At 38.4% G+C, this 144,179-nt stretch overlaps 1 protein-coding gene across 1 annotated transcript; it reads right to left on the bottom strand.

Moving 5' to 3' along the window:
• Positions 1–21,814: 21,814 nt before the first annotated feature.
• EED (embryonic ectoderm development) lies at positions 21,815–74,053 on the bottom strand. Its single transcript, XM_053708647.1, has 12 exons — positions 73,927–74,053; positions 67,181–67,333; positions 58,320–58,412; positions 56,977–57,042; positions 56,579–56,704; positions 55,289–55,370; positions 51,852–51,943; positions 50,075–50,208; positions 49,136–49,241; positions 45,154–45,312; positions 32,080–32,153; positions 21,815–22,362 (listed from the first exon to the last, which is right to left on the bottom strand). The coding sequence occupies exons 1-12, from the start codon at positions 74,029–74,031 to the stop codon at positions 22,236–22,238; spliced, it is 1,317 nt and encodes a 438-aa protein (XP_053564622.1). The 5' UTR covers positions 74,032–74,053; the 3' UTR covers positions 21,815–22,235.
• Between the last annotated feature and the right edge of the window lie 70,126 nt (positions 74,054–144,179).

Genomic DNA, 144,179 nt, shown 5'->3' on the forward strand with positions numbered 1-144,179 from the left:
AACCAGGGCGGGCCGTGGACCGGACACACCGTTGGAGAAAGTAATTTATCAGGTAAGCATAAATTCTGTTTTCTCCAACATTGGTGTGTCCGGTCCACGGCGTCATCCATTACTTGTGGGAACCAATACCAAAGCTTTAGGACACGGATGAAGGGAGGGAGCAAATCAGGTTACCTAAATGGAAGGCACCACGGCTTGCAAAACCTTTCTCCCAAAAATAGCCTCCGAAGAAGCATAAGTATCAAATTTGTAGAATTTGGCAAAAGTGTGCAGAGAATACCAAGTCGCTGCCTTACATATCTGATCAACAGAAGCCTCGTTCTTGTAGGCCCATGTGGAAGCCACAGCCCTAGTAGAGTGAGCTGTGATTCGGTCAGGAGGCTGTCGTCCGGCAGTCTCATAGGCCAATCGGATAATGCTTTTTAGCCAGAAAGAGAGAGAGGTAGCAGTAGCTTTTTGATCTCTCCTCTTACCAGAGTAAACGACAAACAAACAAAGATGAGGTTTGTCTAAAATCTTTTGTTGCTTCTAAATAGAACTTTAAAGCACGAACAACATCTAAATTGTGTAATAAACGTTCCTTCTTTGAAACTGGTTTCGGACACAGAGAAGGAACAACTATTTCCTGGTTAATATTCTTGTTGGAAACAACTTTTGGAAGAAAACCAGGCTTAGTACGCAAAACAACCTTATCTGAATGGAAAACCAGATAGGGTGGATTACACTGCAAAGCAGATAATTCAGAAACTCTTCTAGCAGAAGAAATAGCACCCAAAAACAGTACTTTCCAAGATAATAACTTAATATTTATGGAATGTAAAGGTTCAAACGGAACCCCTTGAAGAACTGAAAGAACTAAATTTAGACTCCAAGGAGGAGTCATGGTTCTGTAAACAGGCTTGATTCTAACCAAAGCCTGAACAAAAGCTTGTACATCTGGCACAGCTGCCAGTCGTTTGTGTAACAAGACAGATAAAGCAGAAATCTGTCCCTTTAGAGAACTAGCGGACAACCCTTTATCCAAACCTTCTTGGAGAAAGGAGAGAATCCTTGGAATTTTTATTTTACTCCAGGAGAATCCCTTGGATTCACACCAACAGATATATTTACGCCATATTTTATGGTAAATCTTTCTAGTCACAGGTTTTCTGGCTTGGACCAGAGTATCTGTCACAGAATTCGAAAACCCACGTTTGGATAAAATCAAGCGTTCAATTTCCAAGCAGTCAGCTGCAGAGAAACTAGATTTGGATGTTCGAATGGACCTTGTACTAGAAGATCCTGTCTCAAAGGTAGCTTCCATGGTGGAGCCGATGACATATTCACCAGGTCTGCATACCAAGTCCTGCGTGGCCACGCAGGAGCTATCAGAATCACTGAGGCCTTTTCCTGTTTGATCCTGGCTATGAGCCTGGGAAGGAGAGGAAACGGTGGAAACACATACGCTAGGTTGAACGACCAAGGCGCCACTAATGCATCCACTAGAATCGCCTTGGGATCCCTGGATCTGGACCCGTAACAAGGAATCCTGAAGTTCTGACGGGACGCCATTAGATCCATGTCTGGAATGCCCCATAATTGGGTTAACTGAGCAAAGACCTCCGGGTGGAGTTCCCACTCCCCCGGATGGAAAGTCTGACGACTCAAATAGTCCGCCTCCCAGTTGTCTACTCCTGGGATGTGAATAGCAGATAGATGGCAGGAGTGATTCTCTGCCCATTGGATGATCTTGGTTACTTCCTTCATCGCTAGGGAACTCTTTGTTCCCCCCTGATGATTGATGTACGCAACAGTCGTTATGTTGTCCGACTGAAATCTTATGAACCTGGCTTTCGCTAGCTGAGGTCAAGCCAGGAGCGCATTGAATATTGCTCTTAGTTCCAAAATGTTTATCGGGAGAAGCGACTCTTCCCGAGACCATAGGCCCTGAGCTTTCAGGGAGTCCCAGACCGCGCCCCACCCCAAGAGGCTGGCGTCGGTCGTGACAATGACCCACTCCGGTCTGCGGAAACTCATTCCCTGAGACAGGTGATCCTGGGTCAACCACCAGAGAAGTGAGTCCCTGGTTACCTGGTCTACTTGAATTTGGGGAGACAAGTCTGTATAGTCCCCATTCCACTGATTGAGCATGCACAGCTGTAATGGTCTTAGATGAATTCGAGCAAAAGGAACCACGTCCATTGCTGCGACCATTAGTCCTATTACTTCCATGCACCGAGCTATGGAGGGTTAAGGAATAGAATGAAGAACTTGACAAGCGTTTAGAAGCTTTAACTTTCTGACTTCTGTCAGGAAGATCTTCATTTCCATAGAATCTATTATTGTTCCCAGAAACGGAACCCTTGTGGACGGTGACAGTGAACTCTTTTCTATGTTCACCTTCCACCCGTGAGATCTGAGAAAAGCCAACACAATGTCTGTGTGGCCCTCGCTTTGGAAAGAAATGACGCTTGGATTAGGATGTCGTCTAGATAAGGTGCTACAGCGATGCCCCTCGGCCTTAGGACCGCTAGAAGGGACCCTAGCACCTTTGAGAAAATTCTGGGAGCGGTGGCTAAACCGAATGGAAGAGCCACGTGAAGGATGGAACTCTGAGGAAATTGTTTAATATCTTTAAATCCAGGATTGGCCTGAAAGTTCCCTCTTTTTTGGGAACCACAAACAGGTTTGAGTAAAAACCTAGACCTTGTTCCCCGGAGGGGACTGGGTTTATCACTCCCATCTTTGATAGGTCTCTTACACAATGTAAGAATGCCTGTTTCTTTATCTGGTCTGAAGATAAGTGAGACAGGTGGAATCTTCCCTTTGGAGGAAGTCCCTTGAACTCTAGCAGGTATCCCTTGGAGACTATTTCTAGTACCCAGGGATCCGGAACATCTCTTGCCCAAGCCTGAGCGAAGAGAGATAGTCTGCCCCCTACCAGATCCGGTCCCGGATCGGGGGCTACCCCTTCATGCTGTCTTGGTAGCAGCAGCAGGTTTCTTGGTCCGTTTACCCTTGTTCCAGCCTTGCATGGGCTTCCAAGCGGGTTTGGGCTGGGCCGCGTTACCTTCTTGTCTAGCGGCAGAGGAGTTATTAGCCGGTCCGTTCCTGAAATTGTGAAAGGAACAAAAATTAGACTTGTTCTTAGCCTTAAAAGGCCTATCCTGTGGGAGGGCATGGCCCTTACCCCCAGTGATGTCTGAAATAATTTCCTTCAATTCCGGCCCAAAAAGGGTCTTACCCTTGAAAGGAATATTAAGTAACTTAGTCTTGGACGACACATCTGCCGACCAGGATTTTAGCCAAAGCGCCCTCCGCGCTACTATAGCAAAACCTGAGTTTTTCGCCGCCAATTTCGTTATTTGAAAAGCGGCATCCAATATAAAGGAATTAGCTAACTTTAATGCGTGAATTCGGTCCATGACTTCTTCATAGGAAGTCTCTTTCTGGAGCGACCTTTCTAGTTCCTCGAACCAAAAGGACGCCGCTGAAGTGACAGTAATAACACACGTAGCTGGTTGAAGGATGAACCCTTGTTGAACAAAAATCTTTTTTAAGCAATCCTTCCAATTTTTATCCATAGGATCTTTGAAAGCGCAGCTGTCCTCTATAGGAATAGTTGTGCGCTTCGCTAGTGTTGAAACAGCTCCCTCAACCTTCGGGACCGTCTGCCATGCGTCCCTTCTAGGGTCTACTATGGGAAACATTTTCTTAAATATAGGAGGTGGGGCAAAGGGTACACCTGGCTTCTCCCACTCCTTATCCACTATGCTCGCTACCCTCTTGGGTATTGGAAAGCGTCTTCGTGCACTGGGACCTCTAAAAATTTGTCCAATTTGCACAACTTCTCTGGTACTACTACAGAATCACAGTCATCCAGAGTAGCTAATACCTCCTTAAGCAAAGCGCGGAGATGTTCTAGCTTAAATTTAAATGCTACTATATCAGGTTCTGCCTGTTGAGAAATTTTTCCTGAGTCTGAAATTTCACCCTCAGACAGCCCTTCCCTCACAGCCAATTCCGATTGATGTGAGGGTAAAATAGATAAGGCATCGTCAGCGTCTGATTGTTCATCCTTTTTTTATCTGTATTTAAAACTGAACAATCACGCTTTCTCTGAAATGCTGGCAGTTTGGATAAAGATTTGCTATAGAATTATCCACTACTGCTGTTAATTGTTGCATAGAAATAAGCACTGGCGCGCTAGGTGTCGCCTGCGCGGGCAAAGCTGGTGTAGACACAGAAGGAGAGGATGTAGAATTATCCTCACTACCTTCATTAGATAAATTATCTTGGGCAACATTATGAAATGTAACAGAGCTGTCCTTATTTTGTTTGGACGCTATGGCACAATTATCACAAACACTCAAAGGGGGAACACATTTGTCTCTACACACACAGAACATAGGTTATCTGATGGCATAGACATGTTAAACAGATTTAGGCAGGCAAACAATGCAATAAAAACGATTTTAAACAAAAACGTTACTGTCTCTTTAAATAATAACATTACACACTTTATTTCTGAATGTTCAAAAAACTATGAAGGCAATATCCGATTTTTATGAAATTTGGACCCCAGTGTCTTAATGCTTAGAAAGTATTGCACAGCAAATATGGAGACTCTAGCTCTTAAAACAAGCAAACCAGAGCTAATTGTTGTATTTAACCGTTTTTATACACTACAATCCCTGCTACAGTATTGCTGCAGCATTTTACCTTCCTTAGGGGTCAATCATCCACAGAAATAAGCCTTCTGGAGTCACTTTCTGAGTCACAGGACCCTCTCACATGAAAACTGCATGCACTGCCTTGAAATCAACTGCACAGCTGAAGCACCAAAATGAGGCTTCCTCCCTCAGCACACTAGAGTGAAGGGGCCTTCCTGACTAGATTTAGGTGTCTAAAACATGCCAGATCAATAAAAAACGTTCCCAAGTGTATATGAGCTTATAAAACAGTTCAAATGCCATGATATTGTAATAAAAACCAATCGATTTTGCCCCTAACAGTGTCTACCAGCATAAAAATCAAAAAGGGGAAGCCTGTTATCTTTTTTGCTGAGGTGAAAGAAAAATGGCTTACCATTTTCCCTGAGGGGAAAAATGACTGTCATCTAGCATTAGCCTGTGTTGTTAGGAGACTAGTCATACCTGAAGCAGATGAGTCTGCAAACTGTTACCCCCAACTGAAGTTCTCTTGTTTCAACAGTCCTGCGTGGTAACAGCAATGGATTCTAGTTACTTGTGCTAAAATCATATTCCTCTTAACAGAAATCTTCATCACTTTTCTGTTGTAGAGTAAATAGTACAAGCCAGCACTATTTTAAAATAACAAACTCTTGATAGAAGATATAAAAAACTACAACTAACACCACAAACTCCTCACCATCCCCGAGGAGATGCTACTTGTTCAGAGCGGCAAGGAGAATGACTGGGGGGCGGAGCTAGAGGGGGAGCTATATGGACAGCTCTGCTGTGTGCTCTCCTTGCCTTTCCCTGTAGGGGAGGAGAATATCCCACAAGTAATGGATGACGCCGTGGACCGGACACACCAATGTTGGAGAAATATTTATAAAACACATTCAGAATACACTTGCTTTATACCAAATCTATACCTACTCTATAGCCAATCAGATTGCTCAAACCTTAATGGCCATCAAGTGTTAGCACCTGTCTGCAGGGGAGTTGGTATGGCAACCATCAACCCAAACATAGTTCAGCACAATGACCAAACCTCAGCAGACCACAATCTTGGGAAAATGATCATCTGTGTACATGTCAATACAAAAGGTGTAATGTAAAGAGCCAAACAATCATTGTATATCGTTAACAATAAACGTAATAACTCTGTTGTGGGAAAATGTTCACCTATAAAGTTATACAAACAGAACACACATAAACATATAAGAACAAATACAGATAATGAGATTTACACCCCATACATATTCAGTCTGCGTTCATCATACTCTGTATGCATATCTTAATACATCTTATAAGGAGGCTGCAGCCTTACCGTGCTCTTTAGAAATGATAAACCAAATATGAAACTTAATAACATTGTCAGATCGAAGTGAACAATAGTAGCAAACTAATATCGAACTAATGTTGCGAACCCCAATATTCGTTGATTACAGCTCTGGGATCCCATAATGAGAGCCCCATATCTGACAGTATAATGAATCGATGAGCTCAATATATGAAATAATAATCTGAACCTATAAATCAAACATATAATCGTCTAAGAACTCGATTCCTACTTCCTGTTGTCATATTACACGAAGGCTGGTTATCCAAAGATCAATGAAGGCGTAGAGTGGTTGGCGAAATTCTTATGAGACCATGGTCCGGGTGCATTTCAAACCTAATCCGTATAAGACCCTTATATGTGCGATCCTTACAAGTCAGTGTATTTAGCACTGATCTGGTAACTTAACAGTGTTTGACTGGGTTTAATAATCATACGCGGTAATGTCCCGACACTGGGTGTAGACAATTTGTGTGACGGAAAATCTTAGACCAATGAATGGATTGGCAAATGTTAGTGGGAAGGACTAACCTGAACAGCGTATAATACGTGAACAGCACTAACCTATCATAGAACCACAATCTTGTGAATATAGGTGTTAGCCTAAATAAACTAAAAGTGTTATTACCAGATATAGTGACATTCGGTGACCTTATCTAGTTGGCAGGGACCGGACTGTCTAGTGTTTGGCCAAAGTGCCTGCACTCGTGATCTAAGTGTTTGATCACCACTCTGAGCAAAATAAAAGTGAATATATTAAGCAACCTAAAAACGGTCAAAATAGACCAATGCGTGTAATAGAGTTAAATTGTAATATTGGTATTTAGACATAATGTTCTATTGGTGATTGGATATCATATTATGTTTGCCTGTGATGCAATATTAAAGTGAGTGAAGTGAACTAAAAACAGAATTTATGTTTACCTGATAAATTACTTTCTCCAACGGTGTGTCCGGTCCACGGCGTCATCCTTACTTGTGGGATATTCTCTTCCCCAACAGGAAATGGCAAAGAGCCCAGCAAAGCTGGTCACATGATCCCTCCTAGGCTCCGCCTACCCCAGTCATTCGACCGACGTTAAGGAGGAATATTTGCATAGGAGAAACCATATGGTACCGTGGTGACTGTAGTTAAAGAAAATAAATTATCAGACCTGATTAAAAAACCAGGGCGGGCCGTGGACCGGACACACCGTTGGAGAAAGTAATTTATCAGGTAAACATAAATTCTGTTTTCTCCAACATAGGTGTGTCCGGTCCACGGCGTCATCCTTACTTGTGGGAACCAATACCAAAGCTTTAGGACACGGATGAAGGGAGGGAGCAAATCAGGTCACCTAAATGGAAGGCACCACGGCTTGCAAAACCTTTCTCCCAAAAATAGCCTCAGAAGAAGCAAAAGTATCAAACTTGTAAAATTTGGTAAAAGTGTGCAGTGAAGACCAAGTCGCTGCCCTACATATCTGATCAACAGAAGCCTCGTTCTTGAAGGCCCATGTGGAAGCCACAGCCCTAGTGGAATGAGCTGTGATTCTTTCGGGAGGTTGCCGTCCGGCAGTCTCGTAAGCCAATCTGATGATGCTTTTAATCCAAAAAGAGAGAGAGGTAGAAGTTGCTTTTTGACCTCTCCTTTTACCGGAATAAACAACAAACAAGGAAGATGTTTGTCTAAAATCCTTTGTAGCATCTAAATAGAATTTTAGAGCGCGAACAACATCCAAATTGTGCAACAAACGTTCCTTCTTTGAAACTGGTTTCGGACACAGAGAAGGTACGATAATCTCCTGGTTAATGTTTTTGTTAGAAACAACTTTTGGAAGAAAACCAGGTTTAGTACGTAAAACCACCTTATCTGCATGGAACACCAGATAAGGAGGAGAACACTGCAGAGCAGATAATTCTGAAACTCTTCTAGCAGAAGAAATTGCAACTAAAAACAAAACTTTCCAAGATAATAACTTAATATCAACGGAATGCAAGGGTTCAAACGGAACCCCCTGAAGAACTGAAAGAACTAAATTGAGACTCCAAGGAGGAGTCAAAGGTTTGTAAACAGGCTTAATTCTAACCAGAGCCTGAACAAAGGCTTGAACATCTGGCACAGCGGCCAGCTTTTTGTGAAGTAACACAGACAAGGCAGAAATCTGTCCCTTCAGGGAACTTGCAGATAATCCTTTTTCCAATCCTTCTTGAAGGAAGGATAGAATCCTAGGAATCTTAACCTTGTCCCAAGGGAATCCTTTAGATTCACACCAACAGATATATTTTTTCCAAATTTTGTGGTAAATCTTTCTAGTTACAGGCTTTCTGGCCTGAACAAGAGTATCGATAACAGAATCTGAGAACCCTCGCTTCGATAAGATCAAGCGTTCAATCTCCAAGCAGTCAGCTGGAGTGAAACCAGATTCGGATGTTCGAACGGACCCTGAACAAGAAGGTCTCGTCTCAAAGGTAGCTTCCAAGGTGGAGCCGATGACATATTCACCAGATCTGCATACCAAGTCCTGCGTGGCCACGCAGGAGCTATCAAGATCACCGACGCCCTCTCCTGATTGATCCTGGCTACCAGCCTGGGGATGAGAGGAAACGGCGGGAACACATAAGCTAGTTTGAAGGTCCAAGGTGCTACTAGTGCATCCACTAGAGCCGCCTTGGGATCCCTGGATCTGGACCCGTAGCAAGGAACTTTGAAGTTCTGACGAGAGGCCATCAGATCCATGTCTGGAATGCCCCACAGCTGAGTGACTTGGGCAAAGATTTCCGGATGGAGTTCCCACTCCCCCGGATGCAATGTCTGACGACTCAGAAAATCCGCTTCCCAATTTTCCACTCCTGGGATGTGGATAGCAGACAGGTGGCAGGAGTGAGACTCCGCCCATAGAATGATTTTGGTCACTTCTTCCATCGCCAGGGAACTCCTTGTTCCCCCCTGATGGTTGATGTACGCAACAGTTGTCATGTTGTCTGATTGAAACCGTATGAACTTGGCCCTCATTTCTAAGGAGTCTATTATTGTTCCCAAGAAGGGAACCCTTGTTGACGGAGATAGAGAACTCTTTTCCACGTTCACTTTCCATCCGTGAGATCTGAGAAAGGCCAGGACAATGTCCGTGTGAGCCTTTGCTTGAGGAAGGGACGACGCTTGAATCAGAATGTCGTCCAAGTAAGGTACTACAGCAATGCCCCTTGGTCTTAGCACAGCTAGAAGGGACCCTAGTACCTTTGTGAAAATCCTTGGAGCAGTGGCTAATCCGAAAGGAAGCGCCACGAACTGGTAATGTTTGTCCAGGAATGCGAACCTCAGGAACCGATGATGTTCCTTGTGGATAGGAATATGTAGATACACATCCTTTAAATCCACCGTGGTCATGAATTGACCTTCCTGGATGGAAGGAAGAATAGTTCGAATGGTTTCCATCTTGAACGATGGAACCTTGAGAAACTTGTTTAAGATCTTGAGATCTAAGATTGGTCTGAACGTTCCCTCTTTTTTTGGGAACTATAAACAGATTGGAGTAGAACCCCATCCCTTGTTCTCTTAATGGAACAGGATGAATCACTCCCATTTTTAACAGGTCTTCTACACAGTGTAAGAATGCCTGTCTTTTTATGTGGTCTGAAGACAACTGAGACCTGTGGAACCTCCCCCTTGGGGGAAGTCCCTTGAATTCCAGAAGATAACCTTGGGAGACTATTTCTAGCGCCCAAGGATCCAGAACATCTCTTGCCCAAGCCTGAGCGAAGAGAGAGAGTCTGCCCCCCACCAGATCCGGTCCCGGATCGGGGGCCAACATTTCATGCTGTCTTGGTAGCAGTGGCAGGTTTCTTGGCCTGCTTTCCCTTGTTCCAGCCTTGCATTGGTCTCCAAGCTGGCTTGGCTTGAGAAGTATTACCCTCTTGCTTAGAGGACGTAGCACTTTGGGGTGGTCCGTTTCTACGAAAGGGACGAAAATTAGGTTTATTTTTTGCCTTGAAAAGGCCGATCCTGAGGAAGGGCGTGGCCCTTACCCCCAGTGATATCGGAGATAATCTCTTTCAAGTCAGGGCCAAACAGCGTTTTCCCCTTGAAAGGAATGTTAAGTAGCTTGTTCTTGGAAGACGCATCAGCCGACCAAGATTTCAACCAAAGCGCTCTGCGCGCCACAATAGCAAACCCAGAATTCTTAGCCGCTAACCTAGCCAATTGCAAAGTGGCGTCTAGGGTGAAAGAATTAGCCAATTTGAGAGCATTGATTCTGTCCATAATCTCCTCATAAGGAGGAGAATCACTATCGACCGCCTTTATCAGCTCATCGAACCAGAAACATGCGGCTGTAGCGACAGGGACAATGCATGAAATTGGTTGTAGAAGGTAACCCTGCTGAACAAACATCTGTTTAAGCAAACCTTCTAATTTTTTATCCATAGGATCTTTGAAAGCACAACTATCCTCTATGGGTATAGTGGTGCGTTTGTTTAAAGTGGAAACCGCTCCCTCGACCTTGGGGACTGTCTGCCATAAGTCCTTTCTGGGGTCGACCATAGGAAACAATTTTTTAAATACGGGGGGAGGGACGAAAGGAATACCGGGCCTTTCCCATTCTTTATTAACAATGTCCGCCACCCGCTTGGGTATAGGAAAAGCTTCTGGGAGCCCCGGCACCTCTAGGAACTTGTCCATTTTACATAGTTTCTCTGGGATGACCAACTTATCACAATCATCCAGAGTGGATAATACCTCCTTAAGCAGAATGCGGAGATGTTCCAACTTAAATTTAAATGCAATCACATCAGGTTCAGCTTGTTGAGAAATGTTCCCTGAATCAGTAATTTCTCCCTCAGACAAAACCTCCCTGGCCCCATCAGACTGAGTTAGGGGCCCTTCAGAAATATTAATATCAGCGTCGTCATGCTCTTCAGTATCTAAAACAGAGCAGTCGCGCTTACGCTGATAAGTGTTCATTTTGGCTAAAATGTTTTTGACAGAATTATCCATTACAGCCGTTAATTGTTGCATAGTAAGGAGTATTGGCGCGCTAGATGTACTAGGGGCCTCCTGAGTGGGCAAGACTCGTGTAGACGAAGGAGGGAATGATGCAGTACCATGCTTACTCCCCTCACTTGAGGAATCATCTTGGGCATCATTGTCATTGTCACATAAATCACATTTATTTAAATGAATAGGAATTCTGGCTTCCCCACATTCAGAACACAGTCTATCTGGTAGTTCAGACATGTTAAACAGGCATAAACTGATAACAAAGTACAAAAAACGTTTTAAAATAAAACCGTTACTGTCACTTTAAATTTTAAACTGAACACACTTTATTACTGCAAATGCGAAAAAACATGAAGGAATTGTTCAAAATTCACCAAATTTTCACCACAGTGTCTTAAAGCCTTAAAAGTATTGCACACCAAATTTGGAAGCTTTAACCCTTAAAATAACGGAACCGGAGCCGTTTTGAACTTTAACCCCTTTACAGTCCCTGGTATCTGCTTTGCTGAGACCCAACCAAGCCCCAAGGGGAATACGATACCAAATGACGCCTTCAGAAAGTCTTTTCTAAGTATCAGAGCTCCTCTCACATGCGACTGCATGCCATGCCTCTCAAAAACAAGTGCGCCACACCGGCGCGAAAATGAGACTCTGCCTATGCTTTGGGAAAGCCCCTAAAGAATAAGGTGTCTAAAACAGTGCCTGCCGATATTATTATATCAAAATACCCAGATAAAATGATTCCTCAAGGCTAAATATGTGTTAATAATCAATCGATTTAGCCCAAAAAAAGTCTACAGTCTTAATAAGCCCTTTTTGAAGCCCTTATTTACGATCGTAATAAACATGGCTTACCGGATCCCATAGGGAAAATGACAGCTTCCAGCATTACATCGTCTTGTTAGAATGTGTCATACCTCAAGCAGCAAGAGACTGCTCACTGTTCCCCCAACTGAAGTTAATTGCTCTCAACAGTCCTGTGTGGAACAGCCATGGATTTTAGTGACGGTTGCTAAAATCATTTTCCTCATACAAACAGAAATCTTCATCTCTTTTCTGTTTCTGAGTAAATAGTACATACCAGCACTATTTCAAAATAACAAACTCTTGATTGAATAATAAAAACTACAGTTAAACACTAAAAAACTCTAAGCCATCTCCGTGGAGATGTTGCCTGTACAACGGCAAAGAGAATGACTGGGGTAGGCGGAGCCTAGGAGGGATCATGTGACCAGCTTTGCTGGGCTCTTTGCCATTTCCTGTTGGGGAAGAGAATATCCCACAAGTAAGGATGACGCCGTGGACCGGACACACCTATGTTGGAGAAATAAGGTGATGTGCGGTATGTGCTGTGATAGTCTGCATGCCCTCATACTAACTAAATGTGAGATGTGTATGATGTTGATGTGTGATCATCATGTGTATGAAGTGTGAAACTAAACATTGAAGTGAATGTTATGCATAACGTGCGTGTGTAACTAGAAGCCACATATAATGGGCACTGGTAATAAATTGAAACCAGTGTGAGATAGCTCACTTCTGATAGTGATATAGTCTAACTAGTGTGCACAAACCAATCTATAAACGATGTAGGAGAGTAAAAATAAGTGGACTATATGTCCGGACAAGAGCGCTATCTTAAGGGCTAGGACAAGGGGGTTCGGAAAACTTGGATTATGAAGCCTATATCAGCTAACCTAAATTGATGTTCAAACTTATCATTAGTGTCCAATAAATATGGACTGTCACTATGTAACATATGGTATTAATATCTACTCTCAAGATTTAGGTTAGCTGATATAGGGTTCATAATCCAAGTTTTCCGAACCCCCTTGTCCTAGCCCTCAAGATAGCGCTCTTGTCCGGACATAGATAGTCCACTTATTTTTACTCTCCTACATCGTTTATAGATTGGTTTGTGCACACTAGTTAGACTATATCACTATAAGAAGTGAGCTATCTCACACTGGTTTTAATTTATTACCAGTGCCCATTATATTTGGCTTCTAGTTACACACGCACGTTATGCATAACATTCACTTTCACTTCAATGTTTAGTTTCACACTTCATACACATGATGATCACACATCAACATCATACACATCTCACATTTAGTTAGTATGAGGGCATGCAGACTATCACAGCACATACCGCACATCACCCTATTTTAGTTCACTTCACTCACTTTAATATTGCATCACAGGCAAACATAATATGATATCCAATCACCAATAGAACATTATGTCTAAATACCAATATTACAATTTAACGCATTGGTCTATTTTGACCGTTTTTAGGTTGCTTAATATATTCACATTTATTTTGCTCAGAGTGGTGATCAAACACTTAGATCACGAGTGCAGGCACTTTGGACAAACACTAGACAGTCCGGTCCCTGCCAACTGTCACTATATTGGGTAATAACACTTTTAGTTTATTTAGGCTAACAACTATATTCACAAGATTGTGGTTCTATGATAGGTTAGTGCTGTTCACGTATTATACACTGTTCAGTTGACGTGTTCAGGTTAGCCCTTCCCACTAACATTTGCCAATCCATTCATTGGTCTAAGATTTTACGTCACACAAATTGTCTACACCCAGTGTCGGGACATTACCGCGTATGATTATTAAACCCAGTCAAACACTGTTAAGTTACCAGATCAGTGCTAAATACACTGACTTGTAAGGATCGCACATATAAGGGTCTTATACGGAGTAGGTTCGAAACACGCACCCGGACCATGGTCTCATAAGAATTTCGCCAACCACTCTCCGCCTTCATTGATCTTTGGATAACCAGCCTTCGTGTAATATGACACCTGGAAGTAGGAATCTAGTTCTTAGACGATTATATGTTTGATTTATAGGTTCAGATTATTTTTTTATTATTTCATATATTGAGCTCATCGATTCATTATACTGTCAAATATGGGGCTCTCATTATGGGATCCCAGAGCTGTAATCAACGAATATTAGGGTTCACAACATTAGTTCGATATTAGTTTGCTACTATTGTTCACTCCGCTCTGACAATGTTATTAAGTTTCATATTTGGTTTATCATTTCTAAAGAGCACGGTAAGGCTGCAGCCTCCTTATAAGATGTATTAAGATATGCATACAGAGTATGATGAACGCAGACTGAATATGTATGGGGTGTAAATCTCATTATCTGTATTTGCTCTTATATGTTTATGTGTGTTCTGTTTGTATAACTTTATAGGTGAACATTTTCCCACAGAGTTATTACGTTTATTGTTAACGATATACAATGATTGTTTGGCTCTTTACTTTGCACCTTTTGTATTGACATGTACACAGATGATCATTTTGTCAAGATTGTGGTCTGCTGAGGTTTGGTCATTGTGCTGAACTATGTTTGGGTTGATGGTTTCCATACCAACTCCCCTGCAGACAGGTGCTAACAATTGATGGCCATTAAGGTTAGAGCAATCTGATTGGCTATAGAGTAGGTATAGATTTGGTATAAAGCAAGTGTATTCTGAATGTGTTTTATAAATATTTTTAGCCTGATGAAACAGCTTGTTATAGCTGAGAAAGGTGTCTCATTTTAAATAAAGATTTTTTAGACATACACTTGCTTTTTTAAATGGAGTTTTTATTCACCACTTGAATGCTGCTAACATACTTACTGGCACCTGAGAGTTATCCTGTTTTCACCTGGAGTTATCAGTCAACTGGGCGGTTGTTTGGTTCCAGTTTGCTGTTTATGCACCTGCAGGTGCTCTGGATCTTGTAAGATTGCTCAGTTCACCATTCACTTGTTTAAACGTTACTGGGCTATGGTATGCACATTTTGTGTCCACTTAGGAATCTGCTAATAACTATTACCAAGGACTACGATTGACTCCTGATGTGCACCAGTGAGCTGGACCACTGAGAGGCTCCAGTCTGCCCCAATAGCACCAATGGGTGCGTCTCCTTTGTGAGTATTCAATTGTCACTTGTGTGGATTGCATATTTTGGTTTCTGGCTGTACAAGGCCATGTTTGGCGCCTCTGTGTTCTCTCTTTTTTCAGTTACCCATCTACCAGGAAGACCATCCTAAGACAGAGAGCTGCCTACTATGTGTGGACATACTACTGATTGGGACTATATTACCATCATTTATTGGACTGCTTTTTGGTACACATATGTATTTCTTCTAGGCACTATTTTAGTTCTATATTTGTGTTTGATTATTTGATATTTTATGTTATAGGCTATAGGAGCCGCCCCCTAAGGGTGTGAATACACACTGGCGTGTATTACACCCTCACTTTTTCTAAATTTTAACAGCCAAATTCAGTATTTTCACAAATGTTCGAAAAAATGTGTTCCTGATGTTTACAGAAATATCAATACTATACATCAAATACCAACATTCTTCACCATACTTTTATACAACACCCATACAAACATTTGAAAGCATAATATTTTTGTTTAACACACAAAAAAACATAATTTATGTAAGAACTTACCTGATAAATTCATTTCTTTCATATTAGCAAGAGTCCATGAGCTAGTGACGTATGGGATATACATTCTTACCAGGAGGGGCAAAGTTTCCCAAACCTCAAAATGCCTATAAATACACCCCTCACCACACCCACAAATCAGTTTAACGAATAGCCAAGAAGTGGGGTGATAAGAAAAAAGTGCGAAAGCATAAAAAATAAGGAATTGGAATAATTGTGCTTTATACAAAAAAATCATAATCACCACAAAAAAGGGTGGGCCTCATGGACTATTGCTAATATGAAAGAAATGAATTTATCAGGTAAGTTCTCACATAAATTTTCTTTCATGTAATTAGCAAGTCCATGAGCTAGTGACGTATGGGATAATGACTACCCAAGATGTGGATCTTTCCACGCAAGAGTCACTAGAGAGGGAGGGATAAAATAAAGACAGCCAATTCCGCTGAAAAATAATCCACACCCAAAATAAAGTTTAAATTATAAGCAGAAGATTCTAACTGAAACAGCTTCCTGAAGTACTTTTCTACCAAAAACAGCTTCAGAAGAAGAAAACACATCAAAATGGTAGAATTTAGTAAAAGTATGCAAAGAAGACCAAGTTGCTGCTTTGCAAATCTGATCAACCGAAGCTTCATTCCTAAACGCCCAGGAAGTAGAAACTGACCTAGTAGAATGAGCTGTAATCCTTTGAGGCGGAGTTTTACCCGACTCGGCATAAGCATGATGAATTAAAGATTTCAACCAAGATGCCAAAGAAATGGCAGAGGCCTTCTGACCTTTCCTAGAACCGGAAAAGATAACAAATAGACTAGAAGTCTTTCGGAAATTCTTAGTAGCTTCAACATAATATTTCAAAGCTCTATCAACATCCAAAGAATGCAATGATCTCTCCTTAGAATTCTTAGGATTAGGACACAATGAAGGAACCACAATTTCTCTACTAATGTTTTTAGAATTCATAACCTTAGGTAAAAATTTAAAAAAAGTTAGCAAAACACCGCCTTATCCTGATGAAAAATCAGAAAAGGAGACTCACAAGAAAGAGCAGATAATTCAGAAACTCGTCTGGCAGAAGAGATAGCCAAAAGGAACAAAACTTTCCAAGAAAGTAATTTGATGTCCAACGAATGCATAGGTTCAAACGGAGGAGCTTGAAGAGCCCCCAGAACCAAATTCAAACTCCAAGGAGGAGAAATTGACTTAATGACAGGTTTTATACGAACCAAAGCTTGTACAAAACAATGAATATCAGGAAGATTAGCAATCTTTCTGTGAAAAAGAACAGAAAGAGCAGAGATTTGTCCTTTCAAGGAACTTGCAGACAAACCTTTATCCAAACCATCCTGAAGAAATTGTAAAATTCTCGGAATTCTAAAAGAATGCCAGGAAAAATTATGAGAAAGACACCAAGAAATATAAGTCTTCCAGACTCTATAATATATCTCCCTAGATACAGATTTACGAGCCTGTAACATAGTATTAATCACAGAGTCAGAGAAACCTCTTTGACTAAGAATCAAGCGTTCAATCTCCATACCTTTAAATTTAAGGATTTGAGATCCTGATGGAAAAAAGGACCTTGCGACAAAAGGTCTGGTCTTAACGGAAGAGTCCACGGTTGGCAAGAGACCATCCAGACAAGATCCGCATACCAAAACCTGTGAGGCCATGCTGGAGCTACCAGCAGAACAAACAAGCATTCCTTCAGAATCTTGGAGATTACTCTTGGAAGAAGAACTAGAGGCGGAAAGATATAGGCAGGATGATACTTCCAAGGAAGTGACAATGCATCCACTGCTTCCGCTTGAGGATCCCTGGATCTGGACAGATACCTGGGAAGTTTCTTGTTTAGATGAGAGGCCATCAGATCTATTTCTGGAAGTCCCCACATTTGAACAATCTGAAGAAATACCTCTGGGTGAAGAGACCATTCGCCCGGATGTAACGTTTGGCGGCTGAGATAATCCGCTTCCCAATTGTCTATACCTGGGATATGAACCGCAGAAACTAGACAGGAGCTGGATTCCGCCCATACCAGAATTTGAGATACTTCCTTCATAGCCAGAGGACTGTGAGTCCCTCCTTGATGATTGATGTATGCCACAGTTGTGACATTGTCTGAAAACAAATGAACGATTCTCTCTTTAGAAGAGGCCATGACTGAAGAGCTCTGAAAATTGCACGGAGTTCCAAAATATTGATCGGTAATCTCACCTCCTGAGATTCCCAAACCCCTTGTGCTGTCAGAGACCCCCAAACAGCTCCCCAACCTGTCAGACTTGCATCTGTTGAAATTACAGTCCAGGTCGGAAGAAGAAAAGAAGCCCCCTGAACTAAACGATGGTGATCTGTCCACCACATCAGAGAGTGTCGTACAATCGGTGTTAAAGATATGAATTGAGATATCTTTGTGTAATCCCTGCACCACTGGTTCAGCATACAGAGCTGAAGAGGTCGCATGTGAAAACGAGCAAAGGGGATCGCGTCCGATGCTGCAGTCATAAGACCTAGAATTTCCATGCATAAAGCTACCGAAGGGAATGATTGTGACTGAAGGTTTTGACAAGCTGATATCAACTTTAGACGTCTCTTGTCTGTCAAAGACAGAGTCATGGACACTGAATCTATCTGAAAACCTAAAAAGGTTACCCTTGTCTGAGGAATCAATGAACTTTTTGGTAAATTGATCCTCCAACCATGATCTTGAAGAAACAACACAAGTCGATTCGTATGAGATTCTGCTAAATGTGAAGACTGAGCAAGTACCAAGATATCGTCCAAATAAGGAAATACCACAATACCCTGTTCTCTGATTACAGACAGAAGGGCACCGAGAACCTTTGTAAAAATTCTTGGGGCTGTAGCTAGGCCAAACGGTAGAGCCACAAACTGGTAATGCTTGTCTAGGAAAGAGAATCTCAGAAACTGATAGTGATCTGGATGAATCGGAATATGCAGATATGCATCCTGTAAATCTATTGTGGACATATAATGCTCTTGCTGAACAAAAGGCAGGATAGTCCTTACAGTTACCATTTTGAATGTTGGTATCCTTACATAACGATTCAATATTTTTAGATCCAGAACTGGTCTGAAGGAATTCTCCTTCTTTGGTACAATGAAGAGATTTGAATAAAACCCCAGCCCCTGTTCCAGAACTGGAACTGGTATAATTACTCCAGCCAACTCGAGATCTGAAACATTTCAGAAATGCTTGAGCCTTCGCTGGGTTTACTGGGACACGGGAAAGAAAAAATCTCTCTGCAGGAAGCCAATTCTGTACCCTTTTGAAACAATGTTCTGAATCCAGAGATTGTGAACGGAATTGAACCAAATTTCTTTGAAAAAACGTAATCTGCCCCCTACCAGCTGAGCTGGAATGAGGGCCGCACCTTCATGTGGACTTGGGAGCTGGCTTTGGTTTTCTGAAAGGCTTGGATTTATTCCAGACTGGAGATGGTTTCCAAACTGATACCGCTCCTGAGGATGAAGGATCAGGCTTTTGTTCCTTGTTGTGACGAAAGGAATGAAAACTTTTATTAGACCTAAATTTACCTTTAGATTTTTTATCCTGTGGTAAAAAAAAAAGTTCCTTTCCCTCCAGTAACAGTTGAGATAATAGAATCCAACTGAGAACCAAACAATTTATTACCCTGGAAAGAAAGGGAAAGCAGAGTAGACTTAGAAGACATATCAGCATTCCAAGTTTTAAGCCATAAAGTTCTTCTAGCTAAAATAGCTAGACACATATACCTGACGTCAACTCTAATGATATCAAAGATGGCATCACAAATAAAATTATTAGCATGTTGTAGAAGAATAATAATGCTATGAGAATTATGATCTGTTACTTGTTGCGCTAAAGCTTCTAACCAAAAGGTTGAAGCTGCAGCAACATCCGCTAAAGATATAGCAGGTCTAAGAAGATTACCTGAAAACAAGTAAGCTTTTCTTAGAAAGGATTCAATTTTCCTATCTAAAGGATCCTTAAAGGAAGTACCATCTGCCGTAGGAATAGTAGTACGCTTAGCAAGAGTAGAGACAGCCCCATCAACCTTAGGGATTTTGTCCCAAAATTCTAATCTGTCAGATGGCACAGGATATAATTGCTTAAAACGTTTAGAAGGAGTAAAAGAATTACCCAAATTATTCCATTCCCTGGAAATTACTTCAGAAATAGCACCAGGGACAGGAAAAACTTCTGGAATAACTACAGGAGATTTAAAAACCTTATCTAAACGTTTAGATTTAGTATCAAGAGGACTAGAATTCTCAATTTCTAATGCAATTAGGACTTCTTTACGTAAAGAACGAATAAATTTCATTTTAAATAAATATGAAGATTTATCAGCATCAACCTCTGAGACAGAATCCTCTGAATCAGAAGAACCAATATCAGTATCAGAATGATGATGTTCATTTAAAAATTCATCTGAAAAATGAGAAGTTTTAAAAGACCTTTTACGTTTACTAGAAGGAGGAATAACAGACATAGCCTTCTTAATGGATTTAGAAACAAAATCTCTTATGTTATCAGGAACACTCTGAGTATTAGATGTTGACGGAACAGCAACAGGTAATGTAACAGTACTAAAGGAAATATTATCTGCATTAGCAAGTTTGTCATGACAAACAGTACAAACAGCTGGAGGAACAGATACCAAAAGTTTACAGCAGATACACTTAGCTTTGGTAGCTCCAGCACCAGGCAGGGATTTTCCAGACGTATCTTCTGACTCAGCTTCAACGTGGGACATCTTGCAATATGTAATAGAAAAAAACATATAAAGCAAAATTGATCAAATTCCTTAAATGACAGTTTCAGGAATGGGAAAAAAATGCCATAGAACAAGCTTCTAGCAACCAGAAGCACAAAATAATGAGACTTAAATAATGTGGAGACAATAGTGACGCCACATCCGGAACGCCGACACCTTTGGCGCAAAAAACGTCAAATGACGCAACTTCCGGCGACACGTATGACGCCGGAAACAGAAATATTTGCGCCAAAAAAGTCTGCGCCAAGAATGACGCAATAAAATGAAGCATTTTCAGCCCCCGCGAGCCTAACAGCCCACAGGAAAAAAGTCAAATTTTTAAGGTAAGAAAAAATGATTTATTCATATGCATTATCCCAAATATGAAACTGACTGTCTGAAATAAGGAACGTTGAACATCCTGAGTCAAGGCAAATAAATGTTTGAATACATATATTTAGAACTTTATATAAAAGTGCCCAACCATAGCTTAGAGTGTCACAGAAAATAAGACTTACTTACCCCAGGACACTCATCTACATGTAGTAGAAAGCCAAACCAGTACTGAAACGAGAATCAGTAGAGGAAATGGTACATATAAGAGTATATCGTCGATCTGAAAAGGGAGGTAAGAGATGAATCTCTACGACCGATAACAGAGAACCTATGAAATAGACCCCGTAGAAGGAGATCACTGCATTCAAATAGGCAATACTCTCCTCACATCCCTCTGACATTCACTGCACGCTGAGAGGAAAACCGGGCTCCAACCTGCTGCGGAGCGCATATCAACGTAGAATCTAGCACAAACTTACTTCACCACCTCCATAGGAGGCAAAGTTTGTAAAACTGATTTGTGGGTGTGGTGAGGGGTGTATTTATAGGCATTTTGAGGTTTGGGAAACTTTGCCCCTCCTGGTAGGAATGTATATCCCATACGTCACTAGCTCATGGACTCTTGCTAATTACATGAAATAAATAACTATACCCCCTTTCAGATAAGGCAACCTATTTGTATTTTTAATAAATCTGTATTTAAAGTGTCAGTAAACCTTAAAAATAATGTTATATAATTCTGCACATAGTGCAGAATTATATAACATTATATTAGCCAAACTTTGTAAAACCTAATATACCCTTTTATTTTATTTTTTTAAAATGGCTGTTTTACAGACCCGCTCTCTGTGCTCTTCTGAACAGGTCTGTTTCACACAGCGTATCGGGCCAGCTGTATACTAAGTGCAGCTCGCTCCTGCTCTGTCTGACAGCAGGAGCGAGCTGCACTGTGTATAATGGCGCGGTCTGGCCGGGCTGTAACTATACAGCTGGCCCGATGCGCAGTGTGAAACAAACAGACCCGCTCAGAAGAGCACAGAGAGCGGGTCTGTAAAACAGCCGTTTTTTAAAAAAAAATAAAAGGGTATATTAGGTTTTACAAAGTTTGGCTAATATAATGTTATATAATTCTGCACTATGTGCAGAATTATAAAACATTTTTGAGGTTTACTGTCCCTTTAAATTATTGTCTGAGGAATCATCCAGAATGAGTTAGAATAGTTTATTTAGACAATAAAAAATAAGGACCGTTTCATGATTTCATTTTAAATTTATTGCTTTAAAAAAATGGTGCAAGGCGATTTCAGGTCAGCATACTAAGAGTAATTGTATACTCTTATTTACTCAGTCAGCTTGTTATTGACATGACAATAGTTTGACTTAAATTAACAGCTACTTTAAAACGCTACAAACCAGATATTTACAAAATGTATATCATTTATCATGGCGCCCATGTGCACTACACAAAAAGCATATACATTTTACAGTAAATACATTAAAATCCATAAAAACAGACATTACAGAAAGCTGTACAAAAATAAACTTTTTTTTTTTAATTAAAAGCAGCTTATTTGAAGCAAGAAAAACAAGCTCACTAAACAGGTCAACTACAAACACCAGTTGCCATATGAGAGTTATGTCAGAACCAGAATTTTACTTCACAAGGATAGTTCACCGGAGTCTGTCCCAACGCCAAATTGTTGCATCATCACAGACCGCTATAAGAATACTGCTGTCTCTGCTGAAACTTGTTTGCCGAATTGCAGCAACACACTTAGGATGTGTTAGTGTTGTACATCTGTGAAAAAATATGTACATTTGTAACTAAGCAATAAATAAATAAAAAGCTCTAAAACCGCTGATAAATTATTTTCTTTCAGGGTGGTGAGAGTCCACGAGAATTGACATGTGGGATTGATTTGCCATCACTAGGAGGCGGCAAAGAACCCCAAACAAAGCTTTTAAGCCCTCCCACCTCCCTTTAGTACTCAGTTTAACGTATAGCCGAGCAGAGGAGAGGAACAGACAGGTAGGAAAGAGAAAAAGAGTGGTAATAAATTGGCGCACATAAAACTGCTGCCAAAAATAAATTGAAATTGGGCAGGGTCTCGTGGACTCAACACCCTGAAAGAAAATAATCAGGTAAAAATACATTTTTTTTTTCTTTCATAAAGGTGATGAAAGTCCAGGAGCCTTGATGTTTGATATCTAATACTCAAGCTGTGGAGTCAACAAAAAGGAAAGGGTGGGACAAAGGATAAGGCAGTTGCTATTTGCAAGACACTGCGGCTTAAAGGACTTTACTTCCAAAAAAAGCTTCTGAAAAAGCAAAAAAACAAAAACATTTGATAAAATTTGGCAAATATGCACAAGGAATACCAGGTTGCAGCTTTGCAAATCTGTGCCATTGAAGCTTCTTTTCTAAAGGGCCACAAAGTAGAAACTGATCTAGAGGAATGAGTTAAAAAGGGGGACATTGCAAAACAGAAAGAACTAGAAAATCGTATGAATGGTTTCCATTTTGAAGGTTGGAACTCTCAAAAACTTTTGAGCTTTCAAATCCGAAATGGGTCTGAAAGTTCCCTCCTATTTTTGAACAAGTTTGGAATAGAACCCCCCGACCCGGCCCTGAAACAGGGACAGGATGAATAAATGGCAATATGCTCAAGGTAGCTGCCTTTCAAGAATTCTTGGGAAATTGCGACAGAAGGAAACATCCTTGAGGAAGCCTGGATCGAAAATAGTTTTCTGTGAACCTGGGTTATGTTCAGAACCGAAGTATCCCGAACTGAACAAAACCAGGCCTTCTGAAAAACCTCAATCTGCTCCCTACCAGAACCTGGATTAGAAGTAGACTTCTTGTTCTGCTTAGACTTGGACCAGGAGGGACGTGGTTTCCAAGTGGACTTGTAAGTAGGGTTGCACCGATACCGATACTAGTATTGGTGCCGATACCAAGTATTTGCATGAGTACTTGTACTCATGCAAATGCACCGATAATTAAACCGATACCTCCAATTCCTACCCATATGCCATCTTGTTGCGTTTTTCAAACTGTATGTTCCCATTTCATTTTAAGCTGGAGTGCAGACTTAACTAAAAATTGTTCACTTCTGATCTGCCAATACAAATTGCTGTTATTTGTATTATTTTATGTCAGAGCAGTGCTTTAAAAGCTGCTACTTTACACCTGGAAGCCTTTCATCTTGCACAATTATGCTCAAAACATACTGTACTCTGAGGAGCACCCTTAGCTAGGGCTGGACTGGGAATAAAAAGCAGCCCTGGAAAAATATGAAGACCAGCCATATTTTCTGTTGAGTCAGTAGAAAACAAATGCCCCATTTTTCTCAAAGGGGATAACTGGGATATTCCTTCCCCAATATTATTTTCAGAATTAAATTATATTACTTTGTATTAAATACAGATGTCAGATTTATCAGTTATATAGGCACCCTACAACCCAATTGCATCCAGTAATTGCCCCTTTAAATTGGAGCTTTCCAGCCCCAACTGCTGCAGCTGTTATTTATTGTTGCTGTTATTAATATATTTTATTGCAATAATTTTATTTATAAACATGTTCTGTGAATTTTGTGACAACAAGCACATAAAACTGTTTTATTATTTCAAAATGTCTTTTAAGATACAGTTCATAATTCTAAAGAAGTGATATTAAATCATTAGTGTGCTTGGTACTGTTATGACATCGGTCATTGGTATCGGTGAGTATTTGAAAAAAAAGTATCGGTACTTGTCCTTGGTCTTAAAAAAAAAAATGGTATCGGTGCAACCCTACTTGTAAGATTCCAACTTCTGAGTAATGAAAGGAGCAGAAACTATTTCCAATTCTAATCTTTCCTCTTGTCTTATCTTTAGGGAGAAAAGCTCACTTGCCTCCAGTAACAGTGGATATGATTGAATCTAAACCAGATCCATAAAAGTATCTTCTGTTGAAAGGAAAGATTAAACAATCTGTTTTGGCTAGGACAGAAAACCATTTTTTTTACATTAATCCTGACAATGTCCATAACTGCATCACAGAGAGTTGGCTGTACAAAGCATCTTAATACAAACTTGAAGTTCCTCTATAGAGAACTGGTCTGAAATAAGATCAAACAACAGAAAGCTGCGGCACCTGCTACACATACTATGACATTAGCTGGTTTGAAGGAAAAGTTTCCTGAAAAAAGATTCTAACTTGCAGTCCATAGGATCTCTAAATGATGCACTGGTCCTCTAAAGGGATAGGTATTACGCTTGGTGAAGGTTAGCATGATGCTTAGGTCCAAAGTATTAAGGGGTACATTTTCTTAAGACAAGGTGGAGCAAATGTAATATACCCAGCCTTTTCCATTCCTGTGATTAGGTCAGGAACCTAAAAACCTCTGGGGCAAAGGAGAGGGTATTATAAATGAAAATTCAGTTGAATTACAGGTTTTTCCTCAGAATATTTCTGATCTGTAAGGCTCCTCATGCGGTAAGAAAAACGTAAATGCTCAACTCCGAATCTGAATCCTGATCCTCTGAAGATATTTCACCCTCCGAGGAACAATCAGAATGATCAGACACAGAGTCCTGCAAAGTGTCCAGTTTAGACACCCGAGGACACGTAAGATTGTCTGGAATAATGTCACAAGATTTACATTAAGTTGATCGCGGAATGGTTGCCAAATCCATAGAGAGTAGATTATTTTTAAACTCAGAAGGAAAATCCAATGCAGCTCCCTGTGAAATATACACAGGAGCAGAACATTTTTTTGTAGGACGGATTGTAGCAGGCTGACCTGAATTTATGAAATGAAACACATACATTGCATAATTGTGCTGGTGGGCAAACAGGGACAGATTTGCAAGATAAGCACACAAGCTGAGAAAATGTATGGTCAGTAGATCTACCGTCTAGTGTATCAGAGAAATATACTGCGGGGACAGTTCTATTAGGTTCTAAAGCTAAGAGCAGTAGACAAAGTACACAGAATACAATTACAGTCCAACTGCGGTATAAAACAACACAGTATGGAAGTTAAACGTGTAGTGCTTAGCAATTGTACAACCCCAGCAACTACCAAAACACCCACAGGGAAATAACCTCTCAAAAAGCTCTTGACAATAGGAACTTGCCGTCTCCAGAATAGTTTGCAAGACACCCCAGGAGAGAGATGCATGCTCCAGTACCCAGGTAATGGCTGACAGGAGAGCGAGTGAGAAAATTGGCCAAGAATAAAGGTTTCCTGAATGAAATTAGCGCTCCCCAGCCGCACGCTAACAGAAAACATAATTTATGCTTACCTGATAAATTTATTTCTCTTGTAGTGTATCCAGTCCACGGATCATCCATTACTTATGGGATACCAATACCAAAGCTAAGGTACACGGATGATGGGAGGGACAAGGCAGGATTAAGCGGAAGGAAACACTGCCTGAAGAACCTTTCTCCCAAAAACAGCCTCTGAAGAAGCAAAAGTATCAAATTTGTAAAATTTGGAAAAAGTGTGAAGCGAAGACCAAGTCGCGGCCTTGCAAATCTGTTCAACAGAGGCCTCATTTTTAAAGGCCCAGGTGGAAGCCACAGCTCTAGTAGAATGAGCTGTAATCCTTTCAGGGGGCTGCTGTCCAGCAGTCTCATAGGCTAGGCGTATTATGCTCCGAAGCCAAAAGGAAAGAGGTTGCCGAAGCTTTTTTGACCTCTCCTCTGTCCAGAGTAAACGACAAACAGGGTAGATGTTTGACGAAAATCTTTAGTAGCTTGTAAGTAAAACTTCAAGGCACGGACTACGTGATTATGTAAAAGATGTTCCTTCTTTGAAGAAGGATTAGGACACAATGATGGAATAACAATCTCTTGATTGATATTCTTTTTAGAAACCACCTTAGGTAAAAACCCAGGTTTGGTACGCAGGACTACCTTATCTGCATGAAAAATCAGATAAGGAGAATCACATTGTAAGGCTGATAGCTCAGAGACTCTCCGAGCCGAGGAAATAGCCATCAAAAACAGAACTTTCCAAGATAAAAGTTTAATATCAATGGAATGAAGGGGTTTCAACGGAACTCCTTGAAGAACCAAGTTTAAGCTCCACGGGGGAGCAACAGGTTTAAACAAAGGCTTAATTCTAACCAAAGCCTGGCAAAATGCCTGGACGTCTGGAACCTCTGCCAGACGCTTGTGCAAAAGAATAGACAGAGCAGAAATCTGTCCCTTTAAGGAACTAGCTGATAATGCTTTGTCCAAGCCCTCTTGGAGAAAAGACAATATTCTAGGAATCCTAACCTTACTCCATGAGTAATTCTTGGATTCACACAAATAAAGATATTTACTCCATATCTTGTGGTAGATTTTCCTGGTAACAGGCTTTCGTGCCTGTATTAAAGTATCAATGACCGACTTGGAGAAGCCACGCTTTGATAGAATCAAGCGTTCAATCTCCATGCAGTCAGTCTCAGAGAAATTAGATTTGGATGATTGAAAGGACCTTGTATCAGAAGGTCCTGTCTTAGAGGCAGAGTCCATGGTGGAAAGGATGACATGTCCACTAGGTCTGCATACCAAGTCCTGCGTGGTCACGCAGGTGCTATCAGAATCACTGATGCTCTCTCCTGTTTGATTTTGGCAATCAGTCGAGGGAGCAGAGAAAACGGTGGAAACACATAAGCCAGGTTGAAGAACCAAGGCGCTGCTAGAGCATCTATCAGCGTCGCTTCTGGGTCCCTGGACCTGGATCCGTAACAAGGAAGCTTGGCGTTCTGGTGAGACGTCATGAGATCCAACTCTGGTTTGCCCCAACGATGAATCAACTGAGCAAACACCTCCGGATGGAGTTCCCACTCCCCCGGATGGAAAGTCTGACGACTTAGAAAATCCGCCTCTCAGTTCTCCACGCCTGGGATATGGATTGCTGACAGGTGGCAAGAGTGGTACTCTGCCCAGCGAATTATATTTGAGACTTCTAACATCGCTAGGGAACTCCTGGTTCCCCCTTGATGATTGATGTAAGCCACAGTCGTGATGTTGTCCGACTGAAATCTGATGAACCTCAGTGTTGCTAACCGAGGCCAAGCCAGAAGAGCATTGAATATCGCTCTTAACTCCAGAATATTTATTGGAAGGAGTTTCTCCTCCTGAGTCCACGATCCCTGTGCCTTCAGGGAATTCCAGACTGCACCCCAACCTAGAAGGCTGGCATCTGTTGTTACAATTGTCCAATCTGGCCTGCGAAAGGTCATACCCTTGGACAGGTGTACCCGAGACAACCACCAGAGAAGAGAATCTCTGGTCTCTTGATCCAGATTTAGCAGAGGGGACAAATCTGTGTAATCCCCATTCCACTCAGCATGCATAAATGTAGCGGTCTGAGATGAAGGCGGGCAAATGGCACTATGTCTATTGCCGCTACCATTAAGCCGATTACCTCCATACACTGAGCTACCGAAGGGCGCGGAATGGAGTGAAGAATACGGCAAGCATTTAGAAGTTTTGATAACCTGGACTCCGTCAGGTAAATTTTAATTTCTACAGAATCTATAAGAGTCCCTAAGGAGGAGACTCTTGTGAGTGGGGATAGAGAACTCTTTTCCTCGTTCACTTTCCTCCTGTGTGACCTCAGAAATGCCAGAACTATCTCTGTATGAGACTTGGCAACTTGAAAGCTTGACGCCTGTATCAGGATGTCGTCTAGATACGGAGCCACCGCTATGCCTCGCGGTCTTAGAACCGCCAGAAGTGAGCCCAGAACCTTTGTAAAGATTCTCGGGGCTGTAGCCAACCCGAAGGGAAGAGCTACAAATTGGTAATGCCTGTCTAGAAAGGCAAACCTTAGAAACCGATGATGATCTTTGTGAATCGGTATGTGAAGGTAGGCATCCTTTAAGTCCACTGTGGTCATGTACTGACCTTCTTGGATCATGGGTAGGATGGTCCGAATAGTTTCCATTTTGAATGATAGAACTCTGAGGAATTTGTTTAAGATCTTTAGATCCAAAATTGGTCTGAAGGTTCCCTCTTTTTTGGGAACCACAAACAGATTCGAATAAAAACCCTGTCCTTGTTCCATCCGCGGAACTGGATGGATCACTCCCATAACTAGGAGGTCTTGCACACAGCGTAGGAATGCCTCTTTCTTTATCTGATTTGCAGATAGCCTTGAAAGATGAAATCTCCCTTGTGGAGGAGAAGCTTTGAAGTCCAGAAGATGTCCCTGAGATATGATCTCCAACGCCCAGGGATCCTGAACATCTCTTGCCCACGCCTGGGCGAAGAGAGAAAGTCTGCCCCCTACTAGATCCGTCGCCGGATAGGGGGCCGTTCCTTCATGCTGTCTTAGAGGCAGCAGCAGGCTTTTTGGCCTGCTTGCCTTTGTTCCAGGACTGGTTAGGTTTCCAGGCCTGCTTAGATTGAGCAAAAGTTCCCTCTTGTTTTGAAGCGGAGGAAGTTGATGCTGCACCTGCCTTGAAATTTCAAAAGGCACGAAATTTAAATTGTTTGGCCTTTGCTTTGGCCCTGTCCTGAGGGTGTGACCCTTACCTCCAGTAATGTCAGCAATAATTTCATTCAAACCAGGCCCGAATAAGGTCTGCCCCTTGAAAGGAATGTTGAGTAATTTAGACTTCGAAGTCACATCAGCTGACCAGGATTTAAGCCATAGCACCCTACGCGCTTGGATGTCGAATCCGGAATTCTTAGCCGTTAGTTTAGTCAAATGAACAATGGCATCAGAAACAAATGAGTTAGCTAGCTTAAGTGTTCTAAGCTTGTCAATAATTTCAGTCAATGGAGCTGTATGGATGGCCTCTTCCAGGGCCTCAAACCAGAATGCCGCCGCGGCCGTGACAGGCACAATGCATGCAAGGGGCTGTAAAATAAAACCTTGTTGAATAAACATTTTCTTAAGGTAACCCTCCAATTTTTTATCCATTGGATCTGAAAAAGCACAACTGTCCTCAACCGGGATAGTAGTACGCTTTGCTAAAGTAGAAACTGCTCCCTCCACCTTAGGGACCGTCTGCCATAAGTCCCGTGTAGTGGCGTCTATTGGAAACATTTTTCTAAATATAGGAGGTGGGGAAAAAGGCACACCCGGTCTATCCCACTCCTTGCTAATAATTTCTGTAAGCCCTTTAGGTATAGGAAAAACATCAGTACACACCGGTACCGCATAGTATTTATCCAGCCTACACAATTTCTCTGGTACTGCAACTGTGTTACAGTCATTCAGAGAAGCTAATACCTCCCCAAGCAACACACAGAGGTTCTCAAGCTTAAATTTAAAATTAGAAATCTCTGAATCAGGATTCCCCGAATCAGAGATGTCACCCACAGACTGAAGCTCTCCGTCCTCATGATCTGCATATTGTGACGCAGTATCAGACATGGCCCTTACAGCATCTGCGCGCTCTGTATTTCTCCTAACCCCAGAGCAATCGCGCTTGCCTCTTAATTCAGGCAACCTGAATAATACCTCTGACAGGGTATTACTCATGATTGCAGCAATGTCCTGCAAGGTAATCGCTATGGGCGTCCCTGATGTAATTGGCGCCATATTAGCGTGCATCCCCTGAGCGGGAGGCGAAGGGTCTGACACGTGGGGAGAGTTAGTCGGCATAACTTCCCCCTCGTCAGAATCTTCTGGTGATATTTCTTTTATAGTTAAAGACTGATCTTTACTGTTTAAGGTGACATCAATACATTTAGTACACATTCTCCTATGGGGCTCCACCATGGCTTTCAAACATAATGAACAAGTAGTTTCCTCTGTGTCAGACATGTTTAAACAGACTAGCAATGAGACTAGTAAGCTTGGAAAACACTTTAAACAAGTTTCAAAGCAATATAAAAAACGTTACTGCACCTTTAAGAAAACACAAATTTTGTCAAAATTTGAAACAGTGAAAAAAGGCAGTTACACTAACGAAATTTTTACAGTGTATGTAACAAGTTAGCAGAGCATTGCACCCACTTGCAAATGGATGATTAACCCCTTAATACCCAAAACGGAATAATAAAAGACAAAAACGTTTTCAAACAGTCACAACTGCCACAGCTCTACTGTGGCTTTTTACCTCCCTCAAAAACGACTTTGAAGCCTTTTGAGACCTCCAGAGATGTCCTGGATCATGCAGGAAGAAGCTGGATGTCTGTGTCTAATTTTTGCTGTACAAAAAACCAGCAAAATAGGCCCCTCCCACTCATATTACAACAGTGGAAAGCCTAAGGAAACTGTTTCTAGGCCAAACTCAAGCCAGCCATGTGGAAAAAAAAAACTAGGCCCCAATAAGTTTTATCACCAAATACATATAAAAACGATTAAACATGCCAGCAAATGTTTTATATTACATTTTTATAAGAGTATTCATCTCTATTAATAAGCCTGATACCAGTAGCTCTCACTGCATTTAAGGCTTTACTTACATTAGTTCGGTATCAGCAGCATTTTCTAGCAAATTCCATCCCTAGAAAAATATTAACTGCACATACCTTATTGCAGGAAAACCTGCACGCCATTCCCTTTCTGAAGTTACCTCACTCCTCAGAATATGTGAGAACAGCCATGGATCTTAGTTACTTCTGCTAAGATCATAGAAAACGAAGGCAGATTCTTCTTCTAAATACTGCCTGAGATAAACAGTACACTCCGGCACCATTTAAAAATAAACTTTTGATTGAAGAATAAACTAAGTATAAAACACCACACTCCTCTTATGACCTCCATCTTGGTTGAGGCTTGCAAGAGAATGACAGTTAGGGGAGGAGCTATATAGCAGCTCTGCTGTGGGTGATCCTCTTGCAACTTCCTGTTGGGAAGGAGAATATCCCATAAGTAATGGATGATCCGTGGACTGGATACACTTAACAAGAGAAATTAGCATGTTTCCTTGTAGCCCGAATCGCACTGTCCAGCCGGGTACATAAATATGGAGTTAAGTTTGCACGCTCCTCCAAATAGTGCTCAATTAAAAATTCTCCGATAGCACTCCTGCAGAGTTACGCTGCTAAAAATGACAAGCAGCCTTGAAGTATGTCTAAAATCTAGTAGAGAGCCCATCCAGTGCTATGAGGTTAATAGCAGAAAATATATGAGAGGAGTCTGAGCACACCTGTCAACGTAGAAACTGGAACACTGCATATATTTACCTTCCTTCTGGGAGGCAAAGAACAATGGCTTAAAAGTTTGTTTGTTTGGGGTTCTTTGCCCCCTCCTAGTGATGGGAATTTGATACCACACGTCAAAGTTTGTGGACTCTCACCACCTTATGAAAGAAAATATATTTGTCTTTTATTTCATCTATAATTTACATACAAATTATGCTATAGAAGTAGTTGTCCTTTATTGGTCTTTGCTAAACTCCAGTTTATTACCATAATAAATAGTATCCTGTCCTATTAAAAAATAAAATGTCACAACTATCACAGTAATGCAGACTCATCCAGAAATATAGCCCACTGAGGTGTGTGAGAGAGATTTGGTGCATGCCACCCACAACCACCCACAACCAAAAAAAAACCCCAACAACTTACTTGGCTTTGTGAGGATCTTCTACTTCTAGATCCCAGACGTAGAGCTTCCCAACTTGATTTCCCAGGGCAAGCATCTAGAATTGAAATAGATATATTTGTTCAGTAAGGAAATATTTCATAGCAATAAGTCTAGAACTTTGGGAATCCCACAAAATGTTAATGCAGGAGGACTATTTAGTGTCTCTGTAATATGCTTTAAAAAGGGAGAGTAATAGCAAAAATAAAATGTCTGAATTTGGATAGAATTTAAACACTTTCCTAAGAACTTCTGTTATCAAATGTGCTTTGTTAAAGAAGTAGTGTTAACTGCACAAATGCACTACTGGGAGATAGCTGAACACATATGGTGAGCCAATGATGATATATATTTGCAGACACCAATCACCAGCTAATTCCCGGCAGTGCATTTCTGCTCATGAGCCTATCTAGGTGTTCTTTTCAACAAAGGATACAATAACAATGCAAAATTCGATAACAGAAGTAATGGAAGTAAAATGCAAAGTTGTTTATTACCTTTATTTTGGTATTTGAAATAGCAGATTTAGCCTGTGGTATCCAAACCTATACTGAAAGTGTCTATACTTAAGAATAGGCTAATGACAAGTAATATAAACACAGCAAGCAAATAAATTACACTCCCAGTGGGGTGTAGCAGAGGTAAGCTAAAATAAAATGAAAAAAAAAAAAAAAAAAAAAAAAAATTTCCATTGTTCTCTCTATGTATTGGGCTTTGTTATACAAACCAATATAAGATAAGGAAGCATGTGTGTACAGAAAGTTATAAAAATACTGAGATCTGATTATACCGGCAAGCTCAACCCACTTTTAATTAGTTGTAGTTTCAAAGAACAAAACCAGCTACTTCATATACACAAATAAACCTAAAGAAGCCCATCTCTTAAAAAATAAATAAAATATATTTATTTATTTTGCAGCCGGTATAACAAGTCACTGGAAATACATTAAGGGGAAAAAAAAAAAAAAAAGACAGTATACTGTCCCTTCAAGAAGACAGCTATTCTACACAGAAAAAAATAATTTATGCTTGCCTGATAAATCTCTTTCTTCAAGGCATGAAGAGTCCACAACTATATTCCAATTACTAATGGGATATTCAACTCCTGGCCAGCAGAGCTGTTGTGTCACTTCCCTTACCCATAATCCCCAGTCATTCAGCCAAATTAAACTGGAAAAAGTTTAAACACAAGGGTATAGAGGTGCCTGAGGTTTACTTAAAAAAAACTGCAGAATTAAACTGAAAAAAGGGTGGGGTCGTGGACTCTCCATGCCTGGAAAGAAAGAAATTTATCAGGTAAGAATACATTTTATTTTCTTTCCTATGACATGGAGAGTCTAGGTTATTCAAATTACTAGTGTGAACCAATACCTAAGCTAGAGGACACAGAATGAAAAGGGAGGGAGAATAAGGCAGAGGCTAAACAGAAGGCACCACTGCTTGAAGAACCTTTCTCCCAAAAGAAGCCTCAGTCGAGGCAAAAGTAACAAATTTGTAGAATTTGGAAAAAGTATGCAGAGGACCATGTTGCCGCCTTGCAAATTTGCTCCACAGAAGCTTCATTTTTGAAAGCCCAGGAAGAGGAGACAGCCTAGTGAAATGAGCCGTAATTCTCTCAGGAGTCTGTTGTCCAGCTGTCTCATAAGCTAAACGAATAACACTTATTAACCAGAGGGAAAGGGTAATAAAAGTGGCCTTTTGACCTTTATGCTTGCCAAAGAAACAAAAAAATGTTTTGATAAGACACAACCTTAGGGAGAAAACCTATGAAGGATCGCCTTATCTGCATGAAAACTAAGGTATGGGGAATCACACTGCAGAGCCGAAAGCTCAGAGACTGCGAGTGGAAGAAAAAGCAAGAATAAACAAAACCTTCCAAGATAATTTAATATCAACAGAACGCATCGGCTCAAACGGAGCCTGCTGCAAAACTTTGAGAACAAGGTTAAGACTCCAAGGAGGAGCAACAGATTTAAACACAGGCCTAATTCTGACCAGGGCCTGAGCAAAAGCTTGAACATCTGGCAAATCAGCCAGACGTTGGTGCAAAAGAATAGGCAGTGCAGATATCTGACCCTTCAGAGTACTGACAGACAAATCTTTCTCCAGACCATCCTGAAGAAAAGGATAAAATGCGGGGAATCCTCACCCGGCTCCAGGAGAAACCCTTAGATTCTCACCAATAAAAAGGTATTTACGCCATACCTTATGGTAAATTATGTGAGCAACAGGCTTACAAGCCTGAAGCAACCACATCTAGTCAAAACTAGGCGTTCAATCTCCAAGCACTAAGCTTCAGAGAATCTATATTTGGATGGAGGAAGGGACCCTGAAGTAGAAGGTCCTTCCTCAGAGGTAACCTCCAAGGTGGAAGAGATGACAACTTCACTAGATCCGTGAACCAGATCCTGCAAGGCCATGCAAGAGCTATTAGAATGCTCTCTCCTGTTTGCTCTCCTTCCACGAGTCATTGCTCGTATCAAATGGAGGAAACAGGTATGCTAGAGAGAAGATCCAAGGAACCTCTAGAGCGTCTATCAGAGCAGCCCGAGGATCTCTTGACCTTGAACCGTACCTTGGAAGTTTGGTGTTTTGACGAGACGCCATCAGATCCAACTCGGGAACCCCCCACTCTAAGGGTTATCTTTGAGAACAACTCCGGATGAAGAGTCTACTCTCCGGGATGAAAGGTCTGTCTGCTCAGAAAATACGCCTCCCAGTTGTCCACTCCTGGAATGTGGATGGCAGATAGGAGATAGCTTTTAATGAGTCCCAAACTGCTACCCAGCCTAACAGGCTGGCATCCATGATCACAATCACCCAAGAAGGTCTCAGAAAGCAAGTGCCCCGAGACAGATTTTCCTGTGAAATCCACCACGAGAGAGAGTCTCTTGTTAGGGGACCTAGATCTATCACCTATGATAGATCTGAATGGTATCCATTCCATTGACTGAGCATGCATAGCTGCAGAGGTCTCACATGGAACTGAGCAAAAGGAACAATGTCCATGGAAGTCACCATCAGCCAATCACCTCCATGCATTGAGCCACTGATGGACTAAGAACAGACTGGAGAGAAAGTCACGAAGCAAGAAGTTTGGATTTTCTGACATCCGTCAGGAAAATCTTCATGGACAGGGAATCTACGATTGTCACTAAGAAACATACCCTTGTAGCTGGAACAAGGGAACTCTTTTCCAGATTCACTTTCCATCCGTGGGAACGAAGAAAAGACATCTCTGTATAAGGTTTTGCTAGTTGAAAAGATGACACATTAACTAAGATGTCATCCAGATTTTGTGTCAACGCTAATCCTTAAAATCTGACCAGAGCCAGAAGAGCTCCCAAAACCTTTGTGAATATTCTGGGAGCCGTAGCAAGACCAAAAGGAAGGGCAACAAACTGAAAGTGCTTTTCCAGGAAGGCAAACCTCAGAAACTGGTGATGATCTCTGTGAATGGGAACATAAAGATACAAGTCCTTCAGGTCTATGGTTGTCATAAACTGACCTTCCTGAATCAATTGAAGATTATAATGAATAGTTTCCATCTTAAAGGACGGAACCCTGATAAATTTGATGAACTTTAGGTCTAGAATGGGACGAAAAGTTCCCTCCTTTTTGGGAACCAAAAACAGATTTGAATAGAATCGTTGACCCTGTTCCTCTACAGGAACTGGGACAATTACTCCCAGGGAGGATAGGTCCTCTCTGCAGTTTAGGAAGGCCTCCCTCTTTATCTGCTTTGAGGAGACTCTTGACAGGAGAAATATGCCCCATGGAGGGCAAGACTTGAATCCTATTCTGTAATCCTGGGCTACAATGTCCACAGCCCAAGGATCTTGGACATTGCGTATCCAAGCTTGTTTAAAAAGAGAAAGCCTGTCCCCACTTGATCCAAAATAGGATCGGGGGCAGGCCCTTCATTCCAATTTAGAATCAGAGGAAGGCTTCTTGTTTTGCTTCCCCTTATTTTAAGGCGGATTGGACCTCCACAAGGTCTTGGATTGCTCTGGGTTTGGAAGAGGAGGAGGAAGACTTCTGTCCTTTAAATTTACAAAAGGAACAAAAAATTTAGAATTCTGGCGAACCCTTAGGTCTATTCTTATCCTGAGGAAGGAAAGATCCCTCCGCACACTTAATCTCGGAAATGATTTCTGCCAGACCAGGACCAAATAAAGAATTACCCTTATAAAGGTAAAGACAAAAGCTTGGCCTTAGAAGCTTCATCAGACAACCAAGATTTTAACCAGAGCCCTGGGAGCTAAAACAGCAAAGCAAGAATCTTAGATCCAAGTCTGATTACCTGCATGTTAGCATTGCAGATAAAAGTATTGGCCAGTTTAAGAGCCTTGATCCTATCTTGGATCTCCTCTATCGTAGTCTCTTCTGATATCAAATCAGGCAAACCGTAGCACCAAAATGATGCAACACACGCGACCGTAGCAATACTTGTCGCCGGTTGCCACTGTAATCCTTGATGGATGTACATCTTTTTCAAGTAAGCCTCTAGCTTTTTATCCAAAGGATCCTTGAAGGAACAACTATCCTCTATAGGAATAGTATTTATTTTAGCCAGAATAGAGATAGCTCCTTGTACCTTAGGCACAGTGCATCACGAGTCACGAATGGAGTCAGCGACAGGAAACATCTTATTAAAAACAGGGGAAGGGGAAAAAGGAATCCCCTGCTTATCCCATTCCTGAGCTAGAATTTCTGACATCTTATCTGGAACAGGAAAAACTTCCACAGATGATGGAGAATCAAACTATTAAGTTTATTTGACTTTTTAGAGTTGACGACAGAGTCGTCCAAAGTAGCTAGTACCTCCTTCAGAAGCAATCAGAGGTGTTCAAGCTTAAATCTGAAATTAACTTCTTCAGATTTGGCAGGATAGGAAACCTTACAAGTAGAACTATGTCTAGATTTCCTCTTACGCTTACCCGAAGTAGGGAAAGCAGATAAAGCTGCTGACACCGCAGAAGTTATCTGAGCAGAAAAATTTCCTGGCAAATAAACACCCCCAGGAGGTTGAGAGGAACAGCAAGGCACTGCATGGGAAACTATTAGGGCTTGCGACGTTTGAGAAGAAAGCTGAGGCATATCATGAACAGCATGGTCCTGAGAGACATGTGGTTCAGAGGGGAGTAATTTATCTTTAAATTTCAAAGTTTTAGATAAGCAAGTAGAGCAAAATTGCACAGGGGGTACAACCTGAGCCAACAGGCAAAAACATGTCAAAAGCAATGAACTTTGGTCTGAGTCCTACATACATACATACATACATACATACATACATACATATTATAAATAAAAACAATTTATGTAAGAACTTACCTGATAAATTCATTTCTTTCATATTGGCAAGAGTCCATGAGCTAGTGACGTATGTGATATACAATGCTACCAGGAGGGGCAAGGTTTCCCAAACATCAACATGCCTACAAAATACACCCCTCACCACACCCACAATTTAGTTTGACGAGTAGCCAAGAAGTGGGGTGATAACGAAAGGAGTAAAAAGCATCAACAAAGGAATTTGTAAATAATTGCGCTTTATACAAAAAAAATCATAACCACCACAAAAAGGGTGGGCCTCATGGACTCTTGCCAATATGAAAGAAATGAATCAGGTAAGTTCTTACATAAATTATGTTTTCTTTCATGTAAGTGGCAAGAGTCCATGAGCTAGTGACGTATGGGAGAGCAATACCCAAGATGTGGAACTCCACACAAGAGTCACTAGGGAGGGATAAAAACAGCCATTTTCCGCTGAAAAAAATAATCCACAACCCAAAATTAAGTTTTTTCCTCACATTTTTGAGAATTAACTTATAAGGGACACTGAACCCCAATTTTTGTGTGTGATTCAGATAGAGCATGCAATTTTAAGCAACTTTCTAATTTACTCCTGTTATAAAATGTTCTTCATTCTCTTGGTATGTTTATTTGAAAAGCAAGAATGTAAGTTTAGATGCCAGCCCATTTTTGGTGAACAACCTGGGTTGTCCTTGCTGATTGGACAGAACCAATAAACAAGTGCTGTCCATTTGCTGAACCAAAAATTTGCTGGCTCCTTAGCTTAGATGCCTTCTTTTTTTAAATAAAGATAGCAAGAGTACGAAGAAAAATTAATAGGAGTAAATTAGAAAGTTGCTTAAAATTGCATGCTCTATCTGAATCATGAAAGAAAAAAATTGGGTTCAGTATCCCTTTAACAGCAGCAGAAAAATCAAACTGAAACCGCTGCCTGAAGAACTTTTCTACCAAAAAAACTGCTTCCGAAGAAGCAAATACATCAAAATGGTAGAATTTAGTAAATGTATGCAAAGAAGACCAAGTAGCAGCTTTGCAAATCTGATCAACTGAAGCTTCATTCTTAAAAGCCCAGGAAGTGGAAACTGATCTAGTAGAATGAGCTGTAATTCTCTGAGGCGGGGCTTTACCCGACTCCAAATAGGTTTAATGAATCAAAAGTTTTAACCACAAAGCCAAGGAAACAGCAGAAGCTTTCTGACCTTTCCTGGAACCAGAAAAGATAACAAATAGACTAGAGGTCTTCCTGAAATCTTTAGTAGATTCAACATAATATTTAAAAGCTCTCACCACATCAAAAGAATGTAAAGCTCTTTCCAAAGAATTCTTAGGATTAGGACACAAAGAAGGGACAACCATTTCTCTACTAATGTTGTTAGAATTTACAACATTAGGTAAAAATTTAAATGAAGTCCGCAAAACTGCCTTATCCTGATGAAAAAAATCACAAGAGAGAGCGGATAATTCAGAGATGGCCAAAAGAAACAACATTTTCCAAGAAAGCAGTTTAATGTCTAAAGAATGCATAGGCTCAAACGGAGGAGCCTGTAAAGCCTTCAAAACCAAATTAAGACTCCAAAGAGGAGAGATTGATTTAATGACAGGCTTGATATGAACCAAAGCCTGCACAAAACAATGAATATCAGGAAGTTTAGCAATCTTTCTATGAAATAAAACAGAAAGAGCAGATATTTGTCCTTTCAATGAACTTGCAGACAAACCTTTATCCAAACCATCCTGAAGAAACTGTAAAATTCTAGGAATTCTAAAAGAATGCCAAGAGAATTTATGAGAAGAGCACCATGAAATGTAAGTCTTCCAAACTCTATAATAAATCTTTCTAGAAACAGATTTACGAGCCTGTAACATAGTATTAATCACTGAGTCAAAGAAACCTCTATGACTAAGCGTTCAATTTCCATACCTTCAAATTTAATTATTTGAGATCCTGATGGAAAAACTGACCTTGAGATAGAAGGTCTGGCCTTAAAAGGGACAGTCTAGTCAAAATTAAACTTTCATTATTCAGATAGGACATGTAATTGTAATCAACTTTCCAATTTACTTTTATCATCAAATTTGCTTTTTTCTCTTGGTATTCTTAGTTTAAACTAAACCTAGGTAGGTTCATATGATAATTTCTAAACCTTTGAGGGCTGCCTCTTATCACATACTTTTAAAATTTATTTTCAACACAAAGACACAGAAAGTACACGTGGGCCATATAGATAACCCCCTGTGCCTGAACACAGTGTTATTTAAGAATTAGCACGTTACAATGCTAAATACAAGACAATAGATAAACAGTCAGTCATGTGATCAGGGGGCTGGAAGAAGGTTCTTAGATACAAGGTAATCAGAGGTAAAAAGTATATTAATATAACGGTGTTGGTTATGCAAAACTGGGGAATGGGTAATTAAGGGATTATCTATCTTTTAAAACAATAACAATTCTATGGTAGACTGTCCCTTTAATGGAAGTGGCCAAGGTTGGCAACTGGACATCCGAACAAGATCCGCATACCAAAACCTGTGAGGACATGCTGGGGCCACCAGCAGCACAAACGATTGCTCCATGATGATTTTGGAGATCACTCTTGGAAGAAGAACTAGAGACGGGAAAATATAAGCAGGTTGATAACACCAAGGAAGTGTCAATGCATCCACTGCTTCCGCCTGAGGATCCCTGGACCTGGACAGGTACCTGGGAAGTTTTTTGTATAGATGAGATGCCATCAGATCTATTTCTGTAAGCCCCCACATCTGAACAATTTGAGAAAACATATCTGGGTGGAGAGACCATTCTCCCGGATGTAAAGTCTGATGACTGCGGTAATCTGCTTCCCAATTGTCTATACCTGGGATATGAACCGCAGAAATTAGACAGGAGCTGGATTCCGCCCAAACAAGTATCCGAGAGGCCCCTAAAATTATACGATGGTGATCTAACCACCAAGTCAGAGAAAGTCGAACATTGGGATTTAAGGATATTAATTGTGATATCCTTGTATAATCCCTGTACCATTGGTTCAGCATACAAAGCTGGAGAGGTCTCATATGAAAACGAGCAAAGGGGATTGCGTCCGATGCTGCAGTCATGAGACCTAAAACTTCCATGCACATAGCTACTGAAGAGAATGACTGAGACTGAAGGTTCCGACAGGCTGCAACCAATTTCAAATGTCTCTTGTCTGTTAGAGACAAAGTCATGGACAATGAATCTATCTGGAAACCTAGAAAGGTTACCTTTGTCTGAGGAATCAAATAACTTTTTGGTAAATTGATCCTCCAACCATGTCTTCGAAGAAACAACACTAGTTGATTTGTGTGAGATTCTGCAGAACATAAAGACTGAGCAAGTACCAAGATATTGTCTAAATAAGGAAATACTGCGATACCCAGCTGTCTGATTACAGAGAGTAGGGCACCTAGAACCTTTGAAAAGATTCTTGGAGCTGTCGCTAGGCCAAAAGGAAGAGCAACAAATTGGTAATGCTTGTCTAGAAAAGAGAATCTCAGGAACCGATAGTGATCTGGATGAATCAGAATATGAAGATATGCATCCTGTAAGTCTATTGTGGACATATAATGCCCTTGCTGAACAAAACGCAGAATAGTCCTTATAGTCACCATTTTTAAAGTTGGTACACTTACATATCGATTGAAAATCTTTAGATCCAAAACTGGTCTGAATGAATTTTCTTTCTTTGGGACAATGAAAAGATTTGAATAAAATCCCAAACTCCGTTCCTGAAATGGAACTGGCATGATTACCCCTGATAACTACAGGTCTGAAACACACTTCAGGAAAGCCTAAGACTTTACTGTGTTTGCTGGAATGCGTGAGAGAAAAAATAATCTCCTCACAAGCGGTCTTACTCTGAATCCTATTCTGTACCCCTGGGAGACAATACTCTGGATCAATTCAGTCCAAAATCATTGGATTCAAACATCTTTGAAAAATTTTAATCTGCCCCCTACTAGCTGAGCTGGAATGAGGGCCGCACCTTCATGCGGACTTGGGGGCTGGTTTTGATCTCTTAAATGGCTTGGATTTATTCCAATTTGAAGAAGGCTTCCAATTGGAAGCAGATTCCTTAGGGGAAGGATTAAGTTTCTGTTCCTTATTTTGTCGAAAAGGAACGAAAACGGTTAGAAGCTTTAGATTTACCCGTAGATCTTTAATCCCGAGGCAAAAAAACTCCCATCCCCCCCAGTGACAGTTGAAATGATTGAATTCAACTGAGAACCAAATTTATTACCTTGGAAAGAAAGATAGCAATCTGGACTTAGAAGTCATATCAGCATTCCAAGATTTGAGCCACAAAGCTCTTCTAGCTAAAATAGCTAAAGACATAGATTTAACATCAATTTTGATATAAAAAATGGCATCACAAATGAAATTATTAGCATGTTTAAACAACTTAACAATGCTAGACAAATCATGATCCGATACTTTTTGCGCTAAAGTTTCCAACCAAAAAGTTGAAGCAGCTGCAACATCAGCCAAAGAAATTGCAGGCCTAAGAAGATGACCTGAATATAAATAAGCCTTCCTTAGATAAGATTCAAGTTTCCTTTAAAAGAAGTATCTTCCGTAGGAATAGTAGTACGCTTAGCAAGAGTAGAGATAGCCCCATCAACTTTAGAGATCTTTTCCCAAAACTACAATCTAACTGCTGGCAAAGGATACAATATTTTAAACCTTGAAGAAGGAATAAAAGTACCACCAGGCCTATTCCATTCTTTAGCAATATCAGAAATAGCATCAGGAACTGGAAAAACCTCTGGAATAACCACAGGAGGTTTATAAACAGAATTTAAACGTTTACTAATTTTAATACCAAAAGGACTAGTTTCCTCCATATCTAATGTAATCAACACTTCTTTTAACAAAGAACAAATATACTCCATTTTAAATAAGAGGATTTGTCAGTGTCAATATCGGAGGCAGGATCTTCTGAATCAGATAGATCCTCGTCAGAAAAGGATAATTCAGTATGTTGCTGGTCATTTGAAATTTCATCAACCTTATGAGAAGTTTTAGAAGACATTTTACGTTTATTAGAAGGTGGGATGGCAGACAAAGTCTTCTGAATAGAATCAGCAATAAATTCTATTAAATTCACAGGTATATCTTGTGCATTAGATGTTGAGGGAACAGCAACAGGTAATGAACTACTACTGATAGATACATTCTCTGCATGTAAACGTTTAGCATGACAACTATTACAAACCACAGCTGGAGGTATAACCCCCACAAGTTTACAACAAATGCACTTAGCTTTGGTGGAACTTATCATGCAGCAGGGATCCATCAGTGATTTCTGAGACAGGATCAGATTGAGACATCTTGCAAATGTAAGAGAAAAACAACAACAACATATAAAGCAAAATTATCAATTTCCTTATATGGTAGTTTCAGGAATGGGAAAAAATGCAAACAGCATAGCACTCTGACATAGAAAAAAGGGAGGAGGCAAATAGAAATGGGGCCTTAAATAAAGAAAATATTTGGCGCCAAGTATGACGCACAACAAACAGAAAAATATTTTTTTGGCGCCAAAAACGACACACTCGCGTCATAGATGACGCAAAGGACTCTGCATCAACAAAGATGCCGGAAATGACGAATTTGCGTCAATGAACGTAACTTTGCGCCAAAAAATCTTGCGCCAAGAATGACGCAATAAACTCAGGCATTTTGCGCCCTTGCGAGCCTAATTCTGCCCGCAAATTTAAAAGATTTTTTTTTCCCCCATAAAAAAAGCATTTCCCAGATATGAAACTGCAGTCTGCAAAAGGAAATATACTGAAAACCTGAATCATGGCAAATATAAGTACAAAACATATATTTAGAACTTTATATAAATACATAAAGTGCCAAACCATCGCTGAGAGTAATGAAAACATACTTACCAAAAAAGACACCCATCCACATATAGCAGATAGCCAATCCAGTACTGAAACAGTTATCAGTAGAGGTAATGAAATATGAGAGTATATCGTCGATCTGAAAAGGGAGGTAGGAGATGAATCTCTACGACCGATAACAGAGAACCTATGAAATAGATCCCCGTGAGGAAAACCATTGCATTCAATAGGTGATACTCCCTTCACATCCCTCTGACATTCACTGTACACAGAGGAATCGGGCTTCAAAAAGCTGAGAAGCGCATAACGTAGAAATCTTAGCACAAACTTACTTCACCACCTCCATAGGAGGCAAAGTTTGTAAAACTGAATTGTGGGTGTGGGGTGTATTCATAGGCATTTTGAGGTTTGGGAAACTGCCCCTCCTGGTAGGATTGTATATCCCATACGTCACTAGCTCATGTACTCTTGCCAATTACATGAAAGAAATATGTAATACCAACACGGTATAAAAAACAAACACACACCTTTTAGAAGCCAAACAGGAAAAAAAGTTTTTATTTAAAAACCACTTCCTCACACCTCCATACCTCAGGCTAAGCTGAGGAGTCTTACTGCACCGGGACCGGAATTTGCCACTAGAAAACAGCAAGGACTTTGTTTCAGATCTGCTGTCACAGTAGGCTGTCAGACTTGGAAAGCTAAGCGTTTAAACAGAAGCCGGCACAGAGATATGAGACAAGATCGCAAGATGTCTAACTCACTCCGCTCCACATAAACTGAAGAGAGGCTGGACACGCGATCGGACAAAAAAAAAAAAAAGTCACTGTAAAAGCGTGCATTTCTGTCCGACCTGAAGTAAAAACTTAAGTACTCCACTCTACATCAGACTATAAACAATAAAGAATGAGTCCTTGACTCTTTACAACCTATGCTATAATGAATACTAGTCACAAATTAACCTTTCAGCCAATCTCATAAAAATTAAGGGCAAAAAAATGTAACCCCTTAATGTATCACATATGCCGGTGCCTGCCTAACTGCCCAACTGTGAACTTAACTATAAAGGTCAAAACTTGTCCCAGGAATTGATCCACTAGAGGAGTAACCCTCCAAAGTGCTGTCCCTCAGTACCTAAAAGGCAAAGGCACTTACCTGTGGATCCAGCTGCTGGGCAGGAACAGCTTCCTAGGTGTGATAGACACTCCACTCTATCAGGGACCTAAAGAAAAAGAATGAACAGAGTAACCAACCCTGGCTTTCTATAAAGGGGTAGTACTAGCAATAATGTTAGAAATAAAGCAAACATTACGTTGCCACTTTCTAACTACTAATAGCCACCATTACTCTTACTAAAGAGATTGACATGGACACAGCTTAGCCCCAATCCTTGCTTGCAGGGAAAAGTACCAATAAAAGGATTAAATATCTTCAGGCACCATCTTCGCACCTCCATTGACAGACGCAAAGAGAATGACTGGGGATTATGGGTAAGGGAAGTGACACTTAACAGCTCTGCTGGGGTGCTCCTTGCCTCCTCCTGCTGGTCAGGAGTTGAATATCCCACTAGTAATGGGAATTAAGTTGTGGACTCTCCATGCTATGGGAAAGAAATAATTATATACAATTATAACAGCTACTAGCACACCATAAGGACAATAGATACAAATACACATAGCTCAGTGTTAAATTATTCTGATGTTTTAACTGCATTGCTAATAAAAAGCAGAACACATATTGTGGTATATAAGACCTAAAGTAAAATATTACAAGCAGTTTACAATAATAATTTGAAATGTTAAGTAAAATTATAAAGTTAGTGATTGAACGTACAGAAAGATTAAACAAAAAAGCAAAACACTGCATCATACCTTCTGCCAAAAGTCCATAGAAAATCTCATGTACCAAATATCACACTGGCTGTATTCAAACCTTCCCAGAATGGTCACATTGGACTCGCTTGGTTTGATCCTATCAATGTCATCTTCCATTTTACCAGGTTTCCAGCAGACTATAGCATTTTCACAAGACTACAAAAAGAAATGCAGTTTTTCAATAAATTGTTCTTGTGCATCAAGAACAAATAAAACGCGATTGTGGATAATTCTTACACCAAATGCTCATTTTTTAAAGGACAATAGAGTGAACTATAATTATGCAATTTAGTGGATTACTCTTAAAAAAGGGACAGTCTACTCCAAAATTGTTATTGTTTAAAAAGATAAAATACCCATTCCCCAGTTTTGCACAGCCAACATGGTAATATTAATATACTTTTTACCTCTGTGATTACCTTGTATCTAAGCCTCTGACAGCCACATTATCTCAGGGCTATTTATTTATTGACTTGCATTTTAGCCAATTAGTGCTGTGTCCTGAACAATGCCACAGGAGAGAGCAGAATGTTATCTATGTGGCACACATGAATTAGTGTCTTGTGACTAGCTAATAAAAAAGAATGTGATTAAGAGGCTGTCTGTAGTACCTTAAAAACAGGTAGCAATTTAGAGGTTTAACCCCTTAACGACCAAGGACGTACGCCACACGTCCTCAAAAAAAAAATATACAGTTAATGATCGAGGAAATGTGGTGTACGTCCTTGGTCTGGAAAGCAGCTGGAAGCGATCCTGCTCGCTTCCAGCTGCTTTCCGGTTATTGCAGTGATGCCTCGATATGGGGTCTGGAAAGCAGCTGGAAGCGATCCTGCTCGCTTCCAGCTGCTTTCCGGTTATTGCAGTGATGCCTCGATATCGAGGCATCCTGCAATAACCCCCCTTGGCTATCTGATGCAGAGAGAGCCACCGGACATCGGTGGCCGGTATCGTCGGTGGGTGGGAGCAACTCTGGGAGGCGGGTGGGCGGCCATCGATGTGCCGAGTGGAGGGGGCGGGACAGACGGGAGCGGAAGGGAACCGCTACACTGCAAAAAAAAAAAAAAAGTTAAAAAAAAAAAAAAAAAAACATTTAAAAAAATTCAATCATCATCTAAGGGTTCTGGAAGGGGTGGGGGGGAGCTACACTACAGAAAAGGGCAATAAAAAACAAAACATACTTTTTTTTACTAAACTGGGTACTGGCAGACAGCTGCCAGTACCCAAGATGGCGCCCATTAAGGCAGAGGGGGAGGGTTAGAAAGCTGTTTGGTGGGGGATCAGTGAGGTTGGGGGCTAAGGTGGGATCCTACACAGCAGCATATGTAAATATGCTTACATTTTTTGTATTTAATCGCATTTGGCGGTGAAATGGTGGCATGAAATATACCAAAATGGGCCTAGATCAATACTTTGGGATGTCTACTAAAAAAAAATATATACATGTCAATGGATATAGCGTTAATTTTGAAAAATAATGGTTTGGAAATAGCAAAGTCTACTTGTATTTATGGCCCTATAACTTACAAAAAAAGCAAAGCTGATGTAAACATTGGGTATTTCTAAACTAAGGACAACATTTAAAAACTATTTAGCATGGGTGTTTTTTGGTGGTTGTAGACGTGTAACAGATTTTGGGGGTCAAAGTTAGAAAAAGTGTGTTTTTTAATTTTTTTCCTCATTTTATAATTTTTTTTATAGTAAATTTTAAGATATGATGAAAATAATGGTATTTTTATAAAGTCCATTTAATGGCGATAAAAATGGTATATAATGTGTGGGTACAATAAATGAGTAAGAGGAAAATTACAGCAAAACACAAACACTGCAGAAATGTAAAAATAGCCTTGGTCCCAAATGGACAGAAAATGGAAAAGTGCTGTGGTCATTAAGGGGTTAAATGTAATAAAGTATATTAATATAACAATGTTGGTCTGTCAAAGCTGGGGAATGGGTAGTAAAGGAAATATCTTTTTAAAACAATATCTATTTTGGTGTAGACTGTCCCTTTAACAATAAAAAAAAGTTTTTGCTGAGACTGGATTCATAACTCATGGAGAACGAATATTAAGTAAAATAACCAATTAAAAGCAAAACAAAACAAAATTATACGTGTTCTCTTTGTTGCATCTAAGAGGGCATTTTAAAATGCAGTAGGAGTTTTGACACATATCAAGATTACTGTCCAATAAAGCAGCTGGAGTCCTGCTTGTCAGCTGATGAGAACTCAAACATTAAAGGGGCACAACAGTTAAAAAAAATAATTCGTAATTAATACAGAATGTCAAATTTTAAAAACACTTTCCAATTTATTTGCATTACTAGAATTTGCAGTTCCTACAAGGCATGTGCAAGAGTTTACATGCATATGAGTCTGTGATAGGCTGTCATATGATATAGAAGGTGGGGAAATGATAGAAAAGTGAAATTTGTCCAAAAAAAATAATAATCTACTGCACATTTAAAAATAGTATCACTGCATGTCTCATTATGCATTTGTTGATTGTACAATTCAACTGTATTTAACAGTCTTAAAGCCTATCTGCTCTTCCTGTTAGCTTCAAAATCAAAACATCTTTAAAGGGACAGTCTAGTTAAAGTTAAAGATTCATGATTTAGATAGGGCATGCAACTATCCAATTTACTTGTATCATCAATTTTGCTTTGTTCTCTTGTTACTCTTTTTAAAAGATAAACATATGTTGGCTCATATGCCAATTTCTTAGCCCTTGAAGGCCGCCTCTTATCTGAATGCATTTTGACAGTTTTTCACAACTAAGGGAGTTATCACCGATTGGCTTAAACGCAAGTCTGTCAAAAGAACCAAGATAAGGGGGCAGTCTGAAGAGGCTTAAATACAAGGTAATCACAAAAGGTAAAAAGTATATTAATAAATCTGTTTGTTATGCAAAACTGTGGAATGGGTAATAAAAAGATATTATCTATCTTTTTAAATAAAAATTCTGGTGTAGACTGTCCCTTTAACTCCAAGGAACACTAAACATTACATACACCTCCCTCTCATGGGTGCTGCCATTATATAACCTAGGTTACACAGCAGGTATCTAAAATAGAGTTGCTGCACATGTGCAAAAAAGGTCAGCACTGGAATGTAGTTAAAAATAGATTTTAACATGGCGACATTCATGACTAGAGGGAGGTGGGGAATAACTTCAGTAGTATTATAAAAATGTATTTAGGTGTTTAATTTCCCTTTAACCTTTTCTCCACATGAAAAACTAAAAATTAAACTGCAAAAATAAGCAATTTCTATATCTTGACCAATATCACTTGGTAACACCAATTGCACCCCTCCCCCGAGAGACATAGACAGAACTGCCCACTCCCCTGGTAACCTGTAAAAAGGTAAACCTTAAGCAACAACCCCTAACTCTTCAAAGAGAAGTCCAGCCAAAAAAAAGAGTATGAATTTCTAGTTATCTTGGCCCACCCTGGAAATACTTATCAGTTGAAACGAGTACCAATGCAGTATACATATGAAAAGATGGGTGGGAAACAAATCCAAATATAAGAATCTGTGGTCCTTGAGGGTTACCTTTATACAGGTAACCAGGAGAATGGGCAGTTCAGTCCACGTCTCTTGGGAGGTCAGGGAGGGCCAAGAGACTTAAAACATGTTTAACTAGTTCTATATCAAATATGCATAACCGATGTAAAAAGGTTTTCGTTCCACGTAAAGCAGACATATGCTTTCATTGGCAAGAGATCAAATAATTTTCATGTATAATCCCAATGCCACTAGTTATGGACCCCTTGATAAGTTGCACTGGTCAGTCCTACAAATAAAAACTATTTTAGACTGACATCTAACTGGTAAAAAAAACCCACCAAATTATTATTATTAAACCTAAAGCTTCTTCCTTTACATAATTGTACTCAATATTTCCGATATTATTAATTACTTCTATAACGCACATAGAACTAAAAGTCACACGTTTGGCATATTAATAAAACTACGCACCTTGGATAGTATCAAATCTCCTAGCCACCTTACACAATCAACATAATTCCTGTGAATGTCTCTTGTAGAAAAATCTGGAAAATGAATCTTTTGGGAAATAAACGGCCTGCATAAAACAAGAATTTAAATAAATAAATAAAAATAAATATAAAATATGTCTTGTTTCATTCGATAAAACGTGCAACAAAGCCCTCACTACATTTTACTTGCCCTTATCTCTCAAAAACTCAAGCATATTGGTACGCTAAAGACTAAATACACATTTGTGTGTTTGTTGACATTTAACAGTACCCCCTGTAATTTTAATCTTAAAAATTTCCATTGCCCCTGAAAAATTAGAGTCCTGTGTGTATGTAATGTATATATAAAATGTATTTAATACTGCGGTTATTTACATTTTTATGGGCTTTCTTTTTAATATTAGATCTGGGTGCAAAACCCTAGGTGTGCGTTTGCTAATAGATACATATAGTATACACACACACATATTTTAATATATATTTTAAATACCAGCAGATATTAAAGGGGCATGAACCCCATATTTTTCCCCCTTCATGCTTCAGAAAGAGCATTCAATTTTAAAAAGATTTCTAATTTACTTCAATTATCAAATTTTCTTTGTCCCCTTGATATCTTTTGTTGGAAGAGAAAAAAAAACAAAAAACTTAGGAGCGTGCACGTCTATATGGCAGCAAGAGCACTAGATGATAGCACAATTTCCTGCCATGCAGTGCTCCTGGCACCTACCTAGGTATCTCTTCAACAAAGAAAAACATAAGAAACAAAGCACATTTGATGGTAGTAGTAAATCGTATATGCTCTGTCTGAATCACAACATTTTTGGGGGGTTTCATATCCTGGATAAAATAAATTATTTCTCTTCACTGTTTATTCAATTTCTGTGCTAGCTTCTGAGAATCCCATTCTGAACACGATTACCTGTTTGTCTTACTGGGATTGTATTCGTAGGAATCTTTGATGGCAATCTTCATTCTTTTAGAGTTAATTCTCCAAAGTTTAAGGGAATGGTCCATGCCACATGACATTATTTTCTCACCCAGTAAGTCATAGTCCTTAATGCGGGAAGAAAACAAACCCCCAAGTGTAATAAGAGTCATTTAATACTATGTCAAACACTGTACGAGACAAAAGTGAAAGGATTACAAGTTGAGTCAACCAAAAAATGTGTTACCGGGGTAAAAATTACTATTAATACAGCATACATACATCTAGCAAAATTATCTTTATCCTTTTATTTTTTTATTTATAATTTACAATAACATTTACATTTTTAGACATTCTACACCTAAGAATTGGGAAAGGAATAGGCATGTAAATAATAAAAAAAAACTAAAAATATTCTCTAAAAAAAATTTACAAAGCACATTTCTATCAAATACTTGTATTAAAAGGAGACTGATGGAAAAATAAAATGCTCCTATTTGTTATTTTAAAAACAAGTGCAACTTGCAAACCCCTCAAAAAGGGATTAAATATACAGCTTAAGTTTCAATCAGAGCTACAGAACATTGTGGGTCCTCAGCAGGATACACCCCGTGAGCCAATCAGGAATAGCATATGCATGTGTTAGCCCATAACTAAAGGGAATGTGACTTTAGTTATGTGTTTAACCACTGTAGGGGGCTGAGGTTAAAAGCAATGTTAAAACATAATGCAAGCACTGTTTAAAAAGGGACAGTCTAGACCCCATACTTATTCTTTATTACTTGCAACATACCATACAAGCATCTTGCAACAGATTCCACATCTATAAGCTCGTAAGTACACAAAACTTTTAAACGTTCATTTGTTAGCAGCCAAAAATGTCCGGCAAGCTCGGCCCAGAGCTTTCTTCTTGTAAGACAGGTCAGCAGCACATGTTTAATATTTTTTAGTTAGCTATTTCAAATTGCACATGCACAAATCAACATGAGTGATTAGGAAAAATTAAAGAGTCTTTAGTGATTGGAGAAACTTAAAGGGACAGTACACTAAAATCGTTTTTATATTAAATGTATTTTCAATAACTTGTTATACCAGCTGCAGGGTATAAAAATGTATGAGAAATTGCATTTTCAGGTTTGTGTATATGAAGTAGCTAGTTTTGCGCTTTTAAACCACAGCCTATTACGTGTTGAGCCTCAGGTAATATATTTCATTATGTTATCACTTTGTGTACACACACACTTGCTTCCTTATCTTATATTTGTCTGGAAACCTAAAGCTCAATCCATAGAGAGAACAATGGAAAATTATTTTATTACTTAACTATCCCCACTGTAAATTGAATTTCTTTTGCTGGCTGTGTTTACTAGGCTATTCAATAGCCGAGTCTCCAGTATCAAAACTTTCAGTATAGGTTGGGAAACCAGAAAGCTAAATCAGATATTTCAAAGGCCAAAACAGGGGTAAAGAAGCTACTTAACAATTTAATACACCCCAGTAGGTAAAATGGATCATTGAGAACAATTTAAATGGGGGGAAATATACATGCAGTAGATGGGTGAAGCTTGGCAGTCAACTTGGCCTCCTAACAAACAATGAATATTTAAACGTATCATGTACTTCTCACATGTTTATAGATGTGGACCAGTACCAGGATGCCTTTCTGGTATGCAACAATAAGTAATCAAAATGATATATTGGGTCTAGACTGATCCTTTAAATATCAAGAGTGCTGATCACATGTATGTGTTTAAAGAAGGAGTGTACATACTGCACTTAACACTTCATCTCTGTGCCCTTCCACACCTCCAAATATAGCAACGAGGGTGTCTGTCTGGATATTCCACAGTCTCAGTGCATGATCTGGGAACAACACAAGAAATCTCTTTGGAATAAGATGTTATATAAGTACACAGGACAAACTATTTTCAAGTGATGTAGAGTGCTGAAGGGGGAAAAAAAAAGAGAGAAAACGAATAAAGCAGTATTAGATTTAATATTGGGTTCCTTTAAAGCAATATAAACAGAAGGAACAGATGCAGTTCAAGTGCATGCAATATGGAGACAAAGTAGGCAGAGCAGACATTGGTATAAAACCTAGGCACTACAGACGACACACAGTGCAACCAGCCCTCATTACAATAGTGAGTTTGGGAGTGTTTGTCTTTAGAAAGCCCTACTCTGCTATAAAGGTGGCAAAATATAGCCCCATTCTGCAGTCTCAGCTAAAACTATGTAGAGGGTACTGCAGCACCAAATGTGTCCAACAATTTATCATTTCAACAGATTGTTTGGACTGCATTGCGAGTTTGGCCTTGACAAAATAGTTTGGGACATCCATATAAAGTAGAAGAGCCAATGAAGTATAATGAAACCCCCCCAAAAATAGGACACACAACTAAAATTTAAGCGGCATTCCTAGAATAATTATTTTGAAGCTTTTATTAATGTCTCTTAATAGCAAAAAAACTTGCAATAAATGTTAATGAGCTCTGGAAATAGAACTTAAAGTGATTGTAAAGTTTAATGAATTACTGCCCAGTATCTAAAAATAATCTTTAAAACAGGGGCACTTTTGAGTTATGTTAAACATAACGCCATTGCTCTGCACGCATCTCCTACTGTATTTAGCATATCGATGACAAATCCAGCTTCCTCCAATCGGTGCGTGCACCCTTTGGCGTCAAGCTCGTGGGGCACGCAACGAATGGAGGACGCTAGATTTGTCATCGATATGCTAAATACAGTAGAAGGCGCGGGGGCGGAGGAACAGCTGAATGTTTAACATAATGCAAAGGTAAATATTTTAAAAAATAAGTGTCTGTAAAATTTAATGAATTAAAAAGCCCCTGTTTTAAATATTTCTAGATACTTGGCAGCAATTCATTAAACTTTACAATCACATTAAGGCTATCTTGTATGTCCACAGCATTTATTCAGTTTCGTTACGTAGCCAAGTACAGGTTCATTAGATTGTAAACATAAGTCACAAAGCCTGGTTTTTTTAAGTGATCAATGTATTCTGCATAGCTATTACAGCACAGATATTAAAGGGACATTCATTTATATTACCATCACAAAATGTTTAAATTGTATATATAATAAAAACTCTGCAATATACTTTCATTTTGTCTCATTTTACTGTATTTCTATTCTGAAATTGTGAGCTTTTCAGTTCCTGTTGGAAACTGAAGTACAAAACACTGTTATACTCCACACAACCATTGGCTGCACACTAATTACCTAATTATAACTGTCTCTAACTGGTCACAGCAAAAAAAGGTAACCTAAGTTACAGCTCACATTGTTTTATAGACACTAGAACTTTACACTTATTCTATCAATATTTAAATAGCTAATGGAACTACAAAAATACATCTACATGTTATTCTCAGACTAATCTTATATGAATGCATCATTCTATCTTAGTGTTTATTTAGTGTTTAATAGCCCTCTAAGAGAAACTGTGAGACAAGTGAAAGACGAGAAAAAATGTACAATCGGTAGGCATCTCAGAATAAATACGTTGTAGAGTAAATGTACCCACACAGTTGGGGTATCCTATAGAAAAACATGGAATTCAAAAATAAGCAAACTTCAGTGTGCAAAGTTATGCTAGCACTACTCTCTAGGACAGTGCCTGCCTGCTACACATATCACATGGTTGACACGTGATTGATACCTAGGGGTCACAGATCATCTTAACCTATTGGTGCAGCTCAGTGGGAACTGAAACTATTCCAATTGGTGGCTTTGGCGGCACATTGGCTCCTGACTGCACGTGTAGTCTCCTTAATTGGCTCGGGACTGCATGTGTAGTCAGTGAGTGGGACAGCAGTGTGTTTGCAGAATGGGCAGTAGTCAATCGGACTCACCGAGCTCTGAGGACGGCAGCTTAAATGCTGAGCTGAAGTCAGAAGTCAGTGGGGTTTTTTTTGCAGCTAACTCCCAGTAGTGCATGGCTGCTCCTGCTCTTGATATATGGATAGGAAGTGGAAGCTTAAAAATGCTTGATGATGAAATGTGTCTTTATCTAATATTCCACCAAATATTCAGAAATTGTGTTCATCCCATCAACCTCATACATCCCATTAAAATAGTAAGTAGCTATTGGTGTAGTTATTATAAACTTTTTTAAATTATTGAACATACTTACAAACTGTTACTTGTAAATACATTTAATTATTATATAATTTATGTATGTGTCCGTATCTCTTAAAACAAGTTAGTTTAACCTCTTTGCTAGTACAACTGATTTACTGTGTCACAAAATGATGTAGGTCTAAAAAGTGTGTCGCCAAGATGAAAAGTTTGGAAAGCTCTGCTCTAGGATGTATTCAGAGACTGTGTGAGAGCTGCTACAGTGCAGTTAGACATTTATATTTAATGTTTTTCAAAGTAATAAAAAAGGTTAAGATTGGCTTATAATCGTCAATAACATTACAGCTTCAACAAGATGCAGTGTTCTCCCAAGAACCTTGTTAACAGGTGCACCACCCATCCGATTCTAACCACCCGGTTAAAATTGTAGCCAATATTAAAGAGACAGTCTACTCCAGAATTGTTATTGTTTAAAAAAAAAAAAAAAAAAAAAAAAAAAAAAAAAAGATAGATAATCCCTTTATTACCCATTCCCCAGTTTTGCATAACCAACACGGTTAAATTAATATACTTTTTACTGCTGTGATTATCTTAACTAAGCCTCTGCAGACTGCCCCCTTATTTCAGTTTTTTGACAGACTTGCATTTTAGCCAATCAGTACCCTCTCATAAGTAACTCCATGGGGGTGAGCACAATGCTATCTATATGGCACATGAACTAACCATCTAGCTGCGAAAAACTGTCAAATTGATTGAGATAAAAGACGGCCTTCAAAGGCTTAGAAATAGCATATGAGCGTATCTAGGTTTAGCTGTCAACTAAGAATACCAAGAGAACAAAGCAAATTTGATTATAAAAGTGAATCGGAAAGTTGTTTAAAATTGCATGCCCAATCTAAATCCTGCAAGTTTAATTTTAACTAGACTGTCCCTTTAAGGTAAAATTAGCCAATATTAAAAATTGTCAATGTTTATTGTGTTTTGGGTATTAGAATGTTATAATATTAGAAAGTATTACCCCCCCCCCCCCCGGCTACTTCATAATGCCACCTGGCTTGCAAAATATAGTACTACGGCATATCTTCGTGATTTTGTAGAAACACATACCTTTGCTAACAGATAAGAGAAGATTTGGGTCCCTTGGATGAAACTTGAGCTCATTTATGGCATTACCGTGGCCGACATAGTGCTGTAAATAGATTGCAGTTAGCATTTATTTATTAAATTGTTTCTGACCTAAAAGCTAAATACACAAACACCATCACACCAGAAATAATGCATTCTCTTCTTTTGATAATAAACATTATATACATTCAAAGGGACATTGTGATTCATATTCTATCATGTTTATGAAGGAGCTGCAAAAAGTTTTGATTGAAGTATAGACTGGTTAATTGTTAACAGAAAAAAGCAGGAAAAACATAGTGAACCTATATTTATTCATTATAATTTATTTAAAGAGACAAGTGACAAAGCTCAACAAGTGGAACATTTTCTGGAAAAACAATTGACATGCCATTTTTTTTTTAAATAAAGGAATTCAACCGCACTTAATAAAACACCTTTATTCCAAATCCAGGATTATAACGTGTTCCAATGTTAACTACTTTAAGTCTGTCACTCTCTTGCAAGCACACAGCTAGATTTAAAGCAACATGGAATAGGTAGTTACAGCATTTGACCAATGGTGATAAGTCCACGACCACATCAAAGTCTCTTCCCTCCTTGGGCCCCTAACCTACAGCCACATAATGCATGCCATTTTGCTTTTAATCCAGCTGTGTGCTTGCAAGACAGCGCAAGGCTGTGCGTGTGTGCCTTCAACCAAAGATACAAACAGGCCCTTCGTAATTTCCTAAAACACGGAAATGCCCGTGTCAACATTGTATCTCAACGTGTTTAGTTGAAGGCATGGATTGTGTGGCTGTAAGTTAGGGAACCAGGGAAGAAAAGACCTTGACGTGGTCCGGGGCCTATCACCATTTGAGTTTTGTAAAATGTAGGTTTACCATAGATGTAGGCAGCTCTAGGGCAAAGCTATATTTCATGTGCACACAGTCATTGTCTTTAAATAGCAATTACTGCAGAGCTTTGGTGGATGTGCTCTGCTGTAACTATTTGAGACAGGCAGTATAACATCTTACTATCACCTACTGACAATTAATGTAATACTTTAATCACAGTATTAAGTAGAGTAGACCACCTATAAATGTATATGAAATATATTGCTCGTTTGTTATACATTGGGGAGTTTACTGTCCCTTTAGCAATCTTTATCATGCAATAAGAATAAGATTAATGTTTAAAATAGTGCTTTTTTATAAGCAGGTTAGACATTTTTAGAGTTTGACATCTCTTATTTTACATATGAAATACTACACAAAAGAACATACTAACCTTAATGCACTGCATAGTAATAGGATTAATTATCCTAATGATTCCTCTGGACCCAGCCACAGCAAGGAGAGGGTGACTTGTGTTACTATCAAATGTCCATGCACAGGTATAAAAGTTCTCATCTGCCTAAAGAGTGGGAATTAAGGACCAATGTACTTTTGTTTTTTGTTAATATAAAACACTAATACTTTCACAACCTATGCTGTGGAAAGTAAGATATAGTCCTTCGCTAGTTTTCAATGTTATGCAACCTGGAGTACAGAATCTCAGGCCTTTACCTAGTAATGCAGTTATTTTATATTTGTAATTTATGCAATACTCAAACCCACTGATACGACACTGCTATGTACTGCTTTACAGATCACTTAAATTATCTTTATCAGTTACTTAAAGGATACATCAGCATCAACATAGGATTGCAGCAGTCTGATTTCTCCTTGTGAGTGACATTCATATAGCGTAACCTGGAAGACAAACATTTTAAAATTGAATCTTACTTAGCATAATTTTAACAGAATCCCCCTAACCCCCACTATATTTCTGTAGTGTAGGGGTCCTTCCTCAGGAGAAGTGGTTTTAGTTCTTTATTATTATCATCATCATTCACAAATATTCAATTATCAAACAAAAACAAAACAAAAAAAGGAATCCAGCACACCTGGTCACTTTATAGTATCTTTGCTATAGTGCCCATAAAAGGTTACCAGTCCTGCCAGGTTTTTATTTCATATTATTGCATCTGATGAGTTTTAAATAACTTCCTATGCCAAATCACAAGCCTGCTATCTCCTATCAGGTTCCAAGGGTAAAATCATCATCATGTATTTGTATAGCACTGCAATATTCCATAGCACTGGCTGGAGAACGTATGAGATGTACAAAGTATTACAGATTTATTATAGTGCTGATTTGGTTGAAGAGTCAAAATATGCCGTAACTAATAATCACATAGGAAACCAACACTAGAATATGGACTATAAATGTAGTTATTTGAAACCAACCTTTTCAGCTTGAAAATAAAAAAAATGTGACAAGCGTGGGCTAGTAGCAGCATCACTTGTTCTGAAACCTCTAAACCACAGAGATTCAGCCCTTGCACTCTGCCGTTAGGTATTGTTTCACCAATATAAAAAGATTTTTAACAGAACTTTATACAGATAAAACCATGTTGCATCCTAATGTAGCCATGTATAAAGTTGAACACTTGTATCTCTAATAATAAAAGTGATAGTAAAGTCAAAAATAAACTTCCACGATTTTTATAGAATATGCAATTATAATCAACTTTAAAATTTACTTTCATTACCAAATTTGCTTTGTTCTCATGGTATCCCTTATTTAAAAGCATACCTATGAAGGCTCGGGAGCAAAAACACACTACTAAGACTTAGCTGGTGATTGGTGGCTGCACATATATGCCTCGTCATTGGCTCACCTGATGTGTTCAGTTAAGGCCAGTCGTTAATAATTGCTGCTGTACTCCTGACTCTTGTACTCTTCTATAAAAGGATACGAAGAGAGAAGCAAAATTTGATAACAGAAATCCATTGGAAAGTTGTTTAAAATGTCATATTCTAAGTCATAATAGTTCCATTTTGACTTTATTGTCCCTTCAATGTAAGTCTAGTTTCTCAGTGCCAGAAGTGTAGTCTCATACTTGGTAGTGCACACAGTATAACTATATTTCTAGTTACTGTAGGTTATTTAGGGAGAATGGTGTCCAGCTTTAAGACATACATACCCTGTTACTGCCAACAGTAGCAAATACCAAAGGATCTCCTTCCTTACTATGCCAGTTAAACTGCACACCAAACAACGGCTGACTGTGATCTTCCTGTAAACGAGTAAAATGCAAATAAACTTAAGCTTAAATTTTCATATAACTGCATGTAATAGACACTACTATAAAGAGTAATATGCACAGATACTTGTATAAAACTTACTTAGAAGCTCCCAATTTAGCTCTGTTAAAAAGGTAGCTAGAACACCCATTTTATGTGGGAAATAACAGACCCCCCCCCTCCTCTGCATATGAAAAGACAATTTACACAAACAGAAGCAAGCTGGAGTAGGTATACATCAGTATTCTCCTAAAACTTTGGATCTTGGTTAGGAGTCTGAAAATCAGAGCAATGTTATTTAAAAATAAGCAAAACTATACATAAAAAAAAAAAAACAAAAACAAAAAAACAACAACCCTGTATGGACTATATAAATGGATCATCTACAAAACATGTATGCAAAGAAAAATAGTGTAAAATGTCCCTTTAACCCTTTAAGGACACAGCTTTCAGTTTGCTCAATTATTTTATGACTGAATAATTCCGTCATATGTCCTTAAGAGGTTAATCTGAAAAGAAAAAGCTAAAATCAATACACATATTTGCAGTTATTTTAAAACATTCACAATAAGAGACATGCATGTCTTAAAGATCTGCTATAGATAAACAGATAGGACTATCAAAAATGAAAGAAAATGATCTGTATCAAAATGTATTATAAAAATGAAACAAAGCATATCATGCATGATTAAGAGCACACAGGGACACTTACGCCTGTATAGGTTTGTTTTATGTTTTTTTCTATCCTATATACCATGTACCACTTGTAACATAATGAGGCATGTCAAAGATTGCATTCAAAACGACAAAAACTTTAGTATTTTAATTGTAAGGATTATTTTTAAACATTTTTATAAAATTGATCAATTATACACATTCTTCTAGGTGAATGAGACCACTATCACTGTTTAACCCCTTAATGACTGAGGACGTGCAGGGTACGTCCTCAGAAAAAAGGCAGTTAATGCCTGAGAACGTACCCTGCACGTCCTCGGTCTGGAAAGCAGCTGGAAGCGATCCTGCTTGCTTCCAGCTGCTTTCCGGTTATTGCAGTGATGCCTCGATATCGAGGCATCCTGCAATAACATTTTTAAGCCATCCGGTGCAGAGAGAGCCACTCTGTGGCCCTCTCTGCACCGGAGATTGTTGGCTTACCGCGTTGGTGGGTGGGAGGCTGGTGGGGGGCGGGTGGTGGCCATCGATGGCCTTGGCGACGAGCAGGAGGGGCGGGATCGTGGGCGATCGGGGACGCGCGCGCGTGCACGGAAGGGCGGGGACACGCGCGCGTGCACGGGGAGGGAGCGGGTGGGAACCGCTACACTACAGAAAAAAGAAAAAAAAAAGCATAAAAAAGGGAATAAAAGTTTTTTATTTATTAATCAATTAAGGTGTTGGGGTTTGTCTGTTAGGGGGTGAATCTACACTACAGAATTTCTATTTTTGTTTTAAAAAAACACGTTTTTTTCTTGAAACTGGGTACTGGCAGACAGCTGCCAGTACCCAAGATGGCCCCCAATAATGCAGAGGGGGAGGGTAAGAGAGCTGTTTTGGGGGTGGATCAGGGAGGTTGGGGGCTAAGGGGGAATTCTACAAAGCAGCATATGTAAATATGCTATAAAAAAAAAAAGAACAAATTAAAAAAAACTTTTATTTTAGTACTGGCAGACTTTCTGCCAGTACTTAAGATGGCGGGGACAATTGTGGGGTGGGGGAGGGAAGGGAGCTGTTTGGGAGGGATCAGGGGGTGGGATGTGTCAGGTGGGAGGCTGATCTCTACACTAAAGCTAAAATTAACCCTGCAAGCTCCCTACAAACTACCTAATTAACCCCTTCACTGCTAGCCATAATATACGTGTGATGCGCAGCAGCATTTAGCGGCCTTCTAATTACCAAAAAGCAACGCCAAAGTCATATATGTCTGCTATTTCGGAACAAAGGGGATCCCAGAAAAGCATTTACAACCATTTGTGCCATAATTGCATAAGCTGTTTGTAAATAATTTCAGTGAGAAACCTAAAATTGTGAAAAATTTAACGTTTTTTTAAATTTGATCGCATATGGTGGTGAAATGGTGGCATGAAATATACCAAAATGGGCCTAGATCAATACTTGGGGTTGTCTACTACACTAAAGCTAAAATTAACCATACAAGCTCCCTACATGCTCCCTAATTAACCCCTTCACTGCTGGGCATAAAACACGTGTGGTGCGCAGTGGCATTTAGCAGCCTTCTAATTACCAAAAAGCAACGCCAAAGCCATATATGTCTGCTATTTCTGAACAAAGGGGATCCCAGAGAAGAATTTACAACCATTTATGCCATAATTGCACAAGTTGTTTGTAAATAATTTCAGTGAGAAACCTAAAGTTTGTGAAAAAATTTGTGAAAAAGTGAACAATTTTTTTTATTTGATCGCATTTGGCGGTGAAATGGTGGCATGAAATATACCAAAATTGTCCTAGATCAATACTTTGGGATGTCTTCTAAAAAAAAAATATATACATGTCAATGGATATTCAGGGATTCCTGAAAGATATCAGTGTCCCAATGTAACTAGCGCTAATTTTGAAAAAAAGTGGTTTGGAAATAGCAAAGTGCTACTTGTATTTATGGACCAATAACTTGCAAAAAAAAGCAAAGAACATGTAAACATTGGGTATTTCTAAACTCAGAACAAAATTTAGAAACTATTTAGCATGGGATTTTTTTGGTGGTTGTAGATGTGTAACAGATTTTGGGGGTCAAAGTTAGAAAAAGTGTGTTTTTTTCCATTTTTTCCTCATTTTATAAAAAAAATTAGAGTAAATTATAAGATATGATAAAAATAATGGTATCTTTAGAAAGCCCATTTAATGGCGAGAAAAACGGTATATAATATGTGTGGGTACAGTAAATGAGAAAGAGGAAAATTACAGCTAAACACAAACACCGCAAAAATGTAAAAATAGCCTTGGTCCCAAACGGACAGAAAATGGAAAAGTGCTGCGGTCATTAAGGGGTTTTAAAAAAAAAAGTCTGCAGACTTAGATACAAGGTAATCAGAGGTAAAAAGTATATTAATATAACCGTGTTGGTTATGTAAAACTGGGAAATGGGTTATAACAGGATTATGTCTTTTTCAAAAAATTTAAATTTTAGATTAGACTGTCCCTTTAATTTACAAATGGTGATACCTGAATATGCAGTGTTCTCTACCAGACCGTTTTAGAGGGTGCACCACCCCGCTAAACTTTTTTATTCAACTAAAATTAATAAAAGTTTAATTTGTATTGCAGAAATCATCATTAAATATATTTATGTTAAATAATTTGGAGCTTTGAATAATAGAAAATATTACACTGTCCCCACCCGGCTACTTTATAATGCCACCCAGCTGGCAACATTTTCTGTGGAGAACAAAATGCTTAGGGTTCTGGATGAGGCACATGACATGGTCATCAGACAACATTCAAAAGAAGTGTAACCTAAGTGTTAATAGTTTCTTGATAATTACAAATGAACTGTATATTATGCCTTCAAAAGTGTGTGTGCAACAAATGTAATAAGTCAGCCTTAAAGGTTTCTGCTTGCATAGAGCGAGATGTCATGGCCTGTACTGTTTTATGGTCTCTGTAAATGCAGTATGATAACTGGATCAGCAATTACTCAAAATACACTTTTTATACACAAATTAAAAAGGTAAATAATGTGACAGGCAATACATTTTAAACTTTAGTAGAATACTCTTTGAAATACACGTCTTGGCAAGAAAGCTTCTTTTATAAATAGATGTTTGTGACCTGCTGGCATAGCTGTAAGGAAAGTGCCACCTGCACATTCACCAAGCATAAACCCCTTGAAGCAAGCCTACCGCTGCATTAGCGGCAGGTTGCGTGCACCTTAAGGCAGGCAGATCTGACAAATGGTGGAGATGGAACACACCACAATGGGCAGTGGCAGAAAAGAAAATGTTTTGCCCACCAGATAGCATTAAGGGGCTATTTGCAGAATTCCACATATCAGTTTGTAGTTGTCATGGTGACTGGCTGCCAGTTTGTGTTAAAAACTTGTATGACGCATTTAAATACTCTTCATGTGTCACAAAAAGCAAAGATTTTACTACAACGTAATAATTAACGTGTCAACAGCAACTAAAAACAAACTTCAGAATCAATAGTCAATACTAACAGGTGTGCCCTGTAAAAAAATCTTACACATACAAAAACATTTTTAAAGTGAAAGTAAATTTTCTAACTACACATTAATTCCATACATTAAATTACCTACACACGGGGGGCGGAGCCAACGTCCGGAGTGAGCAGATGTGCATTGCTAGAGCTCCTGGGCCTCAACTTAGGAAAAATGCTAATATCTTAATTAAAGATTGACTTAAATATACAAATGAGCTGTTATTAGTCAGCCTGTCAGCAACAGATATTGTATTTAAGCAGATTTCTGCATCTAACTGGATATTTTTCGCTTTATACTGGAGGAAGGTGTCTGGGCCTACAGTCGCTACTTCTAACTCTGGCTGTAATCGAAAGCTCTTAGCAAAATGGAGGATAGTGCGCTTCTTCATTCTCTGCTGAAAAACCTAGAGCAGCAGATGGAAAGCTGCTTCTTTGATATCTCTGCCACGCTGCGATCGACGATGGGAGGTATCACTGACTATAATGTACCTGGTGAGCGGCCTGAGGGCGCACAGACCGAGTTACTTCAGGATGGCGTGATGGTAGTGCCCTACCCTCCCCCACAGCCGAGTATTACTGCCGCAGTTTTAGGAGACATGTTGCTGGAATATGGAGCTCCGTTTCTCCCCGACAGCATTATAAGTACAGCGCACGTCCCTACAATGTCAGAATGGTCCCTAGCTGAACTTCGCAGTGAAAGCAAGCTTAAGACGACTCACCTACTGATTAGGAGAACGAGCGCGGACCGTAACTTGCCTAACAGCTCTCCCACACGTTTGAAAACTTTGCCGGTAAGAGTACTGGGTGCCGAGCTCTGGCTAAAGAACCCTTTTCAGCAGCAGCGCATACCGCTTGGTATTTCAGTCCACTGGGATTGTATCCATAACGCACCCGATAACAGCCTCCCTGCCAGCACTTATGACATCTTAGTTGCTCAAATACCTTATGAGAGGCGGATTTCACCGACCACAATGGCAGATGCTCTCCACCTCACTGACCGGAGAAATGGTGTGCCACTGATTCCTGCCCTAGTCTGTTCAGTCGACACATGTTATACTGACAGCCGGTCTGCAGATACTCCTACAGGGATCGGGTAGTGTGTGACAGTATAGCTGACTCTCGGTGCGTGCTTTATGTTTTTGCATCTTATATGTGAACTGCTAGTGTTGGACATATGTTGTGTGAGAAACGATCCCCAGCATGACGATCTATTGATCTGAAGAACGGGGCACTGAGAATAATCCCCATGGACACTATTAGAATGCATCTGACTTCTCACGATAGCCCTTCAAGATACAGCTAACTGAATGTTTATATGGGACCAATAATGTTCCTACCATTTCAAATACTAGCACGCAATTCTTCACCATTATGATGCTACGAACTGAGCATATGCCTCTGGGACATTATACTGTGAGGCAAGGTTCCTAATTACTATTTTAAAAAAAAAAAGAGGAAAAAGTGTGCATTTGTTCTGTTTACTATAGAAACACATAACTCAATACTAACCTAAGTTATATAAGACAATGTATGACAGGTTCATTAACACTGGCTCTGGACTATTTCAATTTCATGTTTATCTTTTTAGTTTTAAAAATACATGATTCTATGTTTATGCCTAAAACAGTATATATGTTATTCATAGACGCTGACAAAGTCCTTTAGACCCCTATAGTATGGTTTGTATATGAGCATATATCATCTATATGTAGGCTAATAATTGGGGCTTTGCTACAATAACAACCTTCAAGTTGTCTTAGTATGTTGGTCAAGTCATATACCTAACCTCCTCTTTCTAACTCACTCCTAGCTAGGCTTATAAGCTCATAATATGTTTAGCCATTTTTTTTAGCATTTCATACTGGATGAGGTACCCCCAGTAAATACATTTGTATTCTAATATTTTTCTTTTACAGTTACCAGAGTGCATTGGGTTATGTCTGCCTCGCACATTTGTCCACAGGACTAAACATATTAGGCTACTATGCTTTGCTGCCCTCTGTTTTCCTAATGCAGTGTTTTATATATGCACATAGAGTTTCTATCAAGCTGTTAAAGTCATATGCATGCTAGTTACTAATGATCACTGCTATTTACAACTTCTAGTACTGAACTGGTAATGTTTCATTACTTTCCGTTAAATGTATCTTACTCCCCTAAAAATGCAACCTTAAGCTAGTGAGATAGTGAGTATTCACATGCAGAGAAGGCCTCGCAATGATACAGATATATGCCTTAGACATTGCAGGTTAAATCTCTCCTCTGCTATTTACAAGTCTGAAGCTGACCTTCTTAAATACAATTACTCATTTCTACACTATAAGTCTGCGCTATTAAGTCAAAACTCTTGGGAATCTTTTAAACTAGCTTAATGCCCATAATATTGCAGGCCCTAAGATATGGGCTCGCTCAACTATACACACTAGGTTGCTGTAGTATGACAATTCATGCTGTCTAATATTAGCCTATGTTTTAATTAACTACCTCTATAGCACTCCTGTGGCTATTAAGTATGTCCAGATATAGCTCCTTACACTTATTATCTGAACTGTATTTAGCCTTAGTTATATAATTATCTATTTTGGCTTATATATTGGACCTTTAGATTAGGCCCCAGACACTTCTTAATAATTGTGGCGGTAGCAGTGGTTTCCTCAACTTATCACTAATTACTAAATATCACTGAGAAACGCTTCCATAGTCAGCTCTGTATTGTTTTAAACTCTACTAAACGACCTGTATAACTGCTTAATCTCTGCACAATTACTGCTGTTAACTGATATTTAACCTAGACGATATACTCTCCTTCTACTATTTGATAATTCCCAGAGGGTTGCAGCTTTTATAGAATGTTTATTTTTAGATGTTTTCCCTATGCTAATGTAAAGCCCTAGTACTTATCATTATGGCCGTTTAGTATAGAGCAATTACACTGATATTCTATTCTATTCTTTTAGGGAACATGCCCTACATATACCACAGAATAGTATACAGCTGAAAATGTTAATCTATAAAAGTTTAAGAAAGATATATCCAGGTACCATATTCTACTTACATTTATATATGGCTCCGTCCCCTCACCCCCTTTCCCTATGCGTATAGCGGTGCTTACCCGCTGAATATCCCCTTCCCCCCTATATATCTCGGCCCAAGAGTGGCTGATATTTATGCTAACTCTCCGCAGGTTGATATTTTGGTTTTAGGTAAAATACTATTAGAATGTGGAGTTCATACGCTGACGTTATACTATAAAATGAAGTTCTAGTTTATCTCGCCTAAGATACTGTCTATCTTCATAACCAGATTTGAAATGTATTTTTTCTTGCTTTATGTGCATATTGCTTTCTCAATAATACCTTTGGATAGACAATGTATTACTCTCTTTGCTGTAAATTTGGCCTTAGGGCGAGCTCCTGTTGTGATGATATATGTTTTAACTTCAATAAAAAAATTATTTAAAAAAAAAAATTACCTACACACTAATGCAGTTGCTAAATTTTATTTTCCCAAGTACTTATTATTTAAATTGTATGTTTTATTACATACCGTTTTTTGCCATCCTCCGCCCACCCGCTCATTTCCTGCTTTTTCATTTTCACACGTAAGAGCGGTCCCACCCGCTCTTACGTATTCATCCTTGCACGTTCCAGCCAATCCTCTCTTATTGCGCATGCCTAAAACTAGGATCTCTGCTGTGATCCATTAAAAGAATGAATCACTCGAGAGACACGCATGCATATTTAATATTGTGGGAGTATAGCGAGTCTATTGGGACGCCAGTGGGGGACCAATAAAAACATTAACGATATTCGTCATTTCTAAACACTAATTTTTTTCATACCAAGGCTGAGTTACGGCGTGAGAACATATCGTTTTAAAAAAGGTAAATTACAAGCTTTTATTTTAAACGTCAAAAACTGATGAATTAAACTAACGTATTTTCGATGTTCTTTGAGATGCAGCATAGGGGTAAGTGAAAGTTAACTTTTCCTTTAAACTAGCTTCTAAATTATAAGCAAGTTTTACGATAACTGTAAAAAGCTGACTAATAATATCACCTGGACATCTCTATGTAAAAAAGGAATATTTTATCTCAACTTTTCCTCAGCAGCCACATCCCATTGTAAAGGGACTTTAAGCAGCCAATCAGGATGCTAGTCCCAGGACTTGCAAGAAGCATGCATTTGTCATGTGCAGACACAGTCATGTAATTTCCCTTCTCAGTATAAGGAAATTAACGATGAAATCTCGCAATATTTCAGTAAAATCTCATGAGATCTTAGTAAAGCAAAGTGCACTGATTGGCTGCTGGTTTTTTTGCCCCTTCAACATGCAGCTGACAGTAGCTGAAGTATAACTTAACAGAGCACTTACTATTGTGAGCTAAAGAAATTTTGGTAACATACCTTCCATTTTAACAGATATTCGGGTGATATTTTCTTGACATGTTTAACAAGACAACTTGGCCACTTTGATTTACCCCCTTTCCTAATTTTCCTGTGCCCATGCAGCATTTCTCAAGTCTAAGAAAAGGATTTTACCATAAAAAAACAATTTTTTGCACCCCATAATTAGCAGAACACACACATACCTTAAGGCTATTTACACATTTAAAAGAGTATTTGCATTTCTTTGATTTCCATTTTCCTTTCCCCCAGCTCTTCCTTCCTGGAGCATTTGCAATATTTGTGGGGGTATCTGGACGTTCAGTATTTGTGCTGCTCTCTATGCTGACAGCATCATCCTAAACAATGAAAAAGAAAACGAATGTATTAAATACCTTCCAAATTGAAGTAATTAAAACTTTATACAGTCTTAGGTATGCGTATATGGATGAGAAAATTGTAAAGAACTGCAATTAAACAAAAGTAAACTCCTGCTGATATTTTGTATGTTTTGGACGGACACACACACATATACACACACATATACACACACACACACATCTCCAAATCTTCAAAGGAGAGGTATGTGCACTCTCTCCAGCTTCCAACATCCGCCAGGGTGCTCTGCAGGAATAATCAAAAGGTAGATAGAAGAAAGCACTCACTGGACTTAAGCATTCTTAGAACCAACAAAAATGTATTTGTGACGTTTCGGGACAACAAACGTCCCTTCCTCTGACAACCAGAAGCTACAAACATACTAATAAAGGCCTGTAAAACCCTCCCCCAGTGAGTCCACCAATCATTGGAGACCGTGTGCAAATCAATCCAGGACTGTACCACCTAACAGATGCAGTGTCATATTGTTAGCAAATATATAAATATATAAATTGCCCCATTTATATATAATCAATTGTGTACTTAGCTAGTGTACAAAAATAGGTTATACTCTCAGTATCAACAGAATATGTCAGTCTAATCATAGTGAAATTTCATCCCTGGTTTCATAGCCCCACTCACAGAAACCCCTGGTGCGGTCCGAGCCTGCAAATGGAACACTCCATAGTTATCACATCACTAATGTAATCCGCCCCCATGGGCGTTAACTTTATAGACATAAACAACAGAAAAACACGCCATCCATCATAGTCTAAACAGCTACGATCCTAATTTAGAGCCCACATTAGTACTACCAAATTTGCCACCGTAATGTTTACTACAAAAAACCGATCTATTCTGTCCTCACACTTCGGGTGCTGTGTATACATAATCTACAAACACACCCCTTCTTCTGTCATAGGCTAAAAACCAGCTCATCTGTGTGTTGATAGGCTATAGAGGTATAGAGATGTGCACTCCTCCTGCACGCCCCCATGTGAGATCCAACTGTCACATAGATTGGATCTCGCATGGGGGCGTGCAGGAGGAGTGCACATCTCTATACCTCTATAGCCTATCAACACACAGATGAGCCGGTTTTTAGCCTATGACAGAAGAAGGGGTGTGTTTGTAGATTATGTATACACAGCACCCGAAGTGTGAGGACAGAATCGATCGGTTGTTTGTAGTAAACATTACGGTGGCGAATTTGGTAGTACTAATGTGGGCTCTAAATTAGGATCGTAGCTGTTTAGACTATGATGGATGGGGTGTTTTTCTGTTGTTTATGTCTATAATGTTAACGCCCATGGGGGCGGATTACATTAGTGATGTGATAACTATGGAGTGTTCCATTTGCAGGCTCGGACCGCACCAGGGGTTTCTGTGAGTGGGGATATGAAACCAGGGATGAAATTTCACTATGATTAGACTGATATTTTCTGTTGACACAGAGTATAACCTATTTTTGTACACTAGCTAAGTACACAATTGATTATATATAAATGGGGCAATTTATATATTTATATATTTGCTAACTATATGAACACTGCATCTGTTAGGTGGTACAGTCCTGGATTGATTTGCACATGGTCTCCAATAATTGGTGGACTCACTGGGGGAGGGTTTTACAGGCCTTTATTAGTATGTTTGTAGCTTCTGGTTGTCAGAGGAAGGAACGTTTGTTGTCCCGAAACGTCACAAATAAATTTTTGTTTGTTCTAAGAATGTTGAAGTCCAGTGAGTGCTTTCTTCTATCTATATATATATAAATTTTATTTTGCAATCTGATCTGAATGCACTGTGGGTAACTGACACTCTTTATAACTTAGAAAACATTAGCTAGAACGTAACAATGCAAATTACTGTTGGTTCTTAAATTTTTAAAATTAAATTTTATCAAAACCAGATTTGAGACTTTTTACTGTATATTAAAAGGGCATAAAAATCAAACATTGTATTTAGGCATTTTAACACAAACAGGGGGTATCCTCAGGTACATGGCAACCATCAGCAGTAGGGCCAGAAGTCACCTGAAGATCAGGTAAAAAGGTCAAACTCTTCCAAAACGCCCGGAGTAACATAGAAGCTGTGGATCAAAACCGCCAAATCTAAATAAGTCCAAGAAAACAAAAGCAGGCACTGCTCAGTGGGTACTGGGTAAATTAAAATAAATCCACTTTATTGAATCCAAAATATAAAAGTAATCACAGACAGAGAGGCAGAAAGAACGGGGAGAACAGTCTACCTCCATGTCTGTGATACCTTTTATATTTTGGATTCAATAGTGGATGTTTTTTTTTTTTTGCTTGTTTGGTGAAGGAGCTCATTTATATACGTCCCTAACTGGCCACAAAAAAAAAGAAATATTACTCAAGAGGCAAAGGGTATGTTGTTGGGATTACAAAACCACAGATTTTGCCAACAGAATGACATGGTTTAAAAATGTATTGAACTTTTGCAAAGACACCAGTGCTTAATGTTTTACACAAATGACTGTGATGTCCACACCTCATGTAAACATTATTAAATAATTAATTTTACTTAAGTTTTGTATAAGAAAAGGTTATGGCATTTAAAAAAAAAAATCTCTACAATGTCATACTACTAACAGGGACAATCTTTCACATAGCAAAACGAAAAATCCATAAAGCAACATCTATATAAAGAGATACCAGAAAAAAGAAAAAATGCCTTAAAGTGAATGGAAATTTTGATGCTTAAGTGCCCGGGTTTTTAAAAATTCGATTAAAAACAGGGGCACTTTAATTCATAAAAATGTACATTTCACTCCTGTTGGGGAAAAAAAAACAAAAAAACTTACCTTTTAAACTCGACAGCAGCTCCAGCTTCCTCCTGTTGCCGCAAGTCATTTCTGACTTCAGAAATGATGGATAGGTCATCCTTCAATCACGTCTCCCCCCCCCCCCCCGGTGGAATCAGTGTCTGATTCAACGCCATGATTGGAGGAAGCCGGATTCCTCATTTTAGACCCAGGAAGAGGCTTTGAGATGGGTGGAGGAAGCTGGATCGGCTGTCAAGATTAAAAAAGGTAAGTTTTTTTTCACCACAGGAGTGAAATGTAAATTTTTATGAATTAAAGTGCCCCTGTTTTTAATCAAATTTTTGAAAACCGGGCACTTTAGCATCAAAATTTACATTCACTTTAATTGTTCAATTCTAATGGCAATGGATATTCAGGCACCAGAGTCTTGGTATTTTCAGATTCACTCTCGGGGTAGACTATGGTTCAGAATCAGATGTCCCATGTGCAATAAAGCAAATAATCTTTCATTACATAGAATAATGGTTCAAAACATGAAGTCACAGAATGACAGAAAAATGCATTAATGACTGAAAAACTCCATATCTGACCAGAATGATATATGCGGATAACTATCCTGCAGACACTACTATAGAAGCATTCACTCAAAATTATATTTTCCCTCACAAGTTTCACATGCTTTTAAAATTATGTTTTTAATAATTATATCAGCTCTTTGGAGTGCAATTCAACATAATAAATGATTAAAGTAATGGTAAATTTGATCGTGTAACTATCATAAATCCAACCCCACTTTAATTCACAATTTATTTTTTTTTCTAAATAAAAGTGTTCTTACTACTAATCGCTCAGATTTGCTCCTACCACTTCTCCTCCGTGCGCCAACCTACACCTTTTTTTTGGTGATGTTTCTTCATCAGGCCAAATTACTTTCTGGCCTTTAGGTGGACAACGACCTACACCGCACGCCCCTTGGATCAGTTGCACATGTGCTTCTGTTTTCCTATGGATCTCTGACTACCTGGCCTAAAGGCCAGAAACGTCACCGAAAAAAAAAAAAAGTGTAGATCTGATATGTTCCATAACGCTCAAGTTTACCATCACATTAACAAATTATTAAAGGGACACTAAACCCACATTTTTTCTTTCAGGATTCAGATAGAGCAGGCAATTTTAAGCAACTTTCTAATTTACTCCTATTATCATTTTTTCTTCATTCTCTTGCTATCTAAATTAAAAAGCAGGAATGTGATGCATAGGAGTCGGACCATTTTTGGTTGAGAACCTGGGTTATGCTTGTTTACTGGTGGGTAAATGTAGCCTTCCAATAAGCAAGCGCTATCCATGGCGCTAAACCTAAAATAGGCTGGCTGCCAAGATTTACATACCTGCTTTTAAAATAAAGATAGCAAGAGAATGAAGAAAAATTGATAATAGGAGTAAATTAGAAAGTTGATTAAAATGTCATGCTCTATCTGGATCATGAAAAAAAAATTGGGTTCAGTGTCCCTTTAATATTAAAATGTTTTGTTGCAAATTTAGCACAATTTACTACTACAAAAACATCCCCAAATTATGTATAATCTGTTATGATGCAAGGTTTTGACAGCTGCAGCAGAGCACATGAAAAATAAAATGCATGCAGAATTACCCTGGTCTCTAGTAAATTATGAAACAGAGTTAAGATTTTTATGGAAAGATAAAATATCAACAGTTTCCTAATCAGGTTCCCCATTAACATAAAAGAAATAAAACTGATATATATCTGAATTACCCAAAAAAGGGCAGACTTTAACTGAGAGGATAACATTGGTCTATTCTAAGAATTTGTTGCGACTAGTTCATCATTGATTTTTTTTTTTTTTTTTTTATAATAAAGTTCAAATTCCTGAGAAGGGTTACTCATTACCCTAGGACAACTGAATAAACCGAGGAACCGGAAATGTTAACAGGTATTTTAAAAGAATTACTTTTCCTCATTCCTCTAGGTAACCTGCATAGCATGTGTGTATATTTATGTAGATAGTCCAGGATTCATTAGGACACAAGATATAAGCTACAAAAAGGAAAGAATCAAGTGATTTACATACATTTAAAAATCCCTGGGTTGTATGAAACTCACACTGTAGCAGTATTATTGAAGAACTATTCACATACATTTTAGGTGACTGATAGTTTTTTCTTTTTATCTGTAAGCAAATGATAGCGTGTCTTCAAGCTATACAATTCTAAACGAAACAGTACTCCTGTCTGAGGGTCATAAACTTTCAATCCTGCAATCACATATTTTCCTTATAATTGTTATTTATTGTGTGTTCTATGAAGTGACATTTTACATCCACATTGTGGTGCCCAGGGACAGCCAGTTGTGTATACATATATTATAGCAGGAATAGAACAAAGCTCTAAATGTATTTGACTTTCAACATATATCCATTGACAATGTTCTGCCTTTGCTTATAAATGTAACCGAGTGCCTCTTAAATTTGTCAGTGTTCTTACTAGAGTCTGTGAGCATGTGTGAAAATACTCACGCAGAAAAATGACACCACCATAGACAAAACAAGGCGCTTTTGAGCAAGTCAATAATTAGTGCACATTTATACAAAGTGCACTACAACAAGAAAACTTACAATACAAAAGGTGAATTGTTTAATATAAATGACTAGTGTCAGTAGCAAGAACAATTACTTATTTATATTTTGGTAGGATTTTTTGCAATTAAAAAAAAAAACCTTTTTTCTTTTAAGATCAGTGTTTGAGTAACCTGAATATAAACACATCTGCACATACAAGTTAGAAGAAAGGAAGAATAAAACATGTGAGTTGAGAACAAATAGTGACAAATTTAAAAAGTGATAGCATTAAAGGGACAGCAAAGTCAAAATTAAATTCCCATGATTCTGGTAGAGCAAAAATGTCAAATTTATTTTTGTTAGCAATTTTGCTTTGTCCTTTGCTGTAGAGTAAACCTAGGTAGGCTCAAGAGCAGTAATGCACTACAGGGAGCTAGCAGAAAACATATTGTACCAATGACAAAAGGCATGTGGTTGTGTAGCCACCAATCAGCAAAATGAAGTATTATTTTACAGTCCAGGGACATATGCTTGATAACACTTGAATATTTTCTCTCCCCTGCTCTGACAAGTCAGGGACAAATAATCAAGCTCATTTTTAAACCAAGCAATCGTTGTGTAGAATGCTTATTTTAAGTAAAGCACACAATAGTTTACTGATTAGAGATAATCAGTCATGGGATTTCCAAATCCTCTCAGATGTAAAATTTTGAATTTTTATTTTGTGTTTAATGCCCCATTAAAGGCAAAACAATGTGGTATTTATATTAAACACTTATCTTTTGAGGAATCTTGTACAAAGCCAAAGAATAATACGTCAGATTCTATGGTTTTTAATTCAGCTACACAATTATATTGATCAGGAAAAGTAACAAAGTGTGGGTGAGGAAGTAGGAAGTGCCCCGGAAAAAAAAACACTATAAAATTAAAGATAATGAATAAAATCCCCTCAATCATTCAGTTGTTAAATTTTAAAAATGTGCTGCTGCCGTTAGGTGTGATTTATGGCATTATTAAGGGCCCTGGCACAATGTAGCCAGAAGTAATAATGAGAACCAGGTACAATGCAGCCATCAGTATTTGTGAGACCCAGGTACAACCAGCAGCACACCTCACACACAGGTAATGTGCAGATCTCATTCAAACTCTTGCCAATAATCTAATTCTTATCCATCTAGGACCCTGTCATTCTCGCTTAAAATACCGCACTCACGTTCTCATCCCCGGATAATTCAGGGTTGCTATTCTCATCGCTACTAAGTTTCTGTTTCTTGGCCGGCATCTCGTTTCCCGCCGCTCGACCGGAAGCCTCAGACATCTTCCACGGCCGCGATGTGAGGTCATCGGTAAGCGACTCTACTGCAGCGAAAGATCACGTGACAGGCCGAAGCTGTTAAACCGCGCATGCGGCATGGTGCTTTTCATAATAAGTAGTACTGATCGAAAGATGGCGAAAGTCTATGGTAATTTAGTTGCTATAGTTACGAGACGAAACATATTGCTCACAAACTTCAGTAATAACATAGTAACAATATTTCAGAGAGTGCCCTACAATATGTTTAATAAATAGATGTAATGCTAATAATTATTCTTTTAGGGTACTATCTTAAAGGGACAGTATACTATAACATTGTTTTTTCCTTAATGTGTTTTCAATTACTTTTTTTTTTACCAGCGGCAGAGTATAAAAGGTATGAGATTTGTTTTTTAAGGCTTATTTGTGTATATGAATTAGCTGATTTTGTGTTTTGAAGCCACAACCTAATAAAATGGGTTGAGGTTGTAGGTATTATTCATTGTGGTCGAAATTCAAACATACAGGCTTTATGAACGATCACTGTGTATATAGAAAATGGCGAAATATATGCTCTAAACAAACAAAATTGGCTAAGGCCCAATATTTCTGTGAAAATCTGAACAATAACATATCAAACCCTAGAAAGTTTTGGAAACTCATAAATAACTTACACACTCTCCCAATCCACTCCCAACTCCCCACTGTCAATGTGGACAACCATACCCTGCAACTCCCCTTAGAAGTAGCAAATGCCTTTAATAGTTATTTTGTCAGATGCTCCACCACCCTGATTGACAAACTAATAAATGACACGCATCCTGAAACTACAAATGTGGATCAGGCCCCACTAAATCAGCAAAGACCCAATATAGAGAAGTTCAATTTTAGACCTGTACCCATCAATGTCGTTAAGAAACACCTTAATAATCTAAAAATGAAAAACCAGTCTGGACCTGATCAAATCCCAGCAATGCTGTTGAAGCTCAGTGCGCCGGCAATTGCTAAACCTGTCACAACCCTAATTAAAGAATCCTTGGTGTCTGGATACATACCCAAACTTTGGAAAACTGCAAGAGTAGTGCCTATCCATAAATGTGGGGAGTTAACCTTGGTTTCTAATTATCGCCCTATATCTTTACTCCCAGTATTGTCAAAAATCTTAGAAAAATGCGTCCATACGCAATTATGTGAGTATTACCAACAATCTAACTATCTGACCCCTGATCAATCCGGTTTTCGGCCAAATCACTCCACTACAACTGCCCTCCTAAAAGTTTGCAACGGCATCCAAACTGGCATGGAACAAAGAGCCCTAACTGGAGCTATTTTCCTTGATTTTGCAAAGGCCTTTGACACAGTGGACCACAACATACTACTGCTCAAACTAAAAAACTCAGGTATTGCTGATCGTCCGTTAACCTGGTTTCGATCATATGTATCGGATCGATCACAATATGTCTCCATTTCTGACAGCGACTCCCTCCCTCTCCCAGTCACGTGTGGTGTACCCCAAGGTTCTATTCTCGGCCCCCTACTATTCACATTATTTATAAATGATCTACCTAATGTCTGCAAATCCTCAACTGTACACATGTACGCAGATGACACAGTAATCTATACAAACAATTCCGATCTGTCGCAGCTTGCTCCAAGACCAGTTCACAGAGGTAGAAAAGTGGATCTCAAAAAACAAACTCTTCCTAAACACTGACAAAACTGTCACAATGATCTTTGGAACGGGACCTAAATTACACAAATTACAAAATTCCCATCTTCGCATCAAAACAAAATTCAATTGCACGCTGACCGCAGTCCACTCTTTTAAATACTTGGGTATGTTATTAGACCCCAATCTATCTTTTGGCCTCCACATAGAAAAACTTGCATCTAAACTTTATCCAAAACTAGGTGCCCTGTACAGAAACAAATCCTGCCTCAGCCCTACAGTTAAGGAAAAGATTGTACAGCAAATGTTGATGCCTATCATGGATTATGGGGACATAGTATATGCACCTGCACCGCAAACTCATCTTAATAAACTTAATGCGTTGTATAACTCGTTCTGCTGCTTTGTGCTACAATGTAACTACAGGACCCACCATTGTGACATGCTAAAAGAACTAAACTGGCTGACGCTGGAATCCAGACGCACCCTCCATCTTTTCTGCCTTGTGTTTAAGAGCCTTTCTGGGAAGCTCCCACCCTACCTGAGCAGAATGCTCTCCCCGGCTATTCCCACCTCCTATAACCTCCGATCCAATACCAGCACATTATTTAGCTTGCCTCAATACAAAAAGAAAGCAGCTCAATCCTCCTTTTCCTACAGAGCACCACAATTATGGAATGACCTCCCTCACACTTTAAAAACTTCCCCAAGCCTAAGATCCTTTAAGAAATCCCTCTCTACATATCTCAAAACAGAATGTGCCTGTCATGGTTGATTAAATATGTCCTACCAGTTCTATGTTAAATGTTTGCATATATTGTGTATTATTATTGTTTTTGTATTTTATTGTACACTATTGTATCAATGCAATGTTTTGTGGTCCCAGGACATACTTGAAAACGAGAGAAATCTCAATGTATCCTTCCTGGTAAAATATTTTATAAATAAATAAATAAATATCATTACTTTATCAAATTGTGTACATATACCTGCTTCCTTATCTTATCTGTCCATAAACCAATCACCAATACTTGGAGAGAACAATGGAAAATGTATTTTTTACCTTATCTCTTCTATACCCCACTGGGAGTGGGATTTCTTCTACTGGCTGTGTTAACACAGCTTGGCCTTGAGGCCAAAAACTTTCAGAATGGGTGGGGATATCACAGGCTAAATAAACTATTTCAAATGCCAATATAAGGGCAATGGAAATACTTGTAATCAATTTATCACACTCCAGCAGGTAAAGTGGATCATTGGGAACAAATTAAAGGGGAGAATTTTTTTGAGTAAACTGTCCCTTTTCTTTTATGATTTGGATAGAGCATGTAATTTCAAGCAACTTTCTAATTTACTCCTATTATCAATGTTTCTTCTTTCTCTTGGTATCTTTATTTGAAAAGCATGGATGTAATCTAAGGAGCACGCCCATTTTGGGTTCAGCACCTGGTAGCGCTTGCTTGTTGGTGGCTAAATGTAGCCACCAATCATCAAGTGCTAGTCAGAATTCCAAACCAAAAATCTTTACAATCCTGCTTTTCTTTAATGATTCAGATTTTAAAAAGCAAGAATGTAAGCTTAAGAGCCAGCCCATTTTTGAGCCACCAATCAGCAAGCGCTACCTAGGTGCTAAACAAAAAATGGGCCGGCTTCTAACCTTACATTTCTGCTTTTTCAAATAAAGATTACAAGAGAACGAAGACAATTTGATAATAGGAGTAAAATAGAAAGTTGCTTAAAATTGCATGCTCTATCTGAATCAATCATGAAAGAAAATAAAGTGGGTTTAGTATCCCGTTAACATACCTCACAATTGCGCCTTAACTGTAGGATTGTCCCAAATTGAGAAGAACTCTGTACCATACCTCTCGAACATTGAGTTCCTAACATCTTGGTACAGAGTCTTTGTGATGCAGGTAGAACACCTGGTAAAATCTCTAACTTTGTTCCCAGGCTAACTATAAGATAAATGGGTAATTATCCATTTATGGTTGGAACCAGTGCCATAGGAGATATTCTGTGAGCAGTAGTCAGAAGCAAGCTGTAGTAATCACCAGAAGAGTAAGACCAGAAAGAAACATTGATACATAGGGAGTAGACATGTGAATTCTGCTTCAGGGAATACAAATTCTTCTGATATACAAGCATCTGAATACATTATGGAATGAAAGGGACAAAGAACAAACAATTGCTTGACCCAACTGATTTCTTCATTTGTACCGTTTGCCACCAAAAATGTTGCAGGGAGGGGCAGGAAAGTAATTTAGTTGTACAGGCTTCTCCAGTCATGCCTTAACCTATCATAGGGAGGTGGAAGACTAGGGGACATTCAGTCATTTTCAATCACTTTGACTGAAAAGGGTCAAAGGAATCATAAAGTCAGAAGGTCCAGAGAGGTCAAGGAAGGCTGCATTAAATCAATAGGTTCAATCACAATGCTTTAGAAAAGATTACCAAATTATTTAACTAGAAAAATCCCCTTTGACTTTAAAGGGATACTAAACCCAAAATTTTTCTTTCATGATTCAGATAGAGCATGCAATTTTAAGCAACTTTCTAATTTACTCCTATTATCAAATTTTCTTTGTTCTCTTGCTATATTCATTTGAAAAAGAAGGCATCTAAGCTAAGGAGCCAGCCAATTTTCGGTTCAGAACCCTGGATAGTATTAGCATTTATCCACCAATCAGCAAGGACAACCCGGGTTGTGGACCAAAAATGGTCCAGCTTCTAAACTTACATTCTTGCTTATCAAATAAAGATAGCAAGAGAATGAAGAAAAAATGACAATAGGAGTAAATTAGTAAGTTGCTTAAAATTGTATGCTCTATCTGAATCATGAAATATAACATTTGTGTTCAGTGTTCCTTTAATGGTAACGTTGGTAAAAAAATCATTAGATGAGCTTTTCTAAAGGATTGTAAGAGACCCCTATATGTTCTGTTGACATTGAAAGAAATGTACTTTTAATTGTTTGAATTTTATAATGTAATATTTTTATTAAAATGAATTGTAAATTTGCTATTCCCGTTGGAAATAGCAGTAAGAAACCTTAAACCAATACTTGGCCAAACCGAATGCCCACATGAACAAAATGTGACACACATCTATTAGGGAGAACACAGAAGAGTAATCAAGAAGCAAGTTAGGTACCAGGATATCAAGCAGAGACCAAGTTTCAAGGCAATAAAAGTAGACGGTTATGCATGTAATGGTTGCCAGAAGTCAGTAGAATAAACTGTACAGAAAGGGGTTAGGCCAGAAATATAATCCAAATAACTGTCAGGGGTCATAACATGGCAGACGAGTTAGGAACATAACCAGTCTTAGGAAAATAACCAAGTGCAGAATAATGTTTTCAGTGGCCTTTTTACACTTTCTTGGGTGGATTCTGGTGCCAATTCTGCCACAAGGTAATTTCCGATTGTACTATACATAAACAGTGCTATACTTAGTGCAGGCCACCAAATTTGCGCTAATATTTACCTCAACATCGGCACCCACTGTGCTAACGTTAGCACACTTCTCTTCACTTACTGCACTATCCTTAGCAATAAACCTCCTCTCAGAATCTGACAATGTGCAAGAGACAGCGTAGCCCAGACCACCATCCATGCCAAACATGCCCAGGCCACACACTAGTAAATATCCTGGGGCCTGGCCAAACCAGACCATGCCACAGACATCTGGTCTATTCCTCTTGTGCTCCCAGTAATAGGATGAAAATAATAAATATTGGGAAATATGTGCACAGCATGCTTTACACCACTCCAGCTGACACTTTGCATTGTACAGGTTGATGTGAGGCTTTTGTACAGGGACATGGCTATGGGAAACCATTTCATGAAGCTCCTAACACACACCTCTTGTGCTGATATTGCTTCCAGAAGCAATTTGGAGCTCTGTAGTGAGTGATGCAACAGAAGATAGATGGTTTTTATGCACTACACGCTTAAGCACACTCTGTGAGTTTGTGTGGTCTAACACTTAATGCCTGGGCTCTTGTTGCTCCTAGGCACTCCCACTTCACAATAATAGTACTCACAGTTGACTGTTGCAGATCTAGTAGGGTAACCAGATCTGAAGAAAAAATAAAACACTTTATTGATGACACGCAACATGCTCAAAATAAAAAGGATGAATTATTAGACTAGGTTTTGGTTTTAGCATTACAAATAATTTATTTTAAATTAAATAATAAATGAAAATAATAGCTGCCACTATTATCTCCCTTATCACTGCTAGCGAACAACTTCACATGCAACATTGCTGAAAACATACAGATAACAATATATACCAGGCATAATCAACTGTAATTCATAACTTTTTTAAGTTGGTTAGACAGAAGACTCCATGGGGCATATTTATGATTGTGCGAGCGGACATGATCCGATATAATGGATCATGTCCGCTGCACATCGATAAATGCCGACAGCATACGCTGTCGGCATTTATCATTGCACCAGCAGTTCTTGTGGACTGCTGGTGGAATACCACCCCCTACAGATTCGTGGCCAATCGGCTGCTAGCAGGGGTGTCAATAAACCCAATCGTATTCGATCGGGTTGATTTCTGTCGATTTCTGTTCGCCGCCTCAGAGCAGATGGACAGGTTATGGAGCAGCGGTCTTTAGACCGCTGCTTCATAACTTCTGTTTCAGACTCGCCGGAAACACGTGGCATAAAGCTCCATACAGAGATTTTAAAAGGTGTTTAAAACAAAACTAATACCGAATAGTGCAGCAAACACATTTTATGAAGAACTAATTTTTCAGAATATTAATTCTGAAAGATTTGGATAAACCAAAAGTTTAATTATAAGGTTGGTTAATACCTTTATCTGCAGTGTTTTCGTAGATATTCATATTACCACTAAAAATTGGTCTCTAATTGTTCTTACCAGAGGAATTTTAAGGTTAAAGTGTTGATCTGCAAACATGGGGGTTGATTTATCATGTGTCGAGCGGACATGATTTGCTATAGCAATGCCGCCCCCTGATCACTGATGGCTAATTGGATGCTAGCAGGGGCTGTCTATCATCCTGATCATATCGTATCGGGATGAATTCAATCCGCCACCTAAAAGGTCTTGTGACCTTTGCTTCTTAACTTCCGTTTCAGACGAGCCTGAAACGATCGGCCTATTCTCCAGGGCTTGCCTCTTTTCTCTTCCTTTAAAGAAAATATTTGTTTGGTCCTGGGCTAGACGCTATAATCTCTTCAGTTACTGGAGGAAATGGAGCATTTCTACTATATATCCAGGGGGAAAAAGCAGGCATTTGGGACATTTTCATTCCTTTTGTCAGTTAAGGAACCAAAGCATAATTTTCCTCCAATTAAAAAGTCAGACTTTTCCAGAGCTGCTTGGAAGTCAGTTTCTAACTCGTATAAGTCCAAGCAATCTAAAAAGTTTTCTTACTCTTCTAAGTCTGCATGGAGGTGTGACCTCTTATCCATTTCTGGTAAGGGGCAGATTGAAACTTTTTCATAAAGTTTGGTTTCAGTCAATTCAGGTTCCCTGAGTTTTAACCATAGTGTTACAGAATAAACTTTAAATTGAAACCTCCTCGTGGGAGGTTTCTTCTGTTCTATGTACTGAAAGATACAGTGAATGCAAATAACTTCTTTCAAGTTGTTTTCTATCTAGCATTATGAGTGCGATAGTTCCTGTTTCTATTCTAGATTGGACTTAAAGGGCCAGTAAACCTAGCAAATAATGTTATATAACTCTGCACATAGTGCAGAATTATATAACATTAGCTTAGCGCCAGGTTTCTAAAGCAAATTGTTAGATAGATATTTAGCAAAGAAAACAAAACGCCGCTCCTGGCTCTACTGAGCGGGTCTGTTTCCTTCTGCTAAGCGCATTGCGGGCATGCTGTCTAGTCACAGCGCTCCCGATTGCGCTATTAAACTCAATGTAGCTCGCTCCCGCTCTGGCTGGTAGCGGGAACAAGCTACATTGAGTTTAATAGTGCGATCGGGCCGGCTGTGATTAGACAGCGCGCCCAGATGCGCTTAGGAGAAGAAAACAGACCCGCTCAGTAGAGCCAGGAGCGGCGTTCTGTTTTCTTTGCTAAATATCTATCTAACAATTTGCTTTAGAAACCTGGTGCTAAGCTAATGTTATATAATTCTACACTATGTGCCGAATTATATAACATTATTTGCTAGGTTTACTGGCCCTTTAAGACTTTTATTCCAACCTTTTTCTTTGCACCCAAAGAGATAACTTTCAGGCGTAGTATTGATTTCAAAACTTTAAATAAGTTTCTCAGGTTTCCTACATGTGTAAATTGGAAACCATTCAAACTATTTTACATCTGGTTTAACAGAGTCAGTATAAGTCCATAAAAAATGTAAAGGATGCTTTTCTTCACAAAGACTTCTGCTAGTCCTCAGATTTGCCTTTCAGGACAAACATTTCCAGTTTGTTACTATTTTGGTCTTGCCACAGCTAGTAGTAGGAGCTCAGGGTATTTAGATTCAGACTCCATCTTTTTTAATATATGTCTTTATTTAACACTTGATCATACATACAGAAGTCCAAAAATACAAGACATTTAAAGTGCAATAAACAGAGACAGAGGTGGCATCTGCATGCCAATCAAGTATTTTCTAATTTATAAACAATAACATACAATACTGCCCCAAAAACATAACAAAATCTCCCAACCCTCAAGTAAACCAAATCCAAGTAGTTAATACTGGAGTTTGGGGGGAGCACAAGGATACTGCGACTAAACGTCTGTCACATCACGAGACCCAACATTATTCCAATGTCCATCTCCCAGTTCATTTAGAACATATTCAGAGTTGTGTAAAGAAGCTATTACTGTAGATCTGAGGTTCCTAGGAAGCTAGCATAGATACATTTCCCACTTTGTTGCAAACCATTCAACTCTTCTAATCACATCCATTTTAGCATCTGCTTGTTCAATTAGTTAGTTTGAATGGATATGGCTAAGTAACAACTGAAAAGAGGGACAGGGTCGGATTGGGCAGCCGGGATACCTGGAATAATCCCGGTGGGCCGGTAGCTCAGCCGGGCTGGGCTGGACTCAGGCTGGCTCAGCTACTGCAGTAGAGAGCAGCAATTAATTAGCAATTTTTTTAAGTAGTAATACTTAGGCTAAGGCACGCTACTAGACTGTGTCTAACCAATAACCCCCTCCTACTGCAACGCAACCTACCGCAAGTGGCAGAGTAAGCAAATCTACGCGTTTCAGCCACCAGGGGCCTTTATTAAGATGATCTTGATAAAGGCCCCTGGCGGCTGAAACACGTAGATTTGCTTACTCTCCCACTATTAGGACATTATAACTCATTGGTGCGGTGCTGTGAGTAGATAGGACAGGTACATCGAGCTACTCTTTACATTTGAGTGAGACTCCTTATGTATAATTCCTGCCCCAGGACCTACTTTCACAAACCAAACCTAATTGAAGGTTCCTTCTAATACTAAGGTTGAAATATTGCCTCCAGGACACCACCACAGAACCACTCCGAACTTTTGAACCGGAACCCATTCACCATCAGGAAGGAGACATTGTTCCAACAGTCTGCCACACACGCTGAGGATCCACAACGCTGTACGGATTACAGCAAGGAAACTTACCACCAGCTAACGGAGTAAATTACAAGGTACCCGTAGCAGTACTCATACTGACAATCGGAACTCTGCTATTTGTCCAGGTGGACATTGAGACATATCTGATTTGTAACGATCTGTTACATGAGATCGCATATCTGACACTTATTACATAGTTGCCAGTGCCACTGATCAACAATTTAAGGCAACATCTCTTCAGCTCACACGAGCTGCCTAAATATCCTGGTTCATTTTATGTGTACATAGATATTGTTTTTATTTGTAACACAGTGTATTTAGTTCCTGCTTACACCATTGTGTTTCATCACGTAATACCTTATTGATGCCGGCATCTTATTTTTAACTTTACAATTTTTAACTTTGTAATAGCTTGCAAGAGCACGATGTTCAATAACTTTGTTTCATATAAAAACTTTTATTCATTATTACCTAGGTGTATCGATCATTATTATTGAGGTGTATCAATTTGAATCTTACACAATATATGTATTAATGTTGTTATAGAACATCCAGATACAATCAATTAACTTGCTATATATATATATATTTAACATCTGAATCTACTCATTATACATATCATTTTATAATAGAACATCTAGTTTTATCAAATCGGAATTCACATCTACTTTATACATATCTAATGAATTTTTAGGTAGCAAGGTGACTCATTAATTAAGAGAGAAATATCTATTCAAATGTGACCTTTTTTATCCAATTAACCATTTTATTTATCTAGTAATTTTTGTATTGCGGACTTATTAAATTTATTTATCACACGATACTCAATCTATCAATACTGGTATTCTAACGTCCCTTATTGGGTTCAAACTATTTTCTCAGCTATTTCAGCGCTATCCCTTCACCCCCCTCTTTTTGGTCCAACAAGAGAGTTAACTTAAGTCTGATTATACCTTTTTTCTTTCCCTGCTAAATAAAGTCAGTAAACAACTTATGTAAGAATTTTATATCACGTTGTTTAATGAGCAGCAGTAACATTAAGGAGTACGATCCTCTTTATAAAACTGATTCTAACATACAATGACAATGGCATTTTCGCCCCTCCAGACAAAGTTCTTTCCACTTTATCGAAAATTGGGTCATTATTCAATTTTAATAGAAGAGAAGGATTAACACTTAACATTATTCCTAGGTATTTGAGAACATCTAATGTAATTTTAATCGGTATAACAGCTAACGTACTGGCAGATGTATTACAGAAATACAACAAGGGGGTTTGGTTAAGCACACCAAAAAAAACTTTTTATATCTTAGAACACATATTGTGGGAGTGCTACCAAAGTGACCAAAATAATTACAAAACAACAAAAAGTATTGGTGCACATCCAACCACTTAAGTCCACATATTTATAGAATATTTATATATACTTTTGTCTGCTAAATATTCTTAAAATAGTTAAAATAAAATTGGGATCAATATCTCACAATAGTATTAACATATATTTATGCAGCAAAAAGTTGTTGCCTGTTAAATATGCTTTTAAATTTTAAATAAAGATGGGATCTTAGTCACACAATATGGCCATATTCTGCTAAGCCAGTCACCACTTACAAGGTGTCCCACAATAGACTGGTCCTAACACTAATCAGTTTAGCTTTGCTGGGCTGAATCATTTGATTCTAATATTCAAATACAGAATTCCCACACTGCAGTACTATGCCTCAAATCATGTCTGCACAGAATGAAACTCCCTAGCATTTTATGTATACCACAATCACATTGTCTGGAACACACCTGGGCTGGGTGGTGTGCTTTAACCAAAGGGATTTGGTCAGCTCCCTATTCAAGAAATACAACAACAAGGGGGTTTGGTTAAGCACACCAAAAAAAAACTTTTTATATCTTAGCACACATATTGTGGGAGTGCTACCACAGTGACCAAAATAATTACAAAACAACAAAAAGTATTGGTGCACATCCAACCACTTAAGTCCACATATTTATAGCATATTTATATAAACTTTTGTCTGCTAAATATTCTTAAAATAGTTAAAATAAAATTGGGATAAATATCTAGGGAGTTTCATTCTGTGCAGACATGATTTGAGGCATAGTACTGCAGTGTGGGAATTCTGTATTTGAATATTAGAATCGAATGATTTAGCCCAGAAAAGCTAAACTGATTAGTGTTAGGACCAGTCTATTGTGGGATACCTTGTTAGTGGTGACTGGCTTAGCAGAATATAGCCATATTGTGTGACTAAGATCCCATCTTTATTTAAAATTTAAAAGCATATTTAACAGGCAACAACTTTTTGCAGCATAAATATATGTTAATACTATTGTGAGATATTGATCCCAATTTTATTTTAACTATTTTAAGAATATTTAGCAGACAAAAGTATATATAAATATGCTATAAATATGTGGACTTAAGTGGTTGGATGTGCACCAATACTTTTTGTTGTTTTGTAATTATTTTGGTCACTGTGGTAGCACTCCCACAATATGTGTGCTAAGATATAAAAAGTTTTTTTTTGGTGTGCTTAACCAAACCCCCTTGTTGTTGTATTTCTTGAATAGGGAGCTGACCAAATCCCTTTCGTTAAAGCACATCACCCAGCCCAGGTGTGTTCCAGACAATGTGATTGTGGTATACATATAAAGCTAGGGAGTTTCATTCTGTGCAGACATGATTTGAGGCATAGTACTGCAGTGTGGGAATTCTGTATTTGAATATTAGAATCGAATGATTCAGCCCAGCAAAGCTAAACTGATTAGTGTTAGGACCAGTCTAATGTGGGACACCTTGTATGTGGTGACTGGCTTAGCAGAATATGGCCATATTGCGTGACTAAGATCCCATCTTTATTTAAAATTTAAAAGCATATTTAACAGGCAACAACTTTTTGCAGCATAAATATATGTTAATACTATTGTGAGATATTGATCCCAATTTTATTTTAACTATTTTAAGAATATTTAGCAGGCAAAAGCATATATAAATATGCTATAAATATGTGGACTTAAGATGTATTACAGAGCCATACCACTTCCGATTTATCAACATTTATTTGTATCTGGAGAATGACCCAAACACCTCAAGAACATTAAGTATTTGCAGAATCGTATCTGTAGGATTTGGGAGGTAAGGAGATTGTCAAGGCATATAAGGATACGTGTATAGAATATTTTTTAATTGAAAGACCCTGGACATAGTTTCTTATATAGATTGCGAGAAGCTCTATTGCTAGGTTGAACAGAAGGGGGAAGAGAGAACATCTATGCTTAGTACCTTGTTCAGGAATAAAGGGACGCAAAATGTCACCATTTACTAAAATAAAAGCTAGAGGTTTGTCATATAACATAGAGATGATATAAAAAAATGTACCCTGAATTCTAAATTTTGTAAGTGAAGTAAACAAATGCCCCATCATACTCTGCCACACTCCTCAGCATCAACAACGAGGAGGCAGTGCAATAGTTTGTCTATTAGCTAAAGAAGACCTATGTTTTATAAATACTGTTTGATCAGGTTGAATCAAGTGACATAGCACCCCTGATAGTATGTCTGCTAATATTTTTGTGAGAAATTTATAATCACTGTTTAGTAGTGAAATTGGCCTGTATGATGACGTCAACATAGCATCCCTGTCCGGTTTATGACACATATACAAGCTTCAGAAAATCAAGGGTATATCTTAAGACTACCCTCCATATATTTTGTAAACAGAACTCGGAGAACTGGGACAATCTCTTCCTTTAGAAAATTATAATATTCCAACAGTAATTTATCCAGGCCGATGTTTTCCTTTTAACTTAGCTTTTTCAATAGCTTTCTTCACCTCCTGTTCCTGTAAAGGAGCATTAAAGTGACATAAAACATAAAAATAGCTAAAAAAAATTGCTTGCAAGTATTTTAAAATAGTTTTCAAAAATAAGCAAAATGACTTACATAGCTATGCTGTCTGGGGTAGTCTGATCCACCCCCCTTATCAGTGTTTAGCTTCAGAATCGCAGGCATCATATTTCAACGGAGTTCACAGCTGCTTCTTTGCTTCTAGGCATGCTCCAGCAGATGACTGTGCAGGTCTGCATTCTACCAAAGCAAAGGTAGATATTGATACAGCCATAAAAGGAAATGTGTGGGGGGAGTTAGAGCTTTACAATTCGGAAAATTAAAAGAAAGGGTTAATGATGAGGCACTGCAGTATACATTTTCATGTAAAGTAATTAAAGTACATATTATTATATTTTGTCTCTATCCCAACTTGTTTTATGTCCCTTTAAGTAAATCAAGTTGGTCATCTGATAGCCTAGGCACTTGTATTTTGTCCCAGAAAGTTTGCTTAGCCTCCTCATCTACTTTAACCTCTAAGTTAAACCCTGTAGCCTTCTTTTCCAAATGCTTTACTCCTGCAGAGAGGAATTATGATGTGGTAATCGTGAACTCTTAGCCATTAAGATGGCCTTGACTGAATGGTGTTATTGGCTAGAGGGTACCGCCAACCCCATTTAGATTCTCACTGACCACAAGAATCTGACGTACCTAGAGACTGCTCATCGACTAAATCCTTGACAGGTAAGGTGGGCCTTGTTCTTTTCCCGTTTTAACTTTGTAGTCTCTTATCTTCCTGGGACCATGAATAAAAAGGCTGACGCCCTTTCTCATCCATTTCCTCACTCTAGTAACTTATCTGAAGCTCCTATTAAACACAGCATACCCCCTCCTGTGTAGTTGCTCAACTGAACACCTCTCTACATCAAAGACTGCAACGTGCCCAGTTTAGAAAGCCTCCTGAAGCCCCCACAGCTCCTGACATCTTCTTTGTACCTTCGAACCTTCGCATCCCTGTGCTATCCTGGGCTCATGACAGCAAACTATCAGGACATCCTGGTTTGACAAGAACCTATAAGCTTCTTTCCCAACATGTATGGTGGCCTACCATGAAGTCTGACTCTCAGAATTATGTAAAGGCCTGAATGACTTGTGCTGCCAATAAGACTCCCCGATCCTTGCCTCATGGCTTACTCCAACTGTTGTCCATTCCCAAACAACCTTGGACACACATAACCATGAATTTTGTTGTAGAACTCCCTCCATCTGACCATCATACGGTTATCTGGGTTGTGCTGCTCACTATGACTTGCCATAGACACGGTGGTGGTGACTCGTTGCTATGGCTGTTGCCATAGACCCGGCAGTGGTTGTGAGCGTGCAGCGATGACCTAATCACCATATGCTGTTTCTCTCTCCTGATGCCGCTTCCCCATACACCTGGGAGGTCTCCTTGGCGTGAACAGGTGCCTATGTAAGTACCTCCTTCACTTCATCTCACTGCCCAAGTATAGGTGTTACTGTGTGTGCTCCTGGGTGCTGTATTATTTATATTGCTGGATTGCCATATCGTTACTGAACTCTGCCTGTCTGACCACTCTGCTTGCTTAACCCTTGTACTGCTGGATTGCCATATACATTACTGAACTCTGCCTGTCTGACCACTCTGCTTGCTTAACCCTTGTACTGCTGGATTGCCATATACATTACTGAACTCTGCCTGTCTGACCACTTTGCTTGCTTAACCCTTGTACTGCTGGATTGCCATATCGTTACTGAACTCTGCCTTTCTGACCACTCTGCTTGCTTAATCCTTGTATTGCTGGTATGCCTTATCATTGCTGAACTCTGCCTGTCTGACCATTCTATTGCTTTACCCCTGAACTGTTATACTGCTGGATTTTCTTTGTTGCTGACACCTGCCTGTTCCTGACCATTCTATTGGTTTACCCCTGAACTGTTATACTGCTGGATTTCCTTTGTTGCTGACACCTGGATGTTCCTGACCATTCTATTGGTTTACCCCTGAACTGTTATTCTGCTGTATTGCCTTCCTGTTGCCGGATTCTGCCTGTCTTGACCATTCTCTGCCTTCATCTTATTGCCCTAAAGGACTACCCTGTCTACCGTGAGTACTGCTTACATTTCATAAACTCACTCTGTTCTAGGATATTTCCTATCCTTCCACTTGACGTTGGGATAAGAAGACTACTGGCTAAGTTTGGTCTGATAGAGAACTATCCGACGAGCATTACAATAAGCTCTGTCTTGACAAAAAGGTTACATTTTGATTTTGTTTGCCATTATATGCTGCTGTATAGGCCGTAATATAACCCTGCAACACCACCTTAGATGTATGCCAGAACAAATCCATATAGTTTCTATGATGAGAGTTATCATCAGCAAAATCTTTCCATTTTGGCTGCAAATGCTTTTTAAAATCACCATTCTGGTATAAATAAGATGGAAATCTACAGGCTTTTTGAGGAGATTTATAACCAATAGGTAGTAATACAAGCCATATAGGTGGATGATCAGACAATGTTATCTGTGGGATGACTATTTTCTCTATGTGATTGCGAAGGTTAGGAGATATCAGGGAAAAATCTATACAGGGAAATGTACTACAGCTCTTAGACATACATGTGTAATTTCTGGCATCTGGATGTCTCAAATACCTGCAATCTACTGCATTTAGATCTCATTTACATGTTCTTATTTTTAATCTCTCTCTTTAACGAGGAAGAGATTTCTGAGGTAAGGTTAGTACTGAAGGATCTCTGTATCTGTCTACATGCAATGCTTGTACCATGTTAAAATTTCCTCCAATTATCAAAGGGGAATTAGCATAAGTAAGTAGACTGTAAATCATTCCAAAACTGTGTTTGGATATTGTTTAGACCATGTATGTAAAAACGTAGTTGACAATGTAGTTGTGCAATAATAAATCTACCTCCTTTGTCTATTGTTATGTTAGTCAGCTGTATGGCTGGTCCTTTGCGGATTCGAATATCTACCCCCTGCTTCCTACCTTTCCTTGGGTTATAATAAACCTGCCCCACCCATCTACATTTCAACTTATCATGTTCTTGAGGAGTCAAACAGGTCTCCTGCAATAATACAACATCTGCTCCTAGGGACATGAGACGACAAAAGTGGCGTGTAATGAAGAACATAAAACCATAACTCACAAACCTGTAGAGTACATTTTGCTGTAACAGATTTCCTACATTACTCACTGACTGTGTTTGTGGACTTCCTGCACCTCCTCCACAGCTGCAACATAAGGGAAACAAAACTGAACATATAAATGACCAAACCAAATATCCCTGAACATCCTCTCCACCCAACTTCCCCTCCCATTTACCCACCCCTGCAGTATAAAATGTATAAAGGAAATATCTCCATATATAAAAATGAAGAGCTGCAAAAGAACAAATTAAACTTGAGAAATATCTAATCTGTATGAGGACTCTCAAAACTGTTTTCAGTATCTGATTATGTTAGAGAAATCCGCCAAAAGTGCCAACTTGTCTTGATATTTAAAAAATATAATGATAATTTGATGTGGCCTAGGATTTTAAAGATTTTCAAATCTTTCAGCACCTAATCTATGTGCTCTCTAATATATAATGGTAGAATGTCCTCTTTCATCTTCAGAAGTCTAGGTAAGTGCAAGGAACGACTAGGAGCCCTACTATTCGCAGGTTGTTACGTGTTGAGCTGTTCTCGAGATCCTGTAGTAGCAGATTTTTACACTGTAGCTGATGAACAGCATTAGAGTTCTCTGATTGCCGGTCCTCTCTACATCCGATATGTGCTGCTCAGTATTTGTCAGTCTGGAGGCATATTGCAAACTTCACTAGTTAGGGTATATATGCTAACCTGTATAATATCCATTATGGGCAGGAAAAAAGGCTTTTAGCTCCTGCATCAAAGACTATGCATTAGACATTGGTGGGTCTGGGTCAGACTGTATATGACGAGACGCAGAATGGGAACAAAATGTTTCTAGTTCTTATCAGACTGTTTAGGTTTGGATGCCATCTGCTGCACACCAGCTGGGGAGATGGTTTTAAAATATTTATCCACTTTCATATAAATTGTTGGTCAATTACACTTTAACAAACAACAACGCTACTTTCAGCACTATAACAATGATTTATAGTCAAGCTCAATGCAGTCACCAAGTAGCTTCAATCATCAGAAAAAAAGCAGATTCTAAAAGTAGAAAAGAAAACGATTTCTTCAAACCACCACTAGATGGCAGTGCTATCTAAGAAATCAGAAAGCAATATCTTCAACAGAGACAAATGCAGTCTCAGTCTCAAAATAGAAGTTCAAAATGTTTTTGTTTTGCATAAATGGTTGAATAAGCCAACAAACTGAATTAAACGACTGAAGTGTAAATGTTACTCTATAGTGCCGGCAGAGTTCCAAATGACAGCAATAAACCCAAATGGTTGCAATGTGACTGGTATTATATTACATCTGCAGATATGAGAGGATTTTAGGCTATTTTAATAATATTCATTCAGGGCAGAGCAAAGTAATATTAAGAGGGTGTATATATATATATATATATATATATATAATATATATCAGGGGTCGCCAACCTTTCGGACCTCAGCGACCACTAAACTCACAATTTTGAATCCCGTGGACCACTAACATGAATTTTATAGATATACTAGGCGACAAGCCTGCCCAGAGGGTAGTCTATGTTTAAACACTACAACCCCCCAAACTAAAGTTACAAAAATAAAAAAAGTTAAATTACAGAAAAAAATAGACAAAGGTATCCAAAATAAAAAATGTAAACCTTAACTAATACCCCAATAAAAATAAAAAATCCCCACCAAAAGAAAAAACACCATCTAATCTAATACTAAACTACCAAGAGCCCTTAAAAGGGCCTTTTGTAGGGCATTGCCCTAAGTTAAACAGCACTTTTACCTCTAAAAAATACTAAATCCCCTAACAGTAACCCAAAACCCCCCAAAATAAAAAAAACTAACATTAAAAAAAAGTAAACTACCCATTGCCCCATAAGGGGCATTTGTATGGGCATTGCCCTTAAAAGGGAAATCAGCTCTTTTTTAAGCCCAAAAAAACCCTAATATAAAAAAAAAAAACACCACAAAAATTAAAATAAAATAGCCTAAACCTAAGCCCCAAATAGGTACCCACTGTTCCTGAAGTCTGGTGGAGAATGTCTTCTTCCAGAGAGATCCATCATCTTCTATCTTCATCCAGAGTGAAGGCGGCACGGCACGGAGTTGCAGAGCTCATAAATTTCAGCCAATAGGAATACAAGGTACCCCAATAAATATGGGTTATCTTGCATTCAATCTTCAGTGTGAGACGGACGATCGCATGAAGAGGAGCTTCCACGCCGCCGAGGACCGACGCTGAGGATCCAGGCACCGGGAACACAGCTCCGCACCTCTGCTCCACACCGCCTTCACTGCGGATGCAGATAGAAGATGATGGAGTACCTATTTGGGGCTTAGGTTTAGGCTTTTTTAATTACATTTTTGGGGTGTTTTTTTTTTAGATTAGGGTTTTTTGGGGTTTGAAAAAGAGCTGATTGCCCTTTTAAGGGCAGTAAAAGAGCTGAATGCCCTATTAAGGGCAATGCCCATACAAATGCCCCTTTAGGGGCAATGGGTAGTTTAGTTTTTTTTAGTGCTAGGTTTTTTTATTTTTTGGGGTTTGGAGGGTGGGGGGTTTCTACTGTTACGGGGGGACTTAGTATTTTTTAGCGGTAAAGGAGCTGTTTAACTTAGGGCGATGCCCTACAAAAGGCCCTTTTAAGGGATATTGGTAGTTTAGATTAGATGGGGTTATTATGGGGGGGGGGGGGGCTTTTTTATTTACATAGGCCTAGATTTGGAGTTTTGCGGCCAAGGGGGTGCGTTAGCTACGCGTGCTTTTTTCCCCCCGCACCTTTTAAATACCGCTGGTATTTAGAGTTCACAGAATGGCAGGGTTTTCAGTGCATTAGGCTCCAAAAAGGGAGCGTAGAGCATAATTTAACGCCACTGCAACTCTAGATACCAGCGGTGCTTACGGACGCGGCCAGCCTCAAAAACGTGCTCGTGCACGATTCCCCCATAGGAAACAATGGGGCTGTTTGAGCTGAAAAAAAAACTAACACCTGCAAAAAAGCTGCGTTCAGATCCTAACGCAGCCCCATTGTTTCCTATGGGGAAACACTTCCTACGTCTGCACCTAACACCCTAACATGTACCCCGAGTCTAATCACCCCTAACCTTACACTTATTAACCCCTATTCGGCCGCCCCCGCTATCGCTGACACCTGCATATTTTTTTTAACCCCTAATCTGCCGCTCCGTAAACCGCCGCTACTTACATTATCCCTATGTACCCCTAATCTGCTGCCCCTAACACCGCCGACCCCTATATTATATTTATTAACCCCTAATCTGCCGCCCCCAACGTCGCCTCCACCTAACTACACTTATTAACCCCTAATCTGCCAACCGGACCTGAGCGCTACTATAATAAAGTTATTAACCCCTAATCCGCCTCACTCCCGCCTCAATAACCCTATAATAAATAGTATTAACCCCTAATCTGCCCTCCCTAACATTGCCGACACCTAACTTCAAGTATTAACCCCTAATCTGCCGATCGGAGCTCACCGCTACTCTAATAAATTTTTTAACCCCTAAAGCTAATTCTAACCCTAACCCTAACCCTAACACCCCCCTAAGTTAAATATAATTTTATTCTAACAAAATAAATTAACTCTTATTAAATAACTTATTCCTATTTAAAGCTAAATACTTACCTGTAAAATAAACCCTAATATAGCTACAATATAAATTATAATTACATTGTAGCTATTTTAGGATTAATATTTATTTTACATGCAACTTTGTAATTATTTTAACCAGGTACAATAGCTATTAAATAGTTAATAACTATATAATAGTTACCTAGTTAAAATAATAACAAAATTACATGTAAAATAAATCCTAACCTAAATTACAATTAAACCTAACACTACACTATCAATAAATTAATTAAATAAAATACCTACAATTATCTACAATTAAACCTAACACTACACTATCAATAAATTAATTAAATACAATTCCTACAAATAAATACAATTAAATAAACTAACTAAAGTACAAAAAATAAAAAAGAACTAAGTTACAAAAAATAAAAAAATATTTACAAACATTAGAAAAATATTACAACAATTTTAAACTAATTACACCTACTCTAAGCCCCCTAATAAAATAACAAAGCCCCCCAAAATAAAAAAATGCCCTACCCTATTCTAAATTACTAAAGTTAAAAGCTCTTTTACCTTACCAGCCCTTAAAAGGGCCCTTTGCGGGGCATGCCCCAAAAAATTCAGCTCTTTTGCCTGTAAAAAAAACCATACAATACCCCCCCCCAACATTACAACCCACCACCCACATACCCCTAATCTAACCCAAACCCCCCTTAAATAAACCTAACACTAAGCCCCTGAAGATCTTCCTACCTTATCTTCACCACGCCGGGTTCACCGATCGATCCAGAAGAGCTCCTCCGATGTCTTGATCCAAGCCCAAGCGGGGGGCTGAAGATGTCCATGATCCGACTGAAGTCTTCATCCAAGCGGGAGCTGAAGAGGTCCATGATCCGGCTGAAGTCTTCATCCAAGCGGGAGCTGAAGAGGTCCATGATCCGGCTGAAGTCTTCATCCAAGTGGGAGCTGAAGAGGTCCATGAACCGGCTGAAGTCTTCTATCAAGCGGCATCTTCAATCTTCTTTCTTCCGGATCCATGTTCATCCCGCCGACGCGGAACATCCATCTTCACCGATGACTTCCGACGAATGACGGTTCCTTTAAGGGATGTCATCCAAGATGGCGTCCCTCGAATTCCGATTGGCTGATAGGATTCTATCAGCCAATCGGAATTAAGGTAGGAATATTCTGATTGGCTGATGGAATCAGCCAATCAGAATCAAGTTCAATCCGATTGGCTGATCCAATCGGAATTAGAGGGACGCCATCTTGGATGACGTCCCTTAAAGGAACCTTCATTCGGCGAGTAGGCGTCGGTTGAAGAGGTTGGATCCGCGTTGGTTGGAAAGAAGATGGCTCCGCTCCGCTCCAGAAGAAAGAAGATTGAAGATGCGGCTTGATAGAAGACTTCATCCCGATGATGGACTTCCGACTTCAGCCCGATGATGGATTTCTTCAGCCGCCGCTTGGATCCAGACTTCAGCCCGAGGATGGACGTCACTCTTCAGCCCCCCGCTTGGGCTTGGATCAAGACTCTGGACCGATCGGTGAACCTGGCATGGTGAAGACAAGGTAGGAAGATCTTCAGGGGCTTAGTGTTAGGTTTATTTAAGGGAGGTTTGGGTTAGATTAGGGGTATGTGGGTGGTAGGTTGTAATGTTGGGGGGGGTATTGTATGGTTTTTTTTACAGGCAAAAGAGCTGAATTCTTTGGGGCATGCCCCGCAAAGGGCCCTGTTCAGGGCTGGTAAGGTAAAAGAGCTTTGAACTTTTTTTAATTTAGAATAGGGTAGGGCATTTTTTTTATTTTGGGGGGCTTTGTTATTTTATTAGGGGGCTTAGAGTAGGTGTAATTAGTTTAAAATTGTTGTAATAATTTTCTAATGTTTGTAAATATTTTTTTATTTTTTGTAACTTAGTTCTTTTTTATTTTTTGTACTTTAGTTAGTTTATTTCATTGTATTTATTTGTAGATATTGTATTTAATTAATTTATTGATAGTGTAGTGTTAGGTTTAATTGTAGATAATTGTAGGTATTTTATTTAATTAATTTATTGATAGTGTAGTGTTAGGTTTAATTGTAACTTAGGTTAGGATTTATTTTACAGGTAATTTTGTAATTATTTTAACTATTTTAGCTATTAAATAGTTCTTAACTATTTAATAGCTATTGTACCTGATTAAAATAAATACAAAGTTGCCTGTAAAATAAATATTAATCCTAAAATAGCTACAATATAATTATAATTTATATTGTAGCTATATTAGGGTTTATTTTACAGGTAAGTATTTAGCTTTAAATAGGAATAATTTATATAATAAGAGTTAATTTTTTTCGTTAGATTTAAATTATATTTAACTTAGGGGGGTGTTAGGGTTAGACTTAGCTTTAGGGGTTAAAAAATTTATTAGAATAGCGGTGAGCTCCGGTCGGCAGATTAGGGGTTAATGTTTGAAGTTAGGTGTCGGCGATGTTAGGGAGGGCAGATTAGGGGTTAATACTATTTATTATAGGGTTAGTGAGGCGGGAGGGAGGCAGATTAGGGGTTAATAACTTTATTATAGTAGTGGTGCGGTCCGCTCGGCAGATTAGGGGTTAATAAGTGTAGGTAGGTGGCGGCGACGTTGGGGGGGGCAGATTAGGGGTTAATAAATATAATATAGGGGTCGGCGGTGTTAGAGGCAGCAGATTAGGAGTACATAGGGATAATTTAGCTGGCGGCGCTTTGCGGTCGGCAGATTAGGGGTTAATTATTGTAGGTAGCTGACGGCGACGTTGTGGGGGGCAGGTTAGGGGTTAATAAATATAATATAGGGGTCGGCGGTGTTAGGGGCAGCAGATTAGGGGTACATAAGGATAACGTAGGTGGCGGTCGGCAGATTAGGGGTTTAAAAAATGTAATTGAGTGGTGACGATGTGGGGGGACCTCGGTTTAGGGGTACATAGGTAGTTTATGGGTGTTAGTGTACTGTAGAGCACAGTAGTTAAGAGCTTTATGAACCGGCGTTAGCCCAAAAAGCTCTTAACTACTGACTTTTTTCTGCGGCTGGAGTTTTGTCGTTAGAGTTCTAAATCTCACTCCAGCCACGACTCTAAATACCGGCGTTAGAAAGATCCCATTGAAAAGATAGGATACGCAATTGACGTAAGGGGATCTGCGGTATGGAAAAGTCGCGGCTGGAAAGTGAGCGATAGACCCTTTAATCACTGACTCCAAATACCTGAGGGCAGTAAAAACCAGCGTTAGGAGCCTCTAACGCTGGTTTTCACGGTTACCGCAAAACTCCAAATCTATGCCATAGGGATTAGCTATAATTTTTTTATTTTTGATAATTTTGTTTATTTTTTTCTGTAATGTTAGACTTTTTTCTTTTTTGTATTTTAATGTTAGTTTTTTTTTATTGTAATTGTAATTTAGTAGTAATTGGGGTTAATTTAGGGGGTGTTAGGTTAGGGGGCTTAGTAATTAAATTAGTTATTTGCGTTGTGGGGTTGGTGGTATATGGGCTATTATATTAATTAGGGTTATTGTGATGTGGGGGTTTGGCGGTTTAGGGGTTAACAGGTTAATTAGAGTTATTGTGATGTGGAGGTTTGGCAGTTTAGAGGTTAATAGGTTAATTAGGTTTATTGCGATGTGGGGGGTTGGTGATTTAAGAGTTAATAGGTTAAATAGGTTTATTGCGGTGTGGGTGGTTGGCGGGTTAAGGGGTTAATATTTTAGTTATGTTATTTGCAGATTAGAGGTTAATTACTTTATTGTTTTGCGATGTGGGGGTTGACGGTTTAGGTGTTTGTTATACTTCGTGTGGGCGGTTGCGTGTTTTTTAGCTATTTCGTGTGGGCAGTTGTGTGTTTTCTTTTTTAAGGCTTCGGGTCTGCCTACGCTGCATCCAGGTGGATTTTGTTGGCTGTGCGCACAGCCAACATTCTTTTGGCTGCCTCACACAGCCAACATTCTTTTGAGCATGAGTGCACAACTGGCGACACAGACAGACGCGCTACAAACGCGATTATAGTATATATATATATATATATATATATATATTTATATACTGTATATATATATATATACAGTAGACATATATTTACACACATATATACACACACATACTGTACATATCTAGTGTAACCATAGCTAAGTTTACATTATGTATATATTTACACATTTTTAAGAATTATTTTTTGGAATTAACTAACTGAATGACAGAACTGAGAAAATAGTTCAAAATGACAGATAAAGGGTGAGTGCCAACTTTTAAGCTGGAAACAGAGAGGCAGAAAGTTGGGAAAAAAAAGAATTATGTTTAAAAGGACCACAAGACTTCCAAGTTACCTCCCCAGTTAGGAATTATTCAAAACTACTTATGATCATGGACAGACATTGGAGTTATAAATTAATTAATTTAATTAAAAAAAGAAGATGGAGGGGAGGAAGACAAACAGTGATGTAAGTCCATCTGAAGGAATTAGGAAAACTACTACAAAGAGACAGGTAAATGGAAGAAAATATTCTTCAATTTTTTTAAGATTTTCTTTTTTTATATTCTTTAATTCTACTATTTCAAGCCAAGACTATACCAACCTCTGCTGGCTTTAGAATGGAAGCATCTTCCTCTGAGCAGCGCCCCAGGTGGGAGGAGTTAAAAATACAATCTAGCTACGCAAGTTGCACAGTACTACGCAATGTGCGTAGGGAGATTGTAACTTAACTCCTCCGTTGTTTTTTTTTACTGATATCCAGCCAGTCACTGTAGGGAGTTACAGCACAATGTGGTGACACCATCAGATTAATTCCTGCTTGATGGTGTCAAGGACCACCAACATCTTCTCGTGGACCACCAGTGGTCCACGGATCACTGGTTGGTGACCGCTGATATATATTATATTATATTATAATATATATTTATATACTGTATATATATATACTGCATATATATATATATATATATATATAAACACAGTCCAAATAGAACTCAGCACTCGCCCAGCTTAGCACCTCCCGGGGTGCACTTCAAAACATAAAAACATATACATAGATTATTCAAAAAAGGAAGACACTCTCCGGTGTTAGTATAAAAAATTTACTGCATCAAAGACATGTAAACGTTTTCGGGCATATACCCGTCCTCACATAAAATATCAAACAATCTTACCACTATATAAGTGCTCCCCACCTTCATCCCAAGTGTGTACTGCTCTGCCGCATCCGGAAACTCCGCTGCATCCAACCCGCGCAACTGCGCATGTGCCGGCCACGCTACGGTTCGCCATCTGGGCCAACAAAAAATGGAATGTTAAAATACATGCATAAAGTTAAATGATAGTCACAAACGGGTAAACACAATCAAATTATTGGAATACAGCATGCAGATAACATAGATAAGACTAGCTTATATTGGCATAATATCTATTAGTGCATAAGAGGCCTCCAAAGTCACCTGAATACTGCACAGATATATACACATAGACGAAACATTCTATCTGTCACTAGTCCCTAAGTATCATAAAGTACATACGGCCACTGAACTTTATTCTTGCACCAGCCCCAATAGTACACTCAACAACTGCTATCTAATAGTTAGCATATGTGTAAATAGATATAAAGGAGATATAGATATTCACTTGGCTAATCATCCTATCTTAAATCACAGGTGTACATTAAAACAGCTGGACTCCATCATAAACCAAGACAAATTTTTGCATATATCACATATTGCAATGGAGATCAAAATTCGTATTTAGCCCTTTTGGCACCAGGGTGTCTAAGATATATATCCATTTAGACTCTCTTTGAAGGAGCATTTTGCCCCTATCACCCCCTCTTGTGGGAGCAGGGATGTGATCTATAATTATATATATCAGATACAGTGTGGCCCTGTGTCAAGAAGCGCCTAGCCACTGGTCGCTCAGCACTGCCAGAATCAAGTGCAGTGTGTATTGCAGACCGATGGTTAGCCATTCTGGTCCTAAGGTCGTCCTGGGTCTTCCCTATGTAAAATTTTCCACAGGTACAATGCAGCATGTATACTATGTTTGTAGTGGTACATGTAGCCCTGTAGTTAATGGTATATCGCTTGTTCCTTGATGGATGAACAAAATATTTGTTCTGTGATAATCCCCTGCAGGTTACACATCCACTACACCTATAGCAGCCATTTGTCTCTGTGCCTAACCAGATTCTACTGGTGTAGCTCAATTTATTAACCGTACGTAATAGCTGATCTCTCAAGGACCTTCCCTTCCTATATCCCACCATGGGACTGTCAAAATTACTAAAAGGTTAGTTCTTATCAGATTTGAGGATATACCAGTTCTTTCTCAGGATATTGGGTAAGTCCATTTTGTCTGGTGTAAATTCTATAGAGAACACCAGCCTCTTGTTGTCCTGTTCCTTCAACTTTTTCACAAGAGCCTGATCTTGAGTCATCATTACGGTTTCCTCAAACGTTTTTTGGAGATGTTCTTTGCCGCATCCACTCTGTTGTAATTTCAGATGCAACTCCCTTACTTGGTACTCCTTAGTTATGGGGTCTGTGTTGTTCCTCACAACCCTTTTGAGCTGAGAGCGTGGTAGCGCTTTTTACAAACTGGGATGGTGACAACTGGTTGCCTCCAACAGGGAATTACAATCTGTTGATTTGTGGAATAATGTTGTTTTCATTTGTTTATCCACTTTCTGTATCCTCAAATCCAAGAAGTCAATCTGTGTATTATCAAACGTCATTTTGAACTTCAGGTTTTGGTTTTGCTGGTTTAATTCAGAAAACTAACCTTCCAAGTCCTTTATGGGACCCCTCCAGATCAACAACAGATCATCTATATATCTCTTAAACAATCTTATCCTTGGGTCTTTGAATAATACTGTGTCTTCCTCCTCGAAGCATGTCATATACAGGTTTGCGTACGATGGGGCCCCATCGCCATCCGATGACCCCATCGCCATCCATGAGGTTTGGAGGTAATAACTATTCTCGAATTTGAAATAGTTATACTTAAGACAATACTCCATCAATTCCAAGATAACCTCAGTAGGTGGATCAATACATGGATACTTCATTAGTTGTCTCCTAATGGCAGCTAGTCCATCCCCATGAGGGATTACTGTATACAAGCTGGTGATGTCTAGCGTAACTAGTACGTCACTCTCCTCTATATCCAGCATATTCTTAGTAAGCTTAATGACCTCTAGGGAATCCAGCAGGAATGATGATACATTATGCACTAGAGGCTCTAAAAGTGCATCCAAATAGGTGGCTATGGATTGCAATATAGAGCCCCTTGAGGACACTATAGGCCGCCCAGGGGGACAGTTAGGGTTTTTATGCACCTTAGGGAGCGTATATATTACTGATGTGATGGGAAATTCTACCATCATAAACTCCCCCAAGGATTTAGATATAAAGTCCAACCCCATAGTAGTAAAAATGTAGTTATCAATCCGTTTCTTGAACTCTTTGGTAGGATCAGCAGGGAGTTTGTGGTACGTCTGTACATCGGAGAGTAGGGACATAATTTTGTGCCTGTAGTCCTTATAATCCTGCAATACATGGGCACCCCCCTTATCCGCTTCCCTGATGACTAGTTGATGATTCTCCTTTAGATTCTTAAGTGCACCCCATTGCTCACGACTTAGGTTGTCCCGATGTATAACATTATCAGTATACACGTTATCTTACAGCTCTTGTTCCATCAACCTGGTAAATGTGCTTATACTTGAATTGGTACTTTTGGGGTCAAATTTACCCTTTTTCTTTCTTGAATCTATTAACTGTTTCATCCCCTGAGTCAAGGATTTCCTTCAGAGATAACTGCCTTTTGAATTTATACAAGTCAACCTGTATTGAAAAATCCTCAATCTTATTTGTTGGTATAAACTTAAAACCTTTCGTCAGTACTCGTCTCTCAGGCTCTAACTGGTGGCTGCTGAGGTTGATGATGATATCCTCCTCTAATGTCTCCACCAGTCTCTGGAAGGTTTTCCCCTGGCACTTATGCCCATCTCGTCTTGTATGGGGCCTCTTCCACGCTCGTTTTTTGACCGCCTGGGCATGCCAGAAGTGGATTGATTGCCAGTCTCATCTGATATTGGTGCATTATCTGTACTGTTGCCGGAGCTGTCAACTGTTACTTAGGATCTTGGTTTAATGGGGCGAGTTCGCCTGGTTCTATGTAGTGAACATCTTACTTCCACTCCCAGTAACCATTTATAGACCCTTTTATCCATGTATTCAGTTGTCACTGCTTCCCATTTCCGTTCTTTGAAGGCTACCAATTCAGCCTCATATTCATCCAATTGTTTCTTCATACTTGTCAACCAGTCACCCTGCTCCAATTTTGGCAAATGTTCTAATTCAAACACTCTGATCTCCTCTTCAAGTTGTTTCAAAGTTATGCTTGCCTCATTAATTACTAGCAGAATAAGGAATACACTTGTTAAGTATCCTGCACTGCTTCCTACAGAAATCAGGGTTGTTTCTCCCAAATATGGGGATATTCTTGATCCTGAAGCCCTTAGGTATAAACATCTTGCGGTAATAAACTAATAAGTAACAGCCATGCATTTTAAAATCCACACTGCGTTTTTTGAGCTTCATAAGGTGATTAACTAACTGGTCTAATTGTTCCCTTTTTATTTTAATTGTTATTTCCTCAAAAAACCATTTGCGACATCCATATCCATTTAAAAGTTTTTCTATGTTATTAAGAAGGGTGCTGTAAGTTAAGCCATAGATAAACACAGTCCAAATAGAACTCAGAACTCGCCCAGCTTTGCACCACCCGGGGTGCACTTCAGAACATATACATAAATTATGCAAAAAAGGAAGGCACTCTCTTCATCCCAAGTGTGTACTGCTCTGCCGCATCCGGAAACTCTGTGGCATCCAAACCGCGCAACTGCACATGAGCTGGTCACGCTACGGAGCGCCATCTGGGCCAACAAAAAATGCAATGTTAAAATACATGCATAAAGTTAAACGATAGTCACAAACGGGTAATCACAGTCAAATTATTGGAATACAGCATGCGGATAACATAGATAAGACTAGCTTATACTGGCATAATATCTATTAGTGCATAAGAAGCCTCCAAAGTCACCTGAATACTGCACAGATATATACAATTAGCCGTAACATTCTATCTGTCACTATTTCCTAAGTATCATAAAGTACATACGGTCACTGAACTTTATTTTTGCACCAGTCCCAATAGTACACTCAACAACTACTATCTAATGATTAGCATATGTGGAAATAGATATAAAGGAGATACAGATATTCACTTGGCTAATCATCCTATCTTAAATCACTGATGTACATTAAAACAGCTGTGCAAAAATGTGTGTAGCAAACAAATAGATGTTAACAAAGAATATGCTCAACACAATGTACTAAAAACAATACTCTCCTTGTTAAATAAAGTGACCGCTGCCCTTCCTCAGTCTCTCCCCAAGGACTGTATAAGCAATAGACAAAACGAAATGGATGGCGCTGGTCTTGCAGAATGATAAGTTTCTGATAATAGATAGAAATGGACTTGATGTGCAAGTTAAAATCTGTTGCAATAATGTGCAATATACTCACTCCTTAAGTAACGTGAGTCCTGCTTCTATGGTATATCCCTCTGTAATATGTCCCTCTCCAAAGGCAACAACAAGGAGGTTTTCAACAAGGGGCTGGAAAAGGATTGGAACCTCATCAGCAGTAAAGTGAAACTTTAAATTGAAGAAACAAGTAGTAACTTACTTATCCAAAATAGCAAGTCCGGCTCGTCACAGCGAAATAATTGCCAAGTAGTGAGATAAAAAATGGTTTATTGTAGCTCTACGCGTTTCAACGCTTAAGCGTCTTTTTCAAGAGCAATAAAAGACGATAAAAACAAGTAACAGTTTGTATGATGCTGTGACAAAGTAGCCGGCTTTTATACAAATGTATCCATGTTCCAATTTCCTGTCTGTGGCAGGAAATTGGACTCACATAATAGAAACAGAAATAAAAGTACAAATTCCTACTAGATGTTTAGGCCCAACCTTGTTTTTTTAAAAAATGTTAAATCTTTTTATGTCGCTCATTTAACTTTTAAATATTAACTTTATATTAGGTTCGGCATAAACATGAACAATAAAAGTGACCAATCAGTGAATTACTTTGCTTTTTTATCCAATGAGAAGACAGAGTTAGATTAAGTCCCCATTCGAGTATTCCTTGAATTTCAGTTCCCTTTAAGGTCCGCTTTAAGTTCACGTGATACTTTTAGCCAATCCCATGATGTTAGAAGGTTTTCCGTTGATCTATGACGTCGTGTGGGCTCGTTAGTCACGTGTTCTTTCTGACCAATCTGTGAGGACGTTTTTCCTTTGTGGCTTTAACCAAATATTCCGTTATAGGGATTTACGATTATACATTCTATGAATAGAAAATAGAATAGCGGCAGTATTCATTCTAAACACCAATACAATTGAAAGTTATCTATGACAATTTTATATATAATTTGATAGTATGAGAAATATGTGCAAAGATGTTTTGCGCTGTGCGGACTTTAATGTATGTAAATGCATGTGAATGAAGATTTAATTCTAGTCACTAAATGGTACTTTCCAAAGTTTTCTTTCTATAAAGAAGACTTTTGCGGCAGCCTTAAATTACATATAACTCAGTAACATCGACATTTATGCAATGGTATATACAATATAAATACTTTGCAAACACATTAAAGACCGTATTATCAATTTGAATCATATGAAAAGGGAATTTAAAAAGTTTCTCTTTATATTATAAAACCCTTTGAGAAAATTTAGAGAGGGCAGCATTTGTCCGTTCAACTCATATATAGATAAGAATAGTGACTTTATATTTCACAGTTTACCATAACCTTATAGCTTACCTACGTTAAGGGATAAATGAAAAGTGAAGTTATGTGTGCTGGTTAAAGGTATTTCATATTTTGTGTTATCTAATTTAAATATGAATACATTTGTAAGATAGTTGCAATTTTTAGGTTGACCTTAATTTTTGTGTTATCTAATTTAAATATAATGTGAAGAAATGTGCTCAATATAATTTCGTATAATACTAGTGGCATTACTAATTGAGAGAATAAATGACTTTCTAAATTGTGTAAAATAAGTGAAATGAAATAAAAACAAAATTAAAAAAGAAAAAAAATATATAAAATAAAATAAAAAATTATAAAATAAATGTGTGAACTCAATAAAGTAATATTATATATAACTAAATAAATAACTAATTAACTTAACAGTAGTAAATAATTACTTCATATATTAAAACCCTGTGTTTAAAGAATTCTCTATCCCTAATGGAATTAGTTTAAATAAAAGCTGCTATTCGAATATCTTTGTTGAGCCCCCAATGATTGTAAGTTCTAAGTGTGTGAATCCACCATAGTTCCCTCCTGTTTAACTCATCTTCCAAATTCCCTCCTCTCCAGTGAGTGGTTACCTTTTCTATCCCTATCCATGAAAAATTCTTAAGATCAAATTTGGTGCAAGTGTTGCAATGTGAAGGGACACCATGATCTTCATGTCTCTTCTCTATTTTGTTAAGGTGTTCTAAGATACGAGTTTTGAGAAATCTGGTTGTTTGTCCTAAATATTGGATCTGACAGTTGCATTGTAATAAATAGATCACGTTCTGAGTCTTGCATGTAATAAAATGTTTAATTGTATAGGTCTTTCCCGTTACAGAGGAAGTAAAAGTTTTGTGGGTTCTTTTTGTGTAATTGCATCCTTTACATTTTCCACATGTATAGAAACCTTGTAAGTTAGATATACTTAAAGGTGGTTTGGGGGCCATGCCTTTAATTAAAGAAGGGGCCAACTTTTGTTTAAAATTACTACCTCTTCTATATGTGATCTGGGGTTTGTTGGGTATAATATTACTTAACAATTCGTCATTCTGTAAAATGTGCCAGTGTTTTTTGATTATTTTATTGATTTGATGATGCCCTGAATTAAATGTTGTGATAAATCTGGGGAAAGAGGATTGTTGATTTATTGTAGTTTTATTTTTTGCCAAAATTAAATTGCGATCCTGATTTTTAATTAATTGTCTATCTACCTCAAGACTACTTGAAGAGTAGCCTTTTTGCAAAAATCTCTTCTTAAGTAATAATGATTGTTCTTCGTAATCTTCTATTTGATCACAATTTCTCCTGATGCGTTGGAATTGTCCTCTAGGAATAGCCTTTAACCATGATGGGTGGTGTTGACTGTCATGCTGAATGTATGTGTTTGCATCGCATTCCTTGAAGTGTGTTTTCGTGTGTATATGTCCATCAACCGTTGTGATGGACAAATCTAAAAAAATAGCTTTGGTGTTATTTATTTCTGGGGTCAAAATGATGTTCATGTTGTTTTTGTTTAAATCATTAACAAATTGTTGGCAATTTTCTATATTTCCCCTCCAAATGCAGAGGACATCGTCGATGTACCTCCGCCATGTCACCAGGTTCGCCCCAGCCACTTCATTGGACCATACATATAGGTGTTCAAAATGGTCCATGTAAATGTTGGCGTAGCTGGGGGCGAACCTGGTGCCCATGGCGGTACCACAAACTTGTAAATATTGTGAATCATTGAACCAGAAAAAATTGTGAGTTAACATGAAATCTATAGCTACCAAAATAAAATCTAACATTTTTTCAGATAAATTAGGATCTTGGGTTAGTTTCCATTTGATGGCTGTTAGTCCTTTTTGATGGTCTATTATGGAATATAATGATGTAACATCCATGGTAGCCCATAAAAAATCAGGTTTCCATTCTAATTGTTTAATAATGTTGAGTACACTGGTGGTGTCTTTTAAATATGATTTTGAATTTTGTGCATAAGGCTGTAAAAAATAATCTATAAATGCAGATAAATTGGAAGTTAATGAATCTATGCCACTAATGATTGGGCGACCTGGGGGTTGTAGAGGATTTTTGTGTAACTTTGGCAAGAAATAAAAAATTGGAGTTTTTGAGTTGGTTTTAAACAGAAAATCATATTCTTTTTCATTGATAACTTCTCTGTCTAAAGCTGTTGTCAATAATTCTTGTAATTCCTGACTGAATTCTTTTTTGGGAGAGTGGTTTAGAATATGATAAGTGTTAGTGTCTGATAGAATTCTGTTGGCTTCTTGTAAATAAAAGGCTCTATCCATAATGACTACCCCTCCCCCCTTATCGGCTTCCTTTATGACGATGTCCTCTCTCTTGTTAAGTGCTTTTAAAATTTCAGATTCTGTTTTAGATAGATTGTAGTGTTTTGGTTGGTGTCTCAAATTTTCTATGTCTTTCATAATTAGTTTCCCAAAGACATCTATACAAGGCCCTTTGAAATGACTGGGATAGAACTTTGATGGATTTTTAAATTTGCTCCTCGGGTCACTCTCAGGAGGTGTATAACTTAAAGTTTATTTTTTAATAAAGAAACGTTTGATAGTTAAATTCCTGATGAATTTCTGGGCGTCTATGAATAATTGAAAAGTATTTACTCCTTGGGTTGGGACAAATTTAAGTCCTTTGGCTAATACCCGTGTTTCTTGTTCACTGATTGGCTGTGATGACAAATTATATATCTTACTTAAAAATGTCTTGTTCTCATGTGTCTTGCCTCCACCTCCCCTTCTCCCCCTAACTGATTTGGTGTTCTTTCTCGTTTTCTTGGGTTGGATCTGTTGTCCTGATTCCTGAAATGTGGGGTGTATCTTTCTGTTGATGCGGTGGGGCTGTCTTGATTCCTGAACTGTGGGGTATGTCTGTCTACTGGTGTGTTGGGGCTGTCCTTCTGTAGAGGGGAAAATCTGTTGTTTTGGGGCCAATGTTGATTGGTGTGAGGTGTTGATTTGTGTTTGTCCCAATTTTGATTGGATGGAAAAGGGTAAGAATCTTTATGATGTGCTCTATTATCATAATTATATGTATTTCTATTTTCCTGTTTAGCATCGTAATTCCTGTATGAATTACTATTAGTGTGTCTATTATAGGTTTCCCTATCTCCATTGTGTTGATCATAATTTTGGTCATAATGATTGGACTGTCTGTTTGATCCCTGTTGGGTCCTATAATTAACTCTGTTTTTTCCCCATGGTTTATTACCAATGTGCTGTTTATCTCCACTAAAGGAGTGTTTATTGTGGGGACCTTTAGAAAAATTATTTTGTATATTAGAATTTTCTTCTTGCATTTGGACATATTGTATGCCTTTATCAAAATCATCTTTGTCCCTGAGATATTTTTTGTATTTGGAGTTCCCAATTTGGTCATCTAATTGTTTAGCATTACTTTTTATTTCTTCAAATTTATCTAAACAACGTTTATCTGATAAAAAAGTGTCCAATTCATTTTCAAGAGCTATTATTTCTTTCTCTATGTTTTTTAAGCTAATGTCTTGTGATTCGTATAGTAAACTGACCAACTCTGTTGAGCATTTGTGTAATGCAGCATTCCATTTATCTAGGAAAATTTTGTCATTCATACCAAAAGCTGGAATTTTGTAAACTCTTAATCCTCTAGGAACAAGATTTTCATTTAAATAACGGCTAAGGAAGGTGGTTTCCCACCATTTTTTTGTTTCTTTAACATATAATTTCTCTAGTTTAGATATAATGACTTCCCAGTTGGAACTAGGGTGTGAATTTTCTTTAAAAGCATTATTGTATTTATTTTGTCTTGCCGCTCTCCAGTCATTGAGAGTGTTTTTAGCCATGTAGGAGAAAAATAAATGAACAACTGTGCAAAAATGTGTGTAGCAAACAAATAGATGTTAACAAAGAATATGCTCAACACAATGTACTAAAAACAATACTCTCCTTGTTAAATAAAGTGACCGCTGCCCTTCCTCAGTCTCTCCCCAAGGACTGTATAAGCAATAGACAAAACGAAATGGATGGCGCTGGTCTTGCAGAATGATAAGTTTCTGATAATAGATAGAAATGGACTTGATGTGCAAGTTAAAATCTGTTGCAATAATGTGCAATATACTCACTCCTTAAGTAACGTGAGTCCTGCTTCTATGGTATATCCCTCTGTAATATGTCCCTCTCCAAAGGCAACAACAAGGAGGTTTTCAACAAGGGGCTGGAAAAGGATTGGAACCTCATCAGCAGTAAAGTGAAACTTTAAATTGAAGAAACAAGTAGTAACTTACTTATCCAAAATAGCAAGTCCGGCTCGTCACAGCGAAATAATTGCCAAGTAGTGAGATAAAAAATGGTTTATTGTAGCTCTACGCGTTTCAACGCTTAAGCGTCTTTTTCAAGAGCAATAAAAGACGATAAAAACAAGTAACAGTTTGTATGATGCTGTGACAAAGTAGCCGGCTTTTATACAAATGTATCCATGTTCCAATTTCCTGTCTGTGGCAGGAAATTGGACTCACATAATAGAAACAGAAATAAAAGTACAAATTCCTACTAGATGTTTAGGCCCAACCTTGTTTTTTTAAAAAATGTTAAATCTTTTTATGTCGCTCATTTAACTTTTAAATATTAACTTTATATTAGGTTCGGCATAAACATGAACAATAAAAGTGACCAATCAGTGAATTACTTTGCTTTTTTATCCAATGAGAAGACAGAGTTAGATTAAGTCCCCATTCGAGTATTCCTTGAATTTCAGTTCCCTTTAAGGTCCGCTTTAAGTTCACGTGATACTTTTAGCCAATCCCATGATGTTAGAAGGTTTTCCGTTGATCTATGACGTCGTGTGGGCTCGTTAGTCACGTGTTCTTTCTGACCAATCTGTGAGGACGTTTTTCCTTTGTGGCTTTAACCAAATATTCCGTTATAGGGATTTACGATTATACATTCTATGAATAGAAAATAGAATAGCGGCAGTATCCATTCTAAACACCAATACAATTGAAAGTTATCTATGACAATTTTATATATAATTTGATAGTATGAGAAATATGTGCAAAGATGTTTTGCGCTGTGCGGACTTTAATGTATGTAAATGCATGTGAATGAAGATTTAATTCTAGTCACTAAATGGTACTTTCCAAAGTTTTCTTTCTATAAAGAAGACTTTTGCGGCAGCCTTAAATTACATATAACTCAGTAACATCGACATTTATGCAATGGTATATACAATATAAATACTTTGCAAACACATTAAAGACCGTATTATCAATTTGAATCATATGAAAAGGGAATTTAAAAAGTTTCTCTTTATATTATAAAACCCTTTGAGAAAATTTAGAGAGGGCAGCCCTCTCTAAACTTATCATTCTGCAAGACCAGCGCCATCCATTTCGTTTTGTACATTAAAACAGCTGGACTCCATCATAAACCAAGACATTTTATTCAAGCAAGAAAGCTTGGCTATTTTTTCTTGGCTCTCTTTAAGAATTCCTAGAATCCTTGAGTTTTTACAGGAGGGGCTGGTCTGCAAGTTCTTTGAAGGAAGGGTTTTTATTTCATAGAAAGATAGCTACTCTTGCAGATATTCAGGCCTTTGTTCAAAATTAGACCAGTGGATCCTTAACTTAGTTTTAAGGTTTCACATGGTTCATTCTCCATTTGAATGTATGCATGCAGTTTCTTCCACCAGAAGATTTTCTGAATTGTTTGCTTTCTCTTGTGAGGCTCTTATCTTATTTGTCATCCAGGGCAGTTTTATGTTCTCAGTTTAACAATTTATAAAAAGTTAGAGCCGACTGAGGGCCACATTACTAGTGGCACGCTATTTAGCACTTTTGCTTGAGCGTAAACTTTGCTAGAAATAATCTTTTCTGGCAAGTCGGGTTGCACGCATTTTACAAGTTGAAAGTAAAAAGGATTGCACTCTAGTGAAATTCGACACACACTAAGGGCATTGCGATATTGCTACCGTGTTAACGTATTTTCCCCATAGAAGTCAATGGAGAGCGCATAAGAAAAAACCTAACACCTATCGCTTGTGCGCTAACCTGACAGAAGTTATGAAAAGGATGCTTCGCGCCGGATGTCTTCAAGGATAGATCCACTCTGCCCCGCCCGGATGAAGATAGAAGATTCCGCCTAGATGAAGACTTCTCGCCGCCTGGATGAAGACTTCTCGCCGCCTGGATGATGATGGATGTCCGGACTTCAGAAACTGTGAGTGGATCTTCGGGGGTTAGTGTTATTTTTTTTGTTTAATCTTTTTGGGTGTTTTTTTTTTTAGATTAGGGTTTGGGCTTTAGGTAAAAGAGCTAAATGCCCCTTTCAGGGCAATGTAAAAGAGCTGAATGCCCTTTTAAGGGCAATGCCCATACAAATGCCCTTTCAGGGCAATGGGTAGCTTAGGTTTTTGTTAGAGTTAGGTTTTTTTATTTTGGGGGGTTGTTTGGGTGGTGGGTTTTACTGTTGGGGGGGGTCTTTGTATTTTTTTCCAGGTAAAAGAGATGATTTCTTTAGGGTAATGCCCTACAAAAGGCCCTTTTAAGGGCTATTGGTAGTTTATTGTAGGCTATGTTTTTTGTTTTTTTTGTGGGGGGGGTTATTTTTATAGGGCTATTAGATTAGGTGTAATTGTTTTTATTTTTTATAATTTCGTTATTTTTCGTAATTTAGTGTTTGTTATTTTTCGTAATTTAGTATTTTTTATTTTTTTGTAATTTTAGATGAAAAATACAATGTGGACCAGTAGTTCATAAATAACAGTAATGAAGGGTTAAATGTATGAGCTTCAACCCGGGCCCTTACACATGCAACTAGCAGCTGGTGATAGAGAAATTGTGATTGAAGTTAGTTATTGCTGCAACAATGTGGAGGCAAATTCACAGTGGAACAGACTTAGTATAGCTACCGTTCAAGGTAAAATCATGGCCAAACCTGTACACATAGAAAGTATTTACTTAATCTACAAGCCAAAGTTCCTGCTTGTCAGTATGTACAGTGTAGCACTTTACCGTAATACCTCGGTAGCTGTAATCCGGATCGTCCGTGAGTCAATGTGAAAGCCGCCGTGCGTTGTTCTCCCTCCAGGGCTCACCAGCACAGGACAGTCTGATCTTTTCTCCTCACACCTGCTAACGAGCGGTATAAGCAGCAAGCTCTCAGCGTCGCTTCTCCTCTGTGACTCTATCACTCAAGCTGCATAACCCGGAAGCTCCTCCCTCCAGTCTCCGGTTTCAGGTATCAGCTGTTAAGTTCCAGTATAGGAGCTGTACACGCGTAGAACTGAATGGAGTCCCAGTACTCCACAAAGGTATAGAAAAAAAGGCACAATGTGTACAACTTGCTCCTCGATATAGACACAGTGCAGAGAATGGAGTTAAAAGTAAAAAACTTTATTGGGTAATCCTTAAAACAAAGAAGTGTCCCTCTTGAGATAAAAAATGTGGTACAACAAAAGTTTGGCCGGTTTCGGTCTCTGCGACCGTAGTCATAAACCTAAAAACAGACTGCCAATGTAAGGCTTTTAATCAGACTGGTGTTCTCCTATTGGAGAATCCAGTTACTCCCACATGTTAACTCTTTGCTCGCTCATATTGATTTAGTACAGACACAATATTGATACAGGTAAACCTATTAATAGAAGTGAACATGGAATTGATTCAGTTCAATATGGCTAACACAAAATACCCAGTACAGAAGGATAGAAATTTGGTTACCCATTATTAGGAAGATATATTACAAAATTCCAATATTTAGTTACCCACTGTTAGGAAAATGTGGTCCAACAATAGCTCAAATGATAAAGAAGGAGTGGAATGGTAGGCCATTTACAGATATATGCAACCCACATCATATTATTTAAACCAAAGTGCCCTTACAGAAAAATGAACTATGACGAATAGTGAATAATTAATTAAATAAATAAATTATCAAATAAATAAATAAATAAATTATCCACTAAGTGAGTATATGCTCTTCTGTTATTAATATCAAAATATAATAAATTCTCTGTTACACTAGAATTATTTAAAATATACATGAAATTTCAACAAAAGGTTGTTAAATACTAGTATATAAGAGTAATGAATATTAGATCCTGATATCACCTTATTTACTCATAATAATTGTATTCGTAATGCAAAATACAGGTAGTAGGTGTAACATCACTATTACTGGAGCTGTCAACTTGCATATGGTTAACAAGAATAGATCCAGAGATTACAGTTAAATCATTGAGCAAATATGCTCTTAGTGCAAATCAACCCTTAGTGCAAATGGAGAATAATATGAAATCCATCTTGGAGCAGTAGGTATATCTAAGCTATATGCTGAGGTAAATACCAATGTATTTGGAATCCATATCAACTACCAATCCCTGATTTCCAATATGCAATAAATGTAACCGCCAGCTGGAACATTAGGTAGAAAAAGAGAACCTGTGTAGCCTAACTCTCTAAAAGGAACTAATGGAATGTTACGGTGTGGGCATATGATGGTATATATATTTTTAACAAAATGTAACCCCCTATCTACCTATTACAGTAATTGATGATGTCAAATTCAGAGTTGAATCCAACAGGTAGCAGGCTACCCAATTTATGTATCCAGAAAATCTCCTGTCTAGAGAGTATTTGTAGCTTGTCACCTCCCCTTGGGGGTTTCTGGATCTGTTCGATAGCCTGCCACCTGAAGGAACCAACATCACCGTTATGTGTCTCCAAAAAATGTCTAGATAGAGCTGACACTGCCCTTTCACCGCTGATGTGCTAAGTTTGCCCCATCCTACGCCAACATTTTCATGGGGTGGTGGGAGCGGTTCCATGTCTTTGGAGATAGAAACACTTCCTCCTCAAATGTCATCAAATATATGAGATTCATAGATGACATTTTGATTATTTGGTCTGGAGGTCCAGAAGTGGCAGAAGAATTTGTGGCCTATTTAAATTGTAATTCAGTTAATCTTGAATTTACATATGAGTGGCACAGAACCAATATCCACTATCTGGATGTCATTCTGATATCTGATCATCAAAGCAAGAGTGTTGTTTCCTCTCTCTTCCGGAAACCTATATCAGGCAATTCTATCTTACATGCCCACAGTAACCACCCTGGGCATGTTTTCAAAGGGATAGCGAAAGGACAGTTTTTGTGGGTGAAGCGCAACTGCATTCGAGAGGGAGATTTCAGAAGAGAGAGTGAAAAACTCAGAGGGGAGGTGACAAGCTTTAAATACTCTCTAGACAGGAGATTTTCTGGATACATAAATTGGGTAGCCTGCTACCTGTGGGATTCAACTCTGAATTTGACATCATCAATTACTGGAATAGGTAGATAGGGGGTTAAATTTTGTTAAAAATATATATACCATCATATGCCCACATATGCCCAGTGATGTTACACCTACTACCTGTATTTTGCATTACGAATACAATTATTATGAGTAAATAAGGTGATATCAGGATCTAATATTCATTACTCTTATATACTAGTATTTAACAACCTTTTGTTGAATTTTCATGTATATTTTAAATAATTCTAGTGTAACAGAGAATTTATTATATTTTGATATTAATAACAGAAGAGCATATACTCACTTAGTGGATAATTTATTTATTTATTTGATAATTTATTTATTTAATTAATTATTCACTATTCGTCATAGTTCATTTTTCTGTAAGGGCACTTTGGTTTAAATAATATGATGTGGGTTGCATATATCTGTAAATGGCCTACCATTCCACTCCTTCTTTATCATTTGAGCTATTATTGGACCACATTTTCCTAACAGTGGGTAACTAAATATTGGAATTTTGTAATATATCTTCCTAATAATGGGTAACCAAATTTCTATCCTTCTGTACTGGGTATTTTGTGTTAGCCATATTGAACTGAATCAATTCCATGTCCACTTCTATTAATAGGTTTACCTGTATCAATATTGTGTCTGTACTAAATCAATATGAGCGAGCAAAGAGTTAACATGTGGGAGTAACTGGATTCTCCAATAGGAGAACACCAGTCTGATTAAAAGCCTTACATTGGCAGTCTGTTTTTATGTTTATGACTACGGTCGCAGAGACCAAAACCGGTCAAACTTTTTTTGTACCACATTTTTAATCTCAAGAGGGACAATTCTTTGTTTTAAGGATTGCCCAATAAAGTTTTTTACTTTTAACTCCATTCTCTGCACTGTGTCTATATCGAGGAGCAAGTTGTACACATTGTGCCTTTTTTTTCTATTTGTCATTTTAGACTTAATTTTTTTTAGTAGTGTTATTTTTTTTTTTAATGTGTAATTTGTTTTTTTTAATTGGTGGTTATTTTAATTTTAGTATAATAGTTATGTTAGGTTAATTTATAGTTTAAACTTAGTTTTTTTATTTCACAGGTAAGTCTTTATTTATATTAAGATAGGGATATTGTAATTTAAATATAAAGTTAGGGGGTTGTTAGGTTTAGGGGTTAATAGTTTAATTTATTTTTTTGCAATGTGGGGGGCTGGCGGTTTAGGGGTTAATAGGTTAATTTAGTGGCAGTTATGTGGGAGGCCAGAGGTTTAGGGGTTAATAAATTTATTATAGTGTCGGCGTTGTTGAGGAGCGGCGGAATAGGGGTTAATAACTTTTATTAGTGGCACGATGTCGGGGAGCGCAAGGAGGCTTTTCAGGAACTCGTAATGGCAGCGCTATGGAGGGTGAAATAACGCAACTTTTTTGGCGTTAGTTTCGCATCCTGTTTAGCGCAAAACTCGTAATCTAGGCAATAGAAAACAATGTAATTTTTATCATTAAATATATATTTATATATATATAATTATATATACCGGTATATATTTGTGATAATGTTAATGTAAAATAGATATCTATATATCTATAGGAAAAGAAATACAGGTATAGGTATATACAGATATATATAGAAGAATGTATTTACAATAAAAATTACATTATTTTGTAAATGAAGAACATTGGAATGTGAAATATGAATAACTTTAGTCGGGTTAGCGCTCAAGCAATAGGTGTTATGCGCTCTCCATTGACTTCTATACACACACACACACACACATACATATATATATATATATATATATATATATATATATATATATATATATATATATATATATATATATATATATATATACATACACACATTTAGACATGTATATATATGTGTATATATACCTGTATACAATATAGCTCTTTGCAGTCAAACGTTGTTATATATTGTCTTTTTACTTTTTTTAAAAAAATTTATATAAATATTTTTAATTATAATTTATATATTATATATTATTATAATATTATAATATATTATATATTATATATTATATATTATTATATAATTATAATATTATATAATATGTATTTATGTTGTGTCTTATGCAACTTTTTTTTATCACCCTACACTTTACACAAGAGTTTCAGTCGCTCTAACCCGACAAGCGTAAAATGCCGTTGCACTCTCGGGATCACATTTACTTTGAATTTGTAATACGCGTGCTATTTGCAAAGCGCACAAAACCCTGATATCGCTTTTGCGCAACAGTTAACACACTACTTGTAAACTAGCCCTGAGATTTTTAGACAATAATCTAGTTTATTGTTTTTTTCTCTGGTCTTCGTAAAGTCAGAAAGCTACACTTGTTACCTCAGTTTCCTATTAAAGCTTTTGATTCACAAAGTTTACAAAGAGAATGGAAGAACTCCCCCAAAATGCATTACAGCCCATTCTACTAATTATTTTTTCCACTTGTTGGACATTTCAAAATGAGGTTTCTGTTACACAGATTTGCAAAGCAGTAAATTCTTCCAAGTTGATGGTTTTGCTTCTCTGAGGCAGTTTTGGGAGGAAAGTCCTACAGGCTTCAGTGTCTGATAATTAGGTGTATGTCTTAATTTATGTCCCACCCATTTACTCGTAGACACCACATCTTGGGTATTAGATGCCAGGAGTAATAGCATGAAGACTCTCACCACCTTAAGAAAGAAAATACATTTTATGCTTACCTGACAATTTCTTTTATTGTGGTGAGAGTCCACAAGACCCTTTTATTCTTCGAATTGGCGGCAGTTCTTGTTTGCACCTCATTTACCCTGCTTTGTCCATTCCTACCTGTCTGTTTATTTTTAGATTGAGATACCAGAGAGGTGGAAGAGAATAAAAGCTCTTTGAATGTTAAGATAACTTTGCTTCCTCCTAGTGGCCAGGCATCGAATCCCAGGAGTAGTGGCTCACAGAATCTCACTACCATCAAAGAAATTAATCAGTTTAGCATACATTTTATTTTTCTAGGTTAAATCCTTTATCAAACATTACACCCTATGTTTGATTTTGTTTCTTTTTTTTTTTTTTTTTTTTTTTAATTCTGATCATAAAATTTACAAAGCCAAGAAAACCAACACAGAGCAGGTAATATGGCAACACAGAGCAGGTAATATGGGCCCCATTTCATATAATCAAGTGGTAATATAAGAAAGAAAATATATAAATTGTGGATCATTAAACAGGAACTGTGAGCATTGCAAGAAGTCAATTTCTAAAGCTCATGAAGAGCTGCTGCATCGTAGGTGACATTACCAGCAGCTTCTGACCATTGGCTAGCAAGCTCTTACCCTCACAGCTCTACCGAGACCGGATCAAACTTCTACTGTACGCTTCTGTCCCTGGCAAGTCCACCAAAATAGTGAGTACTTCTAAATCACCAGTGGCCTCATTGCGTCCGGAACTCTTCACTGGACTGCTACTGCACTATTAAGCTTCTAAGTTAAATGCCCTCATAGCAGACCCAGTGAAACATTTACCGGTATATAGCTGATAGTTCCGTTGTTACACTATCCTTGAAAAGATATACATGCTCATATATTAATAACGGGTTGTGTACTACTTGCAACTTAACAATCAGATACATATTCATAAGAATTTGTAACTAGTAGATAGGGGCAGAAAACATCCTTATTGGCACTGGTTGGTTTTAGATCAGCAGTTGCGAATCTACTCATAACAGAAAAGCAACTTAGTTGTCACATTTTACCAAGCCCTTTTAACATTGAACCAGCTGATCTAACTACCCATGCTATGAATTTAACTCAAAAAGTAGATTACCTTACACAGGGCTTAAGAGAGATACAAGTAGAAAATAACACGCTTAAATCCCTACTTAAAGAGAGAGTGTCTAATAAAACAACTCCTAGTGAACGAGTATGTGAACCACAAACCAGTTCACCAGATACATTTTTCAGAGACGGATCTAGATAAAGAGAATTAAAAAATGCATGTACATTAATGTTCTCACTGAAACTAAAGACTTATTCTACAAAGTGTGTTTGTGCTCTGACCATTATTTCATACCTCAGAGGAGAGCCAAGGGCATGGGCAGATACCTTATATGAAACTGATGATCCCATCCTAAACTCCACTGATACTCTCTTTAATGCAATGTCTTCCCTGTATGAAGACACTAACAAACAGAAAACTGCAGAATCAACTATCAGAGCTTTAAAACAGCTAAGACATCCAGTCGAGGACTATATAGCTGAGTTCAAAAGGTTGGCTAAGGATTCGTTATGGAACGATGTATCACTTAAAAATCAATACCGCCTAGGACTCTCTGAGGCTCTCAAGGACGAGCAGGGTTGAAATGCCAAACAGTTTGGAGGCCTTATTGTCCCTAACCATTAGCATTGATCGAAGGCTACGAGAAAGAAGATCTGAAAGAACCGATAGTGATGCAATATATCACAGGCCTCTAATTCTACCAGACACTAAGAAAGAGCACACAGAAGAAATCAAACTTTATATATGTACTGCGCTGCACCAACTTAAATTGTCAAGGAATGTCCAATACTTGCCAAACAAAAAAAGGGTAAGCATTCATTAAACAAGCATTCACTCCCCACAGATCTAAATGTTCTGCTTACTTTACTCTTTCCATCTCCCTACAGTGGGACCAACAACGAATAACCGGTGAAGCAATCATCGATTCAGGAGCTTCAGGATATTATATAGATTTAAATTGTAAAATTAAATAAAATTCCATTCACTAGCAAGATGTCTCCTGTATCTGTTAGAGTCATTGACGGTAGTCATTTAAAGACTGGACTGATTACACATTAGACAACATCTATACTAAGTATCACTAATAATAACCATAGGGAAAAATTGAAATTTGACATATTACCTTCCCCAATTAGGTTTAAATTGGCTACGCCTACACCAACCTTCATTGGACTGGAAAAATTCATCAGTGTCTTTCGATTCAGATTACTGTAAAACTAACTGTTTCCACTCCCCAGCAATACGCCTTTCATTAGAGAACCCACTACCTACTCAGTATACATACTTCACTGATGTTTTTGACAAGAAAGAAGTCGAAAACCTTTCTCCCCACCGACATTATGATTGCCTCATAGAATTACTTCCTGGATCCATACCATTTGGGCACATCTACCCACTCTCACAACCCGAACTCCAACACCTCAAAAGCTACATTGATGAGAATTTGAAAAAAGGGTTCATCAGGCCATCAACCTCGGCCAGCTAGATCTGGAATATTTTTTGTAAAAAACAAAGATAATACCCTCTGACCTATTATTATATAGGGAATTGAATAAAAGAACCATTAAAAATCGCTACCCTCTCCCCCTCATACCAGAACTCATTGAAAGGTTACAAGGCACTAGGATATTCACAAAGCTCGATCTCAGAAGTGCGTATAACCTAATCAGAATTAGATTGAGAGATGAATGGTTGACCACCTTCAGAACAAGATACGGGCTGTACGAATATACCGTGATGCGATTTGGGCTCTGTAATGCCCCAGCAACATTTCAGAACTTCATCAACGATATATTCTGAGACCTATTAGATGTATTCAGAGTAATCTATTTGGATGATATACTGATCTACTCCAAGACTCTGCACAAACATATTGAGCATGTTAGAACAGTTCTTTCTAGACTGCGGACACATCATCTCTACACAAAAGCAGAAAAAAATATTTTTCCCTCAGATAACATCTCTTTCCTTGGACACCATATTACACCTTCCCGTAATACATGTGGAAGATAATAAAATCGAAACTATAATCAATTGGCCAGTTTAACCAAACAGAACACTGGACCATTTCAGCCCAGGAAGCATTCGAGTACTTAAAGCACAGGTTCACCACTGCTCCCATACTTCAATTTCCAGATCCAACATTGCAGTACACCTTGGTGGTAGATGCCTCCGACCATGCTATAAGTGCTATACTCTCCCAGAGGAAGTCTCTACAGCACCCATTACACCCAGTGGCATTCTATTCAAGGGTTATGACACCAACGAAAATTAATTATCCCATTGAGGCAGGGGCGTATTTAGGTTTTGTGCTGCCCTATTCACCCCCCCCCACAGTTTTAAGGCATTTATTTTAGACATCATTTTTTTTTTGGTCAGGGTGTAAAAAAAAATAAAAAAATATGTCTTTTTAAGTAGATGTTATATATATATATATATATATATATATATATATATATATATATATATATATATATATATATATACACATATACACACACATATACATATATATATAATGTGTGTGTACATGTCTCTCATATATATATATATATATATATATATATATACACTACTAAGTCCCATCACACACATATACATATATGTACAGTGAGTCATATATATATATATATATATATATATATATATATATAAAATGTGTGTGTACATGTCTCATATATATATATATGACACCTTTGAAAGAGTGGGGGAAGGGGAGCAGACATGGGGCTAGGACTTAGTAGTGTGTATATATATATATATATATATACTACTAAGTCCCAGACCCATGTCTGCTCCCCTTCCCCCACTCTTTCAAAAGTGTCAGAAATAGCACTGAGTAAAAGCTTGCTGGAGACACAGCTTTCGTTACTGACAATGCAGCAAAAAAAGAGATAGCATTTTTTCAGTTAATAAACATACCCCCTTGTCGGCTGTTTTCTCCATACTGACAGCCCAACCCCCGCTGCTGCTGCCTTCACTGAGTCACTCACCACTATGTTCCGTCACCGTGCAAGAGCAGACATTCTCCAGCTGTCATCCCTGCACTTCTCCACTCCACAGCAGCCTGATTTTACCCCAGGAGTGTCGGACACATGTTTAGGAACTACTCTCTCCAGTCTCTGGCTCTCTGTGTACAGCTAATTTTAGTGCTCATATACCAGCATTTCAAAAGCAGTTATTTTTGCTTCTTAATGTGGCTGGGCAGTGGGCAGTATATTAGGCATGCATTGCAAACTGAGCTTATTAAAAAGGCAGTATTTTTTTTTCTTTTCATTTTAGAGCATGGCAAAATTTACTGAACCTTATTTCCCCCCATGCCTTTTCAATAAGCTCCGTTTGCAATGCATGCCTAATATACTGCCCCACTGCCCAGCCACATTAAGAAGTAAACAAAGCTGCTTTTAAAATGAGCAGGTCAGGTCTGCGTATTTAAATAGATCAAGAGTTGCTCAAGACTGTTAGTTCCTAACCTAATGCCGCCTCCTCTGCTATTTTATTGCCTAAAGGCTCGCTACACACAGTATACACAAGCACACACTGTGTAACTGTACAGGGCAGGCAATAAAATATCAGAGGAGTAGGGCGGGCGGCATTAGATGAAGCCACGCCACACTTACTGTACAGTGTACACAGCTAGCCTACAGACTCTGACTCTGTCAGCGTGCGAAACTGCGAATGCATTCGGCTGGGCTGCCCTGCCCTTCCCTTCCCTACCTGAGTTAAGCCGGTTTAGCCCACTCCAGTCCTCCGGCTCCTCTCCAGTCTCCACTGATCATCACATCCATGATCCAAAAGTTCTCGCGGCTTGAAGTTGCTAGACAGGAAGGCGGGCGGGCAGGCAGCTTGTCAAAAACGTCAATTGACATGGCAAAAAGCCGGTCACGTGACAACCGCGCTGTCAAAATTTGATTTTTTTTTTCTTAAATCCTTGGCACATATTTAGTGCAACAGAGAAGTGCCGCCCCCCAAAATCTGTCGCCCTAGGCACCGGCCTCGTTGGCCTATGCATTAATACGCCCCTGCATTGGGGAGAAGGAGCTTCTCGTAATAAAAGTCTCATTGGAGCATTGGCGTCATCTCTTGGAAGGCACATTTTTACCTATTCTAATTTACACGGACCATAGGAACCTACAGTACTTACAGACTAACCAAACCCTCTCTGTCCGTCAAGATAGTGGAATCTTTATTTCTCCAGAATTAATTACCTGGTCACGTATAGACCTGGGAAAAGCATTGGGAAGGTTGATGCACTATCCAGAAAATAAGGTAAACCATCAATCCAGAACCGTCCTACCACCATAATACCTCCTGAAAGAGTCATAGGGGTATTATCCTCACTTCATAAACTTATTCAGGATGCCCAAACGTCAGACATCAACATTCCTTACAACCTACAATTAGCCACTGATGGTGGGTATTATCATGAAGACAAGCTTTATTTATCAAACCTCCGGCTAGATGTATTACACACTGTTCATGATTCACCCCTAGCTGGACATCCAGGAGCTCAAAAAACCCTAAATCTGGTGAATAGGTCCTTCTGGTGGCCAACTGTAATAGAAGATACCAATGAGTTTGTACATACCTGCCCCACCTGTGTGGTCTCCAAACATGACAAACATCAACCTTGCGGATTACTTCTGCCATTATCCATTCCAGATAGACCATGGAAAGAAATTGCAATGGATTTTATAGTCGATCTTCCTTTATCCAAGAAAAATAACACAATCTTAGTAGTCGTTGATCTTCTAAGCAAAATGGCTCATTTCATTCCATACCACAAGTTGCCTAGTGCTTCCTAAACCTCACGTCTCTTCCTTGATAACATGGGAAAGCTACATGGTCTACCATCGTCCATCACAACAGACCACGGAACCCAATTTACTTCAAAATGCTAGAGATAATTATGTAAAACACTCCATGTCCAACAAAAACGTAGTACCGCCTATCACCCCCAGACCAACGGCCAGACCAAGTGTAAGAATTAGTGGCTAGAACAATATATCAGATGCTACACTACTCAACCAAGGCTGGACCAAACTTCCACTGTATACTTCTGTCCTTGGCAAGTCCACCAAAATAGTGAGTACTTCTATATCACCAGTGGCCTCACTGTGTCCAGAACTCTTCACTGGACTGCTACTGCACTATTAATCTTCTAAGTTAAATGCCGTCATAGCAGACCCAGTGAAGCATTTACCGGTATATTAAAGTGAAGGTAAACTTTGATGAATGAAAGCCCGGTTTTTAAAAATACTATTAAAAACAGGGGCACTTTCATCAAAGTTTAGAAAGCAGCCGTTTTGTTTAAGAACATACCTCTCTCCTCTTCACAGCTGGAGCAGCTTCCTCCGCACGGAGATCCTCTCTTCACACGTCAGCAATGACTAATCCAGCTTCCTCCAATCACAGCTTTCCCCCCAGGGGAATAATTGCCTGAGGCCATGCCGTGATTGGAGCATAGGCATGTGCGCTGATTAAGGTCGCTCTTCACAGGCAGTGCTCTTTAAACCATTGCTTCATTTAGAGCCGCCGGCAGTGGAAGCGTTCTTGGTGAGAAACTTGCCCGGGGATATGCTTAAGAGGTGAGGCTGAAGTAGAAGACCTTGTGCCGATATGCTGCCTCCTCTTGTCAGCTGTGGTGGATCTGCGAGCGCAGTGCGTATTGCAGGTCTTACTAACTAACAGAATGGATGCGTCCATGCACTGCTTATATCAGCTTGTGATGTCTAATCATAATAAACTCTCATCTCTAATGTATGTTAGCTACTAATAGCTAGCTTTATCTGTATTCATGATCCCACGGAGTAAATAGTAAACGGACACTTAAAAAGTTTAATTACTTGAATGATGGTAATTACTGTATGTTGTTTCATGTGAAGGGCAGTTATTGTTTCAAAGTGTATTCTTCTTTCCCTCCCTTCCTCGCTCCCTTCTTTCCCTTTTGTCCCTCCCTTCCTCCCTCAACTCCATCGCTCCTTCCCTCCCTTCTTTCTTTCCCTCCTTCCCTCCCTCCCTCCCTCTCTCCTCTCAACTCTCTCCCTTGCTCCCTTCTTTCACTCTTGTCTTTCCCTCCCCCCTATTCTCCTCTCTCTCTCTCTCTCTCTCTCTCTCTCTCTCTCTCTCTCTCTCTCTCTCTCTCTCTCTCTCTCTCTCTCTCTCTCCCTCTCTCCCTCCCTTCCTTTTTTCCTTTCCCTCCCTTTTCTCCCCTCCCTTTCTTTTTTCTCCCTTCTCTCAGGGAGAAAATGGTATGAGATGCATGCAATTCAACCCACCTGTATGCAAGTGTTTTGCTAGCTCATTTTCTTTTGAATTGTTATAAAACATTTTTTTTACACACTGACCCAAAAAAATATTAAGGGGAAAAAAGGTCTAAAACCTTTGGGGGGCAGTAGAATTTTGAGTGCCTAGGGCAGCACAAAACCTTAATACGCCACTGGTTGGGAGTTATGTTATCCGGCTTTTATTCACACACAATGTTAACTACCATTAAATTGTTTTTTGTTGTTTTTTTTTTTAACAAATAGCATTGCATTATATCTGTTTTGCATTATTTTCAATAAGAAGCATTACTCTAATGTATTACATGATGCCCAATCATCAAAAGCAACGATCTTCAATAGCAAATAATTTAATTTATATATTTATAAACTGTATTTATTAGTCTCAAGGGATAACAATACCCTTCAGTGGAAGTGGGTATCTAACTTATGGATGTCAGTGAATATGAATGAAAGAGAAACAAATCTAACGGCTAGATTTAGAGTTTTGTCGGTAAAGACCTGCATAGCTAATGCTGCTTTTTTTTCCCAGCGCACCCTTTAAACAACACTGGTATTGAGAGTTGTCTGAGTGGCTGCGTTAGGCTCAGAAAAGGGAGCGTTGATCATAATTTAGCTCCACTTCAACCCTTAATACCAGCGTTGCTTACGGTAGTGGTAAGCTGGCAAAACGTGCTCGTGCACGATATCCCCACCTGCAAAAAAGCAGCGTTCAGCTCCTAACGCAGCCCCATTGCTTCCTATGGGGAAACACTCTCTAAGTCTGCACCTAACACCCTAACATGAACTCCGAGTCTAAAAACCCCTAACCTTACACTTATTAACCCCTAATCTGCCGCCCCCGCTATCGCTGACACCTGCATTTTATTATTAACCCCTAATCTGCCGACCGGACACCGCCGCCACCTACATTATCCCTATGAACCCCTAATCTGCTGTCCCTAAAATCGCCAAACCCCATATTATATTTATTACCCCCTAATCTGCCCCCCCCCAACGTCGCCGCAACCTAACTACACTTATTAACCACTAATCTGCCGACCGGACCTCACCGCCACTATAATAAATGTATTAACCCCTAAACCGCCGCACTCCCGCCTCGCAAACACTAGAATAAATATTATTAACCCCTAATCTGCCCTCCCTAACATCGCCACCACCTACCTACAATTATTAACCCCAAATCTCCCGCCCCCAACGTCGCTGCTACTATAATAAAGTTATTAACCCTTAAACCTAAGTCTAACCCTAACCCTAACACCCCCCTAACATAAATATAATTTAAATTAAATGAAATAATATTCCTATTATTTAATAAATTAATCCTATTTAAAACTAAATACTTACCTATAAAATAAACCCTAATATAGCTACAATATAAATAATAATTAAATTGTATCTATTTTAGGATTTATATTTATTTTACAGGTAACTTTGTATTTGTTTTAACTAGGTACAATATCTATTAAATAGTTAGTAACTATTTAATAGATACCTAGTTAAAATAATTACAAAATTACCTGTAAAATAAATCCTAATCCTAGTTACAATTAAACCTAACACTACACTATAATTAAATTAATTAAATAAATTACCTACAATTAGCTAACCTAAAATACAATTAAATAAACTAATCTATAATACAAAAAACAAAACACTAAATTACAAAAAATAAAAAAAATATTACAAGAATTTTAATCTAATTACACCTAATCTAAGCCCCCTAATAAAATAAAAAAAGCCCCCAAAATAATAAAATTCCCTACCCTATTCTAAATTACAAAAGTAATCAGCTCTATTACCAGCCCTTAAAAGGGCTTTTTGCGGGGCATTGCCCCAAAATAATCATCTCTTTTACCTGTAAAAGAAAATACAATACCCTCCCAACATTACAACCCACCACCCACATACCCCTATTCTAAACCACCCAAACCCCCCTTAAAAAAAACTATCACTAATCCCCTGAAGATCTCCCTACCTTGAGTCGTCTTCACTCAGCCGAGCCGAAGTCTTCATCCAATCCGGCAGATGTGGTCCTCCATCCGGTAGAAGTCTTGATCCAAGCGGCAAAGAAGAGGTCCTCCATCCGGGCGATGTCTTCTTCCAAGTGGCTTCTTCTATCTTCTGTCTTCCGGACCCATATTCATCCCACCGACGCGGAACATCCTCCTTCCCCGACGGACTAACGACGAATGAAGGTTCTTTTAAGAAACGTCATCCAAGATGGCGTCCCTCGAATTCCGATTGGCTGATAGGATTCTATCAGCCAATCGGAATTAAGGTAGGAAAAATCTGATTGGCTGATTCAATCAGCCAATCAGATTGAGCTCGCATTCTATTGGCTGATCGGAACAGCCAATAGAATGCGAGCTCAATCTGATTGGTTGATTGGATCAGCCTATCGGATTGAACTTCAATCTGATTGGCTGATTGAATCAGCCAATCAGATTTTTCCTACCTTAATTCCAATTGGCTGATAGAATCCTATCAGCCAATCGGAATTCGAGGGACCCCATCTTGGATGACGTCCCTTAAAGGAACCTTCATTCGTCATGAGTCCGTCGGGGAAGGAGGATGTTCCGCATCGGCAGGATGAAGATGGATCCGGAAGACAGAAGATAGAAGATGCTGCTTGGAAGAAGACATTGCCCGGATGGAAAACCTCTTCTTTGCCGCTTGGATCAAGACTTCTACCGGATGGAGGACCACATCGCCCGGATTGGATGAAGACTTCGGCTCGGCTGAGTGAAGACGGCTCAAGGTAGGGAGATCTTCAGGGGGTTAGTGATAGTTTTTTTTAAGGGGGGTTTGGGTGGGTTAGAGTAGGGGTATGTGGGTGGTGGGTTGTAATGTTGGGGGTGGGGGTATTGTATTTTCTTTTACAGGTAAAAGAGCTGATTACTTTGGGGCAATGCCCCGCAAAAAGCCCTTTTAAGGGCTGGTAATAGAGCTGATTACTTTTGTAATTTAGAATAGGGTAGGGATTTTTTATTATTTTGGGGGGCTTTTTTATTTTATTATGGGGCTTAGATTAGGTATAATTAGATTAAAATTCTTGTAATATTTTTTTATTTTTTGTAATTTAGTGTTTGTTTTTTTGTATTATAGATTAGTTTATTTAATTGTATTTTAGTTTAGCTAATTGTAGGTAATTTATTTAATTAATTTAATGATAGTGTAGTGTTAGGTTTAATTGTAACTTAGGTTAGGATTTATTTTACAGGTAATTTTGTAATTATTTTAACTAGGTAGCTATTAAATAGTTAATAACTATTTAATAGCTATTGTACCTAGTTAAAATAAATACAAAGTTACCTGTAAAATAAATATAAATCCTAAAATAGATACAATGTAATTATTATTTATATTGTAGCTATATTAGGGTTTATTTTATAGGTAAGTATTTAGTTTTAAATAGGATTAATTTATTTAATAATAGGAATATTATTTCGTTTAATTTAAATTATATTTATGTTAGGGGGTTGTTAGGGTTAGGGTTAGACTTAGGTTTAGGGGTTAATAACTTTATTATAGTAGCGGCGACGTTAGGGGCGGGAGATTAGGGGTTAATAATTGTAGGTAGGTGGCGGCGATGTTAGGGAGGGCAGATTAGGGGTTAATAATATTTATTATAGTTTTGCGAGGCAGGAGTGCGGCGGTTAAGGGGTTAATACATTTATTATAGTGGCGGCGAGCTCCGGTCGGCAGATTAGGGGTTAATACTTGTAGTTAGGTAGCGGTGACGTTGGGGGGGAGGCAGATTAGGGTGTAATAAATATAATATAGGTGTCGGCGATGTTAGGGGCAGCAGATTAGGGGTTCATAGGGATAATGTAGGTGGCGGCGGTGTCCGGTCGGCAGATTAGGGGTTAAAAATTTTTATTATTGTGGCGGCGATGTGGGGGGCCTCGGTTTAGGGGTACATAGGTAGTTTATGGGTGTTAGTGTACTTTATAGCACAGTAGTTAGGAGCTTTATATTCCGGCGTTAGCCCATAAAGCTCTTAACTACTGACTTTTTTTGGTGGTAGGAGTCTTGACGGTAGAGGGTCTACCGCTTACTTCTTCCAAGACTCCAAATACCGGCGTTAGGCAGATCCCATAGAAAAGATAGGATACGCAATTGGCGTAAGGGGATCTGCGGTAGCCTCGAGTCGCGGTAAGGAAGTGAGCGTTAGACCCTTTCCTGGCTGACTCTAAATACCAGCGAGCAGCCAAAAGCAGCGTTAGGACCCCTTAACGCTGCTTTTGATGACTAACGCAGAACTCTAAATCTAGCCGTAAATGTATTTCAAATGTAACAGAATAAAACGCCACAATATCATTTGGTAAACATGAAGGATGCAACTATGTTTGTATCCACTAGGTGGCAGACCAGTTTAACTTTCAAATGCAGGAAGTCAAAATCTATCTGCTTGTTTCACCATCACCTATCTGGTATCTATACTCTTATCTTTCTGTAACTTCTGCATTTACCCTGCAAACATGCAAAGTTTTGATTCTCTGTTTTGTATACTGTTTTGTTTCAGCCTTGTCTTGTCTTCCGTATTCTTATAAATTGTTCCACTGAAAACTGTTCAAAGAACTGAGGGCAAGTGTAACTGTGAGTGAAGATGGCGAGACGACTCCCAAGCATATTTCAAACTGAACGGCATAACATATATTTATGTACTAAAAGTACAGACTCAGATTATAATAATTGCACTTTATCAAAGACTTTAAAACTTTTTTAAAGGGACAGTAAAAAAACTTTCATGATTCAGAAAGTGCATGCAATTTTAAATAACTTCTCAATTTACTTCTATTATATAATGCGCTTTGTTTTCTTGGTTTCCTTAGTTGAAAAGCATACCTAGGCTCAGGAGCAGGAATTGCCCTACAATGAGCTAGCTGCTGATTGGTGGTAGCACATATGTGCCTCTTGTGCTTAGCTCACCCAAAGTGTTCAGCCAGTAGTGCATTGCTGTTCCTTCAACAAAGGATACAAACAAATTAACTGAAGCAAATTTGATAACAGAAGTAAATTGGAAAGTTGTTTAAAACTGTATGCTCTGCATCATGTTCGGCTAGATTTAGAGTTCGGCGGTAGATGGGCTGTTAACGCCACGCGTGTTTTATGTCTAACGCACGGCATTGTTTGACTCCGGTATTTAGAGTTAATATAAGACCATCTAACGATGCTCCTAACGCGTGTATGTCACACGCGTAATCCTGCCCGCGTTAGACAGTCTCCCATAGAGATCAATGGGAAAGGCAAAAAATAGCTTTTTTCACCTAACACTCGATCTCGCGAGAAATACGCACAGCTCGGTCATATGACGCATACCACATCATGCACAACAATAACACGCCGCAAATGTCACAACATCAATCAATCAACAAAGCACACAAGTTAGCATCACACATTCACAAGCGGGGGAAGTTTTAATACTATTTATACGGGGAATACGCATATACTTTAAGATGCGGAAAATCGCACAATAACAACAAGGATTAAAAAATATATACATACACTAAAAAAAAAATCGCATTCAATATCATTATATATTATGAAAAACATACATATACAACACTTCACGAAGAACACACCATCGCAAATTCACATTTAAAAAGAATACTATTGGACAATGTTAGAGAAAACGACCACTATGACATCATCGCATTCTACACATTCCACAAATACCAACTCAAAATGAGCATGCGCAAATTAACACACCTAATACACATTGCAATAATATTAATTGCTAATAAAGCACACCTGAACACTAATTACAATGGAAATTGGGACATCATTAAACATTTACACAGGGTATATAAGCACCACACAAGCAGGGCTTCTTTGACTGTGTTGCTGGTGGGTCTTTGGAGATTTAAGAATAGAGATTTTGCGATTTTTTGAGAGTGAGTTAGTGTTAGTGTGAGAGAGTCAGTTGGTAGTGTTAGCGTGAGAGAGTCAGTTGGTAGTGTTAGCGTGAGATAGTCAGTTGGTAGTGTTAGCGTGAGAGAGTGAGTGAGTTAGTGGGAGTTAGCGGGAGTGGGAGAGAGTCTGTTAGTGGGAGCGTGAGTGAGTTAGTGGGAGTTATTAGTGATAGTTGTTAGTGTGAGCGTCAGTTAGTGGTAGTTAGTGAGCGTTAGTGGGAGTGTTTGTTATTGAGAATTAGAAGTAGTGTTAGTTAGCGAGCGAGTGATTTATCTGTACACTTAACACATTTACACGCAAACACATTCAATACATACATACACTTATCAATAACACTACATACACTCCATACCCCCTACCCCCTCATACTACACTCCATACCCCATTCCTTGTAGTCCCATTCCCTTTCATCCCATTTACTCTTATCCCATACCCCATACCCATCCCATACCCATCCCCTAGTTACATTTAGTTTACATATCCTCCTTTTAGTCTTATTCTTTTCGTTTATTTAAATACTCCTTACCCTCTTTGTTTTTTTTTACATCCCTCACACTTTAAGCACCTTTTTTGTCTTTTTAGTTCTTTATTTTGACCCCCTTTCATTTCATCACACGCACTTTTTTTTGATTATTTGGGGTTTAGTTTAGGGAGGAGATGGAGGCCAGGCAGGGGACAGGTAGAGGGAGGGGGAGAGGAACAGGGCAGGAAGGGGGGCAGGAAGGGGGGCAGGAAGCGGGGGTGGAAGCGGTGGGTGGACCCAGCCACTTGGTTCAAGATGACCAAGTGGCTGGGCCCAGTGGCGGTCAGAGTAGGGCTTCACAGTCCGGGAAACAGAGGGCATCGTCACAGGGGAAGGCCAAGGCGACTAGGGAGGCGAGGTTTACGATGGAGGAGAAGGAGGCCCTCGTAGAGGCCTATATGGCCAGGTATAGGATGCTGCAGCACCAGAAGACTACCCCGACTGACAGGAGGAGGCTCTGGAACGAGATTCGGAATGCAGTCAATGCAGTGGGTTGCCGGGACCGGGATATGGATTCCATCAAACATCGGTACCGGGACTGTAAACTTGAACTTAAAAAAAAGTTAAGCCTGGAGGCCCGACATGCCGCAGGGACCGGTGGCGGCCCTGCCCTTGAAATGGAGTACTGCAGATGGGAGGAAATGTTGCGGCCCAGCATCTCCGAGGTGGAAGTAGTCGGTATCGGAGGAATCGATACCGGGAACCTGCCACTCTCATCTGACGGTAAGCTCATTGAACAATAATTTCACATACGAATGTATTTCAATGGACACTATACGCAAACATTTACTTTCATGATTGAGGTAGCGAATACAATTTGACAAAACATTCAAATGTACTTATATTACATAATTTGATTCATTCTTGAGATATATTTTAATGAAGAAATAGCCATGCACACGGTGAAACAATCACAGGAGGCAGCTATATTCAGCTAACAATCAGAATCTTATAAACATATTTAGATATGCTTTTCAGCAAAGAATATCCAGAGAATGAAGCTAATTAGATAACAAAAGTACATTCGAAAGTTGATACTAAATGTATGCTTATAAATCATGAAAGATAAAACATTGGGTTTCATGTGTTAAGGATCAGATTAATGCTATTACGCTGTTTACACGCATTCTATTACTTAGCGGTTACATCAGTATCTAGGCTATAGGTTAGGTGTGCATTTAAACAGACTGAAAACAAACGCAAAAACATTCACATTGACCAGATATCACAAACACTGTTTAGAAAAAGCGGAAATCGTATTGATTGTTTGTTAGATTTCAAAGTGGATTAATGATTCTGCATTTGTAATTGTATCGTAAGCTAAGTCATTTAAACCTTTATTTGCAAATATGCTAATATATACATTTCTTTTTTTATTTTTTTTTTAATATACAGAGTCTGGGGACGAGGCAGCACAGCCTCCTGCATCTCCCCGGGATGAGAGTGGTGGTGAGGAATTCCCACTTCGGAGGGAAGAGGCCCCCCGTGACGAACAGCGCACGGGAGATGATCAAGAGGCCCCGGAAGCACAGGAGGATGCCGCTGAAGCCGCGGAACCCGAGGTCCCTCAAAGACCCGCACTCCGCCGTGCACGGGCACCCCGCCGTGCACGGGTTCAACAGGCACAACAAGAAGAAATAGCGGAGGTGCGGGTTCTACTGGAGTACATAGACCAGATGCGTACCTCCCGGATAGAAAACATAGAAGGACGACGCAGAATACTTGATGGGCAGAATCAAATAATTCAAGGCCAAAACGAAATAATCAGTATACTGAATACAATACAAGAAGGACAAACAAGAATGTTCAATCTTCATCAGGAAATGTTCACATTATTCCGGGAGGCGCATGCTGGTCTACCTCCTGTTGCTGGGCCTCTTGTTGCTGGGCCTCTTGCTGCTGGGCCATCTCCTCCTGCCGGCCCATCTCATCCTCCTCCTCAGCCATCTACTCCTCCTCCTCCTCAGCCATCTTCTCCTCCTCCTCCTCAGCCATCTTCTCCTCCTCCTCCTCAGCCATCTACTCCTCACCTTGGTCGTCCCAGTACTCTTCCTTCCACTCCTCCCACAACAGCTCCAAGGAGGACTCTTCGGAGTCGGCAGTTGCCTCTCCCAGAGCCTCAGCCCCGTGGGAAGAGGGGAAGGAAGAGGAAGTAAGTATTTTTTTCCATCTTAAATTATTTTTTTTGGGTAATGGATAGGTATGTGATGATGTGGTTTTCATACACTTGTGGACCACACTCTGTATATAATCGACTTCTATGGGACCGGGTCCATGGAGGAAGATTCTTTGCAGAGTGTGGGTTATAAGTGTGTGAAAACCACATCATCACATACCTATCCTTGTTCATGATATTGATTGGTTTCTGTGATGTGATGTCCAAACTGTTTCCCGAATCGCTAACTAAATTACCATAACAATTATCCATGATGGCATATTACTGTTTGAATGCCAATAACACAGCTTAAAGGGACAGTCAGAAAATTATTGATTACAAAGAAAACACTGTATTACGCATTATAAAGTTTGAAACAACAAAACATGGAGAAATACATGTGTGACTTATGTGCTTACCCTTGTATCTATGACTATGAAAAATGACCACTTATTTGTTGTTCTGACATAACAACATTTTAGATATCAATGATCAATACATGGTCAATAATATGCTGTATGAGCACAAGATTTTACATATACAAATGCTATCCAAATGCCCTCTAGTGCTCAAATTGTATAATGATTACAAGCACTCTTCAAGATTTAAGAAATGAGCACACCAACCTCATAGGTTTAGATAGCAAATTTAGATAGCAAATGTTCAATTGTTGAGAAACATTTGATATCCTTGTTATTACAGAATTGACTTTTCGAATAATGTAAAAAATTTTTTTTTCGAAACTGTCCCTTTAACAACATTACATATGCTAACACATTTTAAGCTTGTTGCTATATCTACATGTACTTTGTCAAAAAAAATATTTGAAAATCACATTTATATTGACGTGTTAAATAAAGTCTATTTTCTTTAAGAGACATTATTGTGTTAATATTTTATTGTAACTATTTTTATTTTAACAATGAATATGGTTTAAAGTCCTTTTAGGAGTGGGGGGGTGAAATATGCTAACAAAAATATATTTGAAGATTAAACTATGTGGATCTCATACATGATACAAAAAAACAACATTTGCATTCAAGGGACAGTATCCTATATTTTTTACATAACTGTATGTAATAGACACTACTACAAACAACAAGATTAACATATACTGATAGCAATATTAAAAAGCTTCAAACACTTGCAAATAAAATAGGGTTAGCTATATTTTAAATATAGATGAACCACCATTACAACCGTAAAACACAATACCCCATCATTAACATATGAAAAGAACCTTTACACAAACTGGACAAAGCTGGAGATGGTACTCACATGAAACTCATTGGCTTTGCGAGGAGTAAGAAAATTACTTACATTTTCTTACAACACAAGACAAAATAAACCTATTGGTTAAACAATGGACTATCTAACTAGAGACAAAATCAAATATTTTTATTTATAATGTGAGTGTCTAATGAACCTTTCATAAAATATACAACGAAATTACATTTAGAAGAAGTCGGCATCATATATTTAGCATATGATAAATGCATATTGATTACTTTATTCAAACACAATAGCGCATATTTATTAATTAGATATGTTCAACATTAAACACAACATTAATTTTTAAGAAAAAGGAACATTGTTGACAAACATATTAAACATGGACTGTAGAGATTTGCACTTGCCTAGAAATATCCTATGCATGAAAACATTTTGCTTTCGTTCGTTGATTCAACCAGACATCCAGCAAAAGAGAATGTGTTGGTCTTTATCAGCTACGGGTCAACAATGTAACATGATGCAAATAATACATATTCGCAAGCTTTTTAAAATTGCATGCAGTCACAAACGTTTTTAACGTGCACAAATATTGCGGGACTACGCAATCCAATCACACGTTTTTTTAACTTTACATGTGCCGTCTTAACATGGCGCTTCCTTGATCACGTAAGAACGCCATCCAATGAAAGGCACATTATTGATCACGTAAGAACGCCCAAAAAAAAAAGGCGCATCCTTGATCGCGTCAAAACGCAATCCAATAAAAGGCATATTCCTGATCACGTAAGAACGTCAGTCAATACAAGGAATCATTGGACAGCCTGGCAGGTGACGTCTTAAGCAACATGGCGCATCCGAGATCGCTGAAAAACCGCAGACAATACAAGGACTCAGTGACATCTTGGCATATCATTAAGAAACGTATTTATATTTTAGGAACTAGTATGTGTGTAGATTGCTATCTAGGAATGTCACCAAATTATGAATCATCTTTTCGGACTTGACTGTCCCTTGAACTATAGCTATGGTGTATATCTTTAACATTTAAAAGATACACATGAGAAATACATATGCCATTGATGTTTTAAGATATCTTTGGATTGTTGTTGAATAACAATAGTTATACATGTATTGATTAAACGTGTCATTTATTCAAGTTTAATTATGGTCAGCCTACCTATAGCCATATATGGGAGGAGATGTATTTTGTTAACATATTAGTTAACTAATATTCATCATCTACATTATTTGTATTACACACAGAGATTGATTTGGTTACACTTTGACAATAATATAGATTTGAAAATGAAATACAGGTGCTGTCAACATTACAATAAGATTGTTTATTAATAAAACTATATGTCCTTGTTCTTGTAAAAAGGACAAAAACGCTTTACAAATGGAAATACATTCATTTACAATAGTGATCAACATCACTTAAAGGGACATTATTTTGTTTTTAAAAAGAGCATACACATAGTCAATACTATTTAAATAAAATGAACACTTTAAAGGGATTATATCATTGTATCAATACTCAGATCATTTGGTAAAGGTGCATCAATTCATGCAGAGTTTATAAATACACACATGGATATGAACATTTAAATATACATATATACACAAATACAAAAATATATATACATATATAAAGAAATTACTCTGCTAATCATAATCAGGCAATGATAGAGCTAAGAGAAAATAATATAAACACAAATAATAAGATTACATTGGAGATGTTAATCTTAAAGTCATTTACTATTGTCTTACATATATGATTTCATTATAACAAATAGATTTGTTAGGTCCCTTTAAGGATAAACAACATAAACTAGAGCTTGCAAAAAATAACAGGAAGAATGAGGACAAAGATTTGTGAAATAAAATTTATTTTATTAGTATGTAAGAAAACATACACAACGTTTATAAATAATCTTGTAAAAATAAGGAATATATGAGCCATATGACAAGGTAACACAGTGCATCACAGTCCATGAAGAGAGTTGCCAAGGGCCAGCATAGCCTCATTGGAGACACATGACAAGGTAACACAGTGCATCACAGTCCATGAAGAGAGTTGCCAAGGGCCAGCATAGCCCCATTGGAGACACATGGCAAGGTAACACAGTGCATCACAGTCCATGAAGAGAGTTGCCAAGGGCCAGCATAGCCTCATTGGAGACACATGACAAGGTAACACAGTGCATCACAGTCCATGAAGAGAGTTGCCAAGGGCCAGCATAGCCCCATTGGAGACACATGGCAAGGTAACACAGTGCATCACAGTCCATGAAGAGAGTTGCCAAGGGCCAGCATAGCCCCATTGGAGACACATGGCAAGGTAACACAGTGCATCACAGTCCATGAAGAGAGTTGCCAAGGGCCAGCATAGCCCCATTGGAGACACATGGCAAGGTAACACAGTGCATCACAGTCCATGAAGAGAGTTGCCAAGGGCCAGCATAGCCTCATTGGAGACACATGGCAAGGTAACACAGTGCATCACAGTCCATGAAGAGAGTTGCCAAGGGCCAGCATAGCCCCATTGGAGACACATGGCAAGGTAACACAGTGCATCACAGTCCATGAAGAGAGTTGCCAAGGGCCAGCATAGCCTCATTGGAGACACATGACAAGGTAACACAGTGCATCACAGTCCATGAAGAGAGTTGCCAAGGGCCAGCATAGCCCCATTGGAGACACATGACAAGGTAACACAGTGCATCACAGTCCATGAAGAGAGTTGCCAAGGGCCAGCATAGCCCCATTGGAGACACATGGCAAGGTAACACAGTGCATCACAGTCCATGAAGAGAGTTGCCAAGGGCCAGCATAGCCCCATTGGAGACACATGGCAAGGTAACACAGTGCATCACAGTCCATGAAGAGAGTTGCCAAGGGCCAGCATAGCCTCATTGGAGACACATGACAAGGTAACACAGTGCATCACAGTCCATGAAGAGAGTTGCCAAGGGCCAGCATAGCCCCATTGGAGACACATGGCAAGGTAACACAGTGCATCACAGTCCATGAAGAGAGTTGCCAAGGGCCAGCATAGCCCCATTGGAGACACATGACAAGGTAAAAGAGTGCAACAGGCACAACAAAAAACTGATAAAAAGGCCAAATGGCAACAATATAAATACAAATTCAACATGTGGACAGAGGATTATTATCTGCCACCATGGAGCATATCCAGATCCTCCACTTACTGGTCATCCTCTTCATTGTCCTGTGCATGTCCAGCTCCAGATTCAGGCCTTGAACGTAATTGCATAATTTCACGCAGAGTCAAGTCCTGAACCCGGAGCTGGGCCTGCATGGTGTCGTTCATCCCTCTCAGGACAGCTGCGTTCCTCAACACGGCCTGCTCTACTCTTGCTATCCCTTCTAGCATGAGCCATGCTGAGTCACAGCCTAAAATAAAATAAAAATTAATATTAAGGATAATTACACAACAGAATAAAAGATTTTAATACATACATTGTCATCATAAAGACAAATAATTTTTTACATCAATTATTTTTCATATATTCTTTACACATGAATTAGGTTATTCAGACAGACAGAAATCATTAAAGGCTCATGTTACTCAAACATGTTGAACCCTTTAATTGGTTTTAGATGATCCACTTATACAGCTTGAGTGTATCAAATCTTGTTAAAGGATTTACATTGTACTTACATTAGCAATTTAAAAATTCAATTTAGACTGTGGTAGGCACACATATCCTTAAACATTTTGGCATTGAGGACAAGCTGTGTAAACATAGCAACCAGAAGAAATTACATTCCCACTGGGTTAGACAAGAGATAATGTATCCACATTTGGACATAAAATTTTGTATCCAAGTAGTGGTGTTTGGTATATGTAGTGATATCCAATTAAAGGGACACTGAACCTAAATATTTAATGGACTGATTCAGATAGAGCATGACATGACAAATCTTTAGAAATTACACATATTCATTATATGTTTTAATTGTCAAGCTATATTTTGAATGCAAGAATGTTGGTTTTTATGGAAGCCAATATTTGTTGATGAACCTTGTTTGTGCATGCTGGTTGATGGATACATTCATCCAACAATAAAGAAATGATGGCCACATTTATTTTATTGTTTAAACTAATTATAGGAATAAGTTGTTTTCAATAAATATATCAAGAGAATGACGAATAATTCATAAGAGTATTCTATTATACATTGGCTTAACATTGCATGCTGGATTTGAATCACAATTTAACCAATTTAACTTCACTGTACCTTTAAGTATCTTATAAAGTGTATTTAGAATGATACTTACAGCTGTGCCTGGGAAGGACAATCTGACACCCAGGACAATGAAGGTTTAAACAGGGGGGAGGGATGGGATTGGCTCGGGGAGGGATGGGAATGGCTTGGGGAGTGGTGAGCTGCTGCTCCAGGGTAGGCCGTACAGCTGGGGAGTGGGGAGTTTGGGTCTGGGCAGCTGTACGGGCCAGAATACGGGGAGAGCGGCGAAGGGGGGTGTATGGGCGTTTTTTGGGAGGGACAGGATATGAAATATGGGAAGGGCTGGCAGTGGTCGGGGCATGGTCATGGGTTTGGTGATGGGAAGGGCTCTGGGTGTGTGCAGAGGTGTGGCCATGGTCAGGGGTGTGTGCACGGGGAGGGGTCTGTGACTGGGCAGGGGCGGAATCCAGATGACCAGAAGTGGTGGATCCATCTGAAAATGTAAAAGAAATATATTAACATCTCATACATCCTGACATCAAATCAACGCATTTAAAATTGATTATGTTTTCAATATACCTCGAAGTGTGTTTGAATCTGTAAACTATTCTGAAATGAGGATATGGTATCTATATAGGCACTCAGATGAATCTCAATGACTGTCTGTACAATGTGAAACTTATTATTGTGTTTTGGCATGGAATATGCATGTGACATAATGATGGCATGAATTATATATTCTTAAAAATATATATACAAGCAGATTTTCATGCTGCCTGATATAGAAAGGGGGCAGTAGTGTATTTGAACAGACAAATAATATTCCTTTTTAAAGGGAAAAAGCTGTAGACTTTGAATGTCTTCAATAAAATGATTTCAAAAAAAGAAACATGTTGGAAACATGATAGATATATTTCACATACCATCAGACTCCAAGGCAGCCTCTTCCTCCTCCATCCCACATGTGACATCAATCTCTGTAAAACATAACATGTTGTGTACACCTTAAGATCAGATATTATAACATATGTTACTGTTGCTCAAATACGCACATCAATGTTGCATTAAAGATATACACACACAAAGTTATGATTTACATCATTTTGATGGAGCATACAAATGACAATAGATTTGTTATTGTCAATAAATCAGAATATTAATGTATTGTTTGTCTTAATGTTAAATTCATAAAAGCATAGTACATAGAACATTTAAGATTTCTCATGTGTGTATCACTTGATGACTGTTGTTAAAAAAAAAAAATATTAAAAAAACATATGTTAGACATCTTATGAATAACAAATGTGTAGAATAATAAAGTAGAAATTATTAATCGCTCAATATAAAAAATAAATATATAATCAGAAGATAAATTCTATGATTTTTTATAATGTTATGCTTCATCGGAATCATGATCATAATATTGATTAGCAATACACCTTCAATTACATATAAATGAGTCAATGGACTTACCAGGAGACCGCAAAGGCGGCTCTATGTCACTGCTGGATTCCTGTGGGCTCCCCACACCAACTCTCTCTATGAATGATATAGATATATATTATTAAACACATTTTGGATATCACTAAATCACATCTGTCTAGAATTTTAACATTAATCAACTTTAAAATGTGAAGAATAGAGCAGTCATTACACCAGAAAATGCTTGATTGAATCAAGGGGATTCTGTAAACATATCTGTATTCAACATATGTTTAATGTCAGACTACATTAGACATCAAATTCATCTCAGATGCTGCTATTGCATATCTAAATATACCCAATGATCAATGTTCTTAACCCTTTAAGGACACAGCTTTCACTTAGCTCAATTGTTTTATGACGGAATAATTCCGTCATATGTCCTTAAGAAGTTACAAGAATACACACAAACCACATATTGAGGAGCATCTGTTGACAAATCTAAACAAACATGTGTCACATCGAGCCATTTTTTCAATGTACAGTAATCTTGTTTAGGACACAACACATATTTATCACAATACATAACAAACTTTATTATTACAAATATGTAATCATGGTGCTGTTAGAGTATGCAGATATATATAAAGTAACTCCAACAGATAATTAGATTTATATATCAATAGTTTTTAATAAAAATAATGTAATGATGAATGAATCTATTTTGTCTTAAAGGGACACTGACATGATTAATTTAAATAATTGATTTCTATGTTCAAACTGTAAAAAATGATTTAACATTGACTCCTATTATAATTCGAATGTTGTTCGATATTAATCTTAAAGGCAGATAAGGAATATTGGATTCAATAAATATTGTTTGTTGAAGGTATCCACCAATCATCAATATAAACCCAGGTTGGTCAACAAATATTTAGATGCACATAAACGTACTTTATTTATTTTAAAATACATTTAGCAATAGAATATGTCACATATGATGATAGTATTATATTTTATGTTTATTAATATTGCATACTGTATGTGAAAGACAATATTAATAATTGTAGTTCAGTATCCCTTTAATCTAAAATTAAATAGATTCCACAATGTTGTTGTTTGTTAATGAATTATCTACTCCATATGTTGATGTAATGAATGGTATTGAGCATGCAATTAAAATCAAATATGTTATTTAAGTATATCCGAATAATTATATAATTTTCATCTATTAAATAGACATTACATATAAATATAGAACAATGTGTATTTAGTATGTAATGTTCATTCCATGTTTCTAAGACAAATGTCAATTAAAATGAGACATACCATACTGTGACAAGCCCTGGCTTGAGGATCCAGCAGCCACATCCATATCTGTAATATATTAAATGAGGATTGCATATCATTAATACTAATCATGCCATGTTTAAAATATTTACATTAATAACAAATCAATAGAAAAATATTAATCCTTTGGTAGTCCCATGAGTTAATAGTTTCCGCAATTAAATGAATGATAAATATATCCTGGACTCTTATTTTCAATCAGTTGTGTTGTTTACTGTATCTTTAAGAATATATGCTTGTTATTACATAATCATCAATTGATGGCCATATGTTATAATTTATTAGTATTATTCGTTTTTTATTAGATATAATATTTAAAATAAGAATACTGTATTCTTCACTAATCTAAGATTTTCCATTTAATTTTTAACAACATGTATAAAGCAATGCCACTTTCCGCAAACCCATGTTAACGTGGATGAGAAATGCCATTTTCGCGATCATTGCGCAATGATTCCAAGCGGAATTACGCATCCGTCATTTGACCAACATGTATAAAGCAATGCCACTTTCCGCAAACCCATGTTAACGTGGATGCGAAATTAGATTTCCGCTCTGTGACGCATATTCTGTAGAGCGCAATAAACATCATTCCAATTTCATGTATCACTAATGTAAAATCAGATATCTAAACATCATATGTAGTGTATGTTGTGAGATCTGTATAGGTTTAGTATCTGACTAAATACACATTTTGGATTTTTAACATTATAAATATTATATGAAGTTGGATAATTACCTGGTTCAGATTCTCTATCGGGTCCTCCCAGGCCACCGGACGGAGAAGCATCTGCCCTGTCCCCCGCGTCAGGACTTTCAGATCCCGCAGCTGGGAGGGAAGAAGAGGAGGCCGAGGATGGCGAGGATCTAAATCTTTTGGGGACCCGGAGATTGAGGAGCTCGCATAAAGTCACCTCATAAGGGAGTAGGTACAGTTTCCGCGGGGCCTTTCTTTGGCCCCCTCTTTTACGGGCTTGTACCCAGTCCCTTATGAGGTTGACTTTTTTCGATAAACGCAACCTCATATCTCCGAATCTCCTCATGATCTGATCCTGGGACCTCTGGACGTCACACACCAATCTAACCGCATTGGTGATAGACTCCCAGAGGGCCTTCTTAACAGGCGCATCTGTCGAGCTCCTCTTGTTCCCAAACAGCTGGGGATAAAAGTCCTTGACGGCGTGGACCAGTGCAGCGCTCTCCTCCTTGGTGAACCTGGGAACTGACATGCCTGCTGGGTTGTACAATAAATATATTATAATAATATAAACTGCCTGCAGGCATTAGAGAACTGACAAAGATGGCAACGTGTAATGGACTTTTATATGGTGAAGTAAACATGAGATGCACCATGGGACAATTTATCTGTACATCTGATTGGATAAAATTTTGAAATATTGTTATAATGTCTGTGAGACCATCCTGACTCAAGTTGTGTTTGTGTGATGAACTCTGATTGGCCGTTCCTTAATGTTTCATATCTTAGTAACTTCCTTACACATACCGCTTGGTGGTGCTGTAACTTCATTTTTCATGTAGACTTATTTGTAACTCATGGGCCTGTCATGCGGATATGTGTGACGCAGATTTAATATCCGTGATCCGTGAAATATTAATGATTAAATACTCTTTAAAATCTCATCCTGTCACATTATTAATGTTGTAGACATTTCTCGGTTTAATAACGGTCTGTTTCTTTAATACAAATACACATTTAATATTGTATGTCTTTATTGTTCTTTAAATAAATTGATTGTGAAGTATTGACATTGCTCTATTAAATGTATTTATAATGCACATTGATTGTGTGCTATTGCGTGACATTACACTAATGTTTAAATATGCTAATCTGGTGTTTGAAGATGCGTTTCCCACGCAATATTTATTAATGTTAAAATTCCGGGAAGAATGTCAGTAACTTTGATAATCTGTTTATAAATGTTAAACTACAGCTTTGTTATTCGCAAATAAACCTCGAGCTTGTATTTCTCTGAAGTGCTCATATATGTTATTGTGCAATGGCGTCTTTAGTTTTAAAGAGACATTACAAACAATTGTATCAAATGATCTGTAGAGATAGAAGATTGTTTAGACTTTAAAATGTAAATCATTTTCTCTTAGTATTTATATATCCTCAACATAAGAAATTTAAATGCACATGGTTGAGCCAATCACATAAGGCATCTCTGTGCATCCACCAATCTTCATCTACTGAGCCTATCTCGATATGCTTTTCAAGCAAAGTATGTCAAGATAGGAAGAGAAGTAAATACACTATTTCAAGCTCTTAAAGGGACACTGTCCAAACAAATTTACCATTGGTGATTGAGCATGAAATGTTAATCAACTTTATTATTTAATACGATTATCAAATGTTAAGTTATATTGTTATGTTTCTTTGAAAATCAATAATGATATTTTATATTACGGACAATTGTTTAATAAAAACCTGGGTTGTCCTTGACGATTGTTGCATCAATTATTCCAAACAATCAAGTTTTGTCCAGAGTACTGAAGCAAATAAATTAGCTATTTACTGGCTTATTTCTAAAGTAATGATAGCAACATCACAATGAGCATTCATAATATGAGACAAGTTTTAAAGTTTATTAAAATAGAATACTCATTCAGAATGTATAAATCATGGTTTTTTTAAATGGCTACCTTTAAGTATATTTTGAGTTCATGTCCCTTTAAATAAACATTTCACAATAATGCTTAATATATCATAAACCTAGGCACCTTCCTTTTGCTAAATGAGTCTAACATATGAGTAAAGCAAATTTAGATTAACTTCTAGATTGTTTTACACACTGACTGAAATATATTTATTAAATGAGGTATTTTTTAGCCTTCAGCGTAGAGGGACATTAAGCTATATGTTATGTATGCATTTTGTATCATAATCTTATATTTGACCAACTTAATATGTTTTGTTATTCAATCATTATATTGTAATTATATATATTCGTGGATTAAATACATCTCTACATAGGCTATTTTGATGCTGATTGTTGTTTGCATATAGATGCCTTATATCATTCACTAAGATATGTGCATTTATTTTTATTTTAACAAGTATATTTAAAGACTGAATGTAATTCTATAGTACATTCTAAATATGTTTAAATTCTTGTATGATATTTGTAACAATGTATACAAAATATACATTTTGAATGACCCCTTTAAGGACCCAAACATATTGTATTTTTATTTAACATTGACAAAATAAACTAAAGGGGAAATTACATTCTATATAGATATTTGATGTCTAACCCAAGAGGTAAGATTGTAATAAATACAT

Source organism: Bombina bombina, chromosome 3, assembly GCF_027579735.1.
Source record: "Bombina bombina isolate aBomBom1 chromosome 3, aBomBom1.pri, whole genome shotgun sequence".
Lineage (NCBI taxonomy): Eukaryota > Metazoa > Chordata > Amphibia > Anura > Bombinatoridae > Bombina > Bombina bombina.

Excerpts from the sequence above, each read along its gene's own strand:
- EED (XM_053708647.1), bottom strand. The coding sequence starts at position 74,031 with ATGTCTGAGGCTTCCGGTCGAGCGGCGGGAAACGAGATGCCGGCCAAG. Across the intron at positions 58,413-67,180 it reads AATGTGTAAATAGCCTTAAG|GAAGATCACAGTCAGCCGTT; the intron begins GTATGTGTGTGT and ends ACTCGTTTACAG. Across the intron at positions 22,363-32,079 it reads GAAGATCCTCACAAAGCCAA|ATGTACAACACTAACACATC; the intron begins GTAAGTTGTTGG and ends ATTTTTTCACAG.